The sequence below is a fragment of the Letharia lupina genome (assembly GCF_014066315.1).
Source record: "Letharia lupina isolate WasteWater1 chromosome Unknown contig_3, whole genome shotgun sequence".
Lineage (NCBI taxonomy): Eukaryota > Fungi > Ascomycota > Lecanoromycetes > Lecanorales > Parmeliaceae > Letharia > Letharia lupina.
The window spans coordinates 159,270-283,131 of record NW_023502972.1 but is presented as its reverse complement, the minus strand read 5'-3'; the positions used below and the strand labels follow the sequence as shown (position 1 = coordinate 283,131).

General features: G+C 49.6%; 36 protein-coding genes and 1 non-coding gene across 37 annotated transcripts; 15 read left to right on the top strand and 22 right to left on the bottom strand.

Annotated features, from left to right (window-relative positions):
- Positions 1-2,769: 2,769 nt before the first annotated feature.
- HO133_007000 (uncharacterized protein) lies at positions 2,770-3,364 on the bottom strand (the record flags this gene model as incomplete). Its single annotated transcript, XM_037297895.1, has 3 exons — positions 2,770-2,898; positions 2,982-3,188; positions 3,260-3,364. The coding sequence occupies 3 exons, from the start codon at positions 3,362-3,364 to the stop codon at positions 2,770-2,772; spliced, it is 441 nt and encodes a 146-aa protein (XP_037156530.1).
- A 4,186-nt stretch (positions 3,365-7,550) lies between these two features.
- On the top strand, positions 7,551-10,169 carry HO133_006999 (uncharacterized protein; the record flags this gene model as incomplete). Its single annotated transcript, XM_037297894.1, has 1 exon — positions 7,551-10,169. One exon carries the CDS (start codon positions 7,551-7,553, stop codon positions 10,167-10,169), a length of 2,619 nt encoding a protein of 872 aa, XP_037156529.1.
- Positions 10,170-11,946: 1,777 nt separating this feature from the next.
- On the bottom strand, positions 11,947-12,834 carry HO133_006998 (uncharacterized protein; the record flags this gene model as incomplete). The annotated part of the gene is made up of 3 exons (XM_037297893.1): positions 11,947-12,312; positions 12,373-12,720; positions 12,790-12,834. 3 exons carry the CDS (start codon positions 12,832-12,834, stop codon positions 11,947-11,949), a joined length of 759 nt encoding a protein of 252 aa, XP_037156528.1.
- Positions 12,835-14,798: 1,964 nt separating this feature from the next.
- HO133_006997 (uncharacterized protein) lies at positions 14,799-16,191 on the bottom strand (the record flags this gene model as incomplete). Its single annotated transcript, XM_037297892.1, has 4 exons — positions 14,799-14,990; positions 15,044-15,473; positions 15,522-15,978; positions 16,035-16,191. The coding sequence occupies 4 exons, from the start codon at positions 16,189-16,191 to the stop codon at positions 14,799-14,801; spliced, it is 1,236 nt and encodes a 411-aa protein (XP_037156527.1).
- Positions 16,192-16,509: 318 nt separating this feature from the next.
- Positions 16,510-18,482, top strand: HO133_006996 (uncharacterized protein; the record flags this gene model as incomplete). The annotated part of the gene is made up of 2 exons (XM_037297891.1): positions 16,510-16,746; positions 16,839-18,482. 2 exons carry the CDS (start codon positions 16,510-16,512, stop codon positions 18,480-18,482), a joined length of 1,881 nt encoding a protein of 626 aa, XP_037156526.1.
- A 2,894-nt stretch (positions 18,483-21,376) lies between these two features.
- HO133_006995 (uncharacterized protein) lies at positions 21,377-21,916 on the top strand (the record flags this gene model as incomplete). The annotated part of the gene is made up of 1 exon (XM_037297890.1): positions 21,377-21,916. The coding sequence occupies one exon, from the start codon at positions 21,377-21,379 to the stop codon at positions 21,914-21,916; it is 540 nt and encodes a 179-aa protein (XP_037156525.1).
- A 2,395-nt stretch (positions 21,917-24,311) lies between these two features.
- Positions 24,312-29,556, top strand: HO133_006994 (uncharacterized protein; the record flags this gene model as incomplete). Its single annotated transcript, XM_037297889.1, has 3 exons — positions 24,312-24,937; positions 24,986-25,294; positions 25,380-29,556. 3 exons carry the CDS (start codon positions 24,312-24,314, stop codon positions 29,554-29,556), a joined length of 5,112 nt encoding a protein of 1,703 aa, XP_037156524.1.
- Positions 29,557-35,499: 5,943 nt separating this feature from the next.
- Positions 35,500-35,603, top strand: HO133_006993. The gene has a single exon. It is a non-coding gene; the product is annotated as a tRNA-Met (tRNA).
- A 5,803-nt stretch (positions 35,604-41,406) lies between these two features.
- Positions 41,407-43,181, bottom strand: HO133_006992 (uncharacterized protein; the record flags this gene model as incomplete). Its single annotated transcript, XM_037297888.1, has 4 exons — positions 41,407-41,848; positions 41,900-42,489; positions 42,547-43,084; positions 43,120-43,181. 4 exons carry the CDS (start codon positions 43,179-43,181, stop codon positions 41,407-41,409), a joined length of 1,632 nt encoding a protein of 543 aa, XP_037156523.1.
- Positions 43,182-44,215: 1,034 nt separating this feature from the next.
- HO133_006991 (uncharacterized protein) lies at positions 44,216-46,599 on the bottom strand (the record flags this gene model as incomplete). The annotated part of the gene is made up of 5 exons (XM_037297887.1): positions 44,216-45,707; positions 45,757-46,013; positions 46,068-46,158; positions 46,217-46,499; positions 46,584-46,599. 5 exons carry the CDS (start codon positions 46,597-46,599, stop codon positions 44,216-44,218), a joined length of 2,139 nt encoding a protein of 712 aa, XP_037156522.1.
- Positions 46,600-47,142: 543 nt separating this feature from the next.
- On the top strand, positions 47,143-48,503 carry HO133_006990 (uncharacterized protein; the record flags this gene model as incomplete). The annotated part of the gene is made up of 2 exons (XM_037297886.1): positions 47,143-47,272; positions 47,323-48,503. The coding sequence occupies 2 exons, from the start codon at positions 47,143-47,145 to the stop codon at positions 48,501-48,503; spliced, it is 1,311 nt and encodes a 436-aa protein (XP_037156521.1).
- Positions 48,504-49,367: 864 nt separating this feature from the next.
- HO133_006989 (uncharacterized protein) lies at positions 49,368-50,705 on the top strand (the record flags this gene model as incomplete). The annotated part of the gene is made up of 1 exon (XM_037297885.1): positions 49,368-50,705. The coding sequence occupies one exon, from the start codon at positions 49,368-49,370 to the stop codon at positions 50,703-50,705; it is 1,338 nt and encodes a 445-aa protein (XP_037156520.1).
- Positions 50,706-51,071: 366 nt separating this feature from the next.
- On the bottom strand, positions 51,072-52,077 carry HO133_006988 (uncharacterized protein; the record flags this gene model as incomplete). Its single annotated transcript, XM_037297884.1, has 3 exons — positions 51,072-51,477; positions 51,652-51,953; positions 52,033-52,077. 3 exons carry the CDS (start codon positions 52,075-52,077, stop codon positions 51,072-51,074), a joined length of 753 nt encoding a protein of 250 aa, XP_037156519.1.
- A 451-nt stretch (positions 52,078-52,528) lies between these two features.
- Positions 52,529-53,458, bottom strand: HO133_006987 (uncharacterized protein; the record flags this gene model as incomplete). Its single annotated transcript, XM_037297883.1, has 1 exon — positions 52,529-53,458. One exon carries the CDS (start codon positions 53,456-53,458, stop codon positions 52,529-52,531), a length of 930 nt encoding a protein of 309 aa, XP_037156518.1.
- A 1,235-nt stretch (positions 53,459-54,693) lies between these two features.
- Positions 54,694-58,200, bottom strand: HO133_006986 (uncharacterized protein; the record flags this gene model as incomplete). The annotated part of the gene is made up of 6 exons (XM_037297882.1): positions 54,694-55,413; positions 55,737-56,038; positions 56,092-56,280; positions 56,333-56,796; positions 57,412-57,795; positions 57,935-58,200. 6 exons carry the CDS (start codon positions 58,198-58,200, stop codon positions 54,694-54,696), a joined length of 2,325 nt encoding a protein of 774 aa, XP_037156517.1.
- Positions 58,201-60,991: 2,791 nt separating this feature from the next.
- Positions 60,992-62,206, bottom strand: HO133_006985 (uncharacterized protein; the record flags this gene model as incomplete). Its single annotated transcript, XM_037297881.1, has 2 exons — positions 60,992-61,657; positions 61,916-62,206. 2 exons carry the CDS (start codon positions 62,204-62,206, stop codon positions 60,992-60,994), a joined length of 957 nt encoding a protein of 318 aa, XP_037156516.1.
- Positions 62,207-65,147: 2,941 nt separating this feature from the next.
- Positions 65,148-66,634, bottom strand: HO133_006984 (uncharacterized protein; the record flags this gene model as incomplete). The annotated part of the gene is made up of 3 exons (XM_037297880.1): positions 65,148-65,354; positions 65,407-66,222; positions 66,269-66,634. 3 exons carry the CDS (start codon positions 66,632-66,634, stop codon positions 65,148-65,150), a joined length of 1,389 nt encoding a protein of 462 aa, XP_037156515.1.
- A 1,965-nt stretch (positions 66,635-68,599) lies between these two features.
- HO133_006983 (uncharacterized protein) lies at positions 68,600-69,042 on the bottom strand (the record flags this gene model as incomplete). The annotated part of the gene is made up of 3 exons (XM_037297879.1): positions 68,600-68,783; positions 68,926-68,941; positions 69,000-69,042. 3 exons carry the CDS (start codon positions 69,040-69,042, stop codon positions 68,600-68,602), a joined length of 243 nt encoding a protein of 80 aa, XP_037156514.1.
- A 240-nt stretch (positions 69,043-69,282) lies between these two features.
- On the top strand, positions 69,283-69,637 carry HO133_006982 (uncharacterized protein; the record flags this gene model as incomplete). The annotated part of the gene is made up of 3 exons (XM_037297878.1): positions 69,283-69,301; positions 69,358-69,388; positions 69,469-69,637. The coding sequence occupies 3 exons, from the start codon at positions 69,283-69,285 to the stop codon at positions 69,635-69,637; spliced, it is 219 nt and encodes a 72-aa protein (XP_037156513.1).
- A 1,041-nt stretch (positions 69,638-70,678) lies between these two features.
- On the bottom strand, positions 70,679-71,841 carry HO133_006981 (uncharacterized protein; the record flags this gene model as incomplete). Its single annotated transcript, XM_037297877.1, has 3 exons — positions 70,679-71,455; positions 71,510-71,709; positions 71,760-71,841. The coding sequence occupies 3 exons, from the start codon at positions 71,839-71,841 to the stop codon at positions 70,679-70,681; spliced, it is 1,059 nt and encodes a 352-aa protein (XP_037156512.1).
- A 2,114-nt stretch (positions 71,842-73,955) lies between these two features.
- On the bottom strand, positions 73,956-75,957 carry HO133_006980 (uncharacterized protein; the record flags this gene model as incomplete). The annotated part of the gene is made up of 5 exons (XM_037297876.1): positions 73,956-74,454; positions 74,508-74,665; positions 74,722-74,884; positions 74,955-75,184; positions 75,619-75,957. 5 exons carry the CDS (start codon positions 75,955-75,957, stop codon positions 73,956-73,958), a joined length of 1,389 nt encoding a protein of 462 aa, XP_037156511.1.
- A 2,001-nt stretch (positions 75,958-77,958) lies between these two features.
- On the top strand, positions 77,959-79,501 carry HO133_006979 (uncharacterized protein; the record flags this gene model as incomplete). The annotated part of the gene is made up of 7 exons (XM_037297875.1): positions 77,959-77,998; positions 78,050-78,149; positions 78,200-78,253; positions 78,306-78,584; positions 78,735-78,842; positions 78,927-79,332; positions 79,400-79,501. 7 exons carry the CDS (start codon positions 77,959-77,961, stop codon positions 79,499-79,501), a joined length of 1,089 nt encoding a protein of 362 aa, XP_037156510.1.
- Positions 79,502-80,020: 519 nt separating this feature from the next.
- Positions 80,021-80,933, bottom strand: HO133_006978 (uncharacterized protein; the record flags this gene model as incomplete). Its single annotated transcript, XM_037297874.1, has 4 exons — positions 80,021-80,223; positions 80,273-80,429; positions 80,492-80,820; positions 80,903-80,933. 4 exons carry the CDS (start codon positions 80,931-80,933, stop codon positions 80,021-80,023), a joined length of 720 nt encoding a protein of 239 aa, XP_037156509.1.
- A 437-nt stretch (positions 80,934-81,370) lies between these two features.
- HO133_006977 (uncharacterized protein) lies at positions 81,371-82,101 on the top strand (the record flags this gene model as incomplete). Its single annotated transcript, XM_037297873.1, has 2 exons — positions 81,371-81,418; positions 81,469-82,101. The coding sequence occupies 2 exons, from the start codon at positions 81,371-81,373 to the stop codon at positions 82,099-82,101; spliced, it is 681 nt and encodes a 226-aa protein (XP_037156508.1).
- A 776-nt stretch (positions 82,102-82,877) lies between these two features.
- On the top strand, positions 82,878-85,019 carry HO133_006976 (uncharacterized protein; the record flags this gene model as incomplete). Its single annotated transcript, XM_037297872.1, has 6 exons — positions 82,878-83,117; positions 83,167-83,196; positions 84,295-84,459; positions 84,514-84,581; positions 84,639-84,915; positions 84,987-85,019. 6 exons carry the CDS (start codon positions 82,878-82,880, stop codon positions 85,017-85,019), a joined length of 813 nt encoding a protein of 270 aa, XP_037156507.1.
- A 681-nt stretch (positions 85,020-85,700) lies between these two features.
- Positions 85,701-87,246, bottom strand: HO133_006975 (uncharacterized protein; the record flags this gene model as incomplete). Its single annotated transcript, XM_037297871.1, has 6 exons — positions 85,701-85,984; positions 86,057-86,589; positions 86,649-86,732; positions 86,805-86,895; positions 86,954-87,050; positions 87,103-87,246. 6 exons carry the CDS (start codon positions 87,244-87,246, stop codon positions 85,701-85,703), a joined length of 1,233 nt encoding a protein of 410 aa, XP_037156506.1.
- A 769-nt stretch (positions 87,247-88,015) lies between these two features.
- On the bottom strand, positions 88,016-89,665 carry HO133_006974 (uncharacterized protein; the record flags this gene model as incomplete). The annotated part of the gene is made up of 2 exons (XM_037297870.1): positions 88,016-88,944; positions 88,996-89,665. 2 exons carry the CDS (start codon positions 89,663-89,665, stop codon positions 88,016-88,018), a joined length of 1,599 nt encoding a protein of 532 aa, XP_037156505.1.
- Positions 89,666-91,971: 2,306 nt separating this feature from the next.
- Positions 91,972-92,501, bottom strand: HO133_006973 (uncharacterized protein; the record flags this gene model as incomplete). The annotated part of the gene is made up of 3 exons (XM_037297869.1): positions 91,972-92,253; positions 92,314-92,426; positions 92,483-92,501. 3 exons carry the CDS (start codon positions 92,499-92,501, stop codon positions 91,972-91,974), a joined length of 414 nt encoding a protein of 137 aa, XP_037156504.1.
- Positions 92,502-92,943: 442 nt separating this feature from the next.
- HO133_006972 (uncharacterized protein) lies at positions 92,944-97,474 on the top strand (the record flags this gene model as incomplete). Its single annotated transcript, XM_037297868.1, has 3 exons — positions 92,944-94,305; positions 94,401-97,272; positions 97,329-97,474. The coding sequence occupies 3 exons, from the start codon at positions 92,944-92,946 to the stop codon at positions 97,472-97,474; spliced, it is 4,380 nt and encodes a 1,459-aa protein (XP_037156503.1).
- A 485-nt stretch (positions 97,475-97,959) lies between these two features.
- HO133_006971 (uncharacterized protein) lies at positions 97,960-99,350 on the bottom strand (the record flags this gene model as incomplete). Its single annotated transcript, XM_037297867.1, has 4 exons — positions 97,960-98,666; positions 98,740-99,115; positions 99,214-99,231; positions 99,288-99,350. The coding sequence occupies 4 exons, from the start codon at positions 99,348-99,350 to the stop codon at positions 97,960-97,962; spliced, it is 1,164 nt and encodes a 387-aa protein (XP_037156502.1).
- A 160-nt stretch (positions 99,351-99,510) lies between these two features.
- On the top strand, positions 99,511-100,055 carry HO133_006970 (uncharacterized protein; the record flags this gene model as incomplete). The annotated part of the gene is made up of 2 exons (XM_037297866.1): positions 99,511-99,626; positions 99,818-100,055. The coding sequence occupies 2 exons, from the start codon at positions 99,511-99,513 to the stop codon at positions 100,053-100,055; spliced, it is 354 nt and encodes a 117-aa protein (XP_037156501.1).
- Positions 100,056-100,124: 69 nt separating this feature from the next.
- HO133_006969 (uncharacterized protein) lies at positions 100,125-101,163 on the top strand (the record flags this gene model as incomplete). Its single annotated transcript, XM_037297865.1, has 2 exons — positions 100,125-100,192; positions 100,686-101,163. 2 exons carry the CDS (start codon positions 100,125-100,127, stop codon positions 101,161-101,163), a joined length of 546 nt encoding a protein of 181 aa, XP_037156500.1.
- A 1,851-nt stretch (positions 101,164-103,014) lies between these two features.
- Positions 103,015-105,884, bottom strand: HO133_006968 (uncharacterized protein; the record flags this gene model as incomplete). The annotated part of the gene is made up of 4 exons (XM_037297864.1): positions 103,015-103,218; positions 103,309-104,831; positions 105,037-105,724; positions 105,777-105,884. 4 exons carry the CDS (start codon positions 105,882-105,884, stop codon positions 103,015-103,017), a joined length of 2,523 nt encoding a protein of 840 aa, XP_037156499.1.
- A 317-nt stretch (positions 105,885-106,201) lies between these two features.
- On the top strand, positions 106,202-108,889 carry HO133_006967 (uncharacterized protein; the record flags this gene model as incomplete). Its single annotated transcript, XM_037297863.1, has 3 exons — positions 106,202-106,794; positions 106,848-108,711; positions 108,770-108,889. 3 exons carry the CDS (start codon positions 106,202-106,204, stop codon positions 108,887-108,889), a joined length of 2,577 nt encoding a protein of 858 aa, XP_037156498.1.
- A 1,388-nt stretch (positions 108,890-110,277) lies between these two features.
- Positions 110,278-110,833, bottom strand: HO133_006966 (uncharacterized protein; the record flags this gene model as incomplete). The annotated part of the gene is made up of 2 exons (XM_037297862.1): positions 110,278-110,524; positions 110,751-110,833. The coding sequence occupies 2 exons, from the start codon at positions 110,831-110,833 to the stop codon at positions 110,278-110,280; spliced, it is 330 nt and encodes a 109-aa protein (XP_037156497.1).
- An 873-nt stretch (positions 110,834-111,706) lies between these two features.
- HO133_006965 (uncharacterized protein) lies at positions 111,707-112,357 on the bottom strand (the record flags this gene model as incomplete). The annotated part of the gene is made up of 2 exons (XM_037297861.1): positions 111,707-111,817; positions 111,860-112,357. 2 exons carry the CDS (start codon positions 112,355-112,357, stop codon positions 111,707-111,709), a joined length of 609 nt encoding a protein of 202 aa, XP_037156496.1.
- A 2,052-nt stretch (positions 112,358-114,409) lies between these two features.
- Positions 114,410-117,963, bottom strand: HO133_006964 (uncharacterized protein; the record flags this gene model as incomplete). The annotated part of the gene is made up of 2 exons (XM_037297860.1): positions 114,410-117,777; positions 117,828-117,963. 2 exons carry the CDS (start codon positions 117,961-117,963, stop codon positions 114,410-114,412), a joined length of 3,504 nt encoding a protein of 1,167 aa, XP_037156495.1.
- Between the last annotated feature and the right edge of the window lie 5,899 nt (positions 117,964-123,862).

The following is a 123,862-nucleotide window of genomic DNA, read 5'->3' as shown; positions in this document are numbered from 1 at the left end:
ACGCTTCCTTTCGAATGATAAGTTGTCAGAACCGGGATACTACTGGATGAGGCGATTCGCCTTCCAGAACTTCTCTTTCTTATTTGACAGTATTGACGGATTTTGGAAACCGCTGGTCCTCAAAGAAGAAGAGTTAGCGCCATGTTGTCGAGGTTGATAATTCTATGAAAGTATGAGGTATGTTATTCCTCTCCATACCATGAATACATCTGTGCATAGCGCTTTCATATCTATGTATCCTCTAGAAACTGCAGCTCTCCGAATGGCCCGAGAGTCTCTTCCTGCTTAGTGACGCTCGTCTACCGACAGGATGTTGCAGTCACGAAGCTCTGGAGTACGAAGTGTCAGTCCGAAGCGTCGCAGCAGAGTGAAGGAGAATATCAGCCAGAGAATAAATTGTGTCGCGCTTCTCTGTATACGTATGCTTTAGCTGTGACGCTGTCTGGGTTGTAAAGATTCTGGGAGCAAGCTGCGGCGCTGTTGGATGCTTGGACACTATCATGTGATGCATTGGTCAACAGTAATCATTTCTAACGCCCTCTAACGCCAATGTTTGCATTAGTCTCCTTCGTGCTTACCTTTCTGGACTTGGCATGGATCACATTCCAGCCAACGCGCCAATCTCCCACGTTGTTTACATACAAGAATCCTCCTCACTCTTTTCAGCGTCCATCTCCCACCCTTCGTTCCTCTTTCCTGATGTGACAAGGAGCAGGCTCCCACTCAACAAATCACTCTCTCGGACCCAAGAACCATTCACCATGAGATTCTCCACAACCCTCCCCCTCCTCTCCTACCTTGCACCCCTCGCTCACGCCGCCCCGCAAACGCACTACTCAACAGTCACAATCATCCCAGTCCCTCTGTCGTCAACCATAATACACTACCACCCCACCGGCCCTCCGTATCCCTCTGGTAGCGACAAACCGCGGTTATACAACGCACACCATAACGCCTCAGCAAACATATCCCTCTCGTACACGCTCTCGTACCCTACCACCAACCTGCCGCCAACTCCGCGTATATTCGCGGGGCCATATGCTCAACCCTCGATTTCGCACAACGCGACGATGACGCCGAGGCTGGGGGATTTGAATACGACGCTACCGCCGTTGCCGTGTACGCTGAGTGAGTTGTATTGTAACAGCGATACTGCTTTTTCTCTCTGCGCCCCAGCGGTAGGGGGTGGGAGCAGGTACGTTTTCATGGGTGCTGTAGCGAATGGGACGTGGTGTCACGGCGGGAGGATTGAGAAGGCGGACGGAGGGGACTGCAGCCCCATTGGACATTTGAAGTGTGAGGGAGAAAGAGGGTTCTTCTTATGCGATGAAGGTATGTCCCACTTCGAATCGAGTGACGAAAGGAGATGATGGGACGAGTGCTGATGGTTTTGACACAGGTGGCTTGGTGCACATGGGTAGCGCAACCAATGAGACTACCTGCGTAGATGGAGAGATCGAGGTCGTCACCTTGGGGAGCTGATGGCAATGAGAGAGCCGAAGATGGATCCGCTGGGCTTTGCGGTTCAAGAGTGGGGATAAAGCATTCTGGAAGGCGGCTCATGGCGGTGACTTTGGATTTCATTTTCTGTCCGGGGCATCACATTCGGCGTTTCGGTATGCTGTAATTCCAGGGCGTGAAGTCAAAGTAGTCATGTTGCACAATGGACCAAGATCCGTTCTCGTCTTGAGGAGGTAGAGTATAGGCCTATGGGAATCGCTGCTTGAGACATCTTGAGAGGAAATCATAATTGAAGGTAGAGAGAGGGCGTATGCTGGAGGGTGTGTGTTAGACGTGGAAGATACACCCAACCAAACAAACAAACGGCGCAGCCGCGCCATATAGACCCCCAGCCCAAAACCCCCCCACTCGACGACCACGATCCCAGCCAACCATACGGTCCGAAAGCGCGGACCGGGTACTATCCATCCATGCCCATGGGCGATACGACACCGGGAGAACTGTATACCCGCCATGGACGAGCGAAATTCAGCTATGGGAGTCGGGTATTCCGTCAATGAGATGCAACGGTGACTTGATTGGGGGGGAGAAGGAAAAAGGGACTCTCGTTGCAGCCGAGCCTGCCGCAATGGGCAGGGCTGGGAAGCGCTAGGAAGGCTACCGCCTGCAGGGTTGGTTTTTCAGCTGCGCTTACGCTTTGTCGCTGTGTCGGATCTTGGCCGATCACTTGCTAGGCTGCGAGTGTCTTGAGTTATTATGTCTGAACGAAAACGGCGCAAGTATGGGTCACGTAGATACCTGTAGAGAGAAAACACTCTACATCTGTAAAGATGTTTGAATGAGGGATACATGAGTCACACAGAGTCTGTGGTTAGAGAGACATGGTGCTTATGGGTAATCATGTTGAGTGAATACCTATCGAAACGGACCAGAATGATACCGTTTATATTACAGCGAACTGCCCGTGAATCGCTTCTGTGTGTATCGCGAAGAAGCCAATTGTCCGCCGATGTTGTGTAAACGCGCCGACCAACCAGTAATGAACGAGATGCGTCCATGTAGATACCCAAAACAAGCATTCTACTATCAAAATAGAACCTGCGAAAGCAAAGACCCAAAGCGTGTCAAGCAAAGAGCTTCCAACCGTGTGTATACGAAAGGACTGAAGACCAAACCCTTATATCGAAACAATGATATATCACCCATGTGTACGTCATCCTGCAGCAACACTGTAGCACCTGCTGCTTTCTACCCAAGATATGCGTGCGACTGAAACCGAGCAGTCTACTCGTCGCCAGGTCAGGTTGGCTAATGGGCCAGGACCTGAGGGTCTCCTGAATCGTGTTCGGCATCTTCCTTGAACGTTTGGGTACCGTCGTGGGCACAGAAGCTATCATGATGGAGAGCCAATGTGCCACCCACTGGACGCTTCAAATTCTTCAATAGGATTAGCATTCGTCTGTTTCTTGAACAAGAAAGGCGACAGTGACTGTGGAGACAGAGCACTCGGCTCTACTTACCTTGCATAGGCTGCATTTGGCGCCCGCTCTATCAACCTTCTCAGGACAATCGTATATCGGCTTGTTGACGCAGAAGTAGTCAACATCGGCCGGGGCAGGATCACCGCCAAGATTGAACGACTGGCGAGGAACGAAGGGCCAGGTTGAGTCGTTGACAGTCTCTGCATCAAGATCTCGGGTAGCAAGACCGTCGACAGCATTGGTCCCCTGCCATCATCAAATTTTCCGCATGAGTGATGAGTTTGTCTTAAAAAGAAGAAAGGGTAAAACTTAGTCACCTTTTCGGACACACAGACCCTCCCTCGCAAGCCGTAACCGACGCGGAGCCGGACGACCTCATCATCACCCTCGATGGGAGGATTGACGGAGATTTTCCAATGCATCATGAAAAAAGGGGCGACAACGAGCAAATATTTCTTGCAATGCTTTAAGCTTTGAAGGTGCTGCAAATCAAATTGTTCCAGGAGGCAATTTAGGGCGAAGGTACTCTCACGAAAAGTGGAAAACATTCATCGCTGGGGAGAAAGCTTTTAAGGAGACTCATACAGACACAACCTGTGCAGTTCGGAGAGGATGCCACCTTGGGGCTGAAGACCGCAAGCATTAGAGACTCCACAGCATGTACGTTACTGATGATGCACGTCATACTGTCAGTTCTGGGATGAGCATTGCTATTGGACAGTAAAGACCGAGGACCATCGGATAAGAGTGTCCCCGTGGCGTTCTCAGTCGAAGCGATCATGCGATCGTAAAGGAAGCGTGGAAATGTCAAACTCCTTCCGGATGACAGCGGGATGGCGATTTCCTTCTCCATGGTAGAGTTTGGCCTATACTGTGTTGGTAGAAGTGGGAATCCTCTGTGGCAGGCTGCACGTAATTGTGTTCCTCCGTGCCGCAGAGCTGAGGACGCGGCTGCAGGCGGCGAGCATTGAAGGCCCGATTTTCTAGGCCTCTGTCCAGTTGTGGTCAAATCAGGATTTCCCAAGGCATGAAACACAGTCAGACAGGATTGAATGTTAGTATCTAGCCGCCTATCAGAATAGTTGGCCGTAGCCGCCAAACCCGCGCCGAGCCACGGTCAAAGAAACGCTTCCGCACCAGCTTGAGGATCAGGCTGAGCTTCAGCCCGTTGTGACTGTGCTGAGTTTACTGATATGGACTGTGGCCAATGACATGAGGGAAAAGCTGGAATGCCAATCTTAACGAAATTACCGCCCTAGCAATGGCACCGGTACGCAGCGCCTCTCAAGGATGCCGACGTGCATCATCTGTGCTGTAATATAGGCGTGTGACTGCGAAGCTGATGAGAGTGATTGGACGACTGATGACGAGAGAAAGGGAATAGCTCCTTCGGTAGGAGAATTCCATGAAAGCCGCGTTACTCCGCGCGAAGACTGCATGAACCAATCGTCACGTTACCACAATTCGGCCGAACGGTAGACAAGATTGATCTGCAGTATCTTAAGAAGGATGGACGAAATGTAGAGGAAAAGGCTCTATTGGTTGCTGGACGATATTGCCGTGAAGCAAGTGGCGTTGCGGCACTCGGAACGCGACAAGTTCTCAACTCAGCACACAGGCAGCAACGAAACAAAACGCAGTGAGCGGTGATGCAAAGTAGAAGCATCGGTGATTTCACAAGCAAGCAAGGAAAGACTGTCACTGCCTTCTGTTTGGAATGCCTGCTCATACAAGGTCGCTGTCGCAGAAAATGGCGTGACAGTCCGCGGTGTTGGCCACGTTGGCCATCAAGGCAGAGGCGCCGTACACTGCGGTCACCTCGGTACTCGATGTAACCTGCTCATTTTACGCATTTGACATGAAACTGATAACGCAAAGCTGTACAGCAGAGTACCTAATTCCAAATCCACAGTACGGAAGGTATTGCCGAATGAGCATTGAAGCTTCGCGCTCTTCCCGAAAAGGAAGGTGATTCTCAAGGCCAGGCTCCCAGCTCATGGTAGGCTATTGTTGCTGTACCTGCGTCGTGTTCGAGGCATGATCAGCGTCAACCTTTAGCTGTCGATCTGTCGAAATGATGGTGGAGTAGGTTTTGGAGAAAGCATCGATGTTCCGCTTGGGAGAAGCATACCAAACCTATTGCTCTGTACAGTCCGTGTTGGAAAGATAAGGTCCATTAATCCGAGCAGAACACCTGTGAGCAGCACCATGTGCCCCTCATTTAATCTATCTTGGAGGGTGGTGAAAGGTCATATGAGCTTGAGAGACAAGGTACCTGCTCGTTGAAAGTGGGGTACATCGTACCTGACGGCGGGAAATTGACGCGAGCATGTGATATGGAAGCGCTAGACCAGGTCTCGAGGCTTCTAGAAGAGGCTTTCGATTGTCCGACGTCCAAGTCACAAGGGTGTCTTCATTTCGAGAGTGACCAAAATCAATGACAGTGTCTGCAGATCGACGACGGTGGACATAGACGGGACAATGATCCTGGTTGTAGGAAGTCAAGATATGTGGCGACAGCTACCCATATCACCGTGAATCGATCGGCGAACGGAATCCAACGTTATCGTTCTCATCCGACAGGGTACGGGCCAAGGCTCATCTAAGGTTAAAGGTGCGGTCCGTTCATAAGCAGGGTAGACCCACAATATGTCGTTGGTGGGAGTCTGTCACCGCGGTCAGGCGTCGCTATGTAGCTATCAGGTGCTCACATGCCGACAGACGTATTGAATCCTAGCAGAAAGTGCTTGCTCAAGGCGTAGTTCAAAGATCGTAAATGAAGTCCGAAGCTATCGGGGATGCTCCGTCCAGAATTGGCGGGATTGCCATTGATCAGTCATGGGAAGGGTACCAACTCGATATTCCGCCCGATCTGTGTCGGGCACGCAGTTGTAGATGGGGGCTTAGCCTTTGGAAGCTATTCATAGGATGGAAGAAGCCGAGGAACACTGTCCTGATTCAGATGGGAAGTTGATCTGCAAGGTACGGAGACAGTCTGAATAGTTACAAGTCCTGAGCAGCGAGAGCGATGGTACATTATTTTTCTTTTGTTGACGGGAACATGATTTGCGACTCGAGTGTGGGGGTCTGTGCCGAGGAAGGAAAGGGCTGCCCGTAGCGCTGGTTGCGCTGCTCTCTCGGGGGGCGGTTTCGGGGGGCGGGCAGGGCTAATAATGCCAGTCCGCCTTGCCCTATCATGGAAGGAATTTCATCAGGGTCCACGATATGGCCTCTTCATTTCTATTATTAAGTAAGGAAGAATGCATCATGCCGCGGTTCATGATGGCAGAGTCGCAATAATTGAATGGATTGGAGGCGATTTGAGAGCAAGAGGCGGAGAATAGTATCCAGATGAGCGAGATTTCGCCTCCCATCTCGCTTGGGAGGTTTTGCATTTTGTATGATTGGATCAAGGCGCAATTGCAGCCTCAACCTGCCGGTTTATGATTTCCCCGCAAGACAAACAAGATACCAAGATACCAAGATACCGTTCCACCATCCCGCCCTATCCATCAGACTTTGGGAAACTAGAAGGCCGAATGATAGAATCGTTCCATGCAGCTTCTACCGTGCTGAAACTAAGGTAGCCCTTCGGATTCGGAGCCAGCTTCTTAAACATTCTTAGCCAATAACCATGGTCCATTCAATATACCTAGGTAGTTTTGTTTCCTTTTTGTTTGCAAGGCCACTAATCATAACCCTATAGGTACTCTATGGCAAAAATATAATATGTATACCTACCTATTATGCTACCATACTGTTGTACTCTAAAGCACGGATGCCGTTGTTTCTTGTCGATCATCCACCACCCTTCTTTTTGGATTTTGGAGTTTTTTTAGCTGTCCCGCAAACCTCGGTCGGCGCCGTCCAACTGGGAAAAAAGAGGGGATCTCTCTTCTGATTCGCTTGCCTTCAAAAGCACACTCACATCATTTTCTCATGCAATCCACCAACCCACATCCTCCATCACCCGCTAATCCATGTAATCCCATTCACCTTATCTGCATTACCTCCATACGCTAATCCTTCATCAACCAATTGACTCATTGACACCATCTTTCCCTTCAACCCCCCCTGCTCGGCGCCCGTTCAGCATCTTGGACATTCGTTATCGCCTTGCGCCTTTGCGGTTGCGTCCCTCCGCCCTCAGTGTGCCGACTCCTATAGGGGTCAAAGGGTGCAAGGAAGCAAGACTACCATGGAGCACAACATGAAAAAAGGGCAGAAGGCCATGGAGCGGCCGTTGCTCGAAATCGATTCGCTACCTCTTGCACACCCCGGTCGTCTACCAACGGCCCTGCATCTAAAAGGATCCCACTACACCTCAACGATCCAGCCCCTCTCGTCATTCTTTTAAAGAGCTCGCGGTACCTCGATACTCGTTCATGTGTTGCTCAAACCGGACCGTCACGAGCTCTCCTGGCCATCGACCATACCTTTCACAACCCAATGGCTTCCCATATAAGCTCAAGTTGTTGATACTCTCTAGCTCTTCATCATACAGGACCGTCGCCCTTGCGCACACATAGCATCGCTGCTTGCCCGCCTCCGAGACGAGCTCCAGTTTTCCCTCACACCACCCAAATCGACCTCGGACTACACTCGATCATGTCAGCTACGAAGACAGAGACCGAGGCGGTCAAAATCGAGCCTCAACAAGCGGCCCAACCAGCGGAGTCTCCCCGCAAGCGCCGCAGAAGAGCCCCGGCCACTGGAGCAGCAGACGACTGCTTCGCCTGCCAAGAGCGCCAAACCAAGTGTGACAGACGAAGACCGTACTGTACACCATGCCTCGACCAGGGCAAAGACTGCTCAGGCTACAAAACACAATTGACATGGGGCGTTGGAGTCGCCAGCAGAGGAAAGCTACGAGGCCTCTCATTGCCCATTCCAAAGTCGAAAAGAGCTGCGCAAAGCATGGATGAGGAAGATGACAAGAAGGCCATTGGTCCAAAAAAGCTGGCGAAGCTCGGCCCTACACGCAGAACATCCGATGCCCTGGACGGTGCTCATTTGCGCAGTCCGACCAGTGCTACCACAACCGGCACCACTGGCACGTCTACCTCGTACAACTTTGTCAACATGGACCCGAATTCGTCGGCGTCTACCACGTCACCGTCGCCTATGCTGCCTCCGCCAAGCTTCGATTGGCGCGCCCCTTCCTCTCTCTTCCATGGTCGTGATTCACGGCAAGCTCGCAAAAGACCTAGGAGACACACTTTACAGCCACTTTCCGTGCCTACAATGCATCCTACAAGAGACTATGGGGTCATGCCAATGACCGCTAGCGTCATTGGTGGGTATGGCCACCATGACTTTGGACTGTCTTCCCAGATCTCCCCCATGGTACCAAGCTTCACTGGCTATGGCATCGTATCACCAACCTATAAAGACTTCAGTTCTCAATCAATGGTACAAAGTCCCTGCGAAAACAATTTTTACCTGAGTCATCAGACCCTGGGGTGGCCGCGTGATAACATGAGCTCGGGTCTTGGCTCCAATCACAGCAACCAAGATTACCGGCAGCAGGACACTTTTTATGCAGACTTGATGGCGACCGCCAATCCTACGGACAGCATGCTATCCAATCAGCAGACCTTCCCACCACAAGACCTCAGCGTCACTAGCGCTACCGACTCCACTTCGCTTACAGCGGGCAGCGAGTACCCAGTCTACGCAAGCCATTCATCAGCGTTGGTAGCCGACGATGTTGGAGATCATTCGTCCTCGCTTGTCCCAAGATTACTCCCATCGCTATCCATTGGGAACACACCGAAGCTACAATACCTCATCGATTATTATGACAAGGTCATCTCCCCGGTGATTGTTGCTTTCGACGGGCCAACCAACCCTTACCGCTCGCACATCCTGAGCCTCGCTGTCGAGAGTGAGACACTACAGCATGCGATTGCCGCTCTATCTGCCAGCAATCTCCGGATGAGGAGAGGACACAATCCTCTGTCGACCAACAGAAGTAGCCAAAGTTTATCGCCGTCATCGCATGATCATTCGGTCAGGAAGTCCTTGATCGCTCACAGCTTGATGGACGTTGGCATAGACCGTCTGCCGGAAACATCTGCAAGCGAGCCATCACACGAGGAGCTCTACCACAAAGGCGCATCCATCAAAGCTCTGAATGAACAGCTCGCCGATCCTCTCCGTCGCAAGGATGACTCCATTTTGGCCACCCTCCTCATCTTATGCCTCTACCATATCTGCGACACTGGCGTTGCAAAGTTCAAGACGCAGTTCGCAGGGGTGAAGAAAATACTTGCCCTTCGCGGTGGCACCAAGGGAGACAACTCCAAAGCAACCAATTGGCTCACCATCATGTTCACATGGTTTGATGCCATGACTGCTAGCGTCAATGATCGAGAAAGCCAGCTCGACGGCGATGACTTGGACATGAGCTCATTGAATGGCGATGAGTGGGCACTGGAGAACCTTGCCGGTTGTGATGGTAGGCTTTTCAAGCTCATCGCCAAGCTCGGCCGACTCAACCTTCTCAGTCAGAATAAGCCTGTCGCGGGTTGCTCTATTAAGAGTTCGCCAACCGCAAAGGTGCAGCAGCTTCCGAGTCCAGTCACCAAGAACCAGGACTACTACAGCATGAACTATAATCGCTTCGATGGCAATGGCTGGTCAGCGATGATCGAAGAGGAACCGGCAGAGGCCGACACTAGAGCGCAATTCTGGAAAGAATGGCATGAAATTCGAGATAAGCTCCGTGATTGGCAACTCGATGGCACAATAACGCCACCAGCAGAAGGTGATCGACGCGACATATACCACATATCTGAGTCTTTTCGCTACTCAGCTCTTCTCTACACCGAGCGGTTGGCATACCCACACCTGCCGTCGGCGAATGCCAAATTCCAGAGTCTGGTGACGCAGGCGCTGTTCCACATCTCAAATGTGCAGTCTGACGTCTTCCTCCTCTGGCCTCTTTTCATCACTGGCACTGAATGCGTCAGTGAGCAAGGTCGCTACCTCATCCGTGAGCGATGTTTGGACATCCAAAAAGACTCGGGCTTCTTCAATAACATATCAGGACTGGAACTCCTGGAGAAGATATGGCGTGATGACGAAACGAATGATGAGCAAACGCCAAGGTTGACGGCGAGTGGCTTGCCTATGGCAACCAATGAATTTTCTACCATGGGCGGGCATGGTTTCAAATGGCGTAAAGCAATGGAAAGGGTCGATGGGGAGTATATAGTGGTCTGATCTTATGACTTTCGGGCTTTCTCATTGTTTACTTTTCCGTTGAAACCGATTTGTTAGGCATCAACATCCATTGTTTCTCTCTTCTACCTACTGTTTCTTCTATCTACTGGGCTAGCAATGGATGTACATACGAGCACAATGGAATCAACGATTTTGGAAAACCTTTGGTCCACACCAGCTGTCGCACCGTGAATCATTCAATCAGATCAATCAAACATCCTCTCTACCGCCGTAGGCATATAGAGCGTACTTTCGCAGCACCCTGCCTCCCGAACCTCTGGACCCTGCTCTCGCGCACCGCAACACCGATCAGATGTGCGGGACCCCGTTGTGGATGGGACAAGCATATCTGTTACTAACGCTATGGATGGCAGCTGTAGCTGGATCCGTATGGGGAAGTGAATGATTTTCTGAGGGCTGGGTCCATCGCCCACAGTGTCTACATGCTGGACGCGCTGTTCGGCGACTGCCGTGTGATATCCGTACACCCGCCGCGATACATGTACCCAGCTGATCCGTAGCAGGAGCCATTGACTGTGCGTGGATCTCCCGGACCGCAACGGGCGCTGTGCTCACCGCTTGTTGGGTTACACACGCAGTAGGGAGTCTCCGGTAAGGCTTGGTTGGGATTGTAACAGGCTGGCCTTGCATCTGCGAGTAGGGTTTGGTAGCAGACGGATCACGTATTTGGATACGGTCCGGTGTTAAGGGGCATGAAGGGGGATTATCAGAGAATGACAGAAGGGTGTGGGGAAGCTTAGGAGATATGGAGACATATTTGGGTTGCGAGGAGGCGAGATTATGGGATAGGAAAGAGGCAATGCTTTGCGAAGATAGGAGGACATGCTTAGAGATGTCAATTACATTCTCAAGCAGCCTCGGTTCATCCTTTGTAGGGGACGCCTTTGAGTGGTACACCATAGGGTTATAGCCATCGCCAGGTCTCCCCCTCGAGCTGTGCGTCAACGTAGACGATCCAAGGACTGTCGTCTGTTACCCCTAAAGAAGTCCCTGATGCAACAAACCTCGGACGACAGGCTGTCTCGAGGAGTCGAGATCTGGTCTCCGACAGCATGATATAAGACCTCACATCTGCCCTCTGACTGCGGATGATTCCTATCGTATGCCGCACAGTGGACGATTTGCAATAGACATTGGGAGGAAGAACGTGAAGTTGAAAGAAAAAAAAAAGAAGAACAAAAAAGAGTCAACAAGCCAAACCCCCACCTCACGCCAGCAGGAACCAGATGTAATCGTACTCGCCGCTCCACAGGTAAAATCTCTCTGCGCTGTCTCCAGACTGAAGGATGATTCAGACTCTTAAGGATGACAATCTTCGCATGTTGCCAGTACGAGTTGAAATCCACTGCGGAGCTCGAACACGGCACCTGTAGCCCCCGATTGCGCTGGGTGAGGCGGGGAAGGCGAGTTTCCTCTGCGCCATTACAGCATGAGATTAGTATGCTGCTATTTTAGGTTATATTCAGTTGGAAATGGAATCATTTCATTCCCTCTTTTTGAACAAGTATTTGACAACAAGATGTAGGGACAAAGAACATCTTGAGACCTATCTATGTCCACAACTTACGTATCAAGACTCCTCCGTCAGAGGCTGTTATTCTGGTGCTAGATATGCGCACTTCTTCACGATAATGGACTTGACAGAAACACAATCCCTATGTGGTAGCCGTCTTGTAGTAATCGTGCAGTGCTCGAAAAATTCTATATCAAAAGTGTCACTAGAAGATGCCAATAGGCTCCGTTTACCAGTTCCGCTTTACATAAAACCCAGGCTCCTCAAAGTCACCTGTGCAAAAGCCAACAACGCAACCCCAAGAACAATGCCAACGAGAACAGCCTCCATCTGCGTCCCTATCCTCCTTATCCTCGCTTTCAATAACGTAACCCATACCCTATCCCCACGATCTCGCATCGCACTTCTCATACCCGGACACCCGTCCAGACTACTCGAATTGTACTCTGCCTGATAGTCCAGTAGCGTATTAGTCTCAACCTTCCGATGCGACCAATGACCCATCGTATCACGGTCCAGCAGTATCGGTTCCGTCTCTCCAGAAGTTGTACCCTCGGACGTGGGTGCTGTGGTCAAGAGAGGTACACCGAAGCCACAAGACGTCTGGACCTGCCCCCTTTTTTTCAACCGCAGACTCAGAAACGGCCAGGCAGGGCCGGGAACACATACCTTGAAAACGTCCAACGAAATCACCGCCCTAGCGCCCTCGATCCTCTCCTTCCCCATCCGTTGCAACAGTGCCTCAAACTTCGGATCGTCCCACTCGACGACCTTTCCCGTACAGAAAAACCTCAGGATCCTTGGGCTCTTGGCGAAAGAACAGAACATGATGGTGATCCTGCCGTTTTCGTAGACGTGGCTGATGCTTTCGCTGCCGGAACCGGTGGCGTCGACGTAGGCGGCGTGGTTGGGATCGAAGATGGAGAACGTGGATGAGGGGAGGCCTTTCGGGGAGATGTTTACGTATTTGCCCGTGAGGGGGGCGGAGGCTGTGAAGAAGACTTGTTGGTCGAGTGCCTGGGCGGTGATTAGATCTGGTTTTCTCGATAGCGGTTACCTGATCTGGAGAAAGGAAAGGGGGCGAACCCAATCTCGTAGATTGTCCGGGATGGAGTCCCAGAATTGTACCATTGCGCAGATTGCGGAACACGAATACTGTTCTAGGGTTATAGGAGGAGTCAAAAGTGTATGCGACCGAAAGTACGGGCTGTTTAGTACATGAAAATGAAAAAAGAAAGAGAAAGCTGGAGTGGAGAATGAACGGCAGTAAACATTCGCTTAAATCCTACACTACCCGCGTGCGCTATCGACAGATTAAGATAATGCTGCTTTAGAAGGCTTTACGGTGAGTGGATTTTCAACATCGGCTTTGCAAAGCTTGGAGGGCTAAAGAGGGGTTACTTGCCACATTGCACTACTGGTTCTTCTTCTAATGTATGGTTTTCCTTACCGAAGAGTCCACTCCCGAGGGTCCCGGGCTTTCTACCTTGTGGGATTTGTCATCACAAGTACCTTGTGCCATAAGACACAATCATGACCAGGCTGCTGCCGTCTTTGGGCGAGCCTTTACTGGCTCTGTTATGCCGGAGAAGTAAGGAAAGGAGAGATGGGGTTGCTGGCTAGTGCGCATACACTATGCTTTTCGGTGATGAGCAGCGTCGTGTTCATGGGGTCAATGGTCTTAGATATGGAACCGGAATGTTAGTGAGTTTCAGAAACTGTGTCTACGTGTACTGTCCAACGAGGTAATGAACCGAGGTTTGATGGGTAGACAACCGGAGACGGTCTTTCGAAGAGACAATCGCAAATCTAGCGGATAACATACAAGCCAATACGCCAGTATTCAAAGGGTGAAGAGCCACTGAAAGGGACGATGTCTTAGTAAGAAATGCCGGTCTCAAACGCCATGCTTTTGCGATTTCGTCAAAGGACGTAAGTACCTAGCAACTGAGATAGCAAACCTCAACGAGCTAGCCGTCACTCCCAGTACGAACGTACGGCAAACAGCTTTTTCTGCGTCCCACTATTCTTCATGATAGCGTCAATCAGGGCATAGAAAGACTTGCGGAGGATGCCAGTCGTAATCCATGTTGGATTCTCCGGTCTTGAGTCTCACATTCCGCCCTCTCTGACTCATCGAGGCAGATTGCGACATCTGCACATGCCAAGGACATCTAATCAATCATGCAGTGAAATAATCTTCTAGAGCTTCTCATTAGCATGACCAAAAGGACGGTGTAGAAAGCGGGCCCCGAAGCTTTTCTTGAAACTCGTTTGAAGCCCCTGCTCCCAATCGTCCCTAGAGCTCTTTTTCTCCTCAGCTCACCACCATCCTGAGATCCAGCACCCATTCCCAGGGCAGACTTTTCGAAGTCGCTGCCACAGCACTAATTCGTGCAGTCGGACCTTTCATGTTTTTTCATGGCCGGATTCACAATCGCGACCTCTTCCTCCGTCCTGCCATTTCTGTATACCCCCACTTCACACCAGTGTGCATCTTTTAAAATTCGGTGAATGGGCTACCGCAGGGACTTGAGATAATATGGAGACGAGTGGTTGGTCGGCAGGCATTGCGTAGGCATATTTCTTTTCGCTCTGGCGTTCTACCACGCTTGGCTCTTCGGGCCTGATTGCTGTATGGAACATCGTGGTGTGAGCTGCAATGTGAGTCGGCGGAGTGGTATGTGCTGGATACGAGTTAGTGATATATTATCCGGATGTTGGCCGTTGTTGATGTTAAGAAAGTTGAAGGAAGGATAGAGAAAGCCTGTGGCCGGCAGAGAAAACGGAAGGAATACGCGAGCCGAAGAGTCCGGTGCGAGCTTCAACACAACTGCAGGCCAGGAGATAGGGCATTACGCACGAGATTACAAGCCAAAGGGAAAAGGGCTTGTCCAACAATGTTCTTTGATTCCGTTCTCATGTTGTCAGATCTCGTAAATATAGCCTTACTTTCATCGAAGCATAAAATGCTCTGATTTATCGTACATATAAGCCATCTCATGGCATCATCTCTTATGAACGCTTTGCCGCCTATGTCAATGCAACGCCCACTGTACGCCTGCTATGCTGGGGGTATCAAATGAAATGGTTGACTACAAGAAGTATTCGGTGCGGCGATTAGTCGTCGGCGGTATGTGACGCTCCTTCTCGGAAACGGCAGAGAATATGGTGAACTTTGGCGCCAGGTCCTCTCCAAGGTTCATGATGGAGGCGACGTTGCCGCAGCGATAGCAGTAGTTGGGAGCGCTCCAGACAGTGACAACGGACTTGTCTTCGAAGTGCCACTGCACAGAGGATTAGCTTGGGAAGATTTTGTTGCGATGAAAGCAAGCCGTACCTTGTAGCCTTCATTGACGAGTTGATGAGCACGGGCAATAAGCTGAAAGCCGTTGACGTGATTAAATTCCGTAGCGACCTTGTTGCCAAACAGCCACCCTGCACCACGCGGGGATACAGCCCAAGTTCCAACGTCTTCAGGATCACTCCAGACCAAATCACAGAAAGCGCCTTCGTGAGGGATCTCCTGAGCTCGAGCAATGACGCGTATTTGGTCAAGGGTACGAATTTCAGGACTCAGACCACCGTGGACGCAGAGCACTTTGCCGTCAATGACTGCACCGAGGACTAAGAAATCGAAGACTTGGCAACATGCTTTCCAGACCGAGGCATTACCATACTTTTGTTGGCATTCCTCGTAAAATCCGTAGACCTGTGTGATCTGGCGAGATTCGTGGTTGCCCCGGACGAGGGTCACGCGATCAGGATATCTAGCCGGGTTTTAGCTAAAAGACATTGATGGGGATAATACTACTGACCTAGCCTTGAGACACAGAAGCAGAGTCAAAGTTTCCAAGCTGAAGTAGCCGCGGTCGACGAAGTCTCCCAGGAAGATGTAATTTTGGTTGCCCGGGATTGCAGTACTACTACCCTCTTTCTCAACGCCCAAGGATGCTCCGTGACTGCTCTCCCGCTTACGCCCACGCTCTTCCTCCTCGTCGCCATCGTCGTCGTCGTCACCACCACTGCCCGTACTGGTCTCGCCGTCCTTCTTCTCCTTCGATCGGATCTTCTTCTTAAGCTTGGGGTTGGTGATCTCGGTGGGCGGCTCAATATCATCGGAGGTGATAACGCCAGTAGGAGCTGGTGATGGGGTGGCGCGCACATGACTCGGAGCACCTCCTGCGACGCGGAAAAGTTCGATGACATCGTAGAATTGGCCATGAAGATCGCCACAAACAGTTACTGGAGTCGAGACGGGCTGGATGTTGGACTCTAATTGAGGTTCCAATTTAGTTATTCTGTGTATGAGAGAGACTTTGAATGCTCACCCTCCATAAGAAGCTCCTTGCAAATCTCACAAAGCTTCTTCATCGTCGCTTCGGGCAGATACTGATTGTTAAAAGCACATTTCAGCCACTCGTCAACGTCGGCGTTCTTGGTGAGCCTCGCAGGCCCTGGCCGGGGTGGCTTCTTGCCCTCCGGCATACTTCAGGCTTGAGACGAACGAAAAATCCCAAGAAGCCCTTCTTGGACAGATTGAGGAGTGAGATCGATAATGCCAGGCCCATGTTGCCAACCGCGGAGCTTCTTCGGTTTCGCTGTATCGTTTTTCCGGATTCAGGCTCAATACAGTTAGACTAAATGTATATGTAAATGCTAGCACAATGAACACCATCAAATAATCTGCGTTTCAACCCATGATGGGTACTGTGTTCTGCACTTGTGAGAAGAGGCGAAACACGTGACGGAGAAGCAGATCAGAACACTCTTCTTTCTACCGGGACACCAGCAGTCACCGCAGCCATGACCTCGCCAATTTCAGCTCCCCGTGTTACCATAGCTCGACCCGCTCGCTCAAATGGAGTACTCTCAATCCCAGCATCTGCCACGCAGAAAAGAAGTGGACCAGACTCAGAAGGATTGATGTCGAAGCCGGCGACCACGAGGCTAAAACTCATCGTAAGACGGCTTCCACCAGGCTTGACACAGGCGGAATTCGAAGAAGCTCTTGGGGATGATTGGAAAGTCAACGGAGGCAAGGTAGATTGGGCAGTTTACAAGGAAGGAAAGGTATCGAAAGAGTATGGGGGCACTTCAAGAGAACTCAGCTGTAAATCCAATGCTGATCCAAGCTACTCAGTCCTGCCAAACCCTCGCGGCCCAGCCGTGCATACCTGCACCTGACGAAGCAAGATCATCTAAATTTACTCTCTGAGCATGTCCGAAATACCAACTTTATTGATGCGAAGGCTTCTTCCAAAGACCCTGCGTTACTTGGACCGCCATCAGTCGAATTTGCGCCCTATGGTCGTGTCCCTAGCAGCAGGCCGCGCAAAGACGCTCGTCAAGGCACGATCGATCAAGACCCCGAGTTTATGGATTTCCTTCAAAGCTTGACCAATCCTCCTGCAAAAGCTGTCCACACGGATCAAGAGAATGGCGGTGTAGGAAAAGTCAAGGACAAGGTCACCACAACCCCTCTAATTCAATTCCTCAAGGACAAGAAAGCCAATAAGGGCAAAGAGAACGCTACGGCCCCGAAAGGCGCCAAACATTCACGTCAAGACTCCAAAGATAGCAAGTCCGCTGCGGTTGCAGATTCCAAGAATGCCACCGGCAATGTTACGGCGTCTTCTCCGAAGAAGCGCAGCGCACAAGCTGTCAAAGTTGAACAGGCTGCTCGTGATGCTGTTAAAGTGTTGAACAAACAAGCAGCAACTGCAAAGCAAGGAAACGTATCCCCCAGCCCATCGAAAACCGTTCCTGCTCCAACAAATCCTGCTGTGACGCCGAACAGCACAGCCAATGCTGCACTCGCCGACAAGAAGCGCGAACGTGGGAATGCTAGTGCCGCAGCGAAAATACTACAGCGAGATCTGGGCTTAGGTGGACATCCTGGTGGCCGAGGTGGAAGACGAGGTCTCCTCGGTAATGTAGTGAACAGACCTACGCCTGGGAATGCTTCGCCTGCTGCAAAGGCTCCAGGAACTACACAAACCACACAGCCAGCCATTTCTACGACTGGAAATTCTGCAGCGACATCTACGGATGCAATCGATGTTTCGGTTGCTCCTGTTCCAGATGCAGTGCCACCGCCAGCCCGCAATCTGCCACCTTCAGGGCCAGCGGCTTCAAGAGGCCCAACCAAGGCTTCTGCATCTATGCGCGCCACTCCTTCAGGAACCGGTCCAGCCTTCTCAAAGCCCACAGCGCCTCCCTCGACCGCTACACAAGCATTCCTCAAGCATGCAAACCCGTCTCAAGGGATTACTGAACCTTTGCTAGATGAAGCATTCGCAGTCTTTGGCGCAATCAATAAGGTGGAGATAGACAAAAAGAAAGGCTTTGCATACGTGGACTTTGTAGAACCCGAAAGCTTGCAGAAAGCCGTCAAGGCAAGTCCAATCAAGGTGGCCCAAGGTCAAGTGGTGGTGCTTGAGCGGAAGACTGGCCCTACATTGCAAGCTAGGAATGTGAGGGGAGGTGGGCCGATGCTGGGGAATCGTGGAGGAGGGATACCGGTAGGAAATAGAGGGGGAGGGATGCCAGTGGGTAACCGAGGCGGATCTATGAGGGGGAGAGGCGGATTTGGCAGAGGAGGGAATAATTTCCCAAACGCCAACAACGCGAAAGGCACGAACGCAACAGCAACGACAGCAACGACAGCTTCAACTCCTGCATCCAACGCTTCGACGACGTCGGCAGCGCAACCAGCAACCGAAAGCGCTTCCTCCCATCCGGCGGCTCAATCATCTGATGCAAGCACAACTTCTTAGGCCCTACTGCACCCTCGGATTATATGATTATGCTTAGGCACAGCTTACAAGCAAGCGAATTCGGGGACCACGATGAAGATTTGGCCCATGGAGGTAGTCATTCTATCATTACGGCTTCGAGATGAGATTCGGACCTCGGCATCGAGACCACAAAGCTGAGAGCAGCTGCTCCGGAGTGCGCGATCAGCAGGAAGGCGATGGATCAAATGAATCCTCATGGGGACGAAGGATGAGGAGAACAATGAGGGATCGACTGCGATCGAACAGAAGCCTCCCGTCAATCAGATAGTCCATCGGTCATAGTCCATATGATCAGGCAGTCCGTTCCTCTCACAAATCTACTAAAGCTACCCGTAAGAGTTGAATCAGACCACTGTTGAGGGGTTGACAACCTTCAAGAAGTATCGATGATTCATGCACTTTACGAGAATCCACCGAGGTACTCAGTCAAGATTGCCTCCAATGATAGGTACAACAATGCTCTCAATGAAGTCTAGGTACGGATTGTCCTTTTGGGTAACTTCTGCGGTACCTCCGTTTTTTCCACCGCCATTTGCCTACAGCAACGCCATGTTACAGGTCCACCAGGTCTGAAGAAGCGCTCCAAACAATCTCTCGCACGCAGCAAGCGAGCGAGCTGACAATCGCCATCCTTCAGATGTACCCCCATCAGCCTCTACACCGTCGGTTTCGTTTCAGCCTTTCCCCAGTCCGATCCCCAGTCCCCCACACGTCGCGCCGCACCCTTGCCTGCTCCGCAAATCTCACTCATGCTTACCGAGATGGTACCGAATTAATTGGCATATAAAAAACCACATCATTATAAGGCCCCTTTGCATATAAAATACCGTTCAAAATAACGGTTTTCAGACGTAGGCCATAATTAGACTGTAAGATAGGGGTCCTAGTAGCCTGCTGAGTAATGGTACTTTATTGTACTAGGCCCCCAGGGTAAAATCAGAAGTACCCTCACAGTAGCAAGGCAAGTAGAATAATGAGTGGTCGGAGTAGGTACAGGCCATTTGCGGTACACTACGCCCCCAAATCAGGTATTATTTTCCCGTCTAAAAAGAGCGTCTCTCCGAGCTCTCTGATTGGCGACAGCGAGCTTAATAAGGCCATTGACTAGCGCCTTAGGCCATACGATACCACAGTGTTATAAGGCCCCTTTACATATAAAATACGGTTCCAAACGATGATCAGATGGACGCTTCGGCTATATGGTAGTATCTTATATGCCAATTAATTCGGTAGGTATTTCTCACTCATCGAAAGGCTTATGAAATCCTGCGAGTCATCACTGCCACGCGATTCCGTACCCCAAGAATAGATTATGTAAAGTAGTAGTATCTAGTAGTAATCCGTCATCGCCCCCCCCCCGAATCCGTCTCACTTCCCCGCAAGCCAATCGGCTCGCGCCGTCGCCTAGAAGTAAGTACCTTGTACCTCCCGCACGGTCTCCGAACAAGGTAAACGAAAGATATGGGCGTCCACCGATTATCATCAAACGTGCCACAGATCAGCTTCGCTTAGCATTCTCGTACCGAGATTCGAGAGGGAGGACCCTATCGCATTTCGTCTCCGCCTCGCACTCGTACCCTACCTACCTAGGTACCGTACCTCTCGGGCCAAAAAGCAATAACAAGATACCCAAAGTAACGAATGGAAATGGCGGTGACTTCGGAGCTCCGGGCCGACGCACCACACCGCCCTCCATCAACTTCGCGCCCTACGGATTCCCCCATTCGCTTCAACCGGTTTTCCTAAGTAGGTAGTCAATCAAGAAGGCAATCAAGGTTTTTTTTCCTTGTCCTTCTGGCTCTGATGACCATCATCATTATTATACATTCTGCTGCGTTGTTACTCTTCTTTTCGCCCTGATCGATACTTCCAGATCCGTCTCTTTCCGCGCGACTTTTGGGCCTCTGCGACCCAAAAGGGTTCCGGGGCTCCCCAGGGGAGTGAGTGTCTTCGTGCCCAATACACCGCAATGAGTCATTGATGGTGGGAAGTAGCCGGTAGCGTCGGGCGACGGAGGGATTCTATATGGTCGTTTGCTTCTCTTCCCCCGTTCTCGTAATCGTAGGCAGCTACTTGGGACATACTTTGATGTGATTACGGGGGGGGGCTTTCGCGAAGATGACACCGCTCCTTGCTTATTCGTCGCGTTGCATTTCGTTTTCTAATCTTTGCGCCCCCCCCCCCGGCCGGTTGCGAGGGTATGGATATTCATGCTTTTGAGAATCCTCGCGGATCCCGACAAGCTGAAGGGGGCGCTCCTGGTTTTTGGTGGTGTGGGTTGGTGTGGGATGATTCAGGTTGCATCGGACCGCTACTTAACTTTTACTTACTCTCTACCTGCCTGCCTTACTTACCAGATGGGCTGAGTGAGCGAGCGTGCGTTTGCGCCTTATTGATGACGGTGACAGGACTGATATGTAAGGGAGGTGAGGAATCAGTTTTAAAATAATTATAATACTACTACTACCTTCTCCTGCAAAAGGATCCCTCAATTCTCAAACATCTGCTTTGCCAGGTTACATATCTGCGGAGCCGTTTACCCCGGTTTGTGTGTTTACAATCGTGCTCAGCTCGGAAAGTGATGCGACGTGCCGCACCGCAGCCAGTCATCTTTTTCTTAGCTACCTGACGCACTCGAGTGCGACAAAAGAGTATTTGTTGCGGGTTCGGACATCAAACTGGATCTGTTTGTGAAACATCTGTGAGGAAAACGTCTGGCGCGGTGGAAAATTATTACAAGTTATAGCATGTGGCCTTGGAAAAGTCAGGCGATGCATACATCAGTGTTGCCTGATTCCGCAACCCTTACACCTTGCTCTGCCTCACCTTTACCTTTGCGCCAACCTCGTTCTCGTCAAAGTCAAGCCGACGATATGGGCTCCGATGATAGCAGCAGCGAGCGCTCGCTCTCTGCCTCGCCGTCACCAAATTCACGACATCGCTTCCCTTCGCTCGCCTTTGCCGACGCCATCAATATCCCCTTCAAGTCTCCAATATCGCAGCCATCGACCACATCATCCTCTCCCGAATTCTCTCCATCTCCCATAACACCACCGTCCTCCTTCAGCAGTCCAGCCTTCGCAAGCTGCGCATACCCCGACTGGCCACAACGCGACATCCTCTCCCCAAACACCACTTCAAATTGTGGGTCCCAGGCCAACTCTTACATCTCCGATGACGACCTGCTCGATCTTGCGGAGCTGGAGCTTATCGGCGGGATGAGGATCCCGTCCGATATGCGAACAGAGTTTATCCCGTGGGAACAGACCAGGCAGCCGCCACTGGTGTTGCAGTCCTTGCCGATGGTCAAGAGGAAGGCCCAGCCGGCGCCGAAGAGGAGAAGAAGAAGCTCGCCGTTGAAGAGGAAGAAGGTTGTGCTTGGGATGAGCCCGATTGCTGAGGCGCCGGAGTGATGCACATTGGATGCTGGTACGCCGCCCACCCTTTCGTACCTCTCTCCTGCAGCTTGCTAAACACATCCAGGTCCCCCCAACGGCCGCATTACCATTATTGGGTGAAACGGTAACCATCCCAGACATTTTGAGCTGGCAGTGCAGCTGCGGATGCTGCAGACCTCATCATCGGTACCTTTAGCTGCAGGTTTCTGATGCACCTACCGCATGCCGCAGTGACTCATCTTCCTTGCTTCTACAAAGGGGAGTGGACGGTGTCCCTGTGAAAGCCCCCAGGAGTGCAGCGCAGTGCATGGCAATGGAGCAACCTCGAGCGAATCGCCATGACCGCGCCCAGAGCAAAATTGTGGTGACCTGCTCACGAAGTGTCGCGCCTTGAAACGAGGTCCAGCGTGCTACGCCTCCTGAGTTTCGGACATGCTCTGGAGATTCGTCATCCATCGTCGTGTCCTCTTTCGGCGAAACCGTCACTCAGTGGCTTCGCGATTGATCGCATTCGTACTTACGGTTAAGAGGATGACTCTGAGGAGCGAACTTAAAATAATTGTGAGGGAAAAGATCGTCAGCATTTCATCATACCCGAGCGGCTACGGGCCCTTCGGGCGGGGAAAAGGGTGAGGGCGAGCCTGCCCTGCCCTGCCCTGCAAGCAAAAGGAGGCTGGGCTAGTTAGTCCCTGCTTCTTTTGCGATCTATCTTGGGCCTCAATGCATCCGTAGGGGGCACTGCTGGCTCTTTATCGTTGAGGGAACATACTCGGTATTGAATGAGGAGGATGAAACATTTACCTACCAGCCGTGGTGTGAAGCTTCGATATGTTTTTTCGCAGAGAGGCGACAGCGATGCGTGGATCAAGCAGAAGATCTGGGGAATGGTGATTCGCACAGCGAGCGGGGAAGGCTTGAGGATGGATATGAGCGGTAGCAAATAGGAACAAATCATCCAGTGCTAAGATGTGAGCGCATATAACTACGAGAAAGGATTGTGATGAGTGACTCGTAGAACTTGTACCTTCCCTAACAGTGTGATTCGATCAGGGTCCGAGGGTGCATGTACCAATCGCTTCGGCTCTGTCTCATGTGCTTCCAGAAGATTTCCTTCTCCAGCTACCTTACCCATCCCCCCCACCTTACTTACCCTTCCCCCCCCCCATCAACGCTGATAACGTGATCAAAACAAACCCGACAAATTCACAAATTCACACAGACTTTCAGATTTTCAGGAACAATCTTGAATTGAACAAATAGTGGAGCCATGTGGATAGCCAAAGCCATGTTGTTGGGTTACTTACTGGGTATGGGTATCATGCTCTTCTGTCTCGCAGCAGATTGGGCGTATCTCTCATCACGAGCTCCAAATCTTCAAATCTTGCCCGTCCTCCGAACAGTCGCTACCAATTTAATCCCTTCTCTAAGCGCTGCGCTTTGCCTGGAAGAGTCAAACGTCCTGCCACTCTAATGTCGGACCACGTTCAATCATTGAAGGAAAGTGCCTGCGAGGGTTCTCATTGGCGCAAGTGTGACGAAGCTTGCAGCCCGCTCTGACCAATCCCATCCTTGATACGCCTCAACGTTCCTGCATACTAAAGACGTGCATCAACTGGCTCATGCGTACCCCAGCAAAGCCAACAATGCCCATTCTTTCCCCTTCCACCAACGGCTGCATGTCGTCCTCTGGCCCAGGCAAGATCAGACGGACGGGCTCATACATGAGCTTCTTGTGGAAGCTATTCGCCTACGATGATCCCCGTCTCGAAGGGGTCCTTAGTAGTTAGTACCTATGGTTCCTGCTCCGCTCCTCTCGCTATCATTTCTCCTAGACTCTGATGCTCGTCAGTCCAGTGAGACAGCGCAATCCCGCTGTCGATTAATTGCCCATCACAGGGTCCATGAGCTTGTCCTTGCCCTGAGCCTCTCACGTCTCATCATTCAAGCGCCAGCACCCCTTTGGCTTACCATTGGGCCTCACCACCAACATTGATAGGGCAGATGCTCGTCATTCAATCTCGAATTGCCCTCAACCATACTTTCCATCATTGCAGAAGCCTGAAACCTTTATCAATCCTCCTATCCCCTGAATCATTGCCCCTCACGTTGTGCAAGACCGCTTATGCCTCGCCATGTCACGCATATTGCCCCTTCGTGCATGAGGCGGAGTAGGTGGTATTAGCCGCAAAGTGACTCGCAGACCTTTCGTTTCAGAAGATCCCACCCATCTTGCCAAACCAGGATCAACCGCATCGACTGCGCCTATTGCGGGGAGTTTAATACCTGGGTCAGTACCTTACTGGAAGCATTGTGATTCAGATCTGCCCCCCACACCGCTTGCTTGAAGCAAATGTTGAAGCTCTCCGGCGCTTCCGTGCTGCCAGTGCTTCTTTAGTAGCTCTGAGCTAACATGAGCGAAGCAGAAGACACCTGCGAGGCATCCGCCATGTCCGCGGGACAATTGGCAAGGCAGCGCTCTTCCTCGTCCGGTACAAGACCTTCGCTCAGGTCGGCGACACCGATAGATCCTCGTGTCACCGACGTCGACTTTGAAGCATGTGCGGCTACAGCCTCCTACTTCATCTACACTCAGGGCCCTACGATAGTATGCCTTCATCACGATTCATTGGCGGTTGAAAGGCGCTTCGATGGGGGAAAGGACGGACATGAAGAGCCGATAGTATTTGTTTGCGCGGACAACGTCAGTGAACGGGGAGCCGGGAGGTTGGTTGTGAGCTATGATGCTGGAAAGGTTGCGATTGTGTGGGATCTATTTACGGGGCTACAAGTCGCAAGATTTGGATCATACCATACGATCGGTGCTGCAGCGTGGATGAGGAACGGAAATATCGCCTTTGGTGAGACGGATACTTTGATCGGAAAACTTTCGGGTGCTGACGTGCATGCCGCAGGGAACACGGAGGGCAGCATCATTCTATTCCAACCGCAGAATTCCGAGCATATATCAGCGCGCACTATCAACGACCCGATTACAGCTATAGCGCCTGCATGGGATTGCAAGACATATGCCGTTGGGTGAGTATCTGCAGCCCTATATTCACCACGATGCTGATATATTCGCAGCTACCAAAACGGATCGATCTTGATCGTGGGGCTTCAACCTTCTTTCACTATACTGCACACTCTGACGTCGGCACGTTCACCTTCCGCCGTGGCAAATCTGATCTGGCATGCCTCCTCAACGAAGCAAAGGTCAGACATGCTGGCCACGCAGACCGTCGACGGAGACCTGCGAGTTTGGAGCGTTTCGAAGCCGCCAAATACGGAGACGCCAAAGATCCTGCGTGTTTTAAAGAGAAGGGACAATGTGGAGCCCGGACTACATTGGTGCGCATGGTCAAAGAATGGGAGGATATTGCAACACTCCGAAGGGTACGTGAGCTCTTCTATTCATGTCCAGACTCATCAAAGACTCTAGCGCGCTGCGGTGGACGACGTGACTGATAAGGCGATACAGGGAAACTTGGTCATGGGATGTCAGAACGAAACACGTTACTTGCGAGCCAATACCGACAGTCGAGGGGGTCAGGGGTGTGGCTTGTTATGGTCCACAGGCGACGCTGTTCACACTTGGGCCCAATCATACCGTGCAACAGTATGACACGAATCCTCCCGCGCTGGGCAAGGAGGTACAATACCTCCCCATGGCACCTCCTCCAGCCCCAAGTATACCAAATCCGGCTCAACGCATTCCAGGTACGGCACCGCCTATTGCTGTTTCCCGTGGGCCCGAGACAGATCGAGGTGCTGTGACTCTGTCAACTATCCAAAGAACCTCGAACGAGATGCAGGCGATTGAGCATGCCCGCCAGCTGCGTGACGAAATGGCAAGCCCACTTTCATCCACAAGCAGGACTAGCAGAACGGACACGATGAGTACTACATCGTCCAATCGTGCTTACCCAAGGCACCTTCCGTCCATATCATCCCGAGCTCAAAGTGGGACGACGTTTTCAACCATATCGCCCTCCATGGTTGGTCGGGATAGCCTATTTTCCGGTACCACATCAATCTACCCGTCAACGGCATCCATGGCCTCCTCGGGACGAAGGTCTAAAGGCTCTCGCCTTCGGCAAGAGGTTGTCCGCAGCCCTGATAGTTCGTACGTGGATCTCTTCCCCCGTTCCAGGATACGATTAGGCAACATGACCTATGAACAGCCTGAGCCTCTGGATCAGGAAAACATGACCTCTGATGACCTCCGAAGACGGATGTTGGAGGTGGTGTTTGGATGGAGTGATGATATCGAAGCGTTGGTTAAGGATGAGCTACTTCACCAGCAACCGGGATCACAGAGCGCTGTCCTTCTATCAAAATGGCTGGGTGATGTCGATTCTGATATGATGACTGCTTCAGGCATGTCCGATAACGTCAGCGAACTCGATTGGATGATGATGGCTCTCAGCAATATGGGCGCTTCCGGTTCGATGAACAAAATGGGCGAAAACATGGTCCAAAGATTGCTCCGGAAAGGCGACTTTCACACCGCAGCTACCATTCTGCTAAGTCTTGGCGATCGAGAAGATGCAGTCGAAGTTTACGTTTCACGAAGCTTCTATATGGAAGCAATACTACTGACTTGCTTAGCTTTTCCTACTGATTGGCAAAGGCAAGCCCATCTGGTACGGCGCTGGGGCGAATTCGTGGTAGAAAACTCGCAGCAACATCTTGCTATCCGATGCTTTTCGTGCACTGGAGTCGAGCCGCCAATTCCGTGGTCTTCCCCCTCGCCACGAGCTGTAAATACGCCATCACAAACACCGCCAAGTATCTCGTCAATGTTGAGTCCGCCGGTATCACCTCCACCGGCAGCTCCGCTTACTCGAATGACGACCAAAAATTCGTCATTGAAGGTAATAACCTCCTTTGAAGCTCCGGCCCAGGCTCAGTTCAAGTTCCCGGGCTTAGCATCGACGGACCGCACGCCCACCAACGGGCCCGGAGTCACCCCGATCGCGGAGTCTGCCATCTCGCCAGGAGGGACACCCGGAGGTTTTGATCGAAGACAGGCGCGTGGCATGAACAGTCTCACCGGAAGATTGACCACTCCTGGAGGCTATCATAGAAATCGTCTACCTTCTATTGGGGAAACACCAGTGGACGTTTCGTTACCTGCTTTTACTCGACCGAGCCAGCTTCCCACTCCTGACAATTCCGGGTCGGATGCTGAGAAGGAGAGAGAGAAACATTTGAGATCTCAGACTTCAGAGCCCAAGATCGAGAAGGAAGGCGAGGAAGCGCCACCGCTTCTGCTTAGCTCAGCTCGTTACGATCCTGGAACTCCTGCCACAGGCAAGACTCCGATGACTGCTGTTCCGCAAACATCTGTTCGAACGACAATCTTACCAAATCCTTCAGAAGAGACTTTCAGCGCTTTCAAGGAGAGATCAAGGAATCGGAACGGCTCTAGAGATAGAAAGCCGGATGGATTGCATATTCGCATGCCTTCTCAAGACCAAATTCAGACCACGCATTATATCTCCTCTGCCGGTATCAGCTCACAGCCTGCGGAACATAGAAAGTCTAACACGTTGAACTCGCTGCACTCTGCCGGACTCTCAACGGGACAAAGCGACACAAGGAGCCCCTCGATCAGTGGTCAAAGTTGGGCCTCCGCGAAAAGTCCGAGTGTCAGTGGACGGAGCATTGATCAATACATCAGCAGCTTGGAAGAAGCTGGTTCTCGGTCACGAAAGACAAAGCACAGATCCGAGAAGCGTGGAGAGAGTCGCGAAGGTAGACCGCCCAAGTCTCGAAGCAAACCCCGAATCCACGAGCGGTCTGAAGACCGTGGTCGAGACGACCGAAGGTATATACGTCCTGCCAAGAGATCTCCATCTTCGCCAAAACCCATGTCACCAGAAACTTACCTCGAGCCAAACAGTGTAGAGAGCATCGATGGCCAGGTGGCCGACATCCGCTCACCGGTCTCGGAGGGTAGATACATTCGAGATGACAGCCATCAGCCGAAAACTGCCTCCAAGGTCCGATCTGGGTCCAAAACATCGGACTACTCCCATCGGACCGTCCGGCACAGGTCACCTGAAGGGGTCTACGATAGCAATCTGGGCAGCGAGGCTAGTTTTGGCCGCAGCAAAGCGAGCAGCCGTCAACCGAGTCCGCGAGGATTGCTCGATCCGAACGGCCGTGGCAGGAGCCAATCCAAGAACAAGGGTTCTATTGCGAGATCACCGTCTTCTCCCCTGCCCATGTCAATGTCACCCCAAGCTCAATTCTACCAGGCGAGTGACGAAGATGATGGCCCATTGCGGATTGTCGAGGCAAATCGCCAGCGTCTGAGGTCTCGGCACCGAAGCGGGAGTCGGAGACCGCGTGAGCGTGGCAGCTCTTCACGACGGGAAAAATCTCCAGACCGCAGGCGATTCCATGAAGAGTATCACCTTCGCGTTCCGGACAGTGACGAATCAGGGCAGCAGCCCAGATCTGCTGTCGAGCCACGTCGTGCACCTGGCGATCAAATGTTAGGTGACGTCCGGCAACCAAAACTGGAGCGCCAAAAGTCTGCAAGAACCCAGAAGAAGGAAACAGCGGCACGTGAGCTTGAAGCGCGTCGAGAGTCACTGCTTCGGAATCCTGAAGCACCGTTAATCCTTCATCCCGATGAGGTCAGCAACGCGAGGCCAAATCCACCTTATCGTGCACAAACGGACCTCAGCAACAGTCCAAATTCGTCAAATCCCGTGGTATCGCAGTATGAATCTCGCAAGTACCCAGTTACACCGGTGGCCATGGAAAATGGTGACTTTATTAATCGAGCTGCAAGCGTTGGTCCATATGGCCTGCCGGCTACCCCACGAGCCATGCGTCACCCGAGATACGACAAGCACGAGAACATACCGGCTGTACCGGAAATGCCCGAAGGTATACAACCTCTGCCCGAGATGTTCTATACTGGGCATCCCATGCGGGAATTCCCACGTTCGATGTCTGCTCCTGTTCCTGACCAGCATCCACCCATGCCAGTCGACTTACCAACGCATCCTGCTTTCCATAAAGCCTTACGCCCCGGCAAACGTTTGAACTTTTCACCCTTGGGCGACATTGGTCAACAACGACACAAGCGTTCTAGTGACTCTTCATCAGGGACACATGCTCCAGTCACTGCTGGCATCGACGAAACACTCCATGCTGCCGACTCAGGGATTCAGATTATCAGTGTCGACGACCCTCCTCTGTTGCCAGAGCTGCAGCATCTGTCGATGCCTCCCCCACCGCCGCCACCACCTCCTCCTGCTCCATATCCATATCGCAACGATCCTGAGTCAAGCTCTCTTAGTAGCAATAGTAATGTTGGCGTGATCAAGATGGTCCTTGATAACGAGCCTGAGGACGAAGCGAACGTAATCCAAGTGCCTCCACCTCCTCCAGAGATCATCAGTATGCGGAACACTCGATCGCCTCCTATTGGGACTACAACCTCTCCACCGCCTTCGTTGAGTCGGTCAGGGTCAGCTGGTCGTCATCATCGGGGTCGCAGCGACAACTTTAAGAATGGCATCAAGGGTATCACGGATCGTCTGAGGAGCACAAGCCGAGGACGTAACACCAAATCTCCTGACCAAGTCGTCAATACGCCGTCGCCGTATGAAAGCGTTCCACCGCTGTACTTCTAGGCCTATCAGTCTAAGGTTTGCCAGCATTCGTTATCACCATGTGTCCTATACTTCAGCCTACGAGCACCTGCACTTCACCACAAACCACTGTTCATTTCTACATCCTCTTTTACATTTATCCAGCATCGGTATTCCTTTCTAGTATACGATTTACGAAAACCGACACTCTTTTACCATATAACGATTTCACGACATTTCCTCCATGTGTTTCTTCTGTTACATAGTTCCCAAATCTGATCAACGTGGCGCGGAGGCAAAGCAGCCTGGATCTGACGTTTTGCACGGCGATGGCGTTCCTACTTCTCCACTCTCCTTGGTACACTCGGAACCTAAAAGCGGGGCGGTTTGGTGATAAACGAAGAGCGGGAGAATGTGAGAGGGAGGGATGGATGATTGACGAGGAGGCTACACTCTTTTGAATTGTGCTTGCATGGGATCATAGGTCAGCGTGAAATTCCGATACAGATGGTTGGCCGCAAGGCCTGTACGTGTATTTATGGTGTGGGACTGCTGGGTAGCTGACAGTTTTTGGCTCGGCTGCTGTTTTATATATAACGAACCACTAGTACCTACGATCGATCGATGTGCTATAAACCTAAGGTACTTTGGCTCTTGTAGATGACAAAATGCCCCCAGCCCTTCTACGGACCTCATGCACTCTCTCTACGCTTTCTCCAGTGATACACCTTGGACCCAACCATGCAGCAGGGCATGCCGGCTTCTAACCGCGCTCCGCACTTACCTTCTCCTTCCTCCCAGCTCTTCAGTCAAGCCCCCCCCCCCCCCACTACTTCCACCGCTATCCCACCAGACCACGATCCCTAGCCCGTGCACACGTATAGATCGTAGACCGCCAAACCCTTGTCACACAAGCTGACCGGGAACACGAGCCCGGCTCGCTTCGCGACAGGCGTCGCCCACGCTCACTCACTCACTCAATGACAGAGTTGCCCCGTCCGTCCCGCGGGATCGGAATGTACATAGCCGCGGCGAGGGATGCACGCTGTCTCGGTATGTATGTATGTACAGGCGCGGTCGGTCTTTGGGAGGGGGGATGGGTTGGGTTGGGTTGGGGAGGACGAGGAGCTGGGAGATGGATGGATGGTGAGGGGGCGTTCGGGGGGTGCGTGTGTAGCAGGGGTTTTTTTTTGGCTGTGATCGGCCTACTTGCTTGACAGCCCATGCGTCACAGTGCATGCTTGACAGTGCGTGCTGGGGCCGGGTGCAGTGGGAGGTTTGATGCGGTGCGGTGGCTTCGACCGCGTCTTCTTCTTCTTCTTCTTCCTCCCTTCCGACACCGCGATTGGATATCCGGCTCTTAGTCCTTGGGGCTTGCGTTGCTGGCTTCTGCAGGGGGGGGGGTTGGGGGGTGGAGGTGGAGGTGGAGGGGGAGTTGGAGGTGGAGGTGGAGGTGGAGGTGGAGGTGGAGGGTGGGGGAAGAGAGGCGGAGGTTGTTTAGATGGGTCTTGTCGGTATGCGGTTTGAGGATCGTGATGAGCGTCAGCTGCCAGAGGGGGAGCTTCGGGCTGTTGTTCTACGCGGTGATGCGTGATGGGATAGTCGCAGGCGTAGAGTGGAGGATTGCAAGGGTTACTCGAGACCCATCGAGCGTTTTACCTTGGTCCTTTAGGCGGAATCCACACACGAAGTATCTGCGTTGACGTTTCAATGATCTACAATCTACGTTGGCAGGAATGAGCGGCCAAGTCACTGGCATTTCTGTTGGAAACATCGAGTTTGAGAAGATTCCTTTGCAATGATGAGGCTATCCTATTCCCACTATGCTAGAGTATTGCCCGAATCCTCCTCAGACCCTCCTTCTTCCTACTCTCCTCGCTGCCAACACAAGAGCCGAAGAAACAAGGATGTGTAGTGGTAGGGAGCCCGTCAGTCTTCCCCAAACACCCACCAAGCCCGGCCGGCCGAAACCAAGACACCGGACCTGGCCGAGATCATCGCCGACTCTCATCCGCTGAAGCGCGGTTCCCCCGAAAGGAAAAGCGAGAGTGTGAAGAAGGCTCACTCTTGGGCGCTGGGGATATAAGTCATCAGCCGGGTTGGAGATTCTGTGGCTACTTTGAGTAACTCAGAAGAGGCTGTTGCGGGTCTCGTCAGCGAGGGAAGTCCAAACAGAGAGAACGGTAGGTGAAACAATGGCGCTGCAAGAGAAGTGTGCGGAGGATGTGAGACTTACACGTTTACTATAGAATTGATTCTATGAAGTAAACTGCGGCGTCGTCAGTATCTGCTGTGCAGTTAGGGGGGTGGGGTGATTGCATACGTCGACATGGAGAGCAAATTTTCGGGGCACGAGAAGTTTTTATGTGGGCGGGTTCGCGCTAAACGCTAGCGCTCACTTTTGCTACCCGGCTCTCGCTTAGATCTTGGAAAGAAAAGGTCTTCTCACTTCCGAGACATTCACATGCAAGCATTCTACACCAGCAATCTCGACCCTCTCAGCCTATCTCAAATTGCTTGGGATAGTCACTCTCTATGATGCTTAACCATGTTGAGGACATAACACTCGCAAACTTTGAACCTGTTGTCATAGTAAGTGCGTGTGCTGGCGGAGATCTTCGCTGGCAACAATTTCACTTCATTTGCCTGTGAGGGGGAAAGCCCCTGCTCTACAATTGTTGAGATTGGTTTGCCTGCGATGGTGGTGCTCAGTAGGACTTTCCGGGTACTCTTCTGTGCCCGCAGTTAAAAAAAAATCCCCCTGGCAACACTCGGTGCATTTGCTTACACCGGAGGAAATTATTTCCCTAGCAAAGTTCCCATGCATTGGTTCGTGTTGATGGAGGTTAATTCCGCTGCAAAAAAAATCGTATGCTAGCCCTTATCGAGAGAAACGTATTCTCAAAGAAGATACTTCCGATCGTTTGCTTGGATCTGCGGAAATCTTTTGCTTTTTTAAGCCTTGCAATTGCTGAAACTTCTTCTGTCGATGGCTTGATGTGGTAAAAGAACTTTCCCTCCGTTCACCTGCTGCTTCGAAAAGTTCCTCCAATTTATTGCCTATTGCGTTGCGAGGTTTTTTCAGCTGTGCACCAGTTGCTTAGGAGGTACCGTCCAAATACCTGCCCATAGCTCTAGGAGTCGATTCAATAGTGGGGAGTATCTTCCACGGCTGCCGCTATGGTGACGGACATTCTTTCCTCCATCATGTGCACACGGTTCGGGAACTTTGAGGCTGTATAGAAGGTAATGGTAGTATCGGGGCTGCCCTTCGGAGCAATATACTTGCAAGAAGCCCTGCTAACACCTACTACCAAACTCATTGTTCAAAGCAAGTGTGGTCGAAGCCTCCTCTCTCGGCACTCATCGCCACCTTGAAACAGTCCTCCGTTGTAGACACTGACTACGCAGCCAGCGACAACGTTGCATACATACCAACTCAATACAGCTACCATTCTCCCAAATGAATTCTTGATGTTTGTGAAACCGAGCATTAGGAGACCAGCTGTCTCGAAGAACCTGCTACTAGCGCAGCTGCCGGCCATGCGCGTATTGTGAATGATGAGCCAAGGTCTTCAGAACATCCCAAAGCAAGGAGTCCAATAGTGTGACAGCAGGAGAAGAAAGCGAGCAATGATGGGCAAAACAAGCTTTGCGTTATACTCAAACAAATCTGTGAGATTGATGACTTTCAAAACAGTGCCTCACCCTATCTCCGGCCGTTCTGCGAACATAAATGACCTTCAAGGAGGACAAAGAAGGTGCTTTGGACCTTAACGTGAAAGTTGATAAGCTAAATCGATCACGGAGCGAAGTCATTAGCTGCACTTAGTATCACTAGGTTGTAAGGTCTGCAAAGAGCAACATCGAAGCAAACAACACTCAAAAGCCATCACTTGGAAACCACTACATACAGAAGGCCAAATAGCTTTGCAAGTGTCTAGTCTCCGTGGACTGGGCCTACAGCTGTCTCCATAAAGTGGCGAGCATGCACAAAGTGTCAATTACTGTAACGCTCACTGTATTGTTTTCATCCCATTGAAGTCCAAGTCGGGCGACCTGTGAAGCAGTCTCCTGCTCACTTTAGTGGTCACTTACTTCGTCTTGACCCAAGTTAATTATTTCCCTGCTACTTGCCCTTCCGCTTCATTCCCCATCTCCATTCTCCAACCGCCAGAAACTTCCCACCGACATCTGGGACTATTGAAGACGCACTTTTCTACAACCAAAAACATGTCCTTCCTGCACATCCTGTAGCAGTCTTTCTGACATCCGCAAACTTTGATATTCTCAACCTGCGACTACATTTGTGATGCCTTCCGCAAACTCGTACCACAATAAAGTTCACTTCCAATCGCAATGCTGGCTCCGTATTGAGAAGATGGTGCGATTATTGGCTTGGTGGGACCTAGATATCTCTGCGAGAATCATCACCGCCTCAACTCTCTCATGCAATACGGGTCGATAGAGCCCTGGCTTACCGTCAAGTACAATTCAAGCGTACAATTGCGCTCAACATCCTCTTCCACCGAGTACTACACGGCGTAGCTCAACATTATCTCTGATCAATTACCCGGCGGTGTCTCTCCTCAACCGTATATATGCTTCAGTCTTTGACAAGTTTTCCGTAAATTCGCGACCTAAAATTCGTTTACAAAAACGATTTCATTATTCCAGCAAGGGAGTCTATTTGCATACGATCAAAATCCCCGCGAACGAACCATCCTGGAATGATTATCCTCGCGAGAACACTACGGAAGTAGGAACACCCTTTGCCTCACTGTCTTTGTTTGCATCTACCATCAGTCCCCATATCGCTGACCCAAGTGCACTCATTAAGCAGTATGTAAGAGTATTTATTGGCAATGTAAGGATCCGATATTCTGGATACATCTCAACCTCATATTCTTATACGTATCGATCCTACGACTAGACCTTTCCGAGCCAGAGTAGAAAGGATATAGGCGAGCTGAAGACCGTCAACAAAATTCAAGTCTTCACATCCCTGTAACGGACGAACGAGGCTTCGAGGATTTGTGATACTTGCTTGCTCAAGCTGAAGAAGGTACAGAGCAACGCATTCTCCTGAAATTTGCGGAGCTCAACGGGACAGGTGATACCGGAATGAAGACGAGTCAAAGAAGTACTCCAAGTGCCACCTAACTACAACGAGCCCATGGCTGCAGGGTGCTGACGAACGGACTGAGAAGTCCCTCATCAACATGACAAGCCAACATGGACAAGCATCGTCGACTCTCCACGCCATCCTAAAGCCTTTGCTCGAAATCTTCTTCAGGCGCTCAACGAATCGGGTTAAGGCCGAAGAGGTGGCCATCACGTCGACTAACACATTAAATTGGCGCTACCCTCCTCTTCCAGAACACGGAACCCGATCGCAATGTCCTGACATACGGTTCCCGGCGCCAGATGGCCCATTACTCCTCCAAGGGTAGCGTCAAAGTTCGATAGGTCGCTAGCCATGTCCACGATATCTGCAACGGCAGGAACCACAAGCTCCTTATCTTTTGCGCGTGGCCTTCGACACGGTTCTTGGTTGAGAAATTGAGTGCTTCCGGATCAGCCTTGGCTTCAAAGTCCTCAGAACCCGCTTGGTAAACGGCCAGTAATGTAGGAGCCCCTGCAAAGCCGTCTTTCTGCTAAAGCTGGCCACTGTGTGTAGGTAGTCACGGAGAGTTTAGGATGAATGCGTGTCGCTCTGACGAGATGAGCATGGTTTTCCCCGCGGCGCTGGAGGAAACGCATATGCCTCGTGAAGGTGGACTGCTTTTCGACTCCTAGTAAAATTGTACATAATTACGGATTTCGTTGAACTGCAAAAGTTGGCTGAAGACAAAGGGATTTCATGTGAGAGGCATGTAAGCGCAGCAATCAGCTTCGAAGGAAATTTTGAGATAGCACTCGTATAACCACGTTTCTTCGCCGACGGTGGTAATATATTTGCAAATAAGCCCCAAAATTGCTATCGTCTGGGTGGGTTAGTTGGTTAAACCGTCGGTCTCATATTAAATTATGACCTCTTTGAAACAGTGGACATCCGAAAGTCGCGAGTTCGATTCTCGCTCTGGACATTTTTTTTTTCTCGATATTGGCAAGCCGGAAAGTGTCGTATCTCTCTCAGCTGGACAATGATTAGATCTTTTGTTTTGGTGCTAAGACTTATGCCCTTTTTGTTTCGGGCAATACCTTTCTTCAACATGCCTGGCTGCAACAAATGACTGGAAGAGTTGGATTGATTTAGGGTCTAGTTACATAAGAAAGCTTGGCGATCCTGACAAATCAGCATCGAACGAGAAGGGAAGTTTTTGAGAACTCAGGATATAATACTTGAAAGGGAGAACGGGAAATGAGCAAGAAGCAAGAACGCGATGGCTACATCAAGCAAGATACATCCCGCGTGAGTACTACGCCGATCGATTCGATCAACAAGAATAGACCCCACGCGAGCTGGAGGATGAAGCGAACGCGTCTCGCAAGGTAGCACAACGTGCCGTTTCCATCTACTTCGTCCTTTCTTGCTTCCCTTCTCCGTATCTGCTGCTTGCGGTTCTCCCCCTTAGTCTCTCTTCTGGAGTGATCTGCCTGCAAAATCCAGTGATTTCATCTCCCATTACATCAAGAGTATGGGAGGCACCAACCCATGCTTGACCGCCGCGAGCTGGATTTGCAAAGCGTGGCTTGATACTATTATCATTGGGGTGTAATACTCCATTATGGACGACCTCACCAAATATGTTCCTTGTCGAAACGAAGTAGCATTTACTATTCACTCATTGCTACCAACTCGTTTCCGGCTTCCACAGAAAGCGAGGTCATGGAGATCGCTTCTAAGATTCAGTCACTGATGAAGTTCTAACTGCAACTGGTCCCTGAGCATCTTTCAGGATGGTGGCGCAGTAGAAATCAACAACATTGACACAAACAGGCTAATGGCTATGGCCAACCATGTATACGCGGTTGTCGATCAGGATGATCAAGACGTGGAAGAGAATCCAGAGGAGGGCTAGTTAACTTTTTTTCAGGCCAAACACGAGTCTTCAAGGGCGTGTTGATAGATTATACTCGAGATGCCAAACGGCACCGCTAAAAGTACCGCAACGACATAGAGAATCACCTCGTCAACACTCCGACTATTCTTGGGCAGTATGAGTTCTCATTCAACTTCGGTCAAGATTTCTGCAATCAGTACCGTGCCATACCATGGAAGTTTTCGCCAAACGGTGGGAAGAAGGTGTATCGAGGGATTGACTGACACTGTGAGCTGATCAGGAGCGGAGCTGTTGTTACTGAAAGATTGACGCCAACATTGACTACGTACTCCAAGCTGGCAAAACAACTGACGGCTTCAAGCTAATCTGCTACTAATTCCACCGCTTGCTCATTTCAACACCAGGCAGTCATTCAAGTAGCTACCTTATCGTTGGTCAAAGTAGCGCAAATTGAAACTATACATATTGGCCATCCTGGCCCAAAATCCCGCGCCCGTGGAGTCAGCACTTGGTCGAAAACCCTTTGTTTTAGATGACATCCCGGCATCTGTCTGGCAAGGTATGCACCCACTTAATATAAGCCGATTCGTCAACTAATTTGTTCCACTCATACACCGCTGCTGGCCACATAGCTTCTAACGTGATAGTTATTCTACGTTTGGATTTTCAATTTGCAGCATTTCCACATGTGCTCATCAGGATTCAAGTCGGGGCTTGATGGAGGCCACACTAGCGTCTCAATTCTGTGTTGTCTCAACCAAGATATCTTCTCTTTGGAACCATGGATTCCTGCGCCGTCCTGCATGACTATAGGCCTTTGTTCCATTGCTCGAGTGCCCGATGCCAGGGTCGTACGAGTGGATCCGAGATTTGGTCGACAGCGCACTCAAAATACGAGATCCTCTTCAACAACATCGCCGGGCTTGCGTGGCAATTAGAGAAAATGCAACCGAGCATACTGTGCCTCGACCGTGTCATTGTTCGACGGACCGAACATTTGCACTGGATGGCTTCGAAACCGACGGATGATCTCGCTAGATTCTTCAATGAAAGTCACAGCTATTGATTTAAGGGCTCGAAGAGAGTCAAGTTCGTGTTGGTTGAGTGTAGAGAGCCCTGGACGAAGACTACTTCGTAGGTAGGGTCACCAATTCCTGCGGGGACCTGCCAATTTGTCAGCCCAAACACATGATACCACAATTTGCAAGCGCAAGAGCTCGTCCATTGGTTTTCATGGTCCCGATCGGAGAAGCGCGGTCGTGACGGAATCTACGACGTTGAGTGTGTTTCGCACCCAGCTGTACATTTGACACCTTTTCATCTCTCCAGATGTTCTGGTGTTCCTTTCCGCTTCTCTGTTATCTGCCATTAACACTAAATATCTTGCGTAGCTTTTCTTTTTGTTCCCTCCATTAAGAATCGTGAACTCGGTTCTTGACATCTAGCTTCTGTATCTATTCACTGGGAATCTCAATCGCGACAACATTCTTCCCATTTGCCACAAAGTGATTATGGCATTCAATTCCAAGAAAGCCGCTGTATACATCCTGAGTATCAGTTTGTGACCTTGTCGCCTACGTATCGGAATATTCACTTAACGAGGTGCCCCGAAATGTCCCAGAAGTCTTCAGCACAGCTCAATCGTCCAAATGATGGTGTTACTTGGCGTCTGCTCTCAGACATCAGCAAGAATACGTTTCCCGACTCAGTTTATAAGCTCAATGAGACGAATGCCGCTTTTGTGGTAGTCCAATTGGAGAATGGAGCTTGTTCGCATCGGCGCAAACATTCCACCATATGACATCGACAGCGCCGGTCTCCAATTGACAAAGGCGCAGGCCCTCGGTTCGAGTACTGCAGGGCCCACAGAGTGTGTGCGAAGGACCTTGATGCGGTGGTTGACGAAAAGACGGCACTCGGTCGGATGGCTGTGGTTCAGTTTCTGCGACTGAGCCGTTCGGTCCTCAAACTAATGTTGAATACGGTTACGAGGAAATAGACTGTCAAGGACAGTAATGACCGGTTCGGCGAGAAAAAAGATCATGGCGCCACCCAATGGTTCAAGAAGACATGCCCTTCCGAATGGATACTCGGCTGCCGGGATCGAAGGGGTACACGCTCGTATCTCCGTAGACATTTTCCGAAGTCGAAATCATCACACCCCGCTGTTCGGGGACAGGAGTCAAGGCCAGGAGACGTTGATGGTTTCGTAGTAATCCAAAAAGCTGGACAATGGCCTGCGGCCTCCCAGGGTAGTCGTGATCCGTTCACACACCACTGACCCAATGTACCAGCGATTTACCCCAATCCGCCTGATGGATTGATCAAGCGGTGCTAAAGGTGTCGAGGCCCGCGAGAACGGATCAAAACCTGGTGAGGGTACAGGTCTGCGCCTATCTATCCACACGCATTCATGGAACCAAAACACTTGCCAGAAAGTGTCTGGATGAGACCGTGGAAGGGAGACACAGATATGCCTAGTCTCCAAGAGAAAGGAGGCGGCAGCACTGTCACTGCGGCGGCCGGGACATGGGGGAAGCAAACGCGGACTTTGCCCGTATATTCACGATAATAGAGATAGACTCCGATTGGGTGGGGCGATGTGGTGGGGCGACTGGGTGTAGCGGTCTGGTGTAGCGGCTTGGTGTAGCGGTTGGGTGTAGCGGTTTGGTGTAGCGGTTTGGTGTAGCGGTTTGGTGTAGCGGTCTGGTGTAGCGGCTTGGTGTAGGTAGGTAAGTTTTTTGGTATAGCGGTTTGGTGTAGCGGTCTGGTATAGCGATGTGGTGGGGCGACTGGGTGTAGCGGCTGAGTGTAGCGGTTGAGTAGGCAAGTTTTTGGTATAGCGGTTTGGTGTAGCGGTTTGGTGTAGCGGTCTGGTGTAGCGGCTTGGTGTAGGTAGGTAAGTTTTTTGGTATAGCGGTTTGGTGTAGCGGTCTGGTATAGCGATGTGGTGGGGCGACTGGGTGTAGCGGCTGAGTGTAGCGGTTGAGTAGGCAAGTTTTTGGTATAGCGGTTTGGTGTAGCGGTTTGATGTAGCGGTCTGGTGTAGCGGCTTGGTGTAGCGGCTTGGTGTAGCGGCTGAGTGTAGCGGTTAAGTAGGCAAGTTTTTGGTATAGCGGTTTGGTATAGCGGTTAGTAAGCAGGTTTTTGGTGTAGCGGTTGGGTGTAGCGGTTGGGTGTAGCGGTTTGGTATAGCGGTCTGGTGTAGCAGCTGAGTATAGCGGTTAGGTAGGCAAGTTTTTGGTATAGCGGTTTGGTGTAGCGGCTTGGTGTAGCGGTCTGGTGTAGCGGCTAGGTAGGCAGGTTTTTGGTATAGCGGTTTGGTGTAGCGGTCTGGTGTAGCGGTCTGGTGTAGCGGCTTGGTGTAGCGGCTGAGTGTAGCGGTTAAGTAGGCAAGTTTTTGGTATAGCGGTTTGGTATAGCGGTTAGTAAGCAGGTTTTTGGTGTAGCGGTTGGGTGTAGCGGTTGGGTGTAGCGGTTTGGTGTAGCGGTTTGGTGTAGCGGTTTGGTACAGCGGTTAGTAAGCAGGTTTTTGGTGTAGCGGTTTGGTGTAGCGGTTTGGTGTAGCGGTTTGGTGCAGCGGTTTGGTGCAGCGGTTTGGTGCAGCGGTTTGGTGTGTAGATTTTTGGTGTAGCGGTTTGGTATGTAAATTTTTGGTGCAGCGGTTTGGTGTAGCGGTTTGGTGTAGCGGTTTGGTGTGTAGATTTTTGGTGCAGCGGTTTGGTGTGTAAATTTTTGGTGTAGCGGTTTGGTGTAGCGGTTTGGTGTGTAAATTTTTGGTGTAGCGGTTTGGTGTAGCGGTTTGGTGTGTAAATTTTTGGTGCAGCGGTTTGGTGTAGCGGTCTGGTACAGCGGTTTGGTATAGCGGTTTGGTGTGCAAATCTTTGGGTGTAGCGGTCTGGTACAGCGGTTTGGTATAGCGGTTTGGTGTGCAAATCTTTGGGTGTAGCGGTCTGGTACAGCGGTTTGGTATAGCGGTTTGGTGTGCAAATCTTTGGGTGTAGCGGTCTGGTACAGCGGTTTGGTATAGCGGCTTGGTGGAGTGATTATATATTGTCGCTTCTCCAAGCTGCTCCTTTTCCACAGCACCTGTTTCATTCATTCACGCCTCCCTCGCCTCCACTACCATCATCCGCAGCAAGAGATCCCCCCCCTCCCCAACCGGTTCCCCTCCACGATCTACCCCGTGTGCTCAGGTTTACAGTATTGATTCCTTTTGAAGCCCGCCACCGGTGACTCGCAGGCCATTCCCGCCGCGACGTCTCTCTCTTCCGCGTCCTCGAGCCTCCTCATCGGAAACGGTCTTCTTCTCCTCCTCAACTCCTCGTTCCCGACGGTGCGAGGGACCTATGCCATGACCGATGGACGTCACGCCGAACAGGTCTCCATAGGCAACGGGGGAGCCGATGTACCTGATGGGCGTGCTGCCCCTTGTTTCCGACCTGTATACATGGTCCCTTGCTGTTTCCAGCATTAGCTCTGGATGCTGTGTGTAATTATTGTTTCATGTACGCTCGCTCATGGCTGAGGGTGTGTGTCGGAATCTCTGGTACGCAAGTCCTGCGATCATTGTTGGGTGCGTTTTTGGCGGCTTCGAGGACAGCTTCTGCTGCTTCCGTATGGTCATTGGTTGGTTTTGGACTTTTTGGCTATATGGTGTTCCGTTCAGCGCTCGCTTTCGAATTAAGGTCTGTCAATGATGGTAGGATGTTAGTTATGGAAGCTGGATGCACAAGATTTTGCAGCATCACGATATGCCGAACGACAAGTGCTAATGGTCATTGCTAATCGGCGAGTTCAAGTGCGAGCTACATCTGTACATAAGCCACCAGTATCATACTAGACCCATCGCAATTCGTTCATTGTCCATCCCTCGCTTGATCGCTTAACCGAAAAGAGCATCACCAAGACGAATCGACACCGTCTTCGTCTGGCTATAATTCGCCAACGCGGCCTCACCCAGCTCTCGGCCAATCCCACTCTCCTTGTAGCCACCGAATGGTAGGGTGTGATGTAGCATGTTGTACTGGTTCACCCAGACGGTTCCGGCTCTCAAAGCATTGCTGACTCTGATCGCGGTGTTGAGGTTGGATGTGTGGACGGCGGAGGCGAGACCGTAGGTTGTGGCGTTGCCGAGACGGATGGCATCTTCTTCGGTCTTGAACTTGGCGATTGAGCAGACGGGACCAAAGATCTCTTCTTGCATTATCTTCATGTCTTCAGAGACGCCGGAGAAGATGGTTGGTTGGATGAAGTAGCCCTCTTTGCCATGGCGCTCGCCGCCGATTTCGACTTTCGCACCCTCTTTCTTACCGGCATCAATGTATCTACATTCGCATTAGTATATATGATGCAAGCAGGGCGTAGATGAGTCTCACCCCATGATACGGTCATATTGCAGCTGGGAAACCTGAGGACCCTGGAACGTGTCCGCACCGAAGGGGTCACCAACAACATTCTTCTTCGCCCTGGCCTTGAAAGACTCGATGAACTTGTCGTAGACACCCTCTTGAACGTATATCCTGGATCCAGCACAGCAGCACTGGCCGTGGTTAAAGAAAATACCGAAATTGACCCACGAAATAGCGTTTTCGATATCCGCATCGTTGAACACGATGTTTGGGCTCTTGCCACCAAGCTCCAAAGTAACCTTCTTCAAATTCGAGCCAGCAGCCGCTTTCATGATTTGTCGGCCAACAACGGTAGACCCGGTGAAAGCGATCTTGTCAACGTCCATGTGAGCTGAGAGGGCAGCACCTGCGACCTTGCCGAAGCCGGAGAGGATGTTGATCACACCAGGTGGGAAACCAGCTTCCTTGACGAGCTTGGCGGCATAGAGAGCGCCGAGTGGGGTTTGTTCGGCGGACTTGAGAATGACGACGTTACCGCAGGCGATGGCAGGGCCAATCTTCCAGGACCACATAAGGAGGGGGAAGTTCCATGGGATGATTTGCGCACAGACACCGATCTAGACAGACTTCTGTCAGTCACGGAATCCTGCAATGAAATGGTAGGATGAACGAACAGGTTCCTGCTTGGTATAGTTGAAAGTCTCAGGGTTCGTCTCAATGACTTTGCCGTGGATCTTATCTGCCCAGCCGCCGTAATATCTGAGGCATCCGGCGCACATCCCGATATCGACCTTGGCCATGCTGAGCGCTTTGCCATTGTCTAACGATTCGATGGATGCGAGGAGGTCGAGGTTCTCTTCGAACAGATCTGCGAGCTTCACGAGATATCTTCCTCGCTGCTCTGCGGTGACAAGCCTCCAGGACGTCTCGAAGGTCTTGCGGGCAACGGAGACGGCGTGGTCGACATCTTTTTCTGTGGCTTCGTGAACTTCGCAGATGGGTTTCTCGGTAGAAGGGTTGATGGTCTCGAACGTCTTGCCATCCTGGCCCTTGACGAACTCGTTGTTGATGAAGCTGCAAGCACCGGGGTCAGCCTGCGGTCTAGAACGTTTGGTGGGGGGCGGCGAGATATCGTCGGATAAAACGCGGGGTAAAGCCGATGACGGGCAGGAGTCGCCATCGCCAACAGTGCAATGCTTTGAGGTGCGGAAACTGATGAAGAAATTGAAAATGAGCGAGAGACTCACAGTCCTGTGGGTTGCTCGTATTTGCCCGCTGCAGGCGTTTCTAGAGTTACTGAAAGAGACATGTTGAGGAGCGGTTTACTTGTTCTCGGTTTGCTGTAGTAAAAAGGTGTGGATGAGTAGTACAATGCAAAAGATTGTAAAGCGTTAAAGAGAAACGGGGCGTGGGAAGAGGATATGCAGATTTCTAATATATAGAATTCACCAACTGTTTTGCTGTCTTGTCCAAAAAGTTAAAATGAACAGGACGTTTAACCCCACACATGCTGTCTCAGGCTACACTAGATGAAGAATTATAACGTCATTCTCCACCATGACCTTCAAACTCAGTGTTCAGTATTCAATCAGAGAGGAAAGGATTCACGAAGAGGGGGTCTACCCCTCACCCGACAACCTTCTCACTTTGGCATCGGATGCACCTTCGTCCGCGAATTGCATGTAAGCCGTCCCATCAATGCAGGTCTCTAACAATCTAGATCTTTCCATTTACCCCAACCTGCCTCCTTTCAGTAATTCTCCTGAGTCAATTGACCCTTCCCCCCCCCACAAACGAGGCCCAGGTTGGGCGAATGTGGATGGATTGTCGTTCAAGGCTTCTGCTGCATGCGCAGCCTACTTCAATCTCCCTGATGCCGACTGATATAGTATGCAGGTCATTGATAGACAGGATGAAAGAGGCAATGAAGTGCAACACTAGATCCTCCTTCGCACAAATGGACACTTGGACACGGCCCCAGATCTCACTAAGGCGGAACCTATCATTAAGGTACTTAACTTGCAGGGTCAAAAGATGGGCTGAACGGAACGGATGGCTTGAAGAATCCAGACGATCTCGAGACAGTCTTGCCAGTCTGGCCCATCCATCTCGACTCAAAGCACCGGATACAGTTAAGAAATATTGCTTCATTCAACTCACATTGGAAGCTATCCGGGAGAGTAACCCTTTTAAACACTAGTCTTATGTAGGATGGGTATCTAATGTGGCAAATGCTCGCTAATCCCTCGATTGAACGCCATGCTGTACACGCTATGCGAGCTATTCGGACGTTTCTCGTGGGAGCTCAAGCTCTGACTTCGCTTCAACAGAACACCATCTCCCTCAACGTCGATTTCTCGAAGATCGTGCCGAAGGTGCGGGCTCAAAGGCATCGTCGTCATCAGAGATATCATCATCGCTGACCTCCTGTACCTTCTTCGTCGCGCCCCTAGGCTGAGTCGTAGGCTGGGAAAAGTTCAGCTGCGATTGCTTGCCCGCCGTGGGTGCAGCCGCCCGAGCAGGTGCACGCTTAGATGCGGCTGTCTTCGTTGGTGCTGCTTTCTTTGTCCCTCGCGTAGGTGGCTCCGGCTTCACAAAGATTTGGCTCTCGTCTTCATCGGAATCAATCATGACCACGTCTTCCTCTTCCTCCTCTTCTGACTCGACGACTTTCTTCTTGCTCCTTGAATTCTTCGCCGGAGCAGTTTTCTTAGCGGGGGCAGCAGCCTTTTTCGGCGCTGCTTTCCCTCGACCTTTCGCGGTTGATTTGGCCGCTGGTTCATCTGATTCGTCTTCATCCTCATCCTCAAGATCTGACCGGGCAACCGCAGCTGGTTGATCATCCCAGGCACCATTGAGGTCCGAGTCCCATCCATCTGGACGAGGCTTCCGCTTTGTCTTCTTTCGCATAGATCGATGGCCAGAGGCAAAGAGCTCCTCAAGATGGGATTTGCCCTCCTCCATTGCTTCGCGAATGTTGTCTTCGTCCAACTTGTCCATCTGCATCAACTGTTCAACTTGCTTCGATAAGTTCTCCGTGACAAACAGCTCCATCGCGTGCTTGTCATCTTTGTCGATGAATTGGCTGACCGCGTCACCGAAGGAATTTTGGGGCAGTATTGTGAGGGACTGCGCGGCGAGGAACTCCCGCACCAGCCTTTCCACCTTCACCGAGTCGATAGCGAGTGATGCAAGCATAGACTCTTCGGGCATCTCTGCGCCGTTCTGTGCCCTCTTAGTGCCACCTGTCTTCTTTCGATAGAACTGGACCACGTCCTTGATGTTGGCAACCTTGTCAGTAAAGCGGTTCGAAAAGCGCTGTGGGTTCTCGCAATCGAAATTACCCCCTTCGGGTGCGGTATACTCCACCCGCAGTCTGATCAGCGGCAACGGTGGATCCTCGTCATCTCCTTCTCCCTCGTTTCCCTGAGCGGCCTTCCATTCTTCGTGGGCTTGCTTGATCATGTCATCAACAATGCGCGTGAGGAAACCAGTCAGCTCAGTCCGATTGTTGGCCTTTTTCGCAAGTCTCATTGCTTCCTTCTCTTCAGATAAAACGATCTCTTTCATCACGAAAGGTCTGACCGTCTTCAGTCGGATAGTTTCCACCGTAAAATCTCGACCCGTGACACTTAGTACAGCAACGTGCTTTGGTACCGCTTCACCTGGCATGAGTGATGTGGCGATTGAGGATCCCGGCTGCATGACATGGAAGTTCATCTCGGGGACGTACCTGGGATCGATGAGACACTCGTGTTCGTGACCCCATATGACCATGTCCAAAAATTCAGGGAGGAAATGCTCTGGAAGAAACCCCTTCGGAGTGTGCTGATGGCTATTGTTAATTTTAGCATAGGCCCTTTTCTACGATGGATAAGACCTACTGGTTTTGATGAACACTCATGAGATTGAACCAGTCCTGTTTCTGTGTACCTGGCTGGAAGAACGTGACCTTTCCATCTTCGAAAGTCCGATGAAGCCGCTCATCCCTCACATTGCTCAAGCCGTACAAAGCGAGCTTTGTGTTTCCCTTTTGTAGAAGTACAGGCTTGATTTGAAGGTTGTCTGCTTCTGGAGTCCGTCCGTAGTAATTGAGTAGACCGGCTGCTTGGAGCAAATCGAGGGCTGCAAAACGGCCATCCTAGCAAATGTAAGCCAACTTAATCCCAGCTTCTATTGCTTCATTGCAACATACCCCTGATGGGTCATCATGATTGCCATGTATGGAAAAGACTGGGATGGCAACATTTATGTCTGGGTCTTCGTAATTGACATGGTTGAATGCCCTACAACGCTTGTCAGCTACTGGCCGGCTCCAACAACCGCTGTCTAATGTTGGCCTACCCTTCGAACACCTCGCTGCTGTCGCTGAGCATTTCCAGCTCGCAGGGCTTCTCTCCATAGCAATTCATTCTGAGAGATCGCATGACGTTGAACATGGCCTTTCTTGAGGGCTTGTTGTCGTGGAAGAGGTCCCCGGCCAAAAGCACCATGTCGACATCTTTCTCTTTCGCTAAGCACATGACCTCGTGGAAACTCTTCCAGCTATCGTCCCCTCGCATGGCGTCTCGCTCGGCGTAGCCAACATGATTGTCTGTGGCTACGAGTATGCGTATGGTATCTGCAGCTAGAAGGTCTGTTCAGTACAAGTTCTGAGATATGGTAAAAATGCTGTGGGAGTACGGTGGTCCGTCGTAGAAAGTTTCCTTACCAGGAAGACCAGGCATGATGCGCATCAATCTCTGCGTTGAATTGGAAGATCTTGCTGTCTCTATGTCCTTAGATCATCGTGACATAGATGTAGATATGAGGAAAATAGGGTCGAAAGACGAAGAATGATGTGCGGTTTGAACTTTGAATAGTATTTTACCAGAGTGTTGAATGACTATGGGAGACGCGGATAGTTCGTGTCAAGGTGGTCGACGCCGCTTTAGGCGGCATACGCACTTGTTATGCCAGCGCCACCAGGCGCCTGAAATACCTAAACGTATTGGTGGGTAGATTCCAAACCGAGAATCAATGGTTCCGAGCGTTGCGCTGGGAGTACAGTAGATTGCTGCCCAAATGCGCGAACTTGGTATTTTCCATTCGTCGAATGTTGACAAACGGTGTCATCTCCGTCATTACTGTGGGTACTTTATGTGACACAAGTGAGACGACGCTAGCAAGGCTCTCTCTCGCTCATCCTTCAGTCTCTATTCACCCTTCTACGCAAGGCACAAGCGCTTTTCAAAGACCGTATGATGCTTTTGGCCAGCTGTAGTGCTCCAATGCAGATTTTTGCCGTGTTTTTGACACTGGTTTCTGGCTACGTTGCTCTGTTGGCACAAGAACGTGCCTCAGACGAGCAAATGACGCTGAAAGTTCCGAGTTCGGAGCCAAAGAATATCGTCATTATTGGTATAGCACCCTTTACTGACAGTATGCCTCAAATTCTCATCATTGCGCAGGAGGCGGTATCATCGGATGTTCGACTGCATACTTTCTCACGCGGCATGCCTACTACAATCCGGAGATCCATTCAATTGTCATCCTGGAGGCCAGCAGAATTGCTGGCGGGTCTTCCGGAAAGGCTGGCGGTCTTCTTGCCGATTGGGCAACTCCGAAATGTCTTGCACCGTTGAGCTTCAAGACTCATGCGGCATTGGCTAAAAAGCACGGTGGTGATAAGATCTGGGGCCACAGAAGTGTTTACTGTGCCGACGTCGAACTTCAAGCGCAGGATGTCGGCTGCAAGGTTGAGGCAGCCAATTTTGCCAAAAAGGATGTCATTGCACAATCCTCCAAGGTTCCTTCGGAGCTGGACTGGTTGCTCCCCGGAAGTATCAAGTCCTACAAGGAGTTGGGGACACCAAGCAACTCTGGTCAAGTGAATCCATACATGTTTACCAAGACATTGGCAGAATTAGCAGAAGATAAAGGCGCAAAGATCATCATTGGTTCTGCTACTGCTCTCAACTACGCCGAGGACAACAGAAGCATCGCGTCAGTCCAGTACAGCCGGAACGGCACCATCCAGTCTCTGGGTGCTACCGATATTTTGCTTTCTGCTGGTCCGTGGACACCTAGGCTCTTCCCCAGGGTGCATTTAGAAACGCCCAGAGGCCATAGCGTGGTGATCAAGCCATCGAGGAATTTGTCGCCATATGTTTTGTTCCCGAACATTACAGCAACCCCCAATGGAAGCCTAGAACACATACTCTCCCCCGAAATCTATCCCCGACCAGGTGATCGACTCCATGGTTTCGACTCTGTATATGCTTGCGGGCCTGATGATTATGACGTCCCTTTACCGGACACAAGCGAGTCTGTGGCTGTGGACGATCAAAGTTGCAATGATGTTTGGACCGCTGTCAAGAGTATCTCGCGAGAGATATTTGACGGTAAGCTTATAACGAAGCAAGCATGCTACAAGCCGCAGATCAGAACTCACGAAGAAGGTGAGGAGGTGGGACCGATGGTGGGACCCACGGGAATTGAAGGCCTGTGGCTGGCGACAGGTCATGATGAATGGGGCATACAAAATGGGCCAGGAACGGGGTTAGTCATGAGCGAAATGATGTTCGAAGGAGCTGCTAAAAGTGCAAACTGTGATTCTCTGGATCCAAAGCACTTCTTAAAGATAGACTGACTCTATATGAAATTGTTCGGAACGTGCTCAAGCCCAGGGCAAGTTCCGACCGGCAGGCATTCATAGTAGGAGGTCCGTGGGGAGAGGCTTTTGTGTGGTTGGGAAGGGATTATGTTGGATGGTGGAGGAGAGCTCCTAGACAATTCGCTTGCGGATGGGGACTTGGAGGCGGAGTATTGAGCGGTCCGGTCTCGAGTCCTATGATGCGCTCGATAGTTGGCTTCGTACATGAATACCATGTTCAGGGTATGTCTAGTGAAATGGTTCACAGGTACACTTTACATGCATCAATGCTTTTGTGCAATCGCCTTCACTTCTTATTCCAGCCCCTCTTGGCCTGTCTCTTCGACTCTTGAAATCTCACATTGATCCTCCTTGATCAGGGATATTCCTATTCCTTCTCAACCTTCAGATACTTCAGCAGTGAGGTCTTCGTCGCAGATCCTATTGAGGAATTGCTATAAAGCCTCCTCGCGGATAGCTAAGCATAGAAACATTGACCAAGTGAAGGCGACCAGGATACGGAGGCGTATTTATGTACACTAACGGTGACGGCGGTGGTAATGTGTAGGTAGGGCGGCGAGGCTGAGGCTAGCCGGCTACGGCACGCTTTAACCGTATAGATCGCTTGCATAAATACCAGAGTTGTGCTCGTGGCGCTAGAGTTGTTATGCATCGAAGTGAATGCGTCACTAAGGCCGAAATTCACTCCCTTACTTGAAGTACTGTACACTGTGGCTTCTGTAACATTGCATGTAAAGTCTACGACCATAGCCCTGTTGGCTTTTCCAACCCACCAGGACCTTCCCCGCTCCATCCAATTCGTCTCCCTACCTCCAAACTCGGGCCTTCCCAACCACAACGATGCCCCTCGACATGACCTCCTCCGACACCTACGACACCCCGGACTCCTCCCCAGACCCCTACGACACCTCTTCCCCCACCAGCGCCACCACCAATGGTCTTCCTTCCCACATCGACCTCTCCTCTCTCCCCTCCGGCCTCCCAATCCTCGGTCCACTCACCGGCTACACCACCGCCAGACAAGCAGCCCGCTTACGCAAGGAGTTGGCCCAGATGTCAGACACCGTCCGGCGGCCCCTCACCCAATCCGAGCAAACGGCCATGGTATACTACACAGCCAAGGGCTTCGCCATCGCCTCCTACGGTCCCACAATCGGCATAGGCGCAGGTGTGTACCAGACGTACGCTACGCGCGCCCAGTTCCGGTGGCCGATGTACGGGAAGATGATCAGTGATGCGCCGGCGGAGGGGGAAGTCCAAAAGGGATTCTGGGACGGGCAGAAGATGAGGGCGGGCGGCAAGGAAATATTGCAGGGCGTGAGCAGTCAGGCCAAGGCGAACATACTGCATGTCTCGAGGGGTTTCGCGTACTGTCTGATCGGCGCGTATCTTGCGCCGTTGTTCGTGAGCTCGTACGCGGCTACGGTGAGTGCGGTGGGGGAGGTGCGGGATCCGAGGTTACACGAGGTCAACAAGGCGGTGAGAGAGGCGGTGCTGAGGGATCAGAGGCAGAAGAAGGAGCGGGGAGGGGAGATTGTGAAGCAGACGGATGCCAGGAGGGAAGGAAGGATGCCGAATTTCCCGAGGGAACGGGACCAGGGGAGGGGAAGAAGAGGCGGGGGTGCGGAGGTGGATGATGCTAGCCCGACGGGCGGTGCTATGATGGACATGGGGATAGATGAAGAGCAGGGGCGGTTGAGTGGAGCGGGGGATATGGGTGGAATGCTGAGCGATGGGCAGATGAGATCCGCGGAGGCAAAGGCAATGCCACCACCCAGCCAGACTCCTGCTGGGAACAGAGCGGCGACGTTTCAAATGGAGAAGGTGGAGAGGCAGCCAAAAGATTTCGGTAGCGACTTTGACGACGCCAGTCCTACGGGTGGTAGCGGGGCTATGGACGGTGGAGATGGAAGTGCAGGCAGCGTGTGGGAGCGCATAAGACAGCAATCTTCCTCTGAGCCTTCGGGGTCGAGCATGGGGAGAGGTAGAGGAATGAGAGGAAGCGGCATGCAGCAGGAACAGCAGGAGGGTTCGACCACGGGCGATAGTTTTTCCTTCTCGAACTCTGACGAAGAAAGAAGTTACGCCAAGATTGAGGCGCAGAGGGAATTCGATGAGCGCGTGGAAAAGGAACGGAGAGGGGGGGAGTTCAACAGCGGTGGAGGGAGACGGTGGTGATGCAGTAGGCAGCGTTGTAGAGGTAACACGTCTTGACTCTTCTCTCAAAGTGACGCTGGTGCTGGTGCGTGAGAATGTGTGTTACAATTACGGATCGACTGCGCCAATTTTGGCAAAACTTGGTCTGGCTCGTCGGGAAACGGCAGACACGAGGTTCATCAATGGATCCAGTTGTGCTCCTTGAGTGAGGCAAACGATTGAATCTGACGGAAAGAGGTGGAGGCTCTTCACCGCTGCAACATCGCCCTCCGCCATCTCGAAAAGGGTCAATAGCTTCTGTTCACGATCAAGCTTCTGCCTCAGCATAGCTCCTTGCCATAGTCATACCACCACCACAGAAACACAATCTCATTTTTCCCCCTTCCCTCACCACTTCTCCACACCCGGCCTGATATCAATCTCCCACGTAAAGCTCGTCTTCGGCTGCGTATGCAGGTGCCAATACGCGTCCGCAATCGCGCGCGGATCGATCTTGGCCTCCGCCGGCAACCCGTACGCCTGCGTGCGGGGGACGTTGATCACGCCGTCGATGACGGCGTGCGCGACGTGCACGCCCTGGGGGCCGAACTCGCGCGCGAGCGACTGCGCCAGGGCGCGCAGGGCGTACTTCATGGTGGCGAAGGCGGCGAAGAGGGCGGAGCTTTTGACGGAGGCGGTGGCGCCGGTGAAGATGAGGGTCGGGGGGTGGGGGGGTGTGGGTGTGGATGTGGAGGGGGTGGTGGCGGCGAGGAGGAGGGGGAGGGTGGCTTGGGAGAAGAGGAAGGATCCTTTGCTGTGGATGGGAGACGAGTGTCAGATGTTGGAATTTTTCACCCGTAAAGATGTGGCAATGGGGGATCTTTTCGCGTCGTTTGCGTGTAGTGTGCCATGCCGGCTGTAGGGGGGAGAGAGAGAGAGAGAGAGAAGAGAGAGAGAGAGAGAGAGAGAGCATGTGGATGCAACTCACACGCTCCCGGCATAACTCGCATCCAACACCTCTTCCGTCAGCTCCAGGAAGGGCTTTCGAACAAATGCCCCACTGGCGTTGAAGATCGCCGCCGCGCACTTGACGTCGTTTCCGTATTCGTGCTTCACCTTCTCCACCATGCCTTTGACGCTCTTCGAGTCCGAGACATCGGTCGATATCCCGATCGCTTTACCGCCGGAGCTGTTGATGGCGTCGACGATGGGGATGTAGGTGTCGGGATTGCGGGAGAGGAGAGCGACGGGGTAGGCGGAGGCGAATTTGCGGGCGATGGCTGCGCCGGTCTACGATCGTTTTTCCCGATATCAGCGTCGATTTGGGGGAGAAGGAGGAGTGGAGGGACGAGGTCAGGGGGGAACTTACGCCTGGGCCGACGCCGGCGATGATGGCGATGGTTTTGCTGGACATGGTGCTGGAGTGGGAGACGATGGAGGAGAGACGGGTGGTGGGGTGCATGAACCGTAGGGTTGAGGGAAAGGGTATTGCGTGATCGGCAAATGGGGGTTCAGTGACCGCTCAATGTATGAAAGACGATTGCCTGGCTACCTTTTATATATCAAGGCGCAGTTGTTGCATGCTTTGTGATCATATCATCGGCTCGGCCTTCGGACATGGGGGATTGGTAAGAACATCATGCTACCCAACAAATGTGTACTTTCAGAGCTTAGTGCCTGCTTGGAGTGTTATGATGTTGGAATTGCTAAGGGAAGGTACATGCACGGATGTCGTGATCTGGGAGCCCTATGTTTACATCTGACCTCGCTTAAGTCAAAACCCTAAGCTAGCTAAGAATTCTCTGAAGACAACCCCTTGAAAGGTCCCGTAGGACCCAGCAATCATCCTGTGGTGGACCCTTTCGTTACTTCTTCTTCGGAAACCCACTCTCAGTCTCTAACCAGGTCCCAAAATCCTTCAATCCGGGATGCATCCTCCTCAGCTTCGGTATATCCACATTGTATCCTTCCTCATCGAACCACTGAAACATGACGTTCATTTCCTTAAGCATCCACTTGATGAATTTCGCCAAAAATTCAAACGTAGTCGGTATCTCGTACCCCATCCTCTCTTTAAAAATCTGGCTCAACTGCGCGAACGTCAACTCATCCCCTGCCAAGCTGATGGCTTTGTTCTTATACTCCGGGCTATCGGGCTGCAGGAAAGCCTGACCACCGAAAAAGCCAATGTCTGATGTAGCGACGTAAGCAAGACGTTTGGAGGGCTTGAGGCTGGTTTTGATCCATGTGGCGAGGACTTTGCCTATGAAGTTGGGGGCCAAGCCGTCCATGAAGGCGACGGGGCGGAGGATGGTGTATTGCATTCTGGCGTCGGCAGCTCTGGCTTTAAGGTAGATCTCGATGTCGTGTTTGCTAATGAAATGAGGCACATAGGTTGGGTGTTCTCCGCCTCGGTCGACAGAGGTGTAGACGAAGATCTGGACGTTGTGGGCGATAGCTTGATCCACCACAGCTTTCCCCTGCTTGGTCTCGCGTTCCTGTGTAGCCCCATCCTGAACAGCTTGCAGGACGCTGAAAACGCCCCAGATGGGTTGACCATCCGAAACCTCGAGAGCGGCTTTGAAGACGTTGGGAGTATCGTCGAGGTCGCCCTTGACCAGTTTTATGATGGTGGATTTGGCCGCGAGGGCTTTAGCGGAGGGAGAGTTAGGATTCCGGGTGAGAGCGAGGATGGTAAAGTTGGCTTTGGAGTCGGAGGCTAGGATTGTGTCGATGACTTTGCCACCCTGCTTGCCGGTACCACCAAGCACGAGAATGGGCTTGGGAGAGGTCATGGTTGGAGGTATGTGTATACAGGAAATGCGTATGTGGTATTTATTGAAAAGAAGAAGGGCGAGTAGGAAGATGGGGATGGAGGATTCAATGGATACAATTCGTCCCCTTTATTTATATAAACAGCTAAGAGATTAGGGGAGGCTGAAAGGGTTCGCTCTCGCTCTCTTGGAGATGCGAAGTTGTCAATTGGAAATTTGATTACAAAGCTTGGCATTCAAGCAGGTCGCCTACTTACTCGTATTCACTAGAATTGACAATCTACTAAAAGTAGGATTTGCAATCTCAAAATAAAGTTAAGAGAGCGTAAAATATGGTTTTTAGAAATTTAAATATAATCCTGCTTAGATTGATAAAGTTATACAAGCTCCACACTCGGTATACCTTCCTAATCAGGCCTCAGCGCGCCTCTCTCCGCATTTATCTGCCCTGCAGGCACATAGATTAATCAACATCTTTATACCACATCACATTTATGAGTTATATTATATTGATTCCACTAACAAATGGTAGCAACACCTGGTCTCACTCCATAGGATATTTAGGCGTTATTTTAGACGTTTATGCAAAGCCTGTACCAAAAACCTAATAATGAGGCTTGATCAGATGAAAAATCCCGCATGACTTCTATGGAGCTACAAGCACTTGAAGAATTCGATCTACTCTCTTTTGACGATAAGATGGCTCGATGGACGAGATCGCTAGTCATTTAGTCGGTTATTTAGCTAGCCACTCAGTCAACTACTTAGTTAGCCACTTAGTTAGCCACTCAGCCAATCACTCAGCCAGTCACTCAGCCAATCACTCAGCTAGTCGCTCAACCAGCCACTCAGCAAGCCACTCGGCTAGAGAATACGAGTACCTCATCTATCCCTACACATTTTCATAACTTCCTGAGCATTATGTGTGTCAAGCAAAAGTGTATGTACGAGTTAACCTTCCTTGACATGGTGAGTTGCGAATAAAATTCTGGGTCAATCCGTCGCGCCAGGACCTAAGGAAGGTCAAGGGAGGAAATGGGTTTTGCATACGCTAAGTAATTGGTCAAATGAAGAGCCAACATCAGCTCTTGATCATTCTTTGCATGCGTCCGCAGAGCTTCAGGATAAGATATCTCCCAATTGCACGTATCGTGTTTTGCGAATAGATCAGATGTAATCATGTACAATAGCCTATCACAGTTCTGAACTACATACACCATAGACACGAGAGTCATCAAGCTGAACTTTTAACACCGTTACTGTTGTAGAATCACATCCCCCAAATCCGATATTTCACTCCCAAGACCGGGAAGCATCAGCAATTGCGTCCACTCCGCACGCATATCCACATCTTCCAAAACTAAGTCGAGCCCATAGTGAAGGAGCAAGCACGCAGTATGATAAAAAGGTGACTGTAATAGACGCCGCAGCACGTCCTTACCATCTTCAATTGCTGGATACTTGAAGAATTGGCCTGTGAGCCTTGAACCGGAGGTGGGCCTATAACGGTCCCAGATCCAGAGCGAAAGTGGTGTTCTTCCGGCATTGTCCTGTTCTATGGAATCTATCCCTGTCAGAAGCAAGTCTTCAATGATCTCGCTATTACCCCTAGAACTCCATACTGCATGATACAGGAGCGTCCGTCCATTTCGGTCTCGACAATTTATGTTCGCTCCCTTCTTGATCAGATCCCGGTATATATCCTTGGAACCAAAGCGGACAGCGAGAACCAAGATCTCCTCACCATTTGCCAACGAGCTGAGGGATAGAGTATTCAAGTCCCAAAAGGTTTGAATGATTTCTGTCTGCTCCAAAGCCAAAGCCAGCTCGAGGTGCTCATCCGTGGGGCAAAATTTTCGGTCAAACAGCCATCGCACTACTGAAGTCTGACCATAATGTATGGCCAACGACATCAGTTTTGTAGAGCGACCGTCAAAGTCGTTGGTGCTCTGGTTCGCCTCAAAGTGGTCGAGAACCTCTAGCCACCCAAAGCCGGAGTGTCAGAAGTCTGAATACCGAGGTTTACCCGGCTACCTGTAGGCTTCCCAGCAAAAATTCCCCACCAGTTTTGGTGGGAAGCCTACAGGTAGCCGGGTAAACCTCGGTATTCAGACTTCTGTGGGAAGCTAGGTAAACAGGGCTTCGAACATTTTTTTTGGCTGTACAAGTAGTCAATTCGCATCCGGATATCTTGAAGTGTTGAGCGAGCTAACTCAGACGGCGAGTAAATTAACTCTGATTGTGAAGGAAGCGACTCTGACTCAAGCAAACCATGATTAAGCCTATATGCCTCGGTTACCCATGTATTGAAGGCATCACTACTTCCAGCGCTGGTGGCGCCGTTGAAGAGGAAGCGCTTGCCATGAAGCTCAAAGACTTCCTTCCGAAGTTGTTCTCCGAGTCTATGGTAGTGGAAAATCCAATAAAGAATCGCATAGGACCAGAAAGGGTCACCAGATGGCTGATGACAGGTCACTGTCTGCAATGATCTCTCCACAACAGACCTATTTGCTTCAAACGTAGTGTAGCCCGGTTGAGACTCGAGAGACTCCCGGACTGACAAATGTGCGAATCGAAATCTGTCCAGCGATTCGTCGTATACTACCAAGGTGGAGCAGACATCCAAAATATCTGGAATGGAAAGACTTCGATACTTGATATTGTCCCTGAGCATGCTGCGATGGTGACACGGGATCTTGCGTCATCGGCGCAGAGAAGCCATTTGAAGAATGTCTCCGCAAGAGTACTACCACGCTGCTCAATTGCACCGATGTCTTCCAGGATCAAAGAATACATGCCAGCAAGGGATCGGGGGAGTCGGGCAAGCTCATCCACCAGGTCGCCTTCAATTTTGATACGGCGACTGTCACACAGGCTCTCGATTTGCAGACTTACCCAGAGAAACTTGTGTCGTGTTATGTGGGGAGACTAGTCCCTTCAGCAGTCTCCTATCATACTGTGCTTTCCGGATTTCGAACTCTATAAATCTGTGGATATCATCCTTGTTGTCATCGATGTTGATGTAGATATTTGGGTGCTTTTGCAGCCTTAGGACTATGTCGACATCGTCTCGACTGGATACGAGGACCTTCACAAGGTGAGCCGACTTATCCAACAGAACCTCCAGCGCCCCGAGCAGCTCGTGTCTTTGGCCGGAATGACATTCATCCCGAGCGTCAATGACTATGGTCACCAGCGTTTCTGCAACAGCATCAATGATGTTCTGGGTTGTTTCTGCTATATCGAGGGGCTCAATATCGGACACATCGTTATCAGTTTCTTTCCTTCGGCGGTCGCCGATGCGGACTCCCAATGAGCTTTGTAGCACACGATTTGCTTGAGAACAGCTCGCAACACTTCTGCGGGTTCTGAACGCTGGGGCTCTGCTGTATTCCTCTGGCAGTAAAAGTAGACAACAGGAGCAGCATTTTCACAAGCCGAAATCTCGGTTAGAAGCTGCTGGACGACCGTTGCCCTTGTCTTTGTAGGAGGAAACACATAGCTCTGCTGAAGTGGCTTACACCAGACATGTCTTTCCCGATCCGGCTATTGGATGTTAGGAGTTTGGCCACAAAGTCGATCACGAGGTAGAGTACCTACGTATGCTATGAAGCCACCAGACTGAGGACAAGCTAGAATCTCTCCACTGGGCGAATTGACGCTTATTCAGCAGCCATGATCCAGTACCTTCTAGTAAACCTATCCCATCGGCTGGCAGCGTGTAAAATTCAGGGGTTCTGCCCGAACATCCAAAAGTCCCTTCTTATAACCTATCGCAACTCAACAACGAGGACACCCACGAAAAAGTTTATAGTTTCACAATTGTTCTTCTCAAGCAGATATCAAACTTCACAGCAGATCATTTTACTGTAAAGCTTATTATTAAAAAGTTAATGCGTTGCAAAGGTATGGCATTTTGGATGTTCTGCCAAGACATTTTACACGCAAGGCGCCAGTGGATGGGCTATATAGACAGGGTCTGGTGGTGCTTTTTGTACTGAACGTTTGAAAGCCATTTCGGAATTGCTAGGCGCTCCTCTTTCGAATGAGACTCGTTCCTACTCTCGACAAGGCTTTCTGACAAGGCTGAGACTTGGTTCATGGTGCGAACTCTGGGCTCCTTGAAGTATGTGAGCAGCGCTTCGAGTTTAGATGCAGAATATGTGGACTCCGTTCGCAGCTCTCCGAAATCATGGACTAGATGGTCGATTCGGTCTCTCGCTGATAGTTGCTGGGTATGGCTCAATTGCGACCGTTCAGCGTCAACGATCCTGGTTAGCTCTGAAACCCTTTTGTCATTTTCTGCAATCCTGTCAAGATGTTTATTGACCAAGGTTTCCGGTAGCTGTGTGACACTCCTACAAAAGGGAGCAGAGAATCTATGGACTGCCGTAAAAAGGCAGTCCTGGAAAACAGCGGAGCTATCTGCTTCCGAAAGATGGCATGTGACCCTGATTCGCTACCAAACAGGAAGACTTTACTCCCAAATTTACGTACTTTGCGACTCGCCGAGCAAGTCCAAGGTCGAAGTGTCTGCGGCACTTGAAGAAGAACCGCAGTATCGAAGCATAGGTAGCGACGATCGAATCCTCTAGCATCTTGTCGACCGATGATAACTGTCGGAAGTAAAGCTTTTCGATTGCAGCATAACGGGCAACGGTCTTGCAGATATTCTGCTTGTCCTTCTCTTTCATAGCCTCGACAGCTTTGTCCCAAAGGTCCTGGACGGTGGCTGCAATGGTGATTGGGCTGATTGCAGCCATGGGGGGAAGGATCTAGCGACCGTTTATTGGAGCATCGCTTGAGGGGACCTTCCCAACAGTGGACATGCCGTTGCATTGGACCGCGACCTCTGGGACGATGAGATTTTGTGACCGTACTGTGTACAGAAGAAAGAGGAAAGAGGAAAGAGGCTCAAACCATCAGCGCTGCGCTTGTTGAAGGTCGTGAGCTTGACATGATGATAGTGCAAGGCTGATTGTTCGAGGCTGAGCGTACCCAACAGGGCTTTCATGAATACCCAAAAGCAGCCTCGCAGCCCATTTAAATTATGTCAGCCAGTGTATCTGCAGCTAGAAAACTCCTCCATGCATATGTAGATCCATGCAGCCTTGTGCACCTGTATTCGAACTCCGGGCAAAGAATCCATCGGAAAGATCTTCTCTTTCTCCTCGGACAAGATCCATAGAGCCAAAAGACATCTAATGGTTCTGAGCCTTGGGGAAATACAGTGTAAATAACCATACAGTGCAGGGTTGAGAACCCTTTGTTAGGAAATTCTGCACAGAGAGAACCACTTGGGCATCACTGAGCTGCCAGCTACTGTATGTGCTGCTGCCTGGAACCCGTGCCACACTATGTAGGCCATACTCAAGACGTCAGGTAAAATTGTGGTAGTTGCAGTTGTACATTAGTGACCAAGATTGCGTGACAGTACCTCCACTCTGCCTCTATGGTTGATAGCTTGGTTCAAGTGCATTTTCAACATCGTATGTCTCCTCCATATAGCCATACGAGGATGTCTTTGGGGCGCAAGGACTCGGCGTAAACCAATCGTAAGGTGCTGAAAATTAAGGATAGACCACCCTCAAGTCGCGCTCGCACGTTGTAGAAGTTGAGACGCATCAAAACGATCAAGAGATTCCACTGTAAGGTTGAACTCTTGAAGCTGACCCCCAAGAACGCTCCTCTCTGAGTCGTTGTCTCAAATTTCGGGATTGACGCCCACGACAGAGCAGACTGTGAAGGTAACAGGCCGCTCTTCGCGCTGTATTCCACCTTTGCGTTTGCAGTATCGCCGGCGAGGAGCATCGAGTAGCACTGAGGCTGAGCAGCTAGACATGAAGTGGTCGAGCTGGAACAACATGAAACAAATGTAGTGCGTTTACTGTATCAGGTAGCGCAATCCGAGTCCAGTAAGCGCCTGTGAGGAGACAAGCCACAACCGCCCTAAGGAGAAAAAACAAACAATGCATGGCGCATGCCACATGGCGGCTACAGCTGTGATAAGATAAGTTGGCAGGCAGCAAAGTATTGCCATCACTATCACATCACCAGTAGAATCGTTCGTAAGGATGATGGTGGTGTGGTGAGAAAAGAAAGAACGCGAACCATAGGCCAGATCGGCATCGCGCCTCCCCCACCATTCCACTTCGTCGGACTCATCCACTGCATGAATGGATTGGAGTCAAGGTATCGGACTCCGGATGTAGCATGTTGTCGACCGTTTGAGGCTGAGATGTAACGCGGATTGGTCGACCCTGCCAGCCAGCGAGATGGAAAAAAGAAAACTTGAAATAAGCAACCTCCACTCTCGCCCGATACTGATGCTCCATCGCAGTCATTACCCTGCATGCCCCGACTCAGAATCCTACAACGGTACATGCACTCAAAAGTCTAGCCGTTCCAGCTTCCCCCAAAAAAGCATCACCTCACCGAGAAAGCGCACGGATACGTAAGCGTAATGCACCTCTGCCTCCTCCACCAACTTACCAAGGGGTCCCACCGTGCTGACTCGATGCAGGTCATCCCAATCCTGCATGAACCCAACCCTCCTTTCAACTAATTCTTCCTCTGCGGCGCACACTGCACGCCCAATCGGAAGCGGCCTTTACGCGCTGGAACGTCTGTGGAAGCAACGGCCGATGCAGGTTGGGGGTTTTCGTTCCTTGACTTGAAAAGTTCTTGGAAGCTCCGGTGGGGGGACCAATGGATGTTACTGTACCTGGTCGGATTGGACCGGCAGAGATGTGAGACGAAGCGAAGGATCCGGCAGCCCGTGGGTGGACATTTGGGCCTAGGGGACATGAGGGAAGGATCTACATTTCTGGTGCGGCCGGTTGGCGAATGGGATGGAGGGGGAAGCCGAGTGCGGGTAAAAGAAGCAGATTATGCAGAAATGTTGTAGTCAGATATTAGAGCGGTAATGTACATTCCCTGGGGGGCATGGGCTCGTGGCAGGGTAGGGCTGGAGCGTTCTATGTTTTAGGGGGAAAGGATGACAAGGGCGGCTGATGGTGTGATGTTTGAGGCACAATTTAGTGGTCAGCTGGTAGAATTTTGAGGATGACTGGGTTTCAGGGGATGGATATGTGTGGGACAGGCGGATGATGGTGGTGCTGGTATTTGACGAGTATGTATTGTATTGTAATCATTATTGGGGAGAAGCTGGCACGTACGAGCAGAAGGGGACCAGGCTGAGAAGGTAAATATGTTTTGGATATAGATGTAGATACAGACTTTGCAGTCCAAGGCAAATTGTCTCCAATGTGTGTGACTCAAGCTCGATCTACCTATGCTGACGAGCGTCAGTGACTCATGAGAACCAACGCGCCCAATGATGCTGAAGAGGAAACAGGATGAGGCCCAATATTTGTACATTAAAAGTTGAAGGACTGCACCATTGCAATGCTTCGCTGGTAAACGTTCCTTCCCAACGAAATGCAAGGGTATCTTCGCGTAAAGTGCTGCAAGGCGCCAGAGCAATGTAGTAGATATCCTCCAAAAGAAAAGGATAACGCAACGATGAGTCATCAGGAAAGACTCTGGTGTGCTCTAGGCGGCCGACGGACGGCGTAAGATCTCCTCGCAGTTTGCGTCAAAACGCATATTCCATAGCCTGATACCTTGCATCAGGCTCTCCGTTTCCTCCAGTTCCCTGTCTCTTCCGAAGATGGAATCGACAAACTCGCAGCCGCTGTTTTTCCCCATTTTCACAGATCCTTTCGCTCCTTCCTTCCTCGCCACCTTCCACATGTAGTCTTCGCAGATCTTCAGAAGTTTCTTGAAGCGCGCCCATAGTCGGTCGCCACCCGCCAGGAAATCCTTGATTGTTTCCCGGTTATCAGAATACCTGACTCGTGGCAAACATTCATCAGCTCTCTTCATCTTGCAGGCTAGCTTGATGAGCAGCAACCAGAGATCGCCCGCTACCTCAGACATCGGTGTTTGTGGTCCATGGTGGAAAACGGTCCAGTCATAGATCCATTTACCGAGCGAATTAGCATCAAAGACGCTCCCAAGTAGCAGGACCGGTGACTCAGTGGGATCCCAGTTTTTCAGCGAATACCCAGCAGGTATTCGGTGTTTGGCTGCATCAGCTGCTGTTGCCTCGCGTGGTGGCGGCGCCGCTTTTGCTGGTTTTGCCGTCGACGGTCTAGACTCCGATGGCCGGCGCGCTCGTGTCTTTTGTGAGTCAGAGGCTTTCTCTTGAGCAGGCACCTGGTTGAAGAAGAAGTGATTGTTAGCTTTGGGCTTTGGCTTGTAGTACTTTTCTTCTTTGTAGCGGCTGGCTTGTGGCCTGATGTACGTGAATGTAGGCTCATCTGCTTCGTCAGACGTATCATTGATGATAGGCTGTTTCTGCGACCGCGTGGAGGCGTGGCGCCTTGGGCCGTCGGTGTTGCCACCACCATGGATGCCAGTGTTTGAAAAGCGGCGAGCTTTTGGTTTGCTTCGTTCGAAATTGTCTCTACTCACATGGTCCTGGTATACCGGTGGCGACTGGTAGTCTGGCCTGGTAGCGTAATAGCTTTGGGATGGGTATCCTGCTGGAGAGTGCCATCCTCCTGGGCCTTGTGGGTAGGTGTAGCTTTGTTTGCGCGAATGTCGCTTTGTAGACTTTGGTGATGTGGTTGGTGATTGATACTGCGGTGGTACCCAGTAAGAGTAGTGCGGAATGGGTTGAGGCGATCCTGAGGGCGAGGTTGTTGCTGACGTATTGTAGTTATAGCGGACATATCCCTGCGGAGGGACAGAATAGTGGTACATGGTGCGCAGTCGCGTGCATCGAAAGGCTCAGGATGTTATGTACAGGCTTGTGGAGGATGTCGTCCCCGGTCCGGTCGAAGGCTGTCAATTGAGGCAGTCGATCTCGGTCGTATAGCGTGGCAATGTCGAAGGAGGAGAGAGGGAGGAGGAATTTGACTGCTGCTCTCTCTAGACATATGGTCGGTCGGAGGATTTCTGTAGGATCTAAGTGATCTTGAGGTATGGATCTATGCTGGCCAAGATCCAAATGAGGTAGAAATGATTGACTGTACTGTGCGACAACGATTGTATGGTGAATACTGATATTCAAGTGATGTAGGAGAGAGGAGCGGGAAAAGGGAGTGCAAGAAGGGTAGTAATAAGAAAGAAGTGGCAGGCGAATCCCTGTGGTATTTTAATTTGTAATGAAAGCTAGTTTTACTAGCGTATTCTGCTCAGGCACAACAAGGTTGTGGAGCTAAGATCCCAGACCGCTGATTGGAGGTTGTCGAATGTTCTCTTCCGAACAGAGTCTCTCTTCACTGGCCCTCGGCACTCCTGACCTGAAGCTGCGATGAGTCTTTGCCTGAAGCTGAATTGCCCGTTACGAAGTGATAGGCAAAGGTTCCAAACTTTGGGGATTTTCGGTTGGAATTAATTGGTGGATATTACACGTTGAGGCTCTCCATCGGCAAGGCAAAATCGTGCGATGTTTATTTATGTATGGATGCCTTGGCAGTACATAAAACCTGCAAACAATTGCCCTTTCTCTTTCCTTTCACTGCAGACCAATCCTGCTGTACACAAATAGATATGTAAGACCGTTGCGATGACTCAAGACGAATGAAATCAGAACCACAGGACGTCTGGTCTGGTCCATTATATACTTGTCTGGCTTTCCTTTTGCTAGAATAATCCAGCCGCTTCCACCAGTCTGATTGCGCAGAACCTACGTTTGTCATCATCATCATCATCTTACTCTCACCTGCCCAGCATTTCTCTCTTTTCGTTTTGCAGATCTTCTCACCTCTCATGTCGTCCTCGATAATATATATGCTTGTCAAAAACGTCTTCGACTGCATACATATTAATGCAAGTTGCCATCGTTTAGGCAGGAAGCCGTCGTATCGGAGATGCTCGCTCACTTTCTTCCTATCACAGAGAGGCCGCTCAGACAATCGTCAATGCAAATTCATCATATGATAGATGGGTGGCTTCCATTACGGAGTCTTCCCCTCCTTTCTCCCAGCCACCGGGCACTTGGTCTGGCATTTCCTGCTCGGATCGTCTCGGTCTCGAGCCCATCGCTGGCGGTATCGTTACCGTTGATGCAGGACTAGACATATTCTCCATTGAAGATCCCCCAACTTCACCTTTGCGCAGGTCCACCGCACTCCCGAAACCTAATCTATTGGCCAAACTTGCAAGAGGAGCAATCAAAGCCATCTGCAACATCGTTGTTGCTCTGCGCCATGACTTTGTTTTGTGGGTGTGAGCGCCGGTGCTGCGCTGATCTTCGGAGAATTAACGCGAATGGGGGAGGGGAAAGTCCAATGCCAACTTTTAGCCATTTAGTAATCCGGTGGCGCTGCCCTGCGTGAGCCAGTGAGCGTTATTACTGTTTCTATTCTCTTCACCACTTATTGAGCCATCTCTTTGATATCAAGAGTAACACTGCTTTTACCTGATGAGAGCCGACTCATCACATTTTATATTTCACAATTCGACACTGAGACAAAATGACCCCGCTTGGAAGATGATGATGCTCAGACTGATAGAGTACAGCCGAGGGATCTGCAAGGGTGCTTGCATTAGCCCGAAACACTGGGGGGCATCTCTCGACATTTTTCATTGGTGGGGTTTGGGGGTCTCCAACTCGGCCGCCACCCAAGTAGGAAAGCTAGCGATAAGAGACCTGCATAATCCACTTGCGCCCGGACTACTTACCATAATATGCGCCGTCCCTCTCCCGTCCAGGAGCCTTATTACTGCACTTGTTGGAAGAAAACCGTTTAATTTGTTCGCGGCGGTGAGGCCAGACATGATTCTGGGCCTTCGACGACCAGTAGGATGACAGCGAGGGGGAGAAGTCATCAAGTGACAACTAAAATGGCGCTGTATCGCACGTCTTGTTGGGTATCAATGCCTCGGAATGCCTTTTCTCGACGACGAGAATCATACCAAATGATGGCCCAACGAAGATTGGATTCCAGTACGGTACTGTAAAGGTCCGGGAGCCCGGTTCGGTGCAGGAGCATCCCATCTCTAGGCGATTTCCAAGTATTGCACAGATTCACCAAAAAATGGTTCGGAAGGATGGATCTGTGCGTACTAGAGCATGTCATCCTCGCTTAGATTAGGGTTGGGGGGCTGCCAAGCTGAACACATGTTTTTCCACTTCGATTTTGGGCATCAAGCTGCACCATTGGAAAAACCTGTTTATCGTGCTTCGAATTGCTTCAGGGAAAGCGCTCAAGTACGGAAATACTTCGTCAGCGGTGCTGCTCTTGTCAATGCTTCAGGGAGTTCGATCGCTGCTGAAAGTACCCTTTTCGGCACCTTGCTTGAGGATGATTGTTCGGGTCCGCTCCCAGACTCTTGGTCGATGCATGGCTTGGTCGTCTTTTATTACGGTACGCAGGAGCCGGTCTTTCCAGGGGGGAACTTGCAGCGTAAGAGCAAACCTGAACGATAAAGACACTGCGAGTCAAAAGTATTGTGTCTCGATTTAGGGTCAGTATCTGTCATGCTTGAAAGCGGATTGAGCTTTGAGTATCTATTCTATCGTCCTTGAGCCGACCCGATAACGCCACGGCTTGCGAGAGTCCTCATGCCCATTCACTGACTCCAGGCCATGATGTTCCAACAACCCTACTTCCAGTAGATTCTGTAGCGGCCAGCCTGTCTAGCTGTGCTGCCCATCGATTACTTCAGGGATCCTTCTGAGCCACTTGCAGATCCTTCATCTTACCGGCAGCTCTGCCGAAGTTGATTGTTTTGCACCTCTCGCTGAAATCGAGTCCTTCGGGAGCTCTTTCGTGTATGGCAGGAATTCGGGCTGGCCGGGAATGTATTTGCGCAGAACCTCAGGTACGTTGATACCATGTTCGGTTTGATAATTTTCTAGCACGCAGCAAAGAGTACGCTCAGTAGCACAGAGCGTAGCATTCTACTCTCGACGTTAGCAACCTCCGGGAATAATGATGATGTACTGAACTTACAAGAGCGTGTGCGTATGTCTTTTTGCTGCTTGTTTGTGATTTGGCGCCATACCGTATCTCAAGCTCCCTCGTCTGGTAATCTGTGCAATTCGAACAAGAAACGAGCTCCTTGTACTCACTCTGAAATGGGAACCAGGATTCCAGGTCAAATTTCTTTGCGGCAGCATTGTTCAAAGCGCCGGAGACTATTGCAACGACCCTGTACGAAAGGCCCAACGATTGGTAGAAACCTTCGGAATTTGCCAGCATTTCTTCTAGGTGCTCCCATGAGTTTTCGGGTTTGCAGAAAATGAATTGTTCGATCTTTTCGAATTGATGCACTCTGAAAAGTCCCCATGCATCGCGACCGTGCGAACCAGCTTCTTTGCGGAAGCATGTGCTGTAGCCTGCGTACTTGATGGGTAGATCCTTCTCTGTCAGCCATTCGCTCTCGTGAAGGGCGGAGAGTGGCTGCTCGGAGGTTGCAATCAGGTACTTGTCGGTCTTTTCCGTGCCGTCGTCGGTTACTTTGTAAAGCTCTTCGTCAAACTGTGACAGCTGCGCCGTCTTGGCCATGGCTTCTCGGTTCATAAAAAAGGGAGGCTGGTTGGGCGTAAAACCTTTGCTGAATAGGTACTCCAAGCCATAGTTGACCAGTGCCAGGTTCAGGAAGAGGCCGTAGCCTGTCAGACAGTAGCCTCGATGTCCCACAATCTTAACGCCTCTTTCTGGATCGTAGCCGTCCAAGCGGTACAGAACCTCGTGATGTGACAAGCAATCCTTTTTTTGTTTCTGAAAACCCTCAGGCGCCCATTCCTTTTCCACCTTATTATTCGCCTGCGCAGGTTAATGTTACTCTTGGCAGTGCTCTGGAAAAACGAACCTCGTCATTGCTAATAGGCACCGACTCGTGCACATAGTTTCCCACCGTCTTGGCCTTCAGATGAAGCGCCTGCAGCTTCTCTGCGGCCGATGCTTCCTGGGCAGCTTTCTCTTTCTGCAAAGCTTCTTTCTGCTTCAAAAGGTCCTCCGCATCCTCCTTCGCCTTCTTTTTCTTGCCAATCTCCTTTTGGGTGTCGTTGACTTTGCTGCCGATCTTTGTGACGCCGTAATTGGTCTTCCTGTGATCCTCAAACATCTGAATAATCTCGTCCACGATCTCTACTGGCTCGCCTCGTCTTCGCTGCGACTCCCGAATCCGCTCGGGATCACCACCACGCTCGGCGATGAAGTCTGTGATGTCTAACATGGTTGACGGGTCAAGTTGGCGTCGAAATAGGAACAAGGAATACAATGCAAAACTCCAGAAACTCTGAATTGTGTGAACAGTCATCTTCCCCAGAACCGCCAAAGTTGATCCCGCACCGAACTAGCGGCGGTTCGCCCCGTGGGAAAGTTACTCGTACCCGAAGGCTGAAGGAGGGCGATCTCGGCGATCAAAAGACATCCATCACCACCCACAAGCCTACAAGACCTCAAGGTTCCTTATTCTCTTCTCTCATCGCCTTTCTCACTCTCCTATGGACTCTGAAATATTGAGGACGGGCAAATCCTCTAAGACTTTACCATGTCAGCCAACAACACATGCTCAAGCAGGCCGTCTGACCCTAGGACATTGGAACCCCACATGTCGAAATCTCCCCAACAGCCAGCGGTCAGCAAATCTCGAGAGCTGGCTCAGGACTTGAGATCGGGAATCAACAGATCTCATCTCACCCTCGGATGACCGTATCAAGTGAGAAGACAGACCGACCTTTTGCGATGCCCGGCGGCCTGATCACCTACCCTACGCACCTTGACGAAGCATCGATCGAGAACAGACATGCTGTTTCGCATGGGAAGTCTAGCTGGCCGATCTGTCGTCTATCAGATTCAGCAGTAATATACAGCAAGCTGTGCAGCATTCTACTCCGGTTACTAGCCTGGCGGATCGCAAGCAAGGCGCGGATGGGTTTCTCCAGCCCAACGGTCTGACTACATGTACAGGTAGGGTGCTGACTTGGCCACATGCAAGCGAGGCATTATTTGTGATAACGGCTGTGGGGGTTCACGGACTGCAACGCTCTCATCTGCTTTCTTTGGGCTATCTGCCGTATTGCCAGGTTAAGGTCTTTTGGTTGGCACGCGGAATGTTACTCGGTTCGTCTCTGACTCTTTGATAAGAGGTAGAGCTGGTAATCTACAGCCACGAGTTTTACGACTGTGCCGGCCGTCGTCCGTGGAAGTGGGAATGGCTGGCTATGCGATTTTCACGGAATTGGCGGACTCTAATCAATTTGGTGGTGGTGGTGGTGGTGATGCAACGTAGGCTGGGGTCCATGTCTAACATGCATGTCTTATAGATGGAGAATCAAGGGAGGAGGCACGATTATATATATCACAACGCCTCCGCTCCCACCCTGAAAGCATATGTTCTGGCGGAATGCTAGGGCCTAAAACGTTGCTTCAATATATACGTGGGAGCTCAGAGACCGAGTAGATTACCAGATGGGCTAGCAGACATCGTAGGATTTAGCCCCTTGCGTTTATAGCTTTGCCCGCTCAAGGATCATAGATTTTGACGGAGAAAAAAAGCCTCAAGCTCAGCAATTGCAAGCGTGACTGCTGGCACCGTCCTCACTCGCTATCGGCATTGATCTCGACAGCGATAGGCCAGGCCAAGAACTGGTTCCATCCTTCGCTCTCCCAATAGTTGTATGGGGTATCTTTGCAAATGCCATGGCCAATCGCATGGTCTTCGCCGAGAGTCCCAGAACTGTCACCGGTAACGATCGATTTCTGTCCCATCCATTCAATGAGTCATCGAGCAGGTTCATTCGATCGATGCACAAGCAAGCTGTTCAAGGAACCACAAGCTCCGCCGTCCTTGCCGTCCTGCTTAGTCCTGTCCTGTGGATGATGCACGGGACCGCGCCTGATCTATCGCCTTTGCTGGCCGCGAATAACAATGAATCCCCATTGCGACATACCCATGATCCTGACCTAACCCCCTTACGCCTCCATCCTCGATCATAATATCCAATCATCTATTCTTCGTCTGTGTGTACCGGAATGGCTGCCTCGTCCTATACACAACGCAAACCGTTAACCCTCTCTTCAACAACTTCCTCTCCTCTCCTTCCCTCTCCTCTCCTCTCCACCCGCCTCGCCCCCAGCCTCCCTCCCTTCCTTATCCAACCCCCTACCCTCCAAAACGAGACCCAAAACAGCACACTCACGGCGAAAACTCCCCAAGCTTATGTCCCACCATCTCCTCCGTGATGGTCACGTCATGGTAGATCTTCCCGTTGTGCACCTGGAACTTGAGCCCGACGAAGTTGGGCAGTATGGTCGCGGCGCGCGCTTGCGTTTTGATTGGGGGGGTCCGCTCGCCGGGTTTGGACTTGATGATGGGGAGGCTGTGGGTGGGGAGGGTGGAAGGGTTAGTGGTTGGATGATGGAGGGGTGGTTTTGTCGATGGGAGCCAGGTCGAGGTGGGGAAGGAGGAATGGGAATCGCTGGGGAGGCATTGGCTGTCTGTCTTTTGGAGACTTGACTTACGGGACGATGTTGGGACCTGCAGAAGGAATTAGCTAGAAGCTTTTGCGTTTAAAGCGAAGGGATTGATTGTCCACCTTTCCATACAGACCGCGCCAATAGCGCTTTTGTAGGCTTCATCGGTGTGTGTGCTCTGCAAGCTCTCTCTGAACCGGTCTCTAGCTCCTCGAAAAGTAAGTAAAGTACTTTAGGGGAGGAGTGCCAAGTAATCTTTTAGCGCCACGCTCATCTACGCTAAATCCCATCAGGCAATCTAGGCGAGTCCTCATCCACGACGATTCTTTCCCACAGCGAACACCGGCACCATCACCTCGAACAACCAACCCTCCCCATCTACCTACAAACGAACAAGCCGCAACCATGACGAAACGCACGAAGAGTAAAGCCATCACTTCCCCTCTCTCCCCACTGCCAAACACTAATACTATCGCACAGAGGTCGGCGTCACGGGAAAATACGGCACAAGGTCTCTATCTACATCCTCCCTCCCCCTCCCCAACCAAACCCGTCCCACCGGAAACCCATCTAACAAGACCGGGACCGCAGATACGGCGCCTCGCTCCGCAAACAGGTCAAGAAGATGGAAATCAGCCAGCACGCCCGCTACACGTGCACCTTTTGCGGCAAGACGACGGTCAAGAGACACAGCGTCGGCATCTGGAGCTGCCGGAGCTGCAAGAAGACCGTCGCGGGCGGCGCGTGGACGGTGTCGTGAGTGGCCCCTTCAATTCCCCGCTCTCTGATCTGGTTGGCCCGGAGAGGTTGTTGGTTCAGGTTTGTAAATAGGCAGTGGAAGCTGACGTGGGGGGTTTCTTGGGTACAGGACGCCCGCGGCGGCGGCTACGAGGAGTACGATCAGGCGGCTGAGGGAGATCGCGGAGGTCTGAGGGGGAGGTGTGGGTGCGGCGGGGAGAGTGTGATGGTTGTTGTTACGGGCGGTGATTGAGCTGGGCATTTTCATGCGCTCGGATCCGAATCAAATCAAATCAAATCAAAACGTCAATGCTTGAGTCTTTCCTGCCGCAGATCCTTGTGAACGGTTGCGTGTGGGGAGCGCGTTTGAGAGGTATCTCAGGAGTGGAACATCATCATGGTGTCTGGTGTGACTAGTCCTTCCTTCCGTGCTGTGTACATGCATTCCTTGCATTCCAAACCCCATCCCACACCTGAATCCCCCCACGCCCTTGAGAAATCCCCTTATCTATCTACATTGTGCAACTTCCTTGACGGGCAGAAAGTCGTGAAACGCTAAGTGGAAGGGGCCAGCGAGAGAACTGATTCCGATCGTGGCGTCTCCTTTCGTGGGAATGAACGGCCTGAGGGGCCTACTGTATATTTTGATCGGCGGCTACATGTCTGACCTCGCTCGGCCGTGGCGGTTTCTTTTGGTTGGATTTGCAAAGGGATTGCTTCGCGTGCTTCTCTTTCCGCGTGGTGGTGGTGACCATTCTGCTCCACCGGGTAGGTAATTCCTTCATTGGGAGGGAGGGCTTTTACGTCTGTTTCCCTCAGGTTCAGATTACGATTTCGGTGACGTTGGGAGCTAGAGCTCCGGAAGGGTAGCAGTTGTTATATTATGGGCATATGGATGATTTTTCTTGACCGAATGGGTTGGCTTCGGTTCTAATATCTACATTGAAGATAAGACACTGACAATCCTACATACATCGCCAGACAATTCTTGCATCAGAGGTGACATATTTGCAGCTTGTTCTCAGAGGTTGCTCTCAGGATTCAAATAGCCTGCTGCCATGCTTTATTTGCTGGTATCCACCACGTAGCGACCAGCAATCTTGCCCTCGTGCATCATGTCGTAAACCTTCTGAAGCTCGCTCATGCCAATAACCTTAAATGGTGCATTGATGAGGCCACGGCGGAAGAAGTCAATGGCCTCGCTGGTGTCCTTGCGGTTTCCAACATAAGATCCCTTGATCGTCTTCACACCAATGACAGTCTCAAAGACAGGTGCACGGAGGTATGCACCAGCTGGTAGACCGATAGCAATGACTGTCCCGCGAGGTCGGAGGTATTCCGTGGCTTGCTGGAATGGCTTCTCGTTGACAGCCACCAAGATGACTGCGTGGGGCCCAAGCCCATCCTCGGTAGCAGCTTGCACATCTTTGACGACGTTTGAAGATTTGGCAAAGTCAACGAAGGAGTGGGCGCCGAGCTTCTTGACCATCGCCTCCTTCTCGTCGCCAGTGTCGATACCGATCACCTGGAGACCCATAGCCTTGGCATACTGGCAGGCGAGAGAACCAAGACCTCCTCCGGCACCAACAATGGCGACCGTCTGCCCGGGCCGAGCGTTTGACTCCTTCAATCCCTTGTAGACAGTGATACCTGCACAAAGAATAGGAGCGATGGCATCAAGGGGAACATCTTTTGGTATACGTGCCACGTGTGCAGCTTTGGCAATGGCGTACTGTTGGAAGGTTCCGTCGACTGTGTATCCGGAGAGAAGAGCTTTCGCGCAAAGAGGTTCGTCTCCGGTCTGGCAGAAGTCACAGGCCAAGCAGGAGCCGTTCAGCCACTATGGTTGCATGTTAGTTTCGAGGTTGGATACTATATAGGGTGTGAATTTTACCTTGACACCAGCGTGGTCACCGACTTCAACGTCCTGAACCAATTCACCCTTTGCTACAATGACACCAGCCCCTTCGTGACCTCCAACGAGAGGGAGCTTTGTTGGTAATGGCCAGTCACCGTTGACGGCATGCAGATCGGTATGGCAAACACCAGAGTATTTGATGTTGACTAGAACTTCATCAGGGCCGGGCTTCTGAACTGGAATTTTGTCAGCGTTCTGGTCAGCTTAATGAAGTGTCTTGACTCGCCTGGAATCTGCTTATAGTCGACAGGTCCTCCGGTCTTCTCAATGACCTGAGCCCATTGCTTCTCTGGGATGTCGTGAGACATTGTAGACGTATATAGTCGTTAGGACGAGATGATCTTTGTGGGTGGTATTCGCTGATTGAGGTATTTGACCTTGTAGATTAAATGTTTCAGTGATGAGGAGGTCCGCAGGAAATGATGTAGAGTTGTTTCTCTTATACGCTCTCTATTCAACGTCACATCTGTCAGTCAACCCCACATGAGCCAGAGGAGGGGCTCGGGGCTCGAGGGGCAAAAACCTTCAGGGCTAGACTTGACCTACGAATCCCGCAGGTCATCGTCGATTGGTGGGGCCATGATTAGGTGCGTCCGTTGCACCGAAACTGAATTGGGGCAAGAACAGGGCAAAAAACGAGCCACTCCCACCCAGACTCGGCAGAAAGAGAGAAGTGTCTTGTTCAGATGTATTATTTTCCAAAGGGTTCATCTGAATGGATCTCCTGGGCATGTGCTTTCATCGTACTCTACTCTCAGGTTGTAAGGTACTTTTGGAATCCGGAGAAAGTGGAGGCGAGTGTGCATCGTTCTAGAGTACCCCGCCAAACGGGATGTTGGGGTGGACATGAATGGGAAGGCGTGCTGTTCCTCTTCGACCGAAAGGCTCGCAGATCTACCTTAGGCTTGTCAAAGAAGACTTTGTGGGGCAGGCCACCTTGCCCTTCTAATGCAACTTGCAAGCTGCTGGAAGGGACGTTAAATTGCGGGGATAGCCGTGCCCAGCTTCTCGTCAAATTTAAACTTTCAGTCCACAGATGAAGCACATGTATGCAACGTCTCGGTCTCCCGGAATGAATTGAACATCGCGGACTGCAAGATCAGATCCATGCAGCCTGCAAGCAACAGACCCTTCTAAATGCGTAAGCTTCTCTCTAGCTTTGCCATTTGGTGCGCGGACTGGAAGGACTCGATCGATCGAAGATCTCAGGGTCAAGGAGATGGTGCCCTTCTCGTCCTCTAGAGGCTTCCTAGCCAGCCATCCAGAGGGGAAAGCCCGCATCGTCGGCGAGGGAACAGAATTGGTGCATATTTTCAGGGTCTCGTATACGGTTGCGGTAGTCTTGCGCCTCCTTCTGCCGGAAGAGGGCAAAGGACAATAGGTGCCTGTCGCACTGGCTGTCAGCTCTTGAAAGGATATGAAGTTGAGACTTTGGAGCCTATACTTGCCTGTCAGTCTGAATTTGTGTTGGGGTCATTCGCTCAATCTTTTGCCGGGCCCCAGGAAGAAGCATCCAACACGTGTGGAATGCGTCCCGCTCTTCTGGCGGATGATGTATGTTAGGCAGACTCCAGAGTAGTCTCTCCTCATTTCAATAGTAACTGATTACTGCATCCGTGACTTCCGTGAGGGAGTGGAAAATGTAAGCATGATGGAGCACAAGGTCGGACTTGCTTCGTGGAGGTAAAGAGGTCGTCTGTTGGCCCTAGATCGTGCTTGCCTCGAAAGGAATTACTGGAGTGGTTCCCACAGCAATGACACTCAAAGTCTACCCTCAGCCTGTCAAACGTTTACTCTCAATTGGTGGACTTCTCAGAGGCACGACAATCAATGCAGCATGTCGACTAAGTATGCGAGAACCATGTGTATTTGTTGCCTATGAAGACTGCTCTAGTGCATCATATGAAAAAACGCCACGACGAATCATGGTGGGAGGTGCCCGAATTAGCTACAGATCTCGCCCAAAGCACAGGTGCCTTTCCTCCACCTTCGCCTGCCATAAGACCGGCGTGGTGTTCGAGCGGGATTGTTGAGAACTTATTGAAGCTGGAAAACAGAACACAACTAGCTGAGTATGGGTCATGACTGATACTGCCACTTCCGACTAGTTGATGTTTTCTTCGGGTCCCATGCCATGTGCGGAAAGAATCGGTAAGTAAGATATGCTATGGGGTGGAACTGGAAATGAGTCGATAAACAATATATTAATACAGTGTGAAAGAGCCTGTCCGACATCGAATGTGGTGTGAAGTGAGGAGTCGACAAAGATGAGGACCCATGGTGACCGGATGATTCGATGACGCGAGGTTGCTCCGAAGCATGGAAAAGAAGTTTCGTGAAGTGAGACCGTGACTGAGCTGAAGTGTGATCGAGCATGCTGTAAGTGCTAATGAACCTTGCGAATGGATTTGTCTGAGAAGATTCACAAGCGTACGAGCGCATCGGGCTTGTAGGCGTTCGAGGGGGAGCCGTAGCCGGGACCCATCTGCGGATCGACGGCGATAGACTTGTACTGGAAGTTGATGTTAGGGCGGAACCCCCAAGGGTTTTTCGTGAGTTCCGAGTACTTGAGCAAGACACGAGTTTCAGCGATAAGTTGACGGTCAATGTTTTCCTGCTTCGCACCAACGGACTCCCAGGTGACGCCGTTGCTACCGAACTGAGGAGCAGGGATCGGCAACCCACGGAGACGATTGAGAATGGCAAAGGGACCATATTGGTTCATGAGAGTCTGTTTGACGTAGTAGGGCGTCGCTGGATACGTGTATTCCGGGAAGTTGACGGTACCGTTGGCGTTGGTGGTCGCTGTCAGGACGCGAGGAGACATACGAGGCAGGCAGAAGTAACGCTGGAACAAGCCCCAGGCCTTCAGGACAATGAAGAGGACGCTTCGGAGGCGAGGAGAGAACTCGTCCTCGTACCTATAGAAGGATCAGACCGCACTCAACTGAACCAAAACGAAGAGACGACTCACCCGTTGCAACGACGTACATCCTCGTCGAAGACAGCGACAATGCATTTCCGACCAGCAGGCTTGAGGAAACCGGGAATCGAGAACAAGATAGAGTCCAGCATAGCATCGGAGAATGTGCAATTCCAGTGGCTGAATTTTTGCTCCTTGGCAGCAAAAATCTGTGAGTACCTGTCAGCCACATCCTTGGTGACGGAGTGTAAGGGGTTAGAACTACCTGACGGAAGTTTTCTAGCTCAGCCAATGTATTGGGGACCCATTTGCAGCCCATCATAACCGACATCTCGCGCCAATAGATGAACATGGCGTGGACCTCGAAGTCCTGAAGCTTACGCCAGCCGATAAGATTGATCCATTGAACGGGGCCAAGCATCCACATCCTGCAACAAGGCATTAGGTCAGCAGCCACACATCGGGTCGAGTTAGGCGGTATGTGGTATATTGACATACCAGGACAGCCATAGCACGGTATCGCTATTAATCACGCTACCATACATGCTATGATGCTCATTGATACGCGCAATGGATAGAGCATGCTCTCTCGAATGTAAGGGCTGAACCTGCATCTGTGTCATGAGACAGACGGTTTCTTGCTGTCTACCGTGGCTGATCATCTGGTCCGTGCTCGTGAAGTGGCCAGAATTGACGATGACCTTGGATAGGCAGGGCGCAGTTGCAGTCTGTGAAGTCGGGTGTCAGCAAAGCTTTGATTGGTCGGAAGACGATGAGATGTGTAAGTGCATGGATGAGATGCCCGGGAATGTGCATGAGCTTGCTAAGGATTTCGGGGAGAGCGAGATCCAAGGAGAAGCTCGGAGAGGCCAGAGAATAGTGAAAGAGGAAATTCCTCGGCTAACATTCTGGACTCGAGATGCGATTGGAGAAATGTAAGTGTCATCAATCGAGATGATGAAGTACAACAGGGTGATAGCCAGACATAAGGGAGAAGGAAAAGATCACGTGAAGGTGGGTGACTCGGAGAAAGGAGGAAGATTGCAGATGCATCGATCTCGGGGAATATTCCAAATAAGCTTGCACGGGAGGTAGGGACAAGCGAAAGTTTATGCATGCGATTGAAGGGAATGCACCCGTGAACTCTGCAGTAAGCACGTACCTTGAAGAATTCCGAGATCCAACCAAATTCGAAGACGAAGGGAAAGTCCCATTCCGCGAGGTTTTTGAGGACAGCCTGAGACTCGTCTGGCGTCATGTCCTTGTAGGATCCGAGGTCATTCGTGAAGCCATAGCGCTTCTTGATCATGTTGACGCGCTGGTAGCGAAAGTGAGCGACGATGAGCATGTAAGATGGGAGCATGAAGCCAAAGAAGGTGACCCAGAACTGGGAATTGGTCATGCATGCCTGGACAACAGGCAAGATGGTTTGCGAGATCAAGAGGATCGGAAGGAAAGCCATCAAGGCCACCTCCTTGATGAAAGCCATGAGTCCCTTCATGCTGGCACGCGCTTGGGTGACTTGAGAGGAATATGTTCAAGGTAAAAGACAGTGTTTTAGAGCGAAGGAGCGGAAGCTAGATGATGTTCTTGTGGCGGGAGACGGCTCGGTCAACAGCAACGAGATGGATGATGGTGGTGGGTGTTGAGGATGATGAGGTGGAGGATGGAAGGAAGAGGAAGTGAGTCACAGTGATCTTGAAGAAATTTTCATGCCTAGTATCGCTGACCAAGCGATCTACATTGGTTGTCGACGACGATGAGGTTGTTGACGATTTTCGTTTACTTCCTCAAATAACAAACGGAGAATGTGTTTCCGGTTATCTATAGTAGCTCGGCCGAGTGAAAGGCTTTCCAAAAATGCACAGCCGGCGGTGGTTAGTGTGAAGGAGCTTGTGAATTCTCGTCTGCAGGCTAATGATTCTTTATGCACCTTTGACAGCTGCCATTGGTGCAAGCCAGAGCAGAGGGACTTTGAAAAGTCCCGTTGGCTGTGGTGTGATGAGTTATGTCACATGCTATATCTTCTCTGCATTGGTCACTATTGAGGCAGGGTATGCGAGACATCGTGATCGCGGGAAGGAATGAGGTTGCAGGAGAAGCGTCGACTCGGATCAAGTAAGGTAGAGTACCAGTACCTGTTGTCCAATCCCAAGAATCCCAATGTTGCTCATGCAGACGGATCGGCTTCCCGAGCCATTGATAGGATTCCAGGAGCTTGGAGGGTACAGACTCATTCATTTTCCCAATAGCTACAGAAGAAAATTTCCGTGACTGCATTCTTGTACTTGCCATCTCTGGCAACCTTTGTCGTATATCCTTGCTGCAATACAAGCGCCGATTTAGAAGCTACATGCCCGTCTTCGGGCGTTGACTTGAGACTGTTGTATTTGTATTGACCTCTTCCATTACTGGAATCGTTCTACCGTGTGTGAGCTTCCTTCACGGCGAGAATTTGTGAGCCGAGAGGCTTTCTCTGAAACCTCGGGAAGAGATGGAGTCACCAATGAGTCCTCAAGGTATTATCGCGATTCCGTGATAAGATTGAAACTCGTTTTCGGCGGTGGCTGATGTTTTCACGCAGCAATTGCTGAGAAGTTGTGCTTCTCTTTATCAGATATCAAGAGACTGGGAGAAGTGACGAATGGTTTGCTCGAGTGAGAGACGGGCGAAGATGCATCTGTAGGCTCAGACCCTGCATGAACTGGAAGTCGACCAATTCATTGGGAAGCTGTAGAGCTCCAAGGGTTTTTGACGGAGCATAAGAGAAGTCTGCCCTACGGTTGCAGTGGCAATAGCACCATGCAGCAATTGAGGTATGCATCACCCCTTTCGATTCAAGTACGCCAGCCATCTCAGAGTTGAGTCGTTACGTTGAGATACTAGCCGCAGAAATCCTTGTGGAGAGATCGCCAAGCGTTAATTGACGGCATTCCCGCGCCTTTACTCTTTACCTTAGTGCACGGATTGACTTTGATAAATGTGGAGAGACTTTTACGGATGCCGAGGCAGCATGCGCTTCTGGAGAAGTGCCGACTGGGGAAGACGTGGGGTGATAAGTTGAAATTCTCCGACACCGTTGACTTCCAGGGCGAGTGCGCGCTGATGCTGATAGTATCAACGGCGCTGCTGAAACTCAGACGTATTGTACCTCTCATGGCTCTCTTGACGTTTACTGTGCTGCTTTTAAAGGCCTGATCATTTCCTTTCATGGCAAAGGCGCATGCGTATGCACACCTCACACACGAGGCAAATATCCATGCCGTTGCCGAAAATTTAACCCGCTGGCTAAGTGTTAGATCATGACTAGAACGATAACCAATCTCAATGGAGCTCGGCAGCACTGGGAATGGCTCGAATCGAGAGGGGCGGCTTCGACTTGTCTCCTTTACCTTCTCCAACCTCTCTCTGCCTCCACCATTGCTATCTTGTTTCCTCCGTTCTATTGTTTCTTTCATGAGCTTTCATACGTTTATATAGAACCACCACGCTCGATTGCAAGATGACATCAAATAACATGCATAGATTGCAGACTAATGACTGTACGTTGGAACATATGCAATGGGAATAAGTGTATACTGACCTTGAAATAGTGGAATTGGGTGCAACCGAAGCCGTTCAGCAGCATTTGTCTCGAAATGTCGTTGCTGGGAAGCCAGTATCGCAAAGAAAGCTCGATTTCGAGCACGCTCGGTAAATAAGTTTCAATGCCACGCTGCCCGGTGTATATTGAGATACCTTAGACCACGTTGGCTCCGAGAGTGCATGGCAGAAGCTACAGGAGTCTTCTTCTATGTGTGAGTGCTTTCTGCAAATTATGACAAGGCGAAGAGACTAATAGCGCACCAGCTTTCCTGGAATAGCAGCCATCACTTCCTTCTACATTAATGCCGCCCAACCCAATCCCACAGCCTTCGGCAGTATCTTTCAAATTGGCTGGGGCTTTGCAATCGGTATCGCTTTTGCTATCATCACCTGTGCCTCGACATCGGGTGGTCACTTCAATCCTGCCATCACAATTTGCTTCGCCGTCTGGCAGGGCTTCCCTTGGAAAAAAGTACCTTATTATATATTCTCTCAGATCTTTGGAGCATTCATCGCAGGAATGCTGCTTATGGGCATGTACTGGTACGTACTTCGGAGTGAAGCTTTCCTATTCAAAATCGGGATTGGGATACGACAGATTGCGGAGTGAAAGGGTCTTTTCCCTCATGAGACCTTTGCTCATAATTTGGATTTTGGGCTCGAAGGCGCAATGCTGACTCCAACTTCGCATAGGCCGGAGATCCAAGAATTCAAGGCAGCAACCTTGGCTGCCGGACGGCCGTTGGTTTACAATGGAGGACCGGCAAGCATTCTGTGCACATTCCCAAATCCCAATCAGACGTAGGTGGATCTTATTTTCGTTGTTCCTACTTCGTCCTAAACCTTACGCAGAGAAGAGCTTTACTTACACACTGCCACCTCCAGAAATCTCGGCTACCTCTTCATGACCGAATTCTTCGTCGACTCCTACATCGGCATCGTGATCTGGGCCTGTCTCGACCCGGCGAATCCCTTCGTCTCTCCCGCCGGCGCTCCCTTCGCTATCGGTCTTGCATACGCTACCATGGTCTGGGGCTTCGCAGACATCTCCATCTCTACAAACCTCGCTCGTGATCTTGGAACGAGAATCGTGGCCGCTATATTCTTTGGTGGAGAGGCTTTTAGTTACATGAACTACAGCTGGATCGCCATTCTGGTCAATGTGCCTGCGACGCTGTTCGCGACGGGGTACTATGAGTTTTTGATGCGGGATAGTTTGAGTAAGATTGGGAAGGGGCATGCGGTGCATGAAGAAGGGGAGGACGGATTGCAGAGGCATATTACCAGGACTGTGAGTCGCTTTCCCCTTCTTTGGATGCGGTACGGGGGAATCAAAGCTGACTCTGCGCGTGATGCAGGGTATGATTGAGACTGGAGCCGCGAATATGTTGAGAGATAGGCAGGGGAATGAGAGCTCGGATGAGTATGGGCTCAGCAAGCAGTCTAATCATATTGAATGAATAGGAGATTTGGGTGTCCGAGAACATCATTGGACGTGTTTAGGTCTAGATAAGGGAGTTGGACATGGGTGGGGGATTGGTAAGATGTTATATATATTATTGATTGGTACACACCATCTGTTGCACCTAGATGTACGAGAAAACCAAACGTTTGGTTCTTTGGATATAGGATAGAAAACGTAGGGAACGGTGACGGTTGGAAGTCATATGTATTCGTGGAGACGATACTGTTAGCCATGGACAGCAGCCTGCCAGGCTGGTATGTTCCCAGAGAGCCACATGAAGTAAAGCAGCAGACCGGTGGCACCGCACCGCGAAGCAACGCGTGGCAGTAGAGTCACACGATAAAGATGTAAGCTCGAGAGGCTCTATCGCTTTTAGCAGGCACCGCTGAAGTACAAGGTCTATCTAGTGCGTTATCATCGTAGCATTACCCAGCATTGGCAACCAGTGTCATTTCCCTCAAGATACCGCCTTGCAATGTGGCCAATCTGCTCGCTATGTACTAGATCTCAAGATCTAAGACACCTCTTCGATCTTGGCGCTCGTGGCAGGCTCTGCAGCCTCCTTGCCTTTGCCCTTTCCCTCCTCGCCTTCCGCTTCGTCTTCGAGCTCGGGCATCTCCTCGTCGTCATCACCACCTTCTTCAGCGTCGTCTCCGAGGTCGCCCATGTCTGGCATGTCTGGCATGCCGCCTGCGCCACCGCCGAGCTTTGAGAAATCTGGCTTGATTAGTATTTGTGTGTAATTCGGGAAGGCTCGCAGACTTACCGATGCCACCAAAGCCTCCATCACCGCCCATGCCGCCCATGCCACCCATGCCACCCATTCCGCCCATGCCCTCCATACCTGGCATGCCACCTCCCATACCGCCCATGCCTCCCATATCGTCTTCAGGCGCGGCATCTTGCTCGTCCTCATCAACCCACTACAAAGACCTCGGTCAGCAGACTTGATCCCTTTTCCCTGTACTCTCTGAGGAGTGCCTACCTTATCAAAGTTGGTCTTCAAGAAGTGCACCTTCTTGCTCTCTTTCAACAACCTTGGCCAATACTCCGCCTTGTTTTCCTTCTTCCTAAGCACAAACTCCACATCTCGCGAGGTGTGATGCGTCTTGCTGTTTTCAACGTCGATCTCGGCAAAGAATTCTAGCTTGACGTGGTAGGTGGTTTTTTTGGAGTCGGAGTGGCCAGTGAAGGTTAGGGATGTGGGCTTCAGGTCGACTTCGAATGATTTGTCGGGGACATCAGGGGCAGATATGGTGAGTAAAACGTAGTTGCGCTCAGGGTCAGAGGCGGAAGAGCGCTGAGCCCAAAGGACTGCGAGTAGAGGAGATGGTTAGCCATTTGGTCAGAGAGGCTACGATTTTGTGTCAAGGTTGTTTGTGCGGTAGCTGCTCACCCTCTGGTGTGGTCTGCTTGGTTTCAGACATTGTCAAGGTAAAGACGGGTCAGTCTAAGGTGATGTCGATGCTAGGAAATATTGATAGCAGTTGCTTAGAGTGGGTTGTATAGCAAAAGTTGATGTAGAAAATGAAGATCGTTTGAAAGAAAGTGAAGTCTAGCGCGGCTCACAAGGCTGAAGATCTTGATAGAAATTGGTAGAAGCAACATCTATGCGGAGCTCCCAATTCGTGCATCGTAGGCCAGATACAGAGATCGCTGAGTTCACAGAAGAGGCAATCGATGGCTTCATCGAATAACTTACGCGCCTAAGCAAAGACATTCCAGAGCTCGTGGCTTTTGGCCTAGTGGGGGGCGTCATCCTGGGAAAGAAGCTTTTGAAGCTGCATACTCTATACAAAACACAACAACATGGGCCTGAGATAAGGGGATCACAACTATCTAGTGTCCACTCGCTCTCGATATCATGGAATCAATCAAAGCTGTCTTCTTCAAGCCCGACCCAGCAGCGCAGGTCAGTCACCCCGCCAAGAGCAAAGGAAGCACAGCACTGACCTCTAGCAGATGCGGAAGTGTAACGGCCTCATACGAGCCAACACCCGTAAATTGGATCGTGACATACTTCAGCTCAAGCAGCTAGACCAGAAGACCCGCCAATACATCCTCCAAGCCTCGAAACGAGGCCAGAGAAACCCCTCCCAAGCCAAACAGGCAGCCCTGGAGACCCGCACATTTGCGAAAGAGATGATCAGGATACGGAAGCAGAGCAATCGGCTTGCTACGAGTAAGGCGCAGCTACAGAGTGTGCATATGCAGGTGAATGAGGCGTTCTCGGTCCGCAAGATTGAGGGAAGCATTAAGGCTTCTACGGGGATAATGAAAGATGTGAATTCTTTGGTGCGACTACCAGAGCTTACAGGAACGATGAGGGAGCTGTCGCAGGAGCTGATGAAGGCGGGTATCATTGAGGAGATGGTGGGGGATAGTCTCCCGGATGATGACCTGCTGGAGGGTGAAGATGAGGAAGCGGAGGCTGAGGTGGATAAGGTGCTTGGGGAGATACTACAGGGTAAACAGGGCGCGGCCAAGGTGGACCAGAAGCCTGTGGAAGAGGAGCCAGCCGAAGAAGAAGACTTGGAGGACCAAGAGGCTACGCTGGAGCAGATGCGGGGGAGGTTGGAGGCCTTGAAGAGCTGATAAAGTTCTCGGCCTGCTGAAGAAATGATGCACTTGTACGCCGTTGGGCGAAGCACTGGATATGCCGACAAGAATATGGAAAATGGGCCGTCAGGACGTTCAGGCGTTAGAGAATATGAGGCAAAATCCGAGACCTTCGGTGTTGTGCCGTTATTACACTAGGACAGGGGGCGTCTTTCACTGTATGCAAGTGTATGCAATTAGTCACTGATGTAGCTGTGAAAATCCATCGATCACTGCACATGAAGCCATTACCATTCACTTCATTCACGGTTTCCTTGCGCTTCCCCCTGTAGAGCCGCATTGGGCCTAGGCCGTAGGGTTTTAGCGCGGCTGCGATTTCTTGCCTTCGTCCTCCCTCCTTTCCGTCTTTCAGCAACAACACACTTTGTTGACTTACCGTCATCACATCATCATTTTGAACGTTCATCACTACACCTGGACTCAATATTCACTTGCTCTAATTCACTCGAGCCGCTTCGTGTCAAAACCCTGCCTGCCAGCCACATCTCAACACCACCAACAGCCAGCACATCAAACAAATACTATTTAAGCCATCAGACCATTCGTCTTCACCATCACCGGTTCCTTGCTCTTGTAAGCACATCATCCACAGCTGCTTCACAGGTCACAAATCAAGACCTTGCCATCAAGGACTCGCTTGAGCCTACCTTCAGCCTTCCCTGCCCGAGAAGGAGCTATCCTAATCCTTACCTCTCCACCAGCCGAAGCCAACCCTCAATCACTCAATCAAGTCGCACTACCATCATCTCAGTATGTCAGGAAAATTAGACCAGAGCCTTGATGAGATCCTCAGCACCCGTCGCAAGACCGCAGGCCGTCGTGGACGCGGAGGTCGTCGCGCAGGAAATGGAACGACGAAAGCAGCCACAGCGGCTCCCGTAGGAGGCATCCAGAAGAACACAAGAGGTGCTAAGACGGCACCTGCAAAGGGCGCAGTTCCAAATGGTCCAGCTTCAGGGAGTGGAGAGTCGAAGATCATCGTGAGCAACTTGGTAAGAGTCCTTGAAGACCTCATCGTGCCACAGTAACTGAAACTTCTAGCCCTCCGATGTGAATGAGTTCCAGATCAAGGTATGTTGAACCTGAGGCCACCATCTGTCGGACTTTTTGCGCCGGCACTTCTATGATACTCGATTATTGCGGCCCTTTTCGATCATTCGTGGAGCGACCCATTTTCCTTTGAGCGTGAGCTCGTACCCCGTTGGACAGCATGTCAAGAAGGCGAGGTTCATACTCTACTCCTTCCATCGGCTTTAGCTCGCTTTTTCGTGAAGCATGACGCAAAGCGATGAGAAGTCGAGCTCACACCAAAGTCTTGCACCGAATATCGCTGCGATGTATGCTCTGTCTGGCAAACAGACTACACCAGCTCCAGGGCAAAAGACGGTGGAGAGAGATGATGTCGCTATTGGGAAAGTGAATGTGCAGAATATCCAATCTTGTACAATGTGTGATTCATATGGCGCGAGCATCAGCGAGCAAAGCAGCAAGAGCAAAACAGCCCATGGAACCTCAGTATCCGGGATATGCAATTTGAATCTCTTCGAAACCGCGGACACGTCTTCCAAGGCCCATGAAGCCATTAGGCTTGATATGTTGGCCTGACACCCTCGCTTCTTTAGACAACATACTCGAGCCTCCGAGAAACTTGACACGCGGATGGGTAGCTATTTACGGTTCATCGCAGCGTCGAGCTGAGACGTTCTTTCATAGCTACCTGAATCACTGCTCTCATTTTCGACACCACAACCGCTACCCTGATCCCGCTTTAAAGACCTTCAACGCCGCTGATGGGCTTTTCGTGGCGCGACGGATATGGTCAACGCATATTATAAGAGTGTCCTCGAGTCCGAGTACGGGCCACTTTTACGGTAGAACAGGCCATTCGTCGGGCGACCGGTACGTGAAGACGACGGACGGAGACTCCTACGATGACCAAACCCGATGGCTTCCTGAACCTCGACCTGGACAAGAATCTGACCTAGTGTCTACTAGTATTGCTAATCCTTGCTGCTGCTCGCTGATGCTCTGATAGCAAGGGTCCGTTTGACTGGTTTTGGCTCTCCATAGATGTCTCTCCTTGGGCTCGCTCGCCGTTCTGCCGTACCTTTTAAACAACTTTTGACGGCATACCAGTGAACTGACTCGATACCCAATTTCTTACTATAGGAGTATTTCAGCAAGTCCGTTGGCCATGTCAAGAAAGCCATGCTCACCTATGGACCTAACGGTGTGAGCCGCGGCATTGCAACTATCGTCTTCAGCAAATCAGCCAGCGCCAACGACGCTCTCATTCAACTCAACGGAATGTTGGTCGACAAGCGTCCCATGAAGGTAAAGCTCGCTCAAGCAGCCCTGCTCATGGATCATTTGCTAACATCGATGAAGATTGAGGTCGTCCTCAATGCATCCATAGCCGCAGCAGTTCCTGTCAAAGGATTGGACGATCGCGTAACGTAAGCCTCAATGGTAACGCGCCGACGAATGCCGAAGATTGTGCTAATTAAGAACAGACAAGGCAAGAGCCAGCCAAAGTCCGCTGCCCCAAAGCCTGCGACCAATGGAACAGCTACTCGTGGAGGACGAGTCGGAGGACGTGGCGCACGTCGTGGCCGCAATGCCGGACGTCCCAAAGCGAAGACTGCAGATGAGCTTGACGCAGAAATGGTTGACTACTTCGACGCCAATGCTGCAAATGGTACAGCGGCCACCACAGATGCCGCCGCTACTATGAACGGCGCTGCTGCACCAGCTACGAATGGAGAGGAGATTGGCATGGACGAGATCTCCGTAAGTATCTTTCAAGAGTTCAAGCCAATGTCTTGCTGATCAGTGTTGCAGTGAGCTACCAAACACCAAAGGCCACAGCTCGCCTGATATCGAGGAAGAAATAGATTGTCAAGGAGGGGGTGTTATGCATGCGAAGGAGCAGGCTTCATATACACATCGGATCTTTCCTTCCACCTCTCGGTTCTGTACCACTACAATGGCTCGAAGAGCTTGCACACGCGGTGTGCTTCCGGTCGAGGATCAATAATCAGGAAGGCAATATTTCTCTAGGAGTATTTCAGCGGGTTTTCATAGGCTTCTAGACTGCACAATCGATCATCGGCATATCCTACCCTGCTCAATACTGGTTCCAAGTTCGCCGTGCCTCTCCACATTTCTTATCGTCTCATCCTGGCCAGCGTCCCGCCGACCCAAACCTTTACGACCTTACATAGACCTCTTCTTGCCAAGGCGATTCGAGCGCCCGGTCACTACACCCAGCATCAATAGAGCCTTGTCATCGCAATATCACAAGACTTTGACATGAAACCCCAGTCCAGCTCCGTCGACGTTGGAAAAGCCCAATAACGGTCCTACAAAGCCTGCTGCGATGTACTCGATAGGATTCCATACAGCCATGTTGCTTCTCATCTATATGACCTGTCCGTCGGCGCTACATATATCATTCACTGGGTCCGAGTATCTTCCACTCATCCCAGCTATTCTTGAAAGATATCCCATCCATGTCATTCCCATCACATCTCATCCGTTGTACGTTCCCAACTTCCTAAACCCCCTCCTTCTCCTCACAACTCCTCCTTCTTCCCCCTCACCGAATCCTTCTCCCCGTCGCCCCGCCCCTCGCCCTTCCCCATCACGCTCATCGGCCCCCTCTTCACCATAAGACCCATGACCTCGAACAGGGTGTCCGCCGCCGCCATGGTCGTGTGCTCCGCGTTGGTGTCGTACGCCGGCGCCACCTCGACAATGTCGGCCGCGACGAAGTTGACGCCTTCCAGCCCGCGGATGATCGTGCGCAGTTCGCGCGTCGTCCAGCCGCCGGTTTCGGGCGTGCCGGTTGCGGGGGCGACTGTTGGAATATGTGTCAGTTTGGGGGGGAAGAGAAGGTTGGCGGGGGAGGGAGGGGAGGGAGGGGACGTACATGCTGGGTCCAAGGTGTCGATGTCGATGCTCAGATACACTGGTTTCTCCGTGCCGACTCGCTCTCGGATCTTCTTGATGATCCCACCCGTCCCGATCGTATCGATTTCCCTCGCCTCCACAATCTCGAACCCGCAGTATCCATCATTGTCGTAGTCGCTCAACCCGCTCAACGTCGTGCGGATCCCCGCGTGTATGTTCGTATCGTTCGCCAACAATCCCTCTCCGTGCGCGTGGTAGAAATATGTGCCGTGGTTTATAGAGGCTTGAAGCGTAGGGGCTCCGCCGAAGACTTTGGGCTTCCAGGTGTCGAGGTGAGAGTCGAAATGTATGACGCTGATGGGACCGTAGGCTTTGTTGATGGAGCGCAGGAGAGGGAGCGTGATGGTGTGGTCGCCGCCGAGGGTTATGATGCGGGGCAGGGTCTTTTTGTCCTTTGCAGGGCCGATCTCTTTTGCATTTGTGGCCGGTGCGCGCATGAGGAGGCTATTGTGACCTTCTTCGATTTGTTGGATTGCATAGGCATTGTCGTAGCTGGGGATAAGTCAGTGTTCGGTTCATCCTCACTGGTTGTTTGGGAAGTAGAGACGCACGATGTAACGGGTATATCTCCGCAATCGATCACCGTGGCCCAACTATTGAAAGGGTTGGCGTCGAGGGGGACGTTATAGCCGCCGCTGAATCGCACTTTGCGTGAGCCTTGCCATTCGTGCAATCGTAAGCCCTTGGTGTCAGAAAGTTGGACGTACTAGAGATTGAGACGGCGAGAACCTTGTCTGATGCCATTAGGACCGAAACGTGCGCCTGGACGGTAGGAGGTTCCGGTGTCAAAGGGCGCTCCTGGATGATTGAGTCAGTGCTTGCGCGGTGGACAAGGTAGAAGATGAAGGGTAGGTACCTAGGAAGGCAATATCGTATTTCTCGCTGTCATCCGCGAGGCAGGGCCAGTATGGGAGACGGCCAAATGTCGAGATGCCTGAGAAGACGGCATCGGCCTGTCTCGCAAGATCAGCTACAGTCAATGGCCATCGAGATGGTAAGAAGTACCTGAGTTCCACCATCACCTGGGATTGGTCTCCTGGTATTGTACCATAAGCTCTTGTGAGGACCAGCGATTGGCTTTTGGTCGTGGTCGGGGTGAGCGGTAGCAAGTGCAGCACAGGCAAGGAAGCAAAGGGAATTGAGCAACATGGTAGTAAGTGATTGAATTGAGATGAGATGCTAGATAGACAAGTCTATGCCAATAGGCAAGAAACAGCAGCAGTACTCTAGATACTTAGTTATAGCAAATGCAAACAACGACAGCCTCAACGGAGATGGAGACGGGAAAGGTAACTTTACACGCCCCGCCATTCGCAGGAGGAAGTAAGCAGCCCGGTCGATTGTACCTGGAATCACATGCCTACTGAAAGCTAGAAGGTAGAAGGAAAGCTTATAGGGGTCGATTGACATGTCATCAATCATCATCCTGCTGCCGCTCGCCGATAAAGATAAAGTAGGTAATTGTTGATAGATAAAAGGTAGCCATGACCTTACACTTAAGTGGCAAATATCGGGAAAAGCGCCAAGACCGCGGAGTAGAGTAAAAGTATATTATTATACTAATACATACAATATTTAGGGTAGATATCGGCACACCGTACTTTACATTCCATCTCGTAACTGGTTTCCTGAAGCATGTGGGAACTGGGAATAACTGATCATGCCCGACGTGCATTTGAAACTTGCATCTCGCCTGCGCCTCATAAGGTACTTGGGAGCATCTGCTGTTTCCTTTGGGGATGATAATGATAACGAGTATATGTTGTGCTAGACGCGACTGAGGAGAACGCAGAATTGAGCCTATCCTTTACGTCGCTGAGTTCTAGATACGTCTATATACCTATATACAATGAAATCTAAAAGAAACGTCGTAGTCTATCGTCCGTAACTCATAAATGTACAATATGCTTGTACAGTATCAACGAGCGTCACCATCGGAAGGAGGCGGAATCCCATTCTCCGTCCTATCCCCTTCGTCCATCCTTTCAAACGCCTTTTTGACCTGATGATCCCAGTTACTGAACGCAACGATGATCCACTCGAGGATTCCAACCAGGTACAGAGCAATGCACTGTCCCACCCATAATCCTTTCAGACCCCATCCGTGGAATGCAAGCCAGATTCCTAGTGGAAGGGCACCGCAGTAGTAGCTAATAATATTGACCGCCGCTCCGATGTGCTGTCGGCCCATGCCGCGTAAGCTGCCGCCACAGCTTCCATTGAGGCCGTCTGCGATTTGGAACAGAGCGACGAAGGGTAGAACTTCCGCGGTCAGTTTGACAACATCAACATCGTCGTTGAAGATCTTGGCGAAGTGATCCTTGCTACCCATCAGGATAATCAGGACCACAGTCCCCAAGATCATACTCAGCCAAGCTGCGGTATTTGCTGCTCTCGCCGCCCCTTTGCCGTCTCTCGCACCCAGCAGGTTACCCACTCGCGCGCTAGCTGCTACCCCAACGCCAAAGGGAATGGTGTTCATGACCTGGTCTGAAGTCATGATGACGCTTTGAGCAGCCAAAGGGATCGTGCCAAGTCGGCCAGCCGCCAGGGCCACGATCTCAAACGCCCACCATTCCGTGCCGACATGGATGATTCCGAGAGTGGCAAGCCGGGCAAACGGCCCCATGTGGTGCAGGCATCTTCGGGACCATCCACCCCAAGACTCCCAGCCTTTGACGTAACGTGCATATGCGAGTAGAAGAAGAAAGGATAGCCAGTAAGAGACGCCGGTTGCTACCGGTGCTCCGAGCAAGCCCATTTTGAACGTGTAAACGAAAAGGAAATTTAGACCAGCATTTATTGGTGAGGTGATCAGTAGAACATAGGTTCCTGGTCGCATGATTTCTGGACAAATTAGCACCATGGGACAATAGTCTTGATCGGAGTGGAATCTACCTTGCGCCTGTAAATACTTCTTCATGCACTCAAAGTATATGTAGCCCAAGCCACCAGGTATGAGACACCACAGAAACCTGGCGCTATCATGTGAGAGTTGATCACCTTGTCCCAAAGCCTTGAATACCGGCTCAGAAAAGAACCAGAGTATTGCTACGGGAATATAGAACCCCCCTAAGATGATAAAAGCTCTTTGGAGGAGAACGCCAAGATTATGCGGGTCGTTGCTTCCGGTAAAAGCAGATGAGCATAGAGTATCCAATGCGGTTGTTCCGCCCAACGCAATAAGCCAGGCTGTACTCATAGCAAACATATACGAGAAGGCCGCAGTTGCCAAATCCTCGGGCGATCCGCGGCCTACTATTACAACTGAGATCGTTTGTAGCGAGTTTTGCAGTGTGTAGGCCAAGATCACTGGTATGGAACCTTTCAGTAGAATCTTGAACTCGTTCAGAACCGCTCTCCATGGCGATTTTGACCCACTGAGAGGATCGAGAAGCTCGTAGATCTCCCCGTTTTCTGGCTCCTCCGGTTGCTCAGAGTCTTTTGTTCCCCTAGGCAATAATGTCGAAGTCTCATTTGGGGGAGTGTCATCCGAGGAGAACGTCCGCGACTTAGGCTTCCGCATGAAATTTGGGAGCCATGAATGTGCCGGGCCTGTCTCATCCATGGTTGCGGAACCAGGCTAAAGCCTTTGGGCCAAGTCTCAGATCAAAGAGACAGCACGATAGCAACAACTGTATCAATCCATAAGAAGTCAACAGCGATGGATCGGGTTCGAGAGCTGGCAATCAAAAGGAAGAAATGAAATAATAGAATAAGTACACAATTGTGGCAAAAAGGAAGATATTGAAAGATTTCTCGAACACACGAAAATGATGCCAGTTGGCAGGGCCTAGGCCAGTCGGATGTGCCGTCACAAGGAGCCATGCCATTCATCACAAAGTATGATGCAGAAGGCCAAAGATAGTCTTGGCAATCAGACACAAATTGAGAAAGGCATCTCGGCTGAAGTCGGTGAGAAAGCGCGGGATGCCCGCATGTTCTTCCTTATCTTCGGATTGATGAGCTACCACTGGTAGACCTGGAGGGTCTGAAACTCAATTGAACTCGTTCTTACGTACAGCGATTTCCACAGGATTGAGTTGAGCATACTGCGTTAGTCATAAGTATCCTGCGAGGCGGCGGTCGTGAGAGGAGACGATGTTTGACCATCTGACGTCCTTATTGAGTAGGATCTGTAAGGCTGATTTCCCCGCGCCAAGCCTCGTGACACAGACGCTCACTCATCAATAACACAGCGAGTACTTGTAGATCCGAGAACAATGCTTCTTCCAATACGAGTACGATGAGAACATTCATCATTCTCCTTAGGCGCTGAAATTGAGACCGTCCACTGGATTGGTTGTCCTATCTGTATCAGAGGACTTATTTTGGCGCGGCAAGAAAGAGACATTGACCAGACATCCTCGCTATGCAAGAGTGGCTGCTGAGGGGGAATCAGCGCCTCCAGACGAAGGAGAACGCTCCTGCCATAAAGATCAGAGGAAAGACCTTTGCAGCAGACCGAAGATAGCCAATACAGCCTCTTCTTCGTGCCTAGCAACTACTTTCTAGCATGGGCACCCTGTGTGGATACATACCTGCTGGGAGACTTTGAAAGATGATTCGAGCACCCTGTACAGCTTTCACAAGAAAATTACCTTGGACGAGATCCAATACTTCTTCAGGCAGCGTTCGTTGCGCGTCCAAGACATCTTTGATCTCCCGGATACAGAGCTTGCGCGCTATGCTGTCACGGCATGTATACCGTATCTACTCGTCCAAGCCTTTAACCATAATGTCGATCTTGGCCTTCCCTGTGACGTCCCAGCTATTATGACTTGGTCGATAGTCGAACTGAGATAATCGCATGAACGTTTGCCGGACTAGATGTACAAACTCCCACCGCTACAAGAGACACTTCCAAACATCTCACACGAGCCTTCCGTCTGACGAATTCAGTGCTTGAAAATTTGAACAACGGAACTGAATCGGTGCGGTTGAAGGAAAGGAACTTGCAATTCTGCGATTTTTAATCTTTCATCTAAGGAAAATGTGTTCGAACCTGTTGGTCAAGAAAGACGTAATTAGTCTCGGTCTCCTAGGCTAGACATGAATCATCTATCAGCAGGTAGCCATGACGAACAAAGTGGCATGTGGGAAGCTTGCCGCGAAGTTCAGCCAAGGTCACTCAATACTGACCGTCTAGTCCACAATAGTCCTGGGCAGGCAAGGAATTAGCTAGACTGATCAAAATTGCTCAAAATTTGGTGCGGGATCGTTCATTGAAGGTATGCTGGAGTCGTCGTTTGCTAGAGGTTCTGGGCAACTAGTTTTCTCATTGGCTATTTTACCATCGGATACTAGGTATGAACACCTGGATTATCGTCCATAGATACTCAACGATAATCGAAACTGCAAAATAATATCAATGACGCAGTGGATCAATTGCTGTGAAGAGAGGAGTGTCCCTCGCCATCAAACGGCTTCCGATCATCACCTGAAAGCGTAGGGATCGGTCTGCAGGCGAGATGTCCCTAGATTGTATCTTGGGGATTTGAGTTTTGTTCTGGCGAGCACGTATACCTCGAGAACCATCGACGGAGGTTAGCGAGGAGATATGACACGCGGATGCATTGCCCTGTCACACGAACACTTAGGAAGAAAACGGAGGATGCAGTAAAGATTCGAGAAAAGAACAAGGAGGCGGAGAATGGGACCTGGCCCGGGAAGAGGGGAGAAAATGTACGTGAAGGACGCATCAAGCCGCATAAAAGAACACGGGGGACCGCTGTCTGTCACAAAATGCGTAATGGCACCTGAATTTTGCATTGCTTCCATTTTCAAAGCCAGTGGACAGCCTCCAGACCCTGAGCCTGCTATCCTTCACGCAAACAAAGACTCCTTGCATGTGAAACTACCACCGTAATTCCATCACTCGTCCTTGGACCCTCTCTTCGCCTTCGCCTCTCTGCCCTCCTTGATTCTCTCAAGTATGTTCTCCCGATCCTTGTCAATCTTCAACTTCGTAATCATGACCTTGCTCGGCGCTATGCCCATCGGTACGCTTGTCCCATTCGACTTCTCTTTCGTGACTCGCTCAACGTGGATGACGTATTTGAGACGGTAGACGGAGGTGACCTTGCCGTCGCGGCCTTTGTTGGAGCCGCGGGTTATGGTGACTTCGTCATCTTTGCGGATGGGAATGGCACGGACCTGTGTAAGAAGGAGGGTTAACGACTGCGAACAGGCAGCAACGTGTTCTACGAAGCATACATTATGTTTTTCTCGTAGTTCCTTGCTGAGAGGTGCGCTCATGATGACGCGGCGGACGCTGGATGGGGCGCTGAAGTGAGCTTTGCGGGACTTTCTCCGCGAGGAGTGGAGGGCTTTTGAACGTTAAGTTAGCACAGTACCTAAGAGCCACAGCATTCAAGAGACCTACAAGTGTTGATCTTCGTCATGGCGGCGGTGATTCGTTGTCGTCGCTCGCTGTAAGATGAAGTTGTGAGACCTTCAAGCTTAAAGAAATGTGTGTGCCAAGACATGGGACGCTAGTCGCGTAAGGCTTAGCGAGTATGCCGAGGTTTCGGCCGCAAGTTTCGTGACGAAGTCCACTTTGTTTCGCGCCTGCGCACCTCTACACTTCATCAACACCTGGCGGGAGCGTTCCTGATGGCTGCCGTAACCCCTGCTCTGGTATCCTTTGTCACACAGAAAAACACGTAAATCTGATAAGACCAGAACCGACGGGCCCACCACTCAGTCCTTCAAACTCATTTCGTCACCCACGACAGTTGAATTGTCTGAGCTGAGAAAACAGAGCCTGCTGGTACCTACCTTCATAGGTATCGTGTTATTGGTAGGCAGACTCGGAGTGGCGCTACGCCCGCTCCACACGCCGGAATGTCCTATGACGGCTACAACCAGTACTCTCCTTATTGGCAGCAAACGGCAGGGCATACCCCCCTTCAGAACGCTGGTCAAAATGTTGGGCAACCAGGAAACTCCTTCCAACCGCTGAGTGCTTATCAGAATAATCAGCAACCTTCACAGTCTTCCGTTGCTCAACCAGCTGGGAATTCTTCTGGTGCATACGATAGCCAAGGATATGGGAACATGAACACGAACATGGACGGAGCCGGAAATGGGCGGCTTCAAGGCTTTAGGGCGGGCTATACCAATGCGAACGATCGTGCGTCAATTGACGGGGCGACGGCTCTGGGCAATCTTGCGTATGCGTCAAGTCTGGGACGGGATAGCGCAATACAGCAGGTGGCCAATAACAACCGGCAGCAAAGTAACGCAAATTACGGCACTGCGAGTCCTTATGGAGTCGGCTCTGCTCCAAAGATACAGTATCGGACCGGCGATGAGCGGAGAGACAGTCGTGGCTCTTCAAGAGAGGAGAATACAAGATCGCAACAAGCTACGGCTTCTCCTTCCTTCGGTTATAGTACGAACAATGTTGCGTATCACGGGTCAAGTGCCGGCAGCAATACGCAAGCTCAACCACAATTCTCGCAACAATCACGATCCTCTACTGAGCAGCTCAGAAATCAATACTCTCAACCATCACGACCGCTCAGTGGCCAAGCAATGCAGCAATCCCATTCAGTGTCAGGCTCTCAAGCCGCACCTTCACCTACGCTACCGGCCACTCAAAGTACGCCAAATCAAGCTCAAGTGAGCAAGAGTAGTGGCAGCGTACGTGGGAAAGAACAGACCAGAGTGCACACCCCGCAGACTGACAAGCGACAATCATCTTCTCAAGTTTCCAAAGGACCGACTCAAAAACCGCAAGTTCCACAAGCTACTGCAAATCCGCCAGTAGAAAGTGCCACCAAGGAAAAGGCAGCGGCATATGCATCAACCAAGGAAACGGCGGCAAAGCGAATCAACGAAGTTCGTCAGTCCCCTGCCATAGATACAAGGCGTGACCAAGCTAGCACGCCTGCAACGCCTGCGGCACCACAGTACACTACCGTTGATCCCTCTCAAGTCTTCAATCATTTTGAGTACTCACGGCGGCAAGCTGCTGCTGCTGTGGAGGCTGCAGCCGCCAAACAAGCTGCAGAGGAAGCGGAGGCTGCAAGATTTGCTGCGACACAACCCAAGCCAGCTACACCACAGATCGATGGGACCGAACCAGATTCAGCCAAGAAGGATCAGATGGAGTTGGAGATGAAGCAGATGATCGAGAAAATGCGCGATTACAAGGCTAAAGATCCTTCACTGTTCACGCAAATCTGGGAGCAAGTGAAAAAGGTTAGTAATGATCACCTCCTTTTCAACTCATTTCATTCTTATAATTGATCCCGCGTTGAGATGATTCAATTACATCCGACTGACAAGAGAGCCAGAGCCAGCCTCCTCAACGCGCTCCTTCACAATCGCTTCAAGGCTCGGCTACATCGCCCATAGTGGTAAATGGCCAATTGCCCAGTCCTAGTCTGATGCAGAGTCAACTTCCACCTGAATCTGACTTACCGGAGGGCGATGAGTTCCCCCCAGGCTTTGATCGAGGGCGTTTCCCTGCCCAGCGTCGGAGACGAGGCGGTAGTATGAAAGTTCCTACAAGCAGAAAATCGGTCACGCCAAAAGGCTCCACTGAGCCGGCTGCTGGGAATCACTTTGTTGGAAATCACGAGAGTCCGGTACCACCAGAGATTGCCATTCCCACGCCAAAAGTTGGTCAGATATTTCCAGATCCTGGAAGTCAGTCAATGCAGCAGGCCATGCAACAATTCCAGCAGAACTCCAAGTCACCTGTGGTCAAAGCCCAGCAAACACCAGGGTTCAGTACGCAAGCTACGACGAAAACTTCGACACGCCCAACAAAGGTAACAGCGTTGACAGCGCCCCCTTCTCAACCTGTGCCAGCTCAACCAGCGCCGCCTCCGAAGCCCGGAGGGACGTATTGGCCTGAGAGCAAGAAGAAATCTTTGGCGGAAGCTGCACGAATTGCTTTGACATCAGCACCCCCCAACCAGGGGAAACCCATAACTACCCAGGAGATTCATGAGCTTCTGGACCAGAACCCCAGCTATAATCAAATGTGTGAGATACTTGAGTATAGAGGCTTTGTCATCGATCGGGGTCAATTCGCTCGCGTCTTGCTGAAGGCTGTTCCTGACCTAGGATCTGCCTCTACTTCAGCTAATGCTGCGTCGTCCAGTACCGCCAGTGCTACTCGTGCCACGCCGACTAATACTACCCCCACTGTTACTGCTTCAAATGATAATACCGATACCACTACCACCAAAGCTACCTCAGCTACGCCTACTGCAGGTTCTATCGCAAACATCGTCAAAGCGACTTCTAACGAATCAGCAGCTCAAACGAACAAACCCCAGCCCCTGCCATATTCTGTACCTCCAGCGGCAGCTTTTCAGGCTCGGAATGGGTACGCTACTCCTTACGCTCCTACCCCTCCAAACCCCGAGCAAGCCAGCGAAGGAAATCGAAGTAATGGATTTGCCCGAGACTATCGCTTTGTTAATCCTGCATCTTGGACAATAAATGAGCCACGCCATTTTCCTAGTGTCCCAGCTCAAGGTCGCCCGAACGAACCAGCGTTGCACTCCCACCTACCGTTCTCACATTATCAGCAACCAGGACCGATCAATGGGCAAGTCTTAGATCAGAACGGAGCGATTCATCCAAACGGCTTCGTCCATCATCATCCGACTAAACGAGAGATGGCTCGAAAGAGAAGTTTTGGAGAAATCGTCGATCTGACGCAAATGCTATCAGACGACGAAGAGCTCGAGCGCCATAAACAGAAACCTCGAATTGATAATGAGGTTGCATCAGGTACCGACAAGTCCGTCAAAAACATCTTCAATCTTGTCGCTCAGCGGCAACAAAATATTGGTAGAACTACGCCAAAGCCTTTCAAGTACAAGTACTCCGGACGAGATGCTTTGCTACAATCCTATGATATCGTAGAGCCCATCTACAAGCGACGGGATGCTTTACGACGCTCTACCTACAACCCCAAAACAATAGCCAGAGATTTTTTACTTAGTCTTGGAAAACACCCGACCATGGCTCCACTCAATGCACATCTTGATGGATTGAGGGAAAGATTTAAAGCTGTTGACTATGAGTCGGATCTAAGTACATTCAGATGGGATCTTGTAGATCCTGAAGGCGAGGCTAACGCAGAAACTTTTGATACGGATGACGAGGTAGTCCCCGCTGTAGCTGTCACCCGTCAACGTCCAGCTCCATTGGCCGTGATGGTTGCCGGTGATGGCGGGGATAAAGTCAAGGACGATCAGGCTCATTCTCGCACGCTTGATCCCAAGGGGAAACCGTATAAGAGAGGACCATATAAGAAATCAGGCATCCGATCCGGAATACAACCAATTGGTTCTGCGGATACACCACAACGACAGTCATCCGAAGGCCCACCTCGTGCTCAAAACGTGGGCAGTATGATGAACACCAATACGGCAGACTTGTCTCGATTTGCGTATAACAGCCCCTCCACAGCGCAGACGGATTTGACAACGTTAAACGCATCAAGCTCGAGTACTCCCGGTAGCGTAACCAAGCGTAAAGGGCGACCGCCTGGCGCGAAGAATAAGCAGGTTCGCCCCGACAAGGGGATACCGAAGAAGACCAAGACTCTCATCGTGGGTCAAACACCTTCGGCAGCAAAAGCAAAAACATCAGACAAAGAGATAGTAGGCAACACACCTCCAGTTGGAAGTTTCTCAGTTGGAAAGCCGAGCGCTCCAATTCCCACAGCCACACCGTCTACGCCAAGCGGTCTTAGACATTCCATAAGTGTCATGACGCCAACAGATGGTATCGCTGTCGTCATTCCATCTCGCTCGCCAAGTGTTGTCATTGTTACTCCTCAGGCTTCTGCGAAAAAAGGCGAAACGAAAAAGGCAGAGGATCTTTCTAACGGTACGCGTTCTTCTGCGCCTTCATACACCATGTATCGATGTCGTTGGGAGAATTGTCCCGCAGAATTACATAGTCTCGAGACCTTGAAAAAGCACGTCAGGAAACACCGCCGAGCTATAGATGACGTCTACCCATGTTTATGGGCTGACTGCTCCGATAGCAGCAACCCCATATCAAATAACACGCAGACTGAAGACGGCCAGCATAGGCGTTTGAAGTTCAAGACAGATGAGGAATGGGTCAAGCACGTAGGGAACAACCACTTGAGGACTAAATGGGAACTTCTGCAGGAAGCTAGTGTGAAACTTTCTGGTAAGCTGCGATAGCTACAATCACCGTCTCACTCCTCTTGCTGACATGCCTTGTAGATGTCGAGTCTTCTGATCGCTTGAGCGAAAACAAAATCCACGATCGACAAGCAACATCTGAAGCCAAGGGCCCTGCTGTGCCTGTCTCGCCCGTCCAGGACGACAACGAGCTTGATAAAATGCGGGCAGAGTTCAACGCACACTGAGCCAGCAAGCAAGGCATTGATTGTATCTATTACCTTACGGAGCGAGTAACTTTATGATGATCATGAATCTGTGGTCTGGAAACCGTGGAAAATAACCAAATTCCTCTGATCCCGCCGGGTTGAGGCTTGGATATGGGGGTCTAGCTATGGCGGGAGAACTTGTCACAATATGGATATCGAGGACATTCCGAGCATGCTTGATATCCTCTGACAATATCTTACTACTCGGGATATGTGTGCATCATAGGTACCCAGCAAGCTCTAAAGGAGGGCTGAATGCTCTCGATTGTGTGTACAATATCGCCTTTGATGGCGTATACTCTCGATAAAAGATAGTGATAATTTCGTGATGTTTTTATGCAGCAGCGTGAAGTTATGCTTACCAAAATCGTCTCGACTAGACTGCTCCGCCTACTCTCTGCTATCGACAGAATGCCATACATGCCGCTAAATCAGATTCATGACCCATTTATGTGCTTCGCGGATTATGTATCATCAGCATGCCCGTTTAGCCCATTAGTCTCCACTTCTTTGACTCCCTCTGCCTCATCCTCTTCTTCTCCTTGTCCATCTACCCCATTAGTCTCAATCGCCGCCTGTCCTCCAACGCCCTCCAACCGCTTCTTCTCATTCTCCTCCCGTATTCTCTCCGTTTCTCGCCTCATGCTTTCCATGTCCCACTCATCTACCTCGTCTTCTGCATCATCCTCTTCTGCATCATCCTCTTCTTCGCTTTCATCCTCTTCTTCGCTTTCATCCTCCTCTTCACTGTCTTCCCAGCCTCCCTTCTCAAACATGGCTCTTCCCGTAGCTTCCTTCGCCTGCCGAGCCTCGTCTTCTGCAGCTTTCTTATCCAGCCGCTCTTTCTTCCATTTGGCAAAACTCTCTGGTGTTACGGGCGTGAGAGTGCCGGTAAGTTTATGCCTTTCTGATTCCAAAAAGTCTTCTAATGTTAGTGTTTTCAAGGGCGATTTGTCCATTAAGGCTTTCTCTGCGGCGCGCTGCTCTTTTGTTTTCAAGACAAAACCCGGTGGGAGAGAGTGCTTATACATGCACTTGTCACCGCCGTTGGGACACGTCCAAAACCAGCCGTATTTGCCCTCTTCGACCGCGGAGGTGAAGTATTTGCAGACTTTGTCGGTGGTGGTTTTGGGGTTGCCGTGTTTGGACATGACGACTTGCCTTAACTTCTCTGGTTGCAGAACCGGGATCAGCAAGTGCTACTGGGGGCAGCTGTACGAAAGCCTGTGAACGTTGCGACTGACCTTCGTCCCACTCGGCCATATCATCTTTCTTCTTTGCCTCGTCTTCCCCTTCCCGCGTGTCCTGATAAAGGTTTTTCTTCTCTCCTTTCCTCTCAACCGACAGATCATGGCTGAATTTGCACTTCTTTCCCTTCTCGCAGTTTCCTTGCTTATAAAATGTACACACCACCGTCTTCGGATCCACCCCAAAAGGCACCTTTTGTACTTGCACCGGCTTGAATAACTCAGCTGTTTCTCGTTTTGCTTGTTCTGAGGCGGCTTTGTCCTTTTCTCGTTGCGCTTTGTCGGCCTCTTTTCTTTTCTGATCGGGAGTTTTGGCTTGGGCGGCTTGGGTTTGGATCTGTTGAATTTGCTTTTGGGCTTGGGCTCCTTTTTTCTGTGGTTACTCTTCCATCAGTATCGCAAATCGCGGCAAGGATAAGTCAATGGATGCTGTATCAAAACGGAGAGGAGGGCTTCGCTGGCTCGGCTCACGTTTTTCATGCCAAAGGTCTAGAAGATAAGCGTCAGTAAGGTCTCCAAGGCGGGTAATAGGGGCAAATGCTCGCCTTGTCTGCAACAACCTTCGTCGACGAAGGCTTGGCCTTCTTCTCCTCTTTTTTGGGAGGCATAGTTGAAGATGGAGATAAACAGAGGGTTGACGTGAACGATTAGGAAGGGGAGGGAGCAGAGTAAATTGGGAGATTCAGAAAGCAGGCACAATCATGGTTTGGTAGCAGATATCTTGGTCTCCAAAAGATCGCTTCTCGCTGTGTATTAGAAGTAGTCGATATGACAGCTGAAGGCGCGGAGAAAGTCACAGTGGTGGGAAACTGTAGAATCCTTGTAGGGCTGACCGATCAGCTACGGTGTGCCATAGAGTTTCTAAAGGCAAGCTCCAGGACGCCGTAGTCCGGCTGGCAGTTTACTGACAGCTATACCTACTCTTTCTCTCCTCCATCTACCAAAACTCCAATAACAAGGTCATAATAGGGTAATCACCCAGATCCGTATCCTACTGTGAAGTGGCTTGAACCAGACCTACGGTTGTGAGACTCACCCATGCCACGAAGTAAATTGCTGCTAATACCGTCCCAAGCTTCAATTTCCCTTCTCCAAGCACCTCCAGCCACTCGAACGCTCTTTTCTCCACCATGATTTCCGACGACGATCTTTACACACTCGCCATCTTCCTTGGCTCCCTATCTATGCTCCTCATCGTTCTCTACCATTTTCTCGAAGTCAACGCCATAGAAGAGGGATCTACACAGTCCGAGGAGAAAGCATCTTCGAAGGCAACGTCACAAGCACAAGCCAACACTACGGCGAAGTCATGATCAGGGGAATGGGATGAGCTAAGCAGAACTGCGTAGGCCGCGGGGCTGGGCCCGACATCTACACAGTACATGGTGGTGGGCAGCGTTACCATAGCAGGCCGAAGGACCTCTTGGATGCCAGACTCGACTGGCTACATGTATAAGGCTCAGTATGGCAGCACACCGTCTTAGAGTACGTAAGATTCTGCAAAAGCGAAGAATGGATAGGCCATAGTTAACCCCGTTTGCGCGACACTCCATGCGCTGAGCGCAAGTCGCGTCTCCATGTTTGACAATTGAGGAGACCCCAGACACTCGGGATAAAAATTCAAATCTATCCATATACCATTGAAAACCTCATTCCTGCATACTACTGCTCTAATACTCTCTTGGCATTCTTGGGTCCACGCTGTCTTCCTCAGTCCACGTTCAAGATTCAGCATGCATAAGCCAAGGTTTTTCTCGTTCATCTCGTTCCTCCAATTGCTTGCAGTTTGCGGGGCAGCATCGCCACAGTCCTCCAACAACCAGGACATAGGCTTACCATCTAGCTTGAGATATCCTTCATTTCCGACTACATCTCTCAACGCGTGAGTGTCCACCACTGTCTCCAATATACCCGCCCAAGTAACGCAGACGTTCCACATCTAGCTCGATTGCCAAAGCGGCCCGACGCTTCTACATCACCGACACCCAGCTAGCAATAGACTTCTGGCATCAAGCACCCTCCATCCCCCGCGAAGACGTCCTCATGTGCGTCATCGAAGGCTTCTCGAAAATATTCGGCACCAACCCTGCCGAGATGATTCCCGGTCTCAGCACCTTCTATTACCAAAAAGACTCCTTCATACACGTCCAGGACCTCAATCCAACCGTCGGCAGGGCGCACACGTATCAGGATTTGGCAAATACACTAAGGGGCATTGGGGAGTACATGACGCAATACAATGCGTTTTGGACCAGTGAGTTTCAGGTGTGGGCAATAACCCCGACGGCGGAGGTAAAAATTGGGAGTGGGGGAGTAGGTGGGAAGATGATCTTGCAGGCGACGGATGCTATGAGTACTGAGTTGGGTGCTCAGACAGGGACACCTGCATGCAATCGTGGGAACCGGCATTGTGTGACATGATGAATGCTTTTCGGAGATAGGTGCTGGTTTGGACAGCCCGGTAGAGCAGAAAGAATCGCTGCCTGGAAAAGACTCAACTACGGGGTTGGAAATGTCTGCTTCGTTCCTCCTATGCAACGACACAAGTCCTTCAAGCGAAACTATGTGGAATATCTGCCACGAATCACTTGGACTTAGACTGCCTTTCCTCGAAAAGGCTTGAAATGAGTCTGCGACGTTTCAAGACCAGCACTTTTGAGAAGTAGTCTCTTGTTTAATCTTCTCTATCGCGGCTCAAACTCTACGAAGGAACGCCTGGTGTCACTGTTTTGGCTTCCACCGCTTTCCGTTCTCCTATTCTAGCTACGCAACACTGATAATTGCGCGGTCATGTCTTGCGACCTCCCTGCTGACGATGCTTTGCGAATACTTCTTAGTAATAACCTGTCGCAATGCGCAGCGTCGCACAAAATGGCGCTCCATGGCCGATCACAGGGTCGCCTTCTACCTCGTTGGCAAATAGAATTGGAAGAAGAGATTCCATAGCTATTGGGCGGATGGTGATGCGGTGGATATGCCGATTAGCCTGGATCGAAGACTGGTTGCGTGTAGTGGAGCTGATGGGAGGTTAAATGTTTAAGACTGGAGAAAGGGCAGTTCGAGGGGGATGGTTAGGACGGGTCTCAGGTCTGACACCGATGCAGGTATCGTCGCTGATACAGAGTCAGTCTTGAAACAATCGAGTGCTGTGACTTCTTACATCTTAACAGCCAGCCTTGGTGGCGGACGGGTTTCAAACATGAAATGGATTAAGGTAGCAACTGATCCCCTTGGGCACAACAGCGCCCTGGACAGACCTAGTCGCCTCATCAACCAGAGCAACAACTAGGGAGAAAAGTGTAAATTGATCGGACGTCATTGCTTCTTGCTCTATGGTGGCCCGCCTGGGTGGCGCGAAAGGCCCAAACGACTGCCTTTGCCCTGTGTCAGTGACGGAAACATGATACGCTGAGGAATTTTTCCTCCCATCGGGCGACCACTTCAAGATGTATATAAAGGGCATATCTCGCTCTGACATTGATAGTCATACTTCATTAGAATCCTTCATTACAATCCCCAACAGATCAGCCACATCGAGACGCGGACGCACAGACACACGTATTGTTCATTCAGCCAAAGAGACTTATACACTCGCATACCCAGAATACCAAAGTACGTCCTTCAAACAATGTGTCGCTTGCTTTGTGACTGACACGGCTTCAGCGAGGATGTGAATCAACACCAATACTACTTCAAATGCGGACACGCGGTCAAGTCCATGCCTGAGCAATGTGACACTGCTGAAGGATGCAGTGACTGTATGGATACAGAAACTGTGTAAGCGACCCAGCCAGACGGGCAATATCCTTGAAGGTTCGATAGATTGCTGATGTCTATCGATAGGCGCGTCCTTAAGCGCTATGAGTGCAGTTCGTCCCTTCGATGCCTATCTATTTCGCATCCCATTACTGACCAAATACTAGCGGCTTGCTTTACAGCAGCCGTTCAGGCTGCAACGGCTCGGTACTATTTCCAGGCTTTCAAAACGCAGGCAGCAGCAGCTTCTCAGTATCAAAAGCAGCAAGATTTATTGAGTATGGAATTGGATGAAATCCAGCGCTGTGTTTTCAGCAAGGCATCATAGCAAAAGAGCGGTTAGCGAGCCAAGGAAGCATGCTAGGAGGGACAGTTGAATTTCTGGATCTTTGAATCAAGAAGACACCATAATAGAAGATTTTCAGAATCAGACATTCCCTTTTTCATCTAACCTCATGACAACGTGAGCATACATCGGCCGTTAGTCGCATCTTGCCTTCGAGGATCTCATTAACATCACATCATACATCCTCCCTCCTTCGAACTCCCCACCTCACTGACCCCTAGTCTAATCTTCCTCCTCTCGCTGCCACCCCCAACGCTGCCACCCACCAGGCTCGACCAAGCTTCAACCATCCATTCGTACCACACCTTCCTGTTGTCCGTAGCGCGGAAGATGGAGACGGTAAGGGTGGAGGCATCGGGGGTGTAGAGCGGTGTCTATGTACTCACGTCAGCGTACCTAGGAACAGGGGGGCCAGGAGAAGGGTGGGAGAGGAGGGGAGGGGGGGGGCGTGGGGGAAGACTTACTTTCAGTGGGAAGAAGATCGGGAACCAACTCATCATCTCCGGGCTCTTCTCATCCATATTGAGCGGATTTGTACTCAGCTCAACCCCCGGATACAGCGTCGCTTCAAAGTATCCCGCAAGCCCGTGACAGACAGCCCGATCTCGCAGATTGAAACTGAGACGAGCCTGCCGCGTGTTGTGAGTATTTTCGGAAGACGCAGGAAGCGGTTCCATAGGACCGTGGCTAAATGACCAGACGGGGAGGACGTTGGGCACAGGAGTCGGTATTGCGGAGCTATCCGTAGCGGATGAAGTCGTACTGGGACGCGAGGTCGTGGAGAGATAGTCGATTGCGTGTAACATCACCACGTAAGGTGTGTTCGGCGCTTCTTTGTCAGTCATTGTACGGGCTAGGATATCGGCGTGGAGCTTAGGAGCCGCGATGGGGGTAAGATAGGCTGTGTAGGAGGCGGGGATTGAGATTCCGTGAGTGGGGTTTAGCAGAGGGAGGATGCCGTCGAGGCATTCCGGTGAGAGCTCGTTGTCGGCGAAGGAGCCCAGGAGTTCGGAGATGAGGATGTCGATGGGGCCGTGGCTTACTGTTCGGTCAGTGGTGGAGGCTACGGCAGAGAATTGGTTCTGGCTAATGACTATGCTACCGTTTGCATCGCGAGGTGGCGGCCACTGTCCTGTATAGCCGGAGGGTTGGGTTGCAGTTTCTCGTAGCGGTCCTTTCCAAGATCGCATATCCGACTTGACAAGATTGACGCAATTGCTCCATCTTTCTTCATTATGTCGTTGCAACAGCACGAAAGCGTTTGGATTCTTCTCCACGGCCCACATGTCGATCGGCACACCCTCGCTCTCGCTAGCTAGCAGTGCTTTCGTGACCAGTGGACCCCGTCCAGCGCCCACAACAGCCACAACGACTCGGCCCTCCGGCCCTGAAGCAGGCTTGCCTTGCTCGCGCCAGTCAATCAGAGCCTGGGCGATGGCTTGATAGTACAAGTCATACTTGACAGGGTCTTTCTCAAAAACTTCGTATGTGATGCTTTCCAAATTGTCGGTTAATGGCTGCAGAGGTGATTGTAGATAGTCTTGATAGCCGGCACCGAAGCGCTGGAGCAGCGTCTTGGGAGGCTGCTTGCGCTGGAGATAGCGGAGGTAATTGAGATGAGGCGTTGGTCCGACATTCTCGGACTTCCTGCTGTCTTGTCGCCAGATCTGGCTTGCTTCGGCAGGCGTGGGTGCGGATGCGAAGGGCCCAGCTGCTTCGCTAGACGGTTGCCAGCCATTGGCCACAGTTGTGCTGGGTTCGGGCCTGTCGGGTGCAGGCATGGAACCAACGTCCACGAGGAGGATCCACGGAGCATTGCGGATGCGCATGTACTGGGTCAGTAGTTCTTGATGGCTGTGAGTGAAGGCGGGATGGCCTGTGGCATTCTGAAAGAAAGTCTTCTCACTGAAACAAATGAGGCGCAAGGGCTCTGAGTGCCACCGAGAGCGGACGCTGAGAGGTGGGAGATGCGATGGCACCGAGAGAGCTATGTTCATTATTAGCAGCCGCTTGTTCTCAAGGCCTGGCTGACGTTATAAGAGACCATATGGGAAGTAGGTACCTCAGGAAAGATGCCACGTGATCACCACAAGGCTCCAAAATCCAACACTGCCGGCCATGAGAGCTAGCAATACGGAAATTCCGTAGGAAGGGTGTAGGCGATGGAAATGAAGATGTGTTTCTATTCTTACCTACGAAAAGCCTAGCATTGTATGTACATAGCGTCCTTATGACGTTCCATGCATCCCATGTGCCGAAGAAGTCAAACCTCGTAGACCTCTTACGCCTGACGTTTGCTCCATCATCATTCTGATCCGATTCTCTCACTGCTCCTCTCGTAGATTCCATGGAGCCTCTGTTGCTGTGCCCCTCTGAGAGTCCCATGTGTTTTGCTCTTGCTTCCTTGGCCAAACTTCCCTCGACTTCGTCGCTGTCTTGCTCAGAATCGTCCATCATGGGTAGCATTATAGAGAGTTGTATGTATTGTGCGATCTTCAAAGCTTCCTGGACGGCGTAGGCGTATTGTGTCACGCCTTCGCCATGGAGCTTGCTGTGATGCAACTTTGGACTGGGTAGTATTATGTTTCCTATTCCACAAAATGCTGCGTATGCCACTTCTAATTCCAGGACTTGACGAGACAGGCAGTATATCACCGGATCTGGCGAACAAAGATCGATCCAAGGGCTCACCACGGCGAGCAGATGGGATACGGTCGCGCCCGGAGCCAATGGTGTGTCAACTGGCGACAGAGAAGGTATAATCGGTACCGACAAGTCGGTGCCTGGGTTCTTCTCCAGCTCCGCGATGTGAGTGGATACGAGGGTAAGCACTCGTGTGTGAAAACTTGGAGTTGTGATAGGGCTAGTAAGCATGTCATACTGGGAATTGATTAATTTCTCATCATGCCGGATCTGTTATTCGACAACTCACATTACAAGCATGGGCTTGCTCCAGGACTTCTGGAGTGACTCGTACGCGTTTGCTGTCATGGTGTCCAATCCAAAAGGTGGGGGTCCAATCTTCTGCTGGTGAATCCATCCTGCTGGAGTGAAGAGATGACAATTGGAGTGATTCGCGATAGTAGAACGTGAAGTAAGACGGTGATCATCTACGTAGAAGCTAAAGCATTATCCTCACATACCAAAGAACAAAGAACAAAAGACAACAGAGATCAAGGAGAGGCAGCAGATGTGCCTGGGTGCCTTGCCTTCGCAGCAGATTGGACCCTTATTAGCCGCAATTCCAGTCAGGACTAGCGCGATATCAGGCCGAGTTCAGCCTTACAGAAAATAGTTGACGGAGTAATATGCACCAACTCTGCACTTTAAATTAGCAAACTCTATCATTCTTTCGCCATGGATCGCAGACCAGACTTACAAGGTCAAGGCCGCTTTAAGCGTCGAAAGATGGAGGACACGGATTCTAGAAACAGTGCAGAAAGCGACGATGACGGAGGCGTCAAGGTTGGAAATTTTGCTCAGCCCACTGAGGTCAAGCCCAAGAAGGAGGACCTGGATGCCAGGCCGAGCCGACACACAGAGGGAATAGACCAATTGGTAGAAAAGACCAGCAAGAGAAAGAGGAAGAAAGAGGAGGACGCAGAGGAGGCGTCGGATCCATACATAGCACGGCAACATGAAGAGCCTGTACCAAAGAAGAAAGAGCTGGACCCGAGAGCGAATCCGTATCTTGCTCACAGATACGAGGAGCCGGCGGAAGATGAAGGTAGTTACAACGGCTACAGCAACGGCTACGGGCGCCCAACGAACAGGATGAACGGAGTGTCGAATGCTTCGAGTTTGGCCCGATTCCCGAGGCATAAGTCTACCGCGGCGATGGCCAAGAACGCAGAAGATGGGCCCAACAATCCATTCAGTGGCCAGCCTCTGTCGTCACAATACTTCAGTATCCTCAAGACTAGGCGGAATCTGCCTGTTCATCAGCAAAGGTGTGTGATGTGAGATCCGGTACCGAAAGGCTACATACTGACACCATGCACAGGGACGAGTTCTTACAGATGTATCAAAAGTCTCAATTCCTCGTATTTGTAGGGGAAACTGGTTCCGGGAAGACTACTCAAATACCTCAGTTCGTCTTGTTCGATGATCAACCACACATTCAGCGCAAGCTGGTGGCATGCACGCAGCCTCGCCGAGTGGCAGCGATGTCAGTGGCCCAGCGTGTAGCAAATGAGATGGATGTCACGCTGGGAGATGAAGTGGGCTATAACATCCGGTTCGAGGATGTGACGAGCCAGAAGACTATCCTGAAGTACATGACGGACGGTATGCTGCTCCGGGAAGCAATGAACGACAATAATTTAAACCGATACAGCACGATCATTTTGGATGAAGCGCACGAACGTACACTTGCAACGGATACTCTAATGGGGCTACTCAAGGAAGTTGCACAGCGAAGGCCGGATTTGAAGATCGTCATCATGTCTGCTACTCTGGACGCCCAGAAGTTTCAAAGCTACTTCAACGATGCGCCTTTATTGGCAGTGCCTGGACGTACGCATCCTGTCGAGATCTTCTATACACCGGAACCGGAGCGAGATTACGTTGAGGCTTCGCTACGAACAGTATTGCAGATACACGCCAGCGAACCGGAAGGCGACATCCTATTGTTCCTTACGGGCGAAGAAGAAATTGAAGATGCGTGTCGTAAGATCAGGCTTGAAGCAGATGAGATGATCAGAGAGGCGGATGCAGGCCCCTTAACAGTCTATCCTTTGTACGGGACCTTGCCTCCTAATCAGCAGCAAAAGATTTTTGATCCCGCCCCACCACCAAGTAAGAAGGGCGGTAGGCCTGGCCGGAAATGCATCGTCTCGACAAACATTGCCGAGACATCTCTCACCATTGACGGAATAGTCTACGTTGTAGATCCAGGGTTTAGCAAGCAAAAGATCTACAACCCTCGTATCCGAGTCGAGTCACTCCTTATATCTCCCATCTCGAGGGCGTCTGCCCAACAGCGAGCTGGTCGAGCCGGTCGAACACGACCCGGAAAGTGCTTTCGGCTATATACTGAAGGCGCATTCAAGAAAGAGCTCATCGAAACCACTCACCCTGAAGTTCTTCGCTCAAATCTGTCCTCTACAGTTCTGGACCTCAAGAAGCTCGGTATTGATGACCTTGTCCACTTTGATCTCATGGATCCTCCCGCGCCCGAAACACTAATGCGCGCTCTCGAAGAGCTCAACTACCTCGCTTGCCTTGACGACGAGGGAAACCTGACCGCGCTCGGGAAGCTTGCCTCCGAATTTCCCTTGGATCCCACCCTCGCAGTCATGCTCATCTCATCCCCCGAATTCTACTGCTCCAACGAAGTGCTGTCTCTTACCGCTCTCCTCTCAGTGCCCCAAGTCTTCGTCCGCCCCGCTTCGGCCCGCAAACGCGCGGATGAGATGAAATCTCTCTTTGCGCACCCGGACGGCGATCATCTAACTATGCTCAACGTCTATCACGCTTTCAAAGGACCAGAAGCACAAGCCAATCCCAAGCAGTGGTGCCACGATCATTTCGTCTCTTTGCGAGCTCTCCAATCTGCCGATAATGTACGCCAGCAGCTCAAGCGGATTATGGAAACGCATGAGATAGAGCTTGTCAGCGCTCCCTTTGAAGACAAGAACTACTACACAAATATCCGACGAGCGCTCGTTGCCGGCTTCTTTATGCAGGTCGCAATGAAAGAGGGCAACAGCAAGACGTATGTGACCGTGAAGGACAACCAGAATGTGATCTTGCATCCGAGCACAGTACTGCAGACGGAAAGCGATTGGTTGCTTTACAATGAGTTCGTGCTTACGACCAAGAATTACATTCGGACTGTGACTACTGTAAAGCCGGAGTGGTTAATGGTGAGTCTACTTCTAGGCTTAAGCCCGCGCTTGTGGTCGATTTGCTGATTTGATGCAGGATATCGCGCCAACGTATTACGACATTACAGAGTTTGGCAAGGGACCTGTTAAGAGCGCCTTGCAGAGAACAATAGATAAAGTCAGGAGGAAGGAGGCTACGAAAGGACGGAAGAGATGAGAATTGGCCATGACTGGTAACACCTGCGGAAAGATTTTGCCATGATCATTTGAATACACTTCGGATCCGCCATCGTTGGTCCAGCGGTGCTCTGTGCATAGCTCTCAACTACATAGCGGGAGAACACCATGCAATACAGACTCACCTAAAAGAAGAGTAGCCCGCTGCAAGGTTCTCATATCCTTTCGTACGAAGCTTTCGCAGTTCAGCTCACCGGCAATTCTCTATTTGAAATGTGCGATACGTGTATGACTCTCCTGGTCCGAAGTGTTCGACAACGTTGATCAGACCCAATGTGTCGGGCGGGCCGGTAGATGCGGACCCTGAGAAAGTGGCCGTCGCAGCGGCGAAAGTCCTTTGGAGTTTACCGCAAAGGACAAGGCCCCTTCGTCGACACAGTACCCCGTCTAGACCACTCCTGCATATCCAATCAATGCCAAGTTTCCTGCACTTGAGTGCCGTGAGATTACCATGACGTCTATGAAACACACACTCGCCATCTCGTCATGTGGGCGTTCGTTTTCATGGTCCGATGAAGAGCTGCCTACTACTGTAAGCATCCATATCTTTCCTCCACCAGGCCGTCCTTCAGAACCATAACCAAATGGATACAAACGTCCCGTAGTCCTGGTATCTTGCCCTTTCTTCAGAAACCCATCTGGGATCGCCCGGATCTTCTTCCCACCTCTTTCTTCATGCATTGCGCTCAATATTCACGGAATCGGCTACACATGCTGCTTCATTGTTTGATTCGTCCCCCACTCAAGCCCTGTAACAGCACCACCTTCCCGGTCCGTGGGTGCGAGCAAGATCGGCATCGGAGGGCGAAGGTCGGACCACCGGACTGAAATGGCGATGCAGGAGTTGTGGCCGTGTGGATCGGGTGGCTCGTGCTGTTCCGGCCGACGATACGTGTTGTGCTGGCTGCTTCTACGAGGAGGATTGGCACTTCTTGCAGTGGGGTGGCATGGATGATGAGATGTTTGGACGCCAGAACCGGATGGAGGGTTGAGAGTGTGGGGGACAAAGGTTTTCTCCTGGTCAGCGGTGCTTTGGCTGGTACTGAACGTGTGCTAGAATATGTAAGTTCGGAGACATCAGCGCTCAAGACTGATACTTCTCCGTACGGCGTTTTCGCTGAGCCGCGGCTGACTTTCACGCAGTAAGCGTGTTTTCGGCACGTGTTGGGCTTAGGGACTGCGGTGAGGCTTGGATGGCGGTGGGCTTGAATGTCTTGTATTGGGGTGCTTTGTGCGTGTGGATGTTGGGTTTCATTTGCTATCGTCGCTGCTATCTTCGTTTCTGACTCGGTGCTTCTTTTGCTGTGGTGCTGCTTTGGACAATGTAGACGCTCGGGGCGCTTTTCTTCTCGTTACTTCTTGCCCACTTCATGCGCCCGATCGGCCTGTTTCCTCTTCATCTTCCTTGTCCTCCGAATACTTCACGTTCTCCCAGTCGTTCTCGTCCTCCTCAGCTGCCTCCTTGTTCTTGTCCTCCATCATTTTCACATCCTCGTCCAACTTCTTCTTGTTCTCCTCCCTTCTCTTCACATTGTCTGTGTCACTTTGTTCTCTGATTGCAAGCTGAGCGAAGATCAAGTTGTACTTCGAGGGGTATGGCCCTAGGACTGATAAGCTGTTGATGCGCCCCAACGGGACCATCTGAACGACGTAGAGTACGGCATCTCCGATTTGGCACCTCATCCGTGCTGATGATCAAATGTTAGTCCTGAAGACCGCATGAATGAGCGGTAGTGGTGTGGTTACTCACCAAGCACGATTTCCCCCGGTACAAGCTTCGCTACTTTCACAAATGTTTCTAAGCAGCAATTACGGGAAATAGGTAGAGACGGGAGACGTACTTGGCGACCGTGTCGCCTGTCCCATGGGGTTTTCCGTAGGCATCGCCCGGTTTGCCGTCTTCTTCTGACGTGTGCGAGGACATGGTGGATGAGAAATGTCAGTAGTGAGTGCAATGACGCGTATCCCAGACGGTGTGCGTTGCAAGTTTGGCCGCCTGTGTCTCTGTGTCTCGAAATTACTAGCCCGCTGATGGTGGCGATGGATGGAGTAAAGATGCGAGTCTGTGTCTTTGAGCGGCTGATCTATCGGGGATAGTTGTGTCTGGATATGAAGAAGTCAAGTGAAGAGAGAGGTAGCGATGCCTTTTATACATCCTGCGACGTTCGCCTGATCCACGGCGTTGCACGCACAGCCTGATTCTTGACCCCGTGTTTCGGTCTCCGGAGTCCGATTCGGCCAGCCATAACGGTCGGATATCCGAAACTTCCAGCTACGACAGCAGGCGGTCTGAGGGTACGGAGTCGTGTCGTCCAATTGCTCTAAGCGGTCGCCTCATGACATTCGCCTTTTAGGCTTAATACTGTATCATATATGGGCAACCAAGCTTCGAGTTAGGCAGCCTAAGGGTGATGGAGCATATTTTTCAATTTTTATTTTAGCCTTCGTTTCGCATGTTTCACCTTGTGGGCTTAGGTGAAGTCGACACCATGTCTGAGGTGTTTCAGCGGGTACTAAGTTGTCGGAGGGTCGAAGGTCTCGATATCGGACCTTTAACATTGTTGCATGGCTACATTTCCTTGTTGGATCAGGCGACGACATCTGGATTGATACCATCTTTGGAGTCCTAGGGCAGGGTTTCAAGGGGCTCTTCGTTTGGGCGTTTGGGAGTGTCTTGGCGCAGGGGTATGAGATTATGGCTGTCATATAAGATAATTGAATGGCATTTCAAAAGTCTGTTCTTGCCACTGATACATTTCGTTGGCCACTATCTGGCGTTTCTCCCTATCTGGATGTTTTACGAGGATCCTTTGACTCGCTCGGCCTTGACATACAAAACCATGTACGCCGGTAAAATCCCAGGGCCCTCAGCCAGCCAAGCGGGCCGAGATGAGATAGAGAAGTAATCCTTCGAGACCACGCGCAGACACACTGATCAGCTTCGCCTCACCGCCTGCCTCTCGTTCTCATCATTATCTCGACGCAGTGTCTCTTCGTCCCCGAAGGTCTCGCCATCATCACCACGAGCCAGCTTCTCTGCGTCCCAGTCTTCCATCCACTTCGCCACCACCCGACCCTTCTCGTCAAGGTCCCACCACATGTCAGTGATCATTTGGCCTGGAAAAAGCCTCAGCTCATCCTTCTCACGCCACTGCTCCGGCACCTCCTTCGTCTGCACATTCTCAAGCAAGTAGTAAATCGCGTAGCTTGCATACTCGCCGTCTTTTTCGACAACGCGGTAGACGGGGGTGTCGCTGACGCGACCGGCGGATTTGTAGTTGTTGAATTCGCTTTCGATGATGACGAGCTCTTCAGGGGGGTGGAAGGCCTGCGGGTGTTTTGCGGAGACATAGTTTCCAGGGAGTCTCAGACGGCTAAGCTCTGGTGGGGGACCGGTTGGGGGGACCGGTGAGCCTTGGGGCATGGGTTCGGGCTTGGGCGATGTCATGGTCGCGTCGTGGAAAGTGTGGTTATGGAGGTCTGTTGATTGTGGACGTTGAGTTGTAGAGGATTTTCTTTTAGGGATGTGTGTAATGTTGAGGAAGGAAAGACGGAACGTTGAGAAAAGCGAAGTTAAGTAGTCATGTGAAGACATCTCTGTAACACAGGGTCGTATCACGTGAATAAATGACGCCGTCTCAGCTGTCCAATGGAAACTTGGTGCAGTCTAGGCAGCGGCAATGATTCAGAAGGGTCTGTTTCGATGCTGTTCCGAGACCTTGTCGTTTCGTCGAATGCAGTGAGGGATATGCAAGCGTTTGGTTTCAAAAGGTGAGCAAGGCGACCGTATATACTGTATCTACCCAGCTTTTCTTGACTGACAAGATATAGGAACGCGCCTAGTGGTAGTACCTTACATATTACGAAACACACGAGAGTTTGGCCCATTGCTTGGTCGTGTCAGCTCTCGAACAGCTCCTAGCAAGAGACACTGGGTCAACTTACCCCGTTTGAGGCGGGACAGGTCAGTGACCAATGGTACTCGCAAGATGATTCCGCCGGGTTTTGTAACCCTTGAACCTTCATCATACCACCCCCACACTCGGGGTCGTCACTGCGCGGCGTCTGCCCTGGAAGGATGAGTCCGCCTGCAATTCAGCTTCTCTGAAACGCCCGTCGCCCACAAGGCTACTTCACACGCGATTACCTCTCTAGAGTGGATGCCGAATAGTGGCAAAGCTGCCGATTGACCCTGATCTCTGCACGGCTGTGCGCCGCTGCGCTTGTCTGGCCTCCATCTCGCCTGCTATTCTTCAGTAATGTATCAGACTGCGCTACCTCAATGTATGCGCTACTTTGTGATTCAAGTTGGATAATGCTGCCATTGCTGTTGGCTGACAGCTCTGCATGGCGGACTGAAGGTTGGGTCATTGCCCTTGCACAAAATAGAAGGGCGTCACTTTCGGTCGCGTTTGGTTCGTAGGATTGGATGACGGACCCCTGCGTTCAAGGCGTATTCGATATCGTAAGCCATTGGGCCGGGCCGTTGAAAGGCAGCACTTCAGTAAGTCGGCAGGCCGAGTCTTTTGGCGAAATCTCTTTCTCTTTCCACGGCATGTTGCATAGCCTCGGTCCGAGTACAACCATGCTTACGAGCGTATTCAATCATGAATTGAAACTCCTTCAGCCACATTCCATCCTTCTCTTCTGTGGTACCGTAACATGCCGCGCGTAAGCCTCTTTTCCCAGGACAGGTGGTGCCGAGCAGTCGAACAGGGCAGGCAAAGGATCGGCCCGAAGAGAGTATTCAACGAGAGATTTGCTCGCATGAGAACCGGGGTTGAGAAGGCGATGCCGGGAGGGTAATGATCTGGGTTCGGAGACGGGTATTGTCCCCCAGTGAATCTATCCGTAAATGTGTAAAGTGTGCGAAGCTAGGTACTCATATGCGGTCTTTGTACCAAGAGGGCATCATTTCAAAGCGAACGTCGTCGTTTCTTCGACCCCCATATCGAAACTCTGAATTCTGTGTTTCCTTTCTCGTTGTCTGAATTGTTTGGCTTTTGTCGGGTTACTAGAAACTTGGGAAACTTGCATTTGGGTTGGAGTTGCGGTTACAAAAGCTTGGCATTGAGCTTCCGGATCGGGAATGGTGGAAAGTGGAATGGAGTGGTGTTTACTAGGCGCCAATGTTAGCCGCTAGGTTCATGGATGTTAAAGGTGCTATTGAACAGGGTACTAGACGCCTAAAGAGGAGGCGTCGGCTGGGCTGAGATTTAGTCTGTAGGAATATCACGTTTGGAGCGGGTTGTTCCTCGGTGGTTTGTTTTCTTGAATGAAGCGTATTGCAAAAGTGGTAGCAGTGAAGCACACTGCCTTGTTCTTGTCTCAACGTATCCTCCCAAGGTATTAATCGCAAGGAATTGTTTCTGCCGCCCATCGTTCCTCCTAGAGAGCAACAACTCTGTTGTCGTACCAGCTCTTCGTGGTGGCAAAGGTATCCCATGCTTTTGCATCACAACAAACGGTTTCGCTAATTACTAATAAGGCAGCACGCTTCTCAAACGACTACCTTTGTCGTGCTTTCCTCCACGGTTAACCCCTTCCGTATCTTAAGCACGCTGTCCACAATGACAGCATCGATTCCCTCGTCCGCTTGCAGCTGTGTCTTTGTTAGCATCTCTTCCAAGTCTGCCACTGGATACATGCTTACCTTTACGTTCTGTGGATCATTATTTAAGCTGCCGTAGCTCACACAAACTAGCCCAGACTCCTTAACTACCTTGACCAATCGTGGAGCAATGACCAAAGGCTCCGCCGCCGATACCACCCCAAGGAGGTTCCATCGCGAAGCGAAACGGATGGCCTCTTGCAGACTACTGGCCCGAATGTCACCGACGGGACTGGTGCCGGCTTCGGTGAGGAAAAGGATGGGTATCGATGGCTGCTTGAAGGATAGCAGGAGGCAAATGTCCGGGTTGAAGCTCGAGAAAATGACATTTCGCTTCTTGCCCAGGTCGTATACTTTGGTGAGCACTTCGTCGACGAAAGAGTTGAGCTCGACGGCGTAGGTGTCCATCTCTTGCTCTTCGCTTTCGTGCAGCATGGGGTACTTCATCTCGATGTTAAACCCGATGTGCTCAGGTAGCTTGATGAACATCTCTTCCAGCGTGGTGAAGGGAGCTTGGATGAAGTTGCCGCGGCTGTTCGCTTTGAAGCCTTTCTCCTTGAAATCTCGGGTATTTTTCATGCGCTCGCTCATATCTGACGTCGCGTCTTTCGTCAAGTCGCCGAGTGACATTGAACGGTGCTTTCGTGGGTCCGAACCGTTGATGGCTCGCGCTGCCGCTGAGACAGGTGATGAAGGTCGGGATGGGCGAGGGGTACGACGGTCGTCATTGACATGAAGAAATTGCTCAAGCGTCAAGGTGTGCACCGGAGCATCGATGCCGGTTTCACTGACAAGAAAATCGTGGTAAATGACTGGGACATGGTCTTTCGTCAATTGGACGTCAAACTCGATGTATTGAGCTCCGAGGTTGGCAGCTGCGATGAACGACTGGATGGTATTCTCGCCGAGCTGCAGAGAATTTCTTGCAGCTGTGTTCTTGCCCAAGCCTCGATGGCCGATGACCATGGTTGAAGCCATACTCTTCCAATAGGTCAAGTCCTCGGCAATAGTCATGTTAGGATGCGTGAAAGGTGTGATGATTAGGAAGTTGAAGTTGACGGAGCCGATGACTTCAAGGGTGCTTGCTGCCATAATGGGAACAGCGAGATCTCCTTGTAAAGTGATGCGTTTGGAGCCAACGCTAGGCTTGATGCTTGAAAGCATTGCGACACCACGGCCTACTCTTTGATCGTTGGATCCTGCATAGGTTGGCACTATGTCGAAGAGCAGTCTCACTTTTGTAGCATCGAGCGCGGTGAAAACGATAGGATCGGTACTAATGTTGTCTTGCACAGGCAGGTCAATGATCGAAGACTCTCCGTTTGCTTCGCTAGCGGACACGACGACGGATAGCGCAGTGTCGAGCTGAGTGGAGTGAGCGTCGGCGAGTGGGATTCGATCTAGGTTCACAGCTTCGACAACCTTCCGAGTGTCCATAGTACCAAGACTAACAAGGATCATTGTTTCTCTTGTCAGATAGCGATGCCCGTAGGTTTTGACAGGCTCACTCCTGCGCAAGGTCCCATTGCCGTTGCCATTAGTCGTTGCATTCGACGTCCTCTCTGCGAGTGACTTGTTTGGTGCGATAGCATTCAGAGGAATGACGGCGAGCGGATCCAACTCGGTTGATGAAGGCAGGGCCGTCACGTCTGCTAAGACCTTTGCAATAGCCATATGACCTCTCAGCGCTGCGTGCTCTTTCGCTGTCCAACCGGAGGTGTCTAACCTCTCCAAATCCGCTTTTGCCGCAACTAACATCTTGACAAAGTCGATGTGACCGTCAACGCAGGCGACGAATAAGGGCGTCCAGCCAAACGAGTTCTCAGCAACCTCTATGTCGGCCTTCTGACCTTTGTGGTCCTCAAGTAAGATCCTCGCGCATTCCGTATGACCGAAGCGAGCGGCGACATGCAAAGCTGTTTCGCCTTGGTCATCTCGAAAGTCGAGATCCACCCCAGCTTCCACAAGCAGCTTCACAATAACGACAAAGTCCGCCTTCACAGCCAAAGCAAGGACTTCTCCTGACTTCGCTATATGTTTCTGTACCGCTGCCTGTCGAACATTGGCATCCTTCCAGTCTACGGTCTCAAGCAGTGTTCTTGTGGTTTGAGAGTGACCACCAATGACACTTAAGTGCAACGGCGAATATCCGTCGGCGTCCTGCAACAAAGGCGCATCAATACCGTGGCTAACTTCGCATTGTCCCCAGGCCTGGATGCGGGAGACTATGATCTGACAGATGGCGACACATCCATGTTGTGCAGCGTAATGCAGCGGCATTCTCTCATACACATCTCTAGCCTCAATAGCAATCCGCTGCTGTGGACGTAGCTGATCCAGAAGGTATTCCAACAGCACGATAGCTTTGTCGTCCCTACTCAGCTGGCTGATACCATCGCGCTCCTTGGTCGAAAATGATAGAGGAAGTAGGACAGGCGGTGCGGCTGGCTTGATGTAATTCGTTGTGTCGATGTTTACAGCATCCGTAGTGGGCTCCCCATCTCCTGAACACTTGGAGCGTCCAATAGTGATGACTAGGCGGTGTATGCAGTTACGCTTGTTAATATCATCCCCCGCATCGAGTGTATCGATCATCGACAGGAGCTGGTCAATGCATGCTTTCGCGCTGCAAGATATCGCTCTTTGCAGAATATTTAGAGTCAAGATGGGCGGGAGACCTCCATGAGGATGTTCTGCGTTCGGGCTTCTCTGTGACAACAATCCGGTCATTCTGAGTGCATCATCTGTACGTATGGCTTGATCGACACTGTCCAGTATGCCTGCAGGAAGGGCCAACATTGCCTTGGACGTTGCCCGCCTCAAAGAGTGAGAAGAGTGAGTAGAGCTGTTATCGTCGCGGATCTTGATCTTTCCAAGCTTTTCGAGCCAGTCATTGATAGTCTTCGTCGTCTCCAGGAGATGGATGTTGGTTGCGAATTGCTTTAGGTCAACCTTAGAGTCCAGGTAGCGTCGCTGCGTTGCAGTCTGTCCAATCTTCTTGTCCAATTTCTTGGTGATCTTTACAAATCCTTGTCTGTTGGTCTCCCCGTACCACTTCAACTTTTTCAGTTGTCCTCGTAGTTCCCGTAGGGCCCCCCAGAGATCGTCCTTCTCATCCTCGTCTATGCCATTTGCTGTGTCCAGTGACAGGCCGTAACGATCATGAAGTAGTTTGAGTCTCCTAATTGCATCCCCATACTTTTTGTTGTAGAATTTGTCCACGTCTTCAAGGTTGCGGTCGAGCGAGTAGAAGAACTCTGTAGGCGGTCAGCATGTAGCCACTAAGTGCAATTCACAATTGACTGACCAGCGGTGTCTGCGCCATCTCCATGCTTGACCCCTTCTCGCGTAGACTTGATGAGCTTCTTTAACGCCTTATATTGGATGTATGAGGCGGACCATTCCGGAACCTGGTTTCCGGGAAGATTTCGACCAAACTTCATGGTGAGAGCTCAGACAGATACTGAAGTGGAGCGCTGACGGTAAGACAAGGAAGGATGTAGCGTAGACAAAGGAATGGCACTGAGAGAAAGTGTTAATGACAGAGGCGCAATCGGACCCGATAGAAGGCGAACAAGGACAGAGCAGAGGCGGCGGTTTTGAAAGCCATTGAGGCGGTGAATGGTATCATACAGGTAATCCAAACATATCAAAGGAATTTGTGTTGAACGGAGGGAGCTTTCAGTGACAGTGCCCTGCACTAGACACGTGTGAAATGTTTTATTGGTCGTGCGTGCCTCGACTGAGGAATCTGGTTGGTTGATAGGATTGTGGGGATCAGGACAAGGGCAAGACAAGGTTCGGAAGGGACGTTGTGGATATGCAGGCATCCACTTTAGGTACATCAAGTAGGTAAGAGTAACAGCATTCGAAGCAAAGCAGCAAGATCCTGTACTTTTTTGATGATATTATTAGTATACGACGTTGAAAGGTCTTGAAGCAGAGAATAGAGACGGCAGCAGCAATTTGGAAAAGCAAAACCTTGGTCGCCTCCTCAATTTCTTGATCTTATCTCCGCAATCTCCTTAGCGCGACCCCCAGTCCTGCAAGGAACCGCAATTGCAAGAAATCTTCCTCTATTCCTAAAGTACATCTATTCACTGCCTTTTCCCACGCCCTCCAAGGCGCAAGATGCCCGGACAGACACCTTGAGCTTACTCCTCGAAAGCTGACTCGCAGATGACTGCTGACCGTACCGGTTGTGGCAAGTAGATGGGAGCCGGCTCAACTATGGAGCTCTGCACCGGGTTATCCTGGACGCCAAGATCTCGGATAACGCCCCGCCTGCAGCAGGGTTGCCGGGCTCGCGGGTAGCAAAAAAGCCCGCACACCCCGAGTTAGTTCAAGGATTCACAACACTTCACCATCGACAGCAGTCAAAAAACTTTTCCTTTAGAAGCTGTAGAAAAGATAATTTTCTAAAAATTCTGTACTCGTTTTTTCTGCTGAAACTTGTTCGTTGCGAAGTTATCAAGACCTTCGCATTTTGGAGGTGTACGGGCTTTTTTGCTACCCGCGAGCCGGGGCAATGCGCTTAATCGTGTCTACCCCCATTTGCGCCCTACCCCCATTTGCGCCCAAATTAAATCCGATAATTCCGACGCAACACCCAAATGCCTACCTCTCACCAAATTTGTATAGCAAACTAGCATAATGATGATAATCTTTTATTACTCCTAAGGCTTCTATATCGAAGAGCCCAAATCACCATTTTTTGAGCCTTATCGGCCTATCATATCGTAAAAAAACCGTTATTACCTCTTCCGCTATCTCTTTTTCTTCTATCTCTTCTTCTACTACCTCTTCTTCTACTATCTCTTCTTCTACTATTTTCTTATCTCCTCTATCTGTTTTACCTCTTTTACTTCTTCCGCCTCTTCTATTTTTTTTATCTTACTATTATTACTAAGATAAAATCTATAATAAAACTTTCGATAAAGTCTTTAATAAAGCTTATTACTATAGCGAAGATAGTAAAATAAAATTTAATAAAATTATTAAACTTAATATAAAAGATATAATAGCCTTTTTCTTAATTAGACTTTTATCTCTCTTTATATTACGAGCGTATTTTTAATATATCTCTTAGCTCTATAACTAGCGAGCCTTAGCGAAGGCATTTTCTATTATATTATATCTTCTTTTCATCTATATAATTCGATATCTTAGTTATCTTATTTAATATATTTATATTAATATTATATCTATATTAATTCTAATATTATAACTAAAATTAACTTACTTATTTTATTTATATTAGCGATTTTTTTTAAAGAAACACGCTAATAGAAGCTTTAATAAGAAATTAAGTTAAGTTATTATATCTCTAAATAAATCTATTAAATAGATAAATTAATTTTAAAAAGTTTAAATAAAATAGCGAAACGATTTTAATAAATAGTAATTAAGAGATAAAGAAAATATTAAATTATTTATATAACTAGCGAATTAAAAGAAATAGTTAATATTATTCTATATTTTTATATTTAAATATATATTAATAATATTACTTATAATTTTATATATTATAATATCTAAGATTTTAATAAAGCTTTAATTAAATAAGAAATAATTAAATTATAGCTAATTTAGAATACTATTCTTTAAAACTTTTTTATATATAACTTCTTTATAAGATAAGAGACTCTCTAAGCGAAGTAAATATATTTAAAAAATTATTATTTAAAGTACTTATAATCTTTTTAATATCTTAAATAATTAAAAAATAAATATATTAAATCTTCATAAAGAAATAATCTTATCTTAAACTTTATAGTAAAAATTTTTATTTTTAATATTAAATAATTTTAACGCGTTTTTAAGAAATTTTACTATTCTCTAATATATCTAATATCTCTAATATCTATTCTTTCAAAATATTTAAACTTCTCTTTACTTTATTTTAAATCTTCTTTTCTTTTTTTTTATAATAAAATTTAATATCGAAAGAATAAATTAAATTAAGACTTTATTTAAATAAATTAAATTTTAATAAATATTAATTCTATTAGATAATATAGTTAATAAGTTTAATTTAATAGAAATATTTTAAAATATCGCTAATACTCTATAATTATAATATTAAATTAAATATTAATCTAATAAATTTATAATTATATTAAATAAGATTTATTAGAAGCGAGATAATTTCTAAAAGATTATTATTTAATATTATATCGTCGTAATAGAAAAGAATTTAATTATAAATAATTTATTTTAAATCTATAGAATAATTAAGAAGATAAATTAATTAGTTTAAGACTTTTAGAAAAATATAACTTTTCTATAATAAAAAGTTAATAATCTTAATTTATAATCTATAAAAGATTTATAACTATTTTTAATTAAAACGAAATATATATCTAGATAATTAAAAGAAGAATTAATTAAGATTTTAGATTTATCTTTATTTATTAATAGTATTAACTCTATTTAAAACGATTAATTCTTTAGAATAAAATAGAAATTTAAAATTAATAGTAATTATTATCTTATTAAGAATTTTAAAATAATTTATATAATCTTATAACTTAATAATAAAGCTATATAATATATAATATATAAAAAACTTTAAAACTTTATTAACTTATATTAATCTTTTATTAAAATTATAAATAAATTAATTAATATTTATAAGAATTTAAATTGATATAGTAATATATTATATAATATATATACTCTATAATAAAAAACTTAAATCTTTATTAATTTCTATTTAGATTTTATTTAATTAGATATTATTCTTAATATTAATAAAACTCTTATATTAAAAAATTATCTTTTTAAGAAATTAAGAAAGAAATTAAGAAAGTTATAATAGATTATAGAAGATTTTACTATTTTAAAGATTATAAAAAAATATCTTTAAAAATTAAATAACTTATAATATATTAAATATAAGAATTTTAAATTTATAAAGATTATTATTAAATTAATTATAATATAAATATTAATAATAATATTTACGATTAATATATATCTTATATTTATTATTAAATTTAATTTAAATATAATTACTATATTTCTAAATATTATAATTAATTTAAAATTAAGAAAATTAATATATTATAATTATAATAAAAAAGATTACTATTAAAAGAATTATATAATAATTATTTAAATCGAGATTAATAAAAAGATTTTTAAAAAAGTATAACTTTATATAATAAAAATAGATAAAAAATTTAAAATTAATAATATCGATATTATAAGTAGTAATAATTCTTCTTTAAATTTAGAAAATAAATAATCTCTTCTAAAATTACGATAAGAGATATTTATAAAATATATTTAATAAATATTCTTAATAACGTTTTAGTATATTATTCTTTTTATATAGAAGTTATACTATCTTTATAAAAAAGAAATTATTTATTTAAAAACTCTCTAATAGATAATAGATATATTAATACTTATATAGTTATAAATAAATTCTTAATCTTAATAATATATAAAGCTCTATATTTAAAATTACTTCTACTATTAAGATCTAAATTATTAAAAAATTATAATAATTAAATTATAAAATAACTAATTATATATTATTTACTCTCTATTATAATAGTAAAAAATTATTAAAAAGAAATATACTTAATATTAATTATATTATTAAAATACGATATAATAATTAAGAAATCTTAAATAAATAAATATAAAGTAGTTCTTAATATATTATAAGATAAGATACTCTTTTTACTCGATTAATATAATTATAATAATAATAAAATATTAATAATAAACGAACTTTCTTTTTTATCTACTCTAGAGCTTTAACTATTTATATTATCTACTCTCTTATCTATTATACTAAAATAATAAGAATCTTTCTTACTTACTTATAATAACGAAAGTAATTTAAATATCTCTTTATTAAGTAAGGTTAAATTTATTAATATCGCTAAGATTAATATAGCGATTTATTATTAATTAGCCCGTAAAAATAATAATAAATTATTTATATTAATAATAGATAAGATTTATAATACATTATTTATATTATATATATCTCCTTCTATTTAAATATCTCGCGAAACTTATATATCGATTAATAAATTATATCTCTACGACTTAAAAAAGAAATATAAGAGATATTATAATTCTAACTACTTTATTTAGATTAATAACGCTAATATAATTAATTCTAAAAAAATTAAATATAAATTATCTTCGAAGTATTATAATTATCTAGATATTTTTAATAGAATTAAAATAAATATATTTCTTCTATATCGTCTCTATAACTATAAACTAAAATTTAATAATAGCTTTAATAAAATGAAATTTTTGAAAAGTAGAATTTATTTAATATTAGAATATAAATTAAAATAGATAAAGAAGTATTTAAATAAATATCTAAAGAAGGAATTTATAATATTAAGTTATATATTATTCATCTTACTTATTTTATTCGCGGAAAAGTTAAATAAAGAATTACATTTTTATATAAACTATCGAAAGCTAAACGCTATTACTAAAAGAAATTAATATCTAATTTTATTAATAAATAAGATTTTAGTAAGAATTTAGAGATATAAATATCTTACTCGATTAAATATTATAGTCGTATTTAATAAACTATATATATATTCGAATAGTAAGAATTTTACTACTTTTATTATCTTTCTTAAGATATATAAGTATTAAATTCTTCTCTTTAAATTAATTAACGGCTTAATTATATATTAATAATATATAAATAATATTCTATTTAAGTATCTAAATAATTTCTATTAAATTTATCTCGATAATATATTTATTTATAATAAGATAAAAAAGAAATATATTTAATATATTAGATAAATTCTCTAGAAATTAAGAAATATCGATCTTTAGATAAATATTCTTAAATACGAATTTTACGTTTAGAAAATTAAATTTCTAGATTTATTAATATCTATAGATAGGTTATAAATAAATCTTATTAAAATCTAGACTATTATTAAGTAAATTATATCTATTAATCTTAAAGAGATATAGATCTTTATTAAATTTTATAAATTTTATTAGTAATTTATTAGAGATTTCTCTAAAATAGTTAAATCTATAATAAAATTTATAATAAAGAAAATTATATTTAATTAGTTCTTAATATATTAAGAGATTTTTTACTTTCTAAAAGTCGTTATTATTAAAGCTTTTATTCTATATTATTTTAATAGAATAAAGAAGATCGTTTTAGAGACTAACTCTTTCGACTATATTAATAAAGATATTTTTTCTTAATATAATAATAAAGAAGTATTTTACTCGATAGTCTTCTATAATAAAAATCTAATCTTAATTAAATATAATTATTAGATCTATAATAAAAAACTATTAATAATTATTCGCTATTTAAAATAC